Source organism: Hyla sarda, chromosome 6, assembly GCF_029499605.1.
Source record: "Hyla sarda isolate aHylSar1 chromosome 6, aHylSar1.hap1, whole genome shotgun sequence".
Lineage (NCBI taxonomy): Eukaryota > Metazoa > Chordata > Amphibia > Anura > Hylidae > Hyla > Hyla sarda.
Window position 1 is genome coordinate 43,136,029 of NC_079194.1, and position 144,179 is coordinate 43,280,207.

A 144,179-nucleotide genomic window follows, 5' to 3' on the forward strand; every position below is an offset into this window, starting at 1 on the left:
TGTCACCTACGTACACCCTTCTATCACCCCATACACCCCTCTTTCACCCCTACGTCCCCCTGTCAGCCATGTACACTACTCTACGATCCTCTGTCACCCATGTACACTCCTCTACACCCCTCTGTCACCCATGTACACTCCTCTACACCCCTTTGTCACCCATGTACACCCCTCTACACCCATCTGTTACCCATTTACACTCCTCTAAGCTCCTCTGTCACCCATGTACACTCCTCTACACCCTTCTATCACCAATGTACACCCCTACACCCTTCTGTTATCCATGTATACTACTCTGCGCTCCTCTGTCAACCACGTACACTCCTCTACACCCCCAACACCTCTCTGTCACCAATGTACACAACTCTGTCACCCCCTACGCCCCCTTTCACCCATTTACACCCATCTATCACTCATATACACTCCTCTGAACCACTATGCCACCCATGTACACACCTCTACACCCCCAACACCCCTCTGTCACCTATGTACACCCCTCTATCACCCCGTACACCCCTCTTTCACCCCCTACGTCCCCTTGTCACCCATGTACACTACTCTACGATCCTCTGTCACCCATGTACACTCCTCTACACCCCTCTGACACCACTCCTCTGTTACCATGTACACTCCTCTACACTCCTCTATCACCCATGTACACTCCTCTACACACCCAACACCTCTCTGTCACCCATGTTCCCCCCTCTGTTACTCCCTACGCCCACTGTCACCCATGTACACCCATCTATCACCCATGTACACTCCTCGACACTCCTGTTACCCATGTTCACCTTTCACCTACCTTTTTACTCGTCATCTTTGGAATGTTCCTAATCTCTGTACCTGAGATATGGTTGCGTTATATATAAAGCTGTCCATAGACGATATACTTATTAAAAACACATATATCTTCATGTATACGGGAAAGACTATGACATGGCTGCAGGTCTAGATTTTACATCTAGCCTGATTGTTATCAGTAATTAATATAAATATTAATTACCTGTTTCGTGGTTCCTTTCTTGCAGCTAACGGGGGTATATGACACATTCACCTTTTCACCGGGCATTAGTCCTCTGTAAAAAAGACACAGGTATGATAACATGTTCCTGATACATGCTACAGACGCTAATATATATAACACTCTAGGGCCAGAACTACTTATCTCAGGAATTATAGAAAAAGGAGTGGAAAAAGGAACTTAAAATATAATGTATATTTTTGTAATATATTTTATCTAAATGTTTTATATAATATACAACAGTTAATCAAGTAATGGTAATGTAGGCCTCTGTACACTCCTCTTCACTCCTCTGTTACCCATGCACACTCCTCTACACCCCTCTGTCACCCATGTACACTCCTCTACACCCCTCTGTCACCCATGTACACTCCTCTACACCGCTCTGTCACCCATGTACACCCCTCTACACCCATCTGTTACCCATGTACACTCCTCTAAGCTCCTCCGTCACCCATGTACACTCCTCTACACCCTTCTATCACCAATGTACACCCCTACACCCTTCTGTTATCCATGTATACTACTCTGCGCTCCTCTGCCACCCACGTACACTCCTCTACACCCCCAACACCTCTCTGTCACCAATTTACACCACTCTGTCACCCCCTACACCCCCTTTCACCCATTTACACCAATCTATCACTCATATACACTCCTCTAAACCACTCTGCCACCCATGTACACATCTCTACACCCCAACACCCCTCTGTCACCTACGTACACCCTTCTATCACCCCGTACACCCCTCTTTCACCCCTACGTCCCCCTGTCACCCATGTACACTACTCTACGATCCTCTGTCACCCATATACACTCCTCTACACCCCTCTGTCACCCATGTACACTCCTCTACACCCCTTTGTCACCCATGTACACCCCTCTACACCCATCTGTTACCCATTTACACTCCTCTAAGCTCCTCCGTCACCCATGTACACTCCTCTACACCCTTCTATCACCAATGTACACCCCTACACCCTTCTGTTATCCATGTATACTACTCTGCGCTCCTCTGTCACCCACGTACACTTCTCTACACCCCCAACACCTCTCTGTCACCAATTTACACCACTCTGTCACCCCCTACGCCCCCTTTCACCCATTTACACCAATCTATCACTCATATACACTCCTCTAAAGCACTCTGCCACCCATGTACACATCTCTACACCCCAACACCCCTCTGTCACCTACGTACACCCTTCTATCACCCCATACACCCCTCTTTCACCCCTACGTCCCCCTGTCAGCCATGTACACTACTCTACGATCCTCTGTCACCCATGTACACTCCTCTACACCCCTCTGTCACCCATGTACACTCCTCTACACCCCTTTGTCACCCATGTACACCCCTCTACACCCATCTGTTACCCATTTACACTCCTCTAAGCTCCTCCGTCACCCATGTACACTCCTCTACACCCTTCTATCACCAATGTACACCCCTACACCCTTCTGTTATCCATGTATACTACTCTGCGCTCCTCTGTCACCCACGTACACTGCTCTACACCCCCAACACCTCTCTGTCACCCATGTACACCCCTCTACACCCATCTGTTACCCATTTACACTCCTCTAAGTTCCTCCGTCACCCATGTACACTCCTCTACACCCTTCTATCACCAATGTACACCCCTACACCCTTCTGTTATCCATGTATACTACTCTGCGCTCCTATGTCACCCACGTACACTCCTCTACACCCCCAACACCTCTCTGTCACCAATGTACACCACTCTGTCACCCCCTACGCCCCCTTTCACCCATTTACACCCATCTATCACTCATATATACTCCTCTAAACCACTCTGACACCCATGTACACATCTCTACACCCCCAACACCCCTCTGTCACCTGTGTACACCCTTCTATCACCCCGTACACCCCTCTTTCACCCCTTATGTCCCCCTGTCACCCATGTACACTACTCTATGATCCTCTGTCACCCATGTACACTCCTCTACACCCCTTTGTCACCCATGTACACTCCTCTACACCCCTCTGTCACCCATGTACACTCCTCTACACCGCTCTGTCACCCATGTACACCCCTCTACACCCATCTGTTACCCATTTACACTCCTCTAAGCTCCTCCGTCACCCATGTACACTCCTCTACACCCCTCTATCACCAATGTACACCCCTACACCCTTCTGTTTTCCATGTATACTACTCTGCGCTCCTCTGTCACCCACGTACACTCCTCTACATCCCAACACCCCTCTGTCACCTGTGTACACCCTTCTATCACCCCGTACACCCCTCTTTCACCCCCTATGTCCCCCTGTCACCCATGTACACAACTCTATGATCCTCTGTCACCCATGTACACTCCTCTACACCCCTCTGTCACCCATGTACACTCCTCTACACCCCTCTGTCACCCATGTTCACTCCTCTACACCGCTCTGTCACCCATGTACACCCCTCTACACCCATCTGTTACCCATGTACACTCCTCTAAGCTCCTCCGTCACCCATGTACACTCCTCTACACCCTTCTATCACCAATGTACACCCCTACACCCTTCTGTTATCCATGTATACTACTCTGCGCTCCTCTGCCACCCACGTACACTCCTCTACACCCCCAACACCTCTCTGTCACCAATTTACACCACTCTGTCACCCCCTACACCCCCTTTCACCCATTTACACCAATCTATCACTCATATACACTCCTCTAAACCACTCTGCCACCCATGTACACATCTCTACACCCCAACACCCCTCTGTCACCTACGTACACCCTTCTATCACCCCGTACACCCCTCTTTCACCCCTACGTCCCCCTGTCACCCATGTACACTACTCTACGATCCTCTGTCACCCATATACACTCCTCTACACCCCTCTGTCACCCATGTACACTCCTCTACACCCCTCCGTCACCCATGTACACTCCTCTACACCCTTCTATCACCAATGTACACCCCTACACCCTTCTGTTATCCATGTATACTACTCTGCGCTCCTCTGTCACCCACGTACACTGCTCTACACCCCCAACACCTCTCTGTCACCCATGTACACCCCTCTACACCCATCTGTTACCCATTTACACTCCTCTAAGTTCCTCCGTCACCCATGTACACTCCTCTACACCCTTCTATCACCAATGTACACCCCTACACCCTTCTGTTATCCATGTATACTACTCTGCGCTCCTATGTCACCCACGTACACTCCTCTACACCCCCAACACCTCTCTGTCACCAATGTACACCACTCTGTCACCCCCTACGCCCCCTTTCACCCATTTACACCCATCTATCACTCATATATACTCCTCTAAACCACTCTGACACCCATGTACACATCTCTACACCCCCAACACCCCTCTGTCACCTGTGTACACCCTTCTATCACCCCGTACACCCCTCTTTCACCCCTTATGTCCCCCTGTCACCCATGTACACTACTCTATGATCCTCTGTCACCCATGTACACTCCTCTACACCCCTTTGTCACCCATGTACACTCCTCTACACCCCTCTGTCACCCATGTACACTCCTCTACACCGCTCTGTCACCCATGTACACCCCTCTACACCCATCTGTTACCCATTTACACTCCTCTAAGCTCCTCCGTCACCCATGTACACTCCTCTACACCCCTCTATCACCAATGTACACCCCTACACCCTTCTGTTTTCCATGTATACTACTCTGCGCTCCTCTGTCACCCACGTACACTCCTCTACATCCCAACACCCCTCTGTCACCTGTGTACACCCTTCTATCACCCCGTACACCCCTCTTTCACCCCCTATGTCCCCCTGTCACCCATGTACACAACTCTATGATCCTCTGTCACCCATGTACACTCCTCTACACCCCTCTGTCACCCATGTACACTCCTCTACACCCCTCTGTCACCCATGTTCACTCCTCTACACCGCTCTGTCACCCATGTACACCCCTCTACACCCATCTGTTACCCATGTACACTCCTCTAAGCTCCTCCGTCACCCATGTACACTCCTCTACACCCTTCTATCACCAATGTACACCCCTACACCCTTCTGTTATCCATGTATACTACTCTGCGCTCCTCTGCCACCCACGTACACTCCTCTACACCCCCAACACCTCTCTGTCACCAATTTACACCACTCTGTCACCCCCTACACCCCCTTTCACCCATTTACACCAATCTATCACTCATATACACTCCTCTAAACCACTCTGCCACCCATGTACACATCTCTACACCCCAACACCCCTCTGTCACCTACGTACACCCTTCTATCACCCCGTACACCCCTCTTTCACCCCTACGTCCCCCTGTCACCCATGTACACTACTCTACGATCCTCTGTCACCCATATACACTCCTCTACACCCCTCTGTCACCCATGTACACTCCTCTACACCCCTCCGTCACCCATGTACACTCCTCTACACCCATCTGTTACCCATTTACACTCCTTTAAGCTCCTCCGTCACCCATGTACACTCCTCTACACCCTTCTATCACCAATGTACACCCCTACACCCTTCTTTTATCCATGTATACTACTCTGCGCTCCTCTGTCACCCACGAACACTCCTCTACACCCCCAACACCTCTCTGTCACCAATATACACCACTCTGTCACCCCCTACGCCCCCTTTAACCCATGTACACCCATCTATCACTCATATACAATTCTCTAAACCACTCTGCCACCCATGTACACATCTCTACAACCCCAACACCCCCCTGTCAACTGTGTACACCCTTCTATCACCCCGTACACCCATCTTTCACCACCTACGTCCCCCTGTCACCCATGTACACTACTCTATGATCCTCTGTCACCCATGTAAACTCCTCTACACCCCTCTGTCACCCATGTACACTCCTCTACACCCCTCTGTCACCCATGTACACTCCTCTTCACCGCTCTGTCACCCATGTACACCCCTCTACACCCATCTGTTACCCATTTACACTCCTCTAAGCTCCTCCGTCACCCATGTACACTCCTCTACACCCCTCTATCACCAATGTACACCCCTACACCCTTCTGTTATCCATGTATACTACTCTGCGCTCCTCTGTCACCCACGTACACTCCTCTACACCCCCAACACCTCTCTGTCACCAATGTACGCCACTCTGTCACCCCCTACGCCCCCTTTCACCCTTTTAAACCCATCTATCACTCATATACACTCCTCTAAACCACTCTGCCACCCATGTACACACCTCTACACCCCCAACACCCCTCTGTCACCTATGTACACCCCTCTATCACCCCGTACACCCCTCTTTCACCCCCTACGTCCCCTTGTCACCCATGTACACTACTCTACGATCCTCTGTCACCCATGTACACTCCTCTACACCCCTCTGACACCACTCCTCTGTTACCATGTACACTCCTCTACGCTCCTCTATCACCCATGTACACTCCTCTACACACCCAACACCTCTCTGTCACCCATGTCCCCCCCTCTGTTACTCCCTACGCCCACTGTCACCCATGTACACCCATCTATCACCAATGTACACTCCTCGACACTCCTGTTACCCATGTTCACCTTTCTGCTACCTTTTTACTCGTCAACTTTGGAATGTTCCTAATCTCTGTACCTGAGATATGGTTGTGTTATATATAAAGCTGTCCATAGACGATATACTTATTAAAAACACATATTTTCATGTATACGGGAAAGACTATGACATGTCTGCAGGTCTAGATTTTACATCTAGCCTGATTGTTATCAGTAATTAATATAAATATTAATTACCTGTTTCGTGGTTCCTTTCTTGCAGCTGACGGGGGTATATGACACGTTCACCTTTTCACCGGGCATTAGTCCTCTGTAAAAAAGACACAGGTATGATAACATGTTCCTGATACATGCTACAGACGCTAATACATATAACACTCTAGGGCCAGAACTACTTATCTCAGGAATTATAGAAAAAGGAGTGGAAAAAGGAACTTAAAATATAATGTATATTTTTGTAATATATTTTATCTTTATGTTTTATATAATATACAACAGTTAATCAAGTAATGGTAATGTAGGCCTCTGTACACTCCTCTTCACTCCTCTGTTACCCATGTACACTCCTCTACACCCCTCTGTCACCCATGTACACTCCTCTACACCCCTCTGTCACCCATGTACACTCCTCTACACCCCTCTGTCACCCATGTACACTCCTCTACACCGCTCTGTCACCCATGTACACCCCTTTACACCCATCTGTTACCCATTTACACTTCTCTAAGCTCCTCCGTCACCCATGTACACTCCTCTACACCCCTATATCACCTGTGTACACCCCTACACCCTTCTGTTATCCATGTATACTACTCTGCGCTCCTCTGTCACCCACGTACACTCCTCTACACCCCCAACACCTCTCTGTCACCAATGTACACCACTCTGTCACCCCCTACGCCGCCTTTCACCCATTTAAACCCATCTATCACTCATATACACTCCTCTGAACCACTCTGCCACCCATGTACACACCTCTACACCCCCAACACCCCTCTGTCACCTATGTACACCCCTCTATCACCCGGTACACCCCTCTTTCACCCCCTACGTCCCCTTGTCACCCATGTACACTACTCTACGATCCTCTGTCACCCATGTACACTCCTCTACACCCCTCTGTCACCCATGTACACTCCTCTACACCGCTCTGTCACCCATGTACACCCCTCTACACCCATCTGATACCCATTTACACTCCTCTAAGCTCCTCAGTCACCCATGTACACTCCTCTACACCCCTCTATCACCAATGTACACCCCTACGTCCTTCTGTTATCCATGTATACTACTCTGCGCTCCTCTGTCACCCACGTACACTCCTCTACACCCCCAACATCTCTCTGTCACCAATGTACACCACTCTGTCACCCCCTACGCCCCCTTTCACCCATTTACAGCCATCTATCACTCTTATACACTCCTCTAAACCACTCTGCCACCCATGTACACATCTCTACACCCCACCACCCCTCTGTCACCTACGTACACCCTTCTATCACCCCGTACACCCCTCTTTCACCCCTACGTCCCCCTGTCACCTATGTACACTACTCTACGATCCTCTGTCACCCATGTACACTCCTCTACACCCCTCTGTCACCCATGTACACTCCTCTACACCCCTTTGTCACCCATGTACACCCCTCTACACCCATCTGTTACCCATTTACACTCCTCTAAGCTCCTCCGTCACCCATGTACACTCCTCTACACCCTTCTATCACCAATGTACACCCCTACACCCTTCTGTTATCCATGTATACTACTCTGCGCTCCTCTGTCACCCACGTACACTCCTCTACACCCCCAACACCTCTCAGTCACCAATGTACACCACTCTGTCACCCCCTACGCCCCCTTTCACCCATTTACACCCATCTATCACTCATATACACTCCTCTGAACCACTCTGCCACCCATGTACACACCTCTACACCCCCAACACCCCTCTGTCACCTATGTACACCCCTCTATCACCCCGTACACCCCTCTTTCACCCCCTACGTCCCCTTGTCACCCATGTACACTACTCTACACCCCTCTGACACCACTCCTCTGTTACCATGTACACTCCTCTACGCTCCTCTATCACCCATGTACACTCCTCTACACACCCAACACCTCTCTGTCACCCATGTTCCCCCCTCTGTTACTCCCTACGCCCACTGTCACCCATGTACACCCATCTATCACCCATGTACACTCCTCGACACTCCTGTTACCTATGTTCACCTTTCTGCTACCTTTTTACTCGTCAACTTTGGAATGTTCCTAATCTCTGTACCTGAGATATGGTTGTGTTATATATAAAGCTGTCCATAGACGATATACTTATTAAAAACACATATATCTTCATGTATACGGGAAAGACTATGACATGTCTGCAGGTCTAGATTTTACATCTAGCCTGATTGTTATCAGTAATTAATATAAATATTAATTACCTGTTTCGTGGTTCCTTTCTTGCAGCTAACGGGGGTATATGACACGTTCACCTTTTCACCGGGCATTAGTCCTCTGTAAAAAAGACACAGGTATGATAACATGTTCCTGATACATGCTACAGACGCTAATACATATAACACTCTAGGGCCAGAACTACTTATCTCAGGAATTATAGAAAAAGGAGTGGAAAAAGGAACTTAAAATATAATGTATATTTTTGTAATATATTTTATCTAAATGTTTTATATAATATACAACAGTTAATCAAGTAATGGTAATGTAGGCCTCTGTACACTCCTCTTCACTCCTCTGTTACCCATGTACACTCCTCTACACCCCTCTGTCACCCATGTACACTCCTCTACACCCCTCTGTCACCCATGTACACTCCTCTACACCCCTCTGTCACCCATGTACACTCCTCTACTCCGATCTGTCACCCATGTACACCCCTCTACACCCATCTTTTACCCATGTACACTCCTCTAAGCTCCTCCGTCACCCATGTACACTCCTCTACACCCTTCTATCACTAATGTACACCCCTACACCCTTCTGTTATCCATGTATACTACTCCGCGCTCCTCTGCCACCCACGTACACTTCTCTACACCCCCAACACCTCTCTGTCACCAATTTACACCACTCTGTCACCCCCTACGCCCCCTTTCACCCATTTACACCAATCTATCACTCATATACACTCCTCTTAAGCACTCTGCCACCCATGTACACATCTCTACACCCAAACACCCCTCTGTCACCTACGTACACCCTTCTATCACCCCATACACCCCTCTTTCACCCCTACGTCCCCCTGTCAGCCATGTACACTACTCTACGATCCTCTGTCACCCATGTACACTCCTCTACACCCCTCTGTCACCCATGTACACTCTTCTACACCCCTTTGTCACCCATGTACACCCCTCTACACCCATCTGTTACCCATTTACACTCCTCTAAGCTCCTCCGTCACCCATGTACACTCCTCTACACCCTTCTATCACCAATGTACACCCCTACACCCTTCTGTTATCCATGTATACTACTCTGCGCTCCTCTGTCACCCACGTACACTCCTCTACACCCCCAACACCTCTCTGTCACCAATGTACACCACTCTGTCACCCCCTACGCCCCCTTTCACCCATTTACACCCATCTATCACTCATATACACTCCTCTGAACCACTCTGCCACCCATGTACACACCTCTACACCCCCAACACCCCTCTGTCACCTATGTACACCCCTCTATCACCCCGTACACCCCTCTTTCACCCCCTACGTCCCCTTGTCACCCATGTACACTACTCTACGATCCTCTGTCACCCATGTACACTCCTCTACACCCCTCTGACACCACTCCTCTGTTACCATGTACACTCCTCTACGCTCCTCTATCACCCATGTACACTCCTCTACACACCCAACACCTCTCTGTCACCCATGTTCCCCCCTCTGTTACTCCCTACGCCCACTGTCACCCATGTACACCCATCTATCACCCATGTACACTCCTCGACACTCATGTTACCCATGTTCACCTTTCTGCTACCTTTTTACTCGTCAACTTTGGAATGTTCCTAATCTCTGTACCTGAGATATGGTTGTGTTATATATAAAGCTGTCCATAGACGATATACTTATTAAAAACACATATATCTTCATGTATACGGGAAAGACTATGACATGTCTGGAGGTCTAGATTTTACATCTAGCCTGATTGTTATCAGTAATTAATATAAATATTAATTACCTGTTTCGTGGTTCCTTTCTTGCAGCTAACGGGGGTATATGACACGTTCACCTTTTCACCGGGCATTAGTCCTCTGTAAAAAAGACACAGGTATGATAACATGTTCCTGATACATGCTACAGACGCTAATATATATAACACTCTAGGGCCAGAACTACTTATCTCAGGATTTATAGAAAAAGGAACTTAAAATATAATGTATATTTTTGTAATATATTTTATCTAAATGTTTTATATAATATACAACAGTTAATCAAGTAATGGTAATGTAGGCCTCTGTACACTCCTCTTCACTCCTCTGTTACCCATGTACACTCCTCTACACCCCTCTGTCACCCATGTACACTCCTCTACACCCCTCTGTCACCCATGTACACTCCTCTACACCCCTCTGTCACCCATGTACACTCCTCTACACCGCTCTGTCACCCATGTACACCCCTCTACACCCATCTGTTACCCATGTACACTCCTCTAAGCTCCTCCGTCACCCATGTACACTCCTCTACACCCTTCTATCACCAATGTACACCCCTACACCCTTCTGTTATCCATGTATACTACTCTGCGCTCCTCTGCCACCCACGTACACTCCTCTACACCCCCAACACCTCTCTGTCACCAATTTACACCACTCTGTCACCCCCTACACCCCCTTTCACCCATTTACACCAATCTATCACTCATATACACTCCTCTAAACCACTCTGCCACCCATGTACACATCTCTACACCCCAACACCCCTCTGTCACCTACGTACACCCTTCTATCACCCCGTACACCCCTCTTTCACCCCTACGTCCCCCTGTCACCCATGTACACTACTCTACGATCCTCTGTCACCCATGTACACTCCTCTACACCCCTCTGTCACCCATGTACACTCCTCTACACTCCTTTGTCACCCATGTACACCCCTCTACACCCATCTGTTACCCATTTACACTCCTCTAAGCTCCTCCGTCACCCATGTACACTCCTCTACACCCTTCTATCACCAATGTACACCCCTACACCCTTCTGTTATCCATGTATACTACTCTGCGCTCCTCTGTCACCCACGTACACTCCTCTACACCCCCAACACCTCTCTGTCACCAATGTACACCACTCTGTCACCCCCTACGCCCCCTTTCACCCATTTACACCCATCTATCACTCATATACACTCCTCTGAACCACTCTGCCACCCATGTACACACCTCTACACCCCCAACACCCCTCTGTCACCTATGTACACCCCTCTATCACCCCGTACACCCCTCTTTCACCCCCTACGTCCCCTTGTCACCCATGTACACTACTCTACGATCCTGTCACCCATGTACACTCCTCTACACCCGTCTGACACCACTCCTCTGTTACCATGTACACTCCTCTACGCTCCTCTATCACCCATGTACACTCCTCTACACACCCAACACCTCTCTGTCACCCATGTTCCCCCCTCTGTTACTCCCTACGCCCACTGTCACCCATGTACACCCATCTATCACCCATGTACACTCCTCGACACTCCTGTTACCCATGTTCACCTTTCTGCTACCTTTTTACTCGTCAACTTTGGAATGTTCCTAATCTCTGTACCTGAGATATGGTTGTGTTATATATAAAGCTGTCCATAGACGATATACTTATTAAAAACACATATATCTTCATGTATACGGGAAAGACTATGACATGTCTGCAGGTCTAGATTTTACATCTAGCCTGATTGTTATCAGTAATTAATATAAATATTAATTACCTGTTTCGTGGTTCCTTTCTTGCAGCTAACGGGGGTATATGACACGTTGACCTTTTCACCGGGCATTAGTCCTCTGTAAAAAAGACACAGGTATGATAACATGTTCCTGATACATGCTACAGACGCTAATATATATAACACTCTAGGGCCAGAACTACTTATCTCAGGAATTATAGAAAAAGGAGTGGAAAAAGGAACTTAAAATATAATGTATATTTTTGTAATATATTTTAACTAAATGTTTTATATAATATACAACAGTTAATCAAGTAATGGTAATGTAGGCCTCTGTACACTCCTCTTCACTCCTCTGTTACCCATGTACACTCCTCTACACCCCTCTGTCACCCATGTACACTCCTCTACACCGCTCTGTCACCCATGTACACCCCTCTACACCCATCTGTTACCCATGTACACTCCTCTAAGCTAAACCGTCACCCATGTACACTCCTCTACACCCTTCTATCACCAATGTACACCCCTACACCCTTCTGTTATCCATGTATACTACTCTGCGCTCCTCTGCCACCCACGTACACTCCTCTACACCCCCAACACCTCTCTGTCACCAATTTACACCACTCTGTCACCCCCTACGCCCCCTTTCACCAATCTATCACTCATATACACTCCTCTAAACCACTCTGCCACCCATGTACACATCTCTACACCCCAACACCCCTCTGTCACCTACGTACACCCTTCTATCACCCCGTACACCCCTCTTTCACCCCTACGTCCCCCTGTCACCCATGTACACTACTCTACGATCCTCTGTCACCCATGTACACTCCTCTACACCCCTCTTTCACCCATGTACACTCCTCTACACCCCTTTGTCACCCATGTACACCCCTCTACACCCATCTGTTACCCATTTACACTCCTCTAAGCTCCTCCGTCACCCATGTACACTCCTCTACACCCTTCTATCACCAATGTACACCCCTACACCCTTCTGTTATCCATGTATACTACTCTGCGCTCCTCTGTCACCCACGTACACTCCTCTACACCCCCAACACCTCTCTGTCACCAATGTACACCACTCTGTCACCCCCTACGCCCCCTTTCACCCATTTACACCCATCTATCACTCATATACACTCCTCTGAACCACTATGCCACCCATGTACACACCTCTACACCCCCAACACCCCTCTGTCACCTATGTACACCCCTCTATCACCCCGTACACCCCTCTTTCACCCCCTACGCCCCCTTGTCACCCATGTACACTACTCTACGATCCTCTGTCACCCATGTACACTCCTCTACACCCCTCTGACACCACTCCTCTGTTACCATGTACACTCCTCTACGCTCCTCTATCACCCATGTACACTCCTCTACACACCCAACACCTCTCTGTCACCCATGTTCCCCCCTCTGTTACTCCCTACGCCCACTGTCACCCATGTACACCCATCTATCACCCATCTACACTCCTCGACACTCCTGTTACCCATGTTCACCTTTCTGCTACCTTTTTACTCGTCAACTTTGGAATGTTCCTAATCTCTGTACCTGAGATATGGTTGTGTTATATATAAAGCTGTCCATAGACGATATACTTATTAAAAACACATATATCTTCATGTATACGGGAAAGACTATGACATGTCTGGAGGTCTAGATTTTACATCTAGCCTGATTGTTATCAGTAATTAATATAAATATTAATTACCTGTTTCGTGGTTCCTTTCTTGCAGCTAACGGGGGTATATGACACGTTCACCTTTTCACCGGGCATTAGTCCTCTGTAAAAAAGACACAGGTATGATAACATGTTCCTGATACATGCTACAGACGCTAATATATATAACACTCTAGGGCTAGAACTACTTATCTCAGGAATTATAGAAAAAGGAGTGGAAAAAGGAACTTAAAATATAATGTATATTTTTGTAATATATTTTATCTAACTGTTTTATATAATATACAACAGTTAATCAAGTAATGGTAATGTAGGCCTCTGTACACTCCTCTGTTACCCATGTACACTCCTCTACACCCCTCTGTCACCCATGTACACTCCTCTACACCTCTCTGTCACCCATGTACACTCCTCTACACCCCTCTGTCACCCATGTACACTCCTCTACACCCCTCTGTCACCCATGTACACTCCTCTACACCCCTCTGTCACCCATGTACACTCCTCTACACCGCTCTGTCACCCATGTACACCCCTCTACACCCATTTGTTACCCATGTACACTCCTCTAAGCTCAACCGTCACCCATGTACACTCCTCTACACCCTTCTATCACCAATGTACACCCCTACACCCTTCTGTTATCCATGAATACTACTCTGCGCTCCTCTGCCACCCACGTACACTCCTCTACACCCCCAACACCTCTCTGTCACCAATTTACACCACTCTGTCACCCCCTACGCCCCCTTTCACCCATTTACATCAATCTATCACTCATATACACTCCTCTAAACCACTCTGCCACCCATGTACACATCTCTACACCCCAACACCCCTCTGTCACCTACGTACACCCTTCTATCACCCCGTACACCCCTCTTTCACCCCTACGTCCCCCTGTCACCCATGTACACTACTCTACGATCCTCTGTCACCCATGTACACTCCTCTACACCCCTCTGTCACCCATGTACACTCCTCTACACCCCTTTGTCACCCATGTACACCCCTCTACACCCATCTGTTACCCATTTACACTCCTCTAAGCTCCTCCGTCACCCATGTACACTCCTCTACACCCTTCTATCACCAATGTACACCCCTACACCCTTCTGTTATCCATGTATACTACTCTGCGCTCCTCTGTCACCCACGTACACTCCTCTACACCCCCAACACCTCTCTGTCACCAGTGTACACCACTCTGTCACCCCCTACGCCCCCTTTCACCCGTTTACACCCATCTATCACTCATATACACTCCTCTGAACCACTCTGCCACCCATGTACACACCTCTACACCCCAACACCCCTCTGTCACCTATGTACACCCCTCTATCACCCCGTACACCCCTCTTTCACCCCCTACGTCCCCTTGTCACCCATGTACACTACTCTACGATCCTCTGTCACCCATGTACACTCCTCTACACCCCTCTGACACCACTCCTCTGTTACCATGTACACTCCTCTACGCTCCTCTATCACCCATGTACACTCCTCTACACACCCAACACCTCTCTGTCACCCATGTTCCCCCCTCTGTTACTCCCTACGCCCACTGTCACCCATGTACACCCATCTATCACCCATGTACACTCCTCGACACTCCTGTTACCCATGTTCACCTTTCTGCTACCTTTTTACTCGTCAACTTTGGAATGTTCCTAATCTCTGTACCTGAGATATGGTTGTGTTATATATAAAGCTGTCCATAGACAATATACTTATTAAAAACACATATATCTTCATGTATACGGGAAAGACTATGACATGTCTGCAGGTCTAGATTTTACATCTAGCCTGATTGTTATCAGTAATTAATATAAATATTAATTACCTGTTTCGTGGTTCCTTTCTTGCAGCTAACGGGGGTATATGACACGTTCACCTTTTCACCGGGCATTAGTCCTCTGTAAAAAAGACACAGGTATGATAACATGTTCCTGATACATGCTACAGACGCTAATATATATAACACTCTAGGGCCAGAACTACTTATCTCAGGAATTATAGAAAAAGGAGTGGAAAAAGGAACTTAAAATATAATGTATATTTTTGTAATATATTTTATCTAAATGTTTTATATAATATACAACAGTTAATCAAGTAATGGTAATGTAGGCCTCTGTACACTCCTCTTCACTCCTCTGTTACCCATGTACACTCCTCTACACCCCTCTGTCACCCATGTACACTCCTCTACACCCCTCTGTCACCCATGTACACTCCTCTACACCCCTCTGTCACCCATGTACACTCCTCTACACCGCTCTGTCACCCATGTACACCCCTCTACACCCATCTGTTACCCATGTACACTCCTCTAAGCTCAACCGTCACCCATGTACACTCCTCTACACCCTTCTATCACCAATGTACACCCCTACACCCTTCTGTTATCCATGTATACTACTCTGCGCTCCTCTGCCACCCACGTACACTCCTCTACACCCCTAACACCTCTCTGTCACCAATTTACACCACTCTGTCACCCCCTACGCCCCCTTTCACCCATTTACACCAATCTATCACTCATATACACTCCTCTAAACCACTCTGCCACCCATGTACACATCTCTACACCCCAACAACCCTCTGTCACCTACGTACACCCTTCTATCACCCCGTACACCCCTCTTTCACCCCTACGTCCCCCTGTCACCCATGTACACTACTCTACGATCCTCTGTCACCCATGTACACTCCTCTACACCCCTCTGTCACCCATGTACACTCCTCTACACCCCTTTGTCACCCATGTACACCCCTCTACACCCATCTGTTACCCATTTACACTCCTCTAAGCTCCTCCGTCACCCATGTACACTCCTCTACACCCTTATATCACCAATGTACACCCCTACACCCTTCTGTTATCCATGTATACTACTCTGCGCTCCTCTGTCACCCACGTACACTCCTCTACACCCCCAACACCTCTCTGTCACCAATGTACACCACTCTGTCACCCCCTATTCCCCCTTTCACCCATTTACACCCATCTATCACTCATATACACCCCTCTGAACCACTCTGCCACCCATGTACACACCTCAACACCCCCAACACCCCTCTGTCACCTATGTACACCCCTCTATCACCCCGTACACCCCTCTTTCACCCCCTACGTCCCCTTGTCACCCATGTACACTACTCTACGATCCTCTGTCACCCATGTACACTCCTCTACACCCCTCTGACACCACTCCTCTGTTACCATGTACACTCCTCTACGCTCCTCTATCACCCATGTACACTCCTCTACACACCCAACACTTCTCTGTCACCCATGTTCCCCCCTCTGTTACTCCCTACGCCCACTGTCACCCATGTACACCCATCTATCACCCATGTACACTCCTCGACACTCCTGTTACCCATGTTCACCTTTCTGCTACCTTTTTACTCGTCAACTTTGGAATGTTCCTAATCTCTGTACCTGAGATATGGTTGTGTTATATATAAAGCTGTCCATAGACGATATACTTATTAAAAACACATATATCTTCATGTATACGGGAAAGACTATGACATGTCTGCAGGTCTAGATTTTACATCTAGCCTGATTGTTATCAGTAATTAATATAAATATTAATTACCTGTTTCGTGGTTCCTTTCTTGCAGCTGACGGGGTATATGACACGTTCACCTTTTCACGGGCATCAGTCCTCTGTAAAAAAAGACACAGGTTTAATAACATGTTCCTGATACATGCTACAGACGCTAATATATATAACACTCTAGGGCCGGAACTACTTATCTCAGGAATTATGGAAAAAGGAGTGGAAAAAGGAACTTAAAATATAATACATATTTTCGTAAAATATTTTATATAATATACAACAGTTAATCAAGTAATGGTAATGTAGGCCTCTGTACACTCCTCTACACTCCTCTGTTACCCATGTACACTCCTCTACACCCCTCTGTCACCCATGTACACTCCTCTACACCCCTCTGTCACCCATGTACACCCCTCTACACCCATCTGTTACCCATTTACACTCCTCCGTCACCCATGTACACTCCTCTACACCCCTCTATCACCAATGTACACCCCTACACCCTTCTGTTATCCATGTATACTACTCTGCGCTCCTCTGTCACCCACGTACACTCCTCTACACCCCCAACACCTCTCTGTCACCCATGTACACATCTCTACACCCCCAACACCCCTCTGTCACCTATGTACACCCTTCTTAAACCCTGTACACCCCTCTTTCACCCCCTACGTCACCCTGTCACCCATGTACACTACTCTACGATCCTCCGTCACCAATGTACACTCCTCTACACCCCTCTGACACCCATGTACACTCCTCTACACTCCTCTGTTACCATGTACACTCCTATACGCTCCTCTATCACATCTCTACACCCCCAACACCCCACTGTCACCTATGTACACCCTTCTATCACCCCGTACAGCCCTCTTTCACCCCCTACGTCCCCCTATCACCCATGTACACTACTCTACGATCCTCTGTCACCCATGTACACTCCTCTACACTCCTCTGTTACCATGTACACTCCTCTACGCTCCTCTATCACCCATGTACACTCCTCTACACACCCAACACCTCTGTCACCCATGTACACCCCTGTGTCACCCCCTATGCCCCCTGTCTCCCATGTACACCCATCTATCACCCATGAACACTCCTCTAAACCACTCTGCCACCCATGTACACTCCTCGACACTCCTGTTACCCATGTTCCCCTTTCTGCTACCTTTTTACTCGTCAACTTTGGAATGTTCCTAATCTCTGTACCTGAGATATGGTTGTGTTGTATATAAAGCTGTCCATAGACAATAAACTTATTAAAAACACATATATCTTCATGTATACGGGAAAGACTATGACATGTCTGCAGGTCTAGATTTGACATCTAGCCTGATTGTTATCAGTAATTAATATAAATATTAATTACCTGTTTCGTGGTTCCTTTCTTGCAGCTGACGGGGGAATATGTCACGTTCACCTTTACATAGGGCATCAGTCCTCTGTAAAAAAGACACAGGTATGATAACATGTTCCTGATACATGCTACAGACGCTAATATATATAACACTCTAGGGCCAGAACTACTTATCTCAGGAATTATAGAAAAAGGAGTGAAAAAAGGAACTTAAAATATAATGTATATTTTTGTAAAATATTTTATCTAAATTTTTTTATATAATATATAACAGTTAATCAAGTAATGGTAATGTAGGCCTCTGTACACTCCTCTACACTCCTCTGTTACCCATGTACACTCCTCTACACCCCTCTGTCACCCATGTACACTCCTCTACACCCCTCTGTCACCCATGTACACTCCTCTACACCCCTCTGTCACCCATGTACACTCCTCTACAACGCTCTCTCACCCATGTACACCCCTCTACACCCATCTGTTACCCATTTACACTCCTCTAAGCTCCCCCGTCACCCATGTACACTCCTCTATACCCTTCTATCGCCAATGTACACCCCTACACCCTTCTGTTATCCATGTATACTACTCTGCGCTCCTCTGTCACCCACTTACACTCCTCTACACCCCCAACACCTCTCTGTCACCAATGTACACCACTCTGTCACCCCCTCTGCCCCCTTTCACCCATCTATCACTCATATACACTCCTCTAAACCACTCTGCCACCCATGTACACATCTCTACACCTCCAACACCCCTCTGTCACCTACGTACACCCTTCTATCACCCCGTACACCGCTCTTTCACCCCCTACGTCCCCCTGTCACCCATGTACACTACTCTACGATCCTCTGTCACCCATGTACACTCCTCTACACCCCTATGTCACCCATGTACACTCCTCTACACCCCTCTGTCACCCATGTACACCCCTCTACACCAATCTGTTACCCATTTACACTCCTCTAAGCTTCTCCGTCACCCATGTACACTCCTCTACACCCTTCTATCACCTATGTACACCCCTACACCCTTCTGTTATCCATGTATACTACTCTGCGCTCCTCTGTCACCCACGTACACTCCTCTACACCCCCAGCACCTCTCTGTCACCAATGTACACCACTCTGTCATCCCCTACGCCCCCTTTCACCCATTTACAACCATCTATCACCCATGTACACTCCTCTAAACCACTCTGCCACCCATGTACACTCCTCGACACTGCTGTTACCAATGTTCCCCTTTCTGCTACCTTTTTACTCGTCAACTTTGGAATGTTCCTAATCACTGTACCTGAGATATGGTTGTGTTATATATAAAGCTGTCCATAGACGATATACTTATTAAAAACACATATATCTTCATATATACGGGAAAGACTATGACATGTCTGCAGGTCTAGATTTTACATCTAGCCTGATTGTTATCAGTAATTAATATAAATATTAATTACCTGTTTCGTGGTTCCTTTCTTGCAGCTGACGGGGGTATATGTCGGGCATCAGTCATCTGTAAAAAAAGACACAGGTATGATAACATGTTCCTGATACATGCTACAGACGCTAATATATATAACACTCTATGGCTAGAACTACTTAACTCAGGAATTATGGAAAAAGGAGTGGAAAAAGGAACTTAAAATATAATGTATATTTTTGTAAAATATTTTATCTAAATGTTTTATATAATATACAACAGTTAATCAAGTAATGGTAATGTAGGCCTCTGTACAGTCCTCTACACTCCTCTGTTACCCATGTACACTCCTCTACACCCCACTGTCACCCATGTACACTCCTCTACACCCCTCTGCCACCCATATACACTCCTCTACACCCCTCTGTCACCCATGTACACTCCTCTACACCCCTCTGTCACCCATGTACATCCCTCTACACCCATCTCTTACCCATTTACACTCCTCTACACTCCTCCACACTCCTCCGTCACCCATGTACACTCCTCTACACCCCTCTATCACCAATGTACACCCCTACACCCTTCTGTTATCCATGTATACTACTCTGCACTCCTCTGTCACCCACATACACTCCTCTACACCCCCAACACCTCTCTGTCACCAATGTACACCACTCTGTTACCCCCTACGCCCCCTTTCACCCATTTACACCCATCTATCACTCATATACACTCCTCTAAACCACTCTGCCACCCAAGTACACTCCTCTACACCCCTCTGTCACCCATGTACACTCCTCTACACCCCTCTGTCACCCATGTACACTCCTCTACACCCCTTTGTCACCCATGTACACTCCTCTACACCACTCTGTCACCCATGTCCACCCCTCTACACCCATCTGTTACCCATTTACACTCCTCTAAGCTCCTCCGTCACCCATGTACACTCTTCTACACCCCTCTATCACCAATGTACACCCCTACACCCTTCTGTTATCCATGTATACTACTCTGCGCTCCTCTGTCACCCACGTACACTCCTCTACACCCCCAACACCTCAGTCACCCATGTACACCCCTCTGTCACCCCCTACGCCCCCTGTCACCCATGTACACCCATCTATCACCCATGTACACTCCTCTAAACCACTCTGCCACCCATGTACACTCCTCAACACTGCTGTTACCAATGTTCCCCTTTCTGCTACCTTTTTACTCGTTAACTTTGGAATGTTCCTAATCTCTGTACCTGAGATATGGTTGTGTTATATATAAAGCTGTCCATAGACGATATACTTATTAAAAACACATATATCTTCATGTATACGAGAAAGACTATGACATGTCTGCAGGTCTAGATTTTACATCTAGCCTGATTGTTATCAGTAATTAATATAAATATTAATTACCTGTTTCGTGGTTCCTTTCTTGCAGCTGACGGGGGTATATGTCACGTTCACCTTTTCACCGGGCATCAGTCATCTGTAAAAAAAGACACAGGTATGATAACATGTTCCTGATACATGCTACAGATGCTAATATATATATAACACTCTAGGGCCAGAACTACTTAACTCAGTAATTATGGAAAAAGGAGTGGAAAAAGGAACTTAAAATATAATGTATATTTTTGTAAAATATTTTATCTAAATGTTTTATATAATATACAACAGTTAATCAAGTAATGGTAATGTAGGCCTCTGTACACTCCTCTGTTACCCATGTACACTCCTCTACACCCCTCTGTCACCCATGTACACTCCTCTACACCCCTCAGTCACCCATGTACACTCCTCTACACCCCTCTGTCACCCATGTACACTCCTCTACACCCCTCTGTCACCCATGTACACCCCTCTACACCCATCTGTTACCCATTTACACTCCTCCGTCACCCATGTACACTCCTCTACACCCCTCTATCACCAATGTACACCCCTACACCCTTCTGTTATCCATGTATACTACTCTGCACTCCTCTGTCACCCACATACACTCCTCTACACCCCCAACACCTCTCTGTCACCAATGTACACCACTCTGTTACCCCCTACGCCCCCTTTCACCCATTTACACCCATCTATCACTCATATACACTCCTCTAAACCACTCTGCCACCCAAGTACACATCTCTACACCCCCAACACACCTCTGTCACCTATGTACACCCTTCTATCACCCCGTACACCCCTCTTTCACCCCCTACGTCCCCCTATCACCCATGTACACTACTCTACGATCCTCTGTCACCCATGTACACTCCTCTACACCCCTCTGACACCACTCCTCTGTTACCATGTACACTCCTCTACGCTCCTCTATAACCCATGTACACTCCTCTACACACCCAACACCTCTCTGTCACCCATGTACACCCCTGTCACTCCCTTCGCCCACTGTCACCCATGTACCCCCATCTATCACCCATGTACACTCCTCGACACTCCTGTTACCCATATTCACCTTTCTGCTACCTTTTTACTCGTCAACTTTAGAATGTTCCTAATCTCTGTACCTGAGATATGGTTGTGTTATATATAAAGCTGTCCATAGACGATATACTTATTAAAAACACCTATATCTTCATGTATACGGGAAAGACTATGGCATGTCTGCAGGTCTAGATTTTACATCTAGCCTGATTGTTATCAGTAATTAATATAAATAATAATTACCTGTTTCGTGGTTCCTTTCTTGCAAATGACGGGGGAATATGTCACGTTCACCTTTTCACAGGGCATCAGTCCTCTGTAAAAAAGACACAGGTATGATAACATGTTCCTGATACATGCTACAGACGCTAATATATATAACACTCTAGGGCCAGAACTACTTATCTCAGGAATTATAGAAAAAGGAGTGAAAAAAGGAACTTAAAATATAATGTATATTTTTGTAAAATATTTTATCTAAATGTTTTATATAATATACAACAGTTAATCAAGTAATGGTAATGTAGGCCTCTGTACACTCCTCTTCACTCCTCTGTTACCCATGTACACTCCTCTACACCCCTCTGTCACCCATGTACACTCCTCTACACCCCTCTGTCACCCATGTACACTCCTCTACACCGCTCTGTCACCCATGTACACCCCTCTACACCCATCTGTTACCCATTTACACTCCTCTAAGCTCCCCCGTCACCCATGTACACTCCTCTACACCCTTCTATCACCAATGTACACCCCTACACCCTTTTGTTATCCATGTAAACTACTCTGCGCTCCTCTGTCACCTACGTACACTCCTCTACACCCCCAACACCTCTCTGTCACCAATGTACACCACTCTGTCACCCCCTATGCCCCCTTTCACCCATCTATCACTCATATACACTCCTCTAAACAACTCTGCCACCCATGTACACATCTCTACACCCCCAACACCCCTCTGTCACCTACGTACACCCTTCTATCACCCCGTACACTCCTCTTTCACCCCCTACGTCCCCCTGTCACCCATGTACACTACTCTACGATCCTCTGTCACCCATGTACACTCCTCTACACCCCTCTGTCACCCATGTACACTCCTCTACACCCCTCTGTCACCCATGTACACCCCTGTCACTCCCTTCGCCCACTGTCACCCATGTACCCCCATCTATCACCCATGTACACTCCTCGACACTCCTGTTACCCATATTCACCTTTCTGCTACCTTTTTACTCGTCAACTTTAGAATGTTCCTAATCTCTGTACCTGAGATATGGTTGTGTTATCTATAAAGCTGTCCATAGACGATATACTTATTAAAAACACCTATATCTTCATGTATACGGGAAAGACTATGGCATATCTGCAGGTCTAGATTTTACATCTAGCCTGATTGTTATCAGTAATTAATATAAATAATAATTACCTGTTTCGTGGTTCCTTTCTTGCAAATGACGGGGGAATATGTCACGTTCACCTTTTCACAGGGCATCAGTCCTCTGTAAAAAAGACACAGGTATGATAACATGTTCCTGATACATGCTACAGACGCTAATATATATAACACTCTAGGGCCAGAACTACTTATCTCAGGAATTATAGAAAAAGGAGTGAAAAAAGGAACTTAAAATATAATGTATATTTTTGTAAAATATTTTATCTAAATGTTTTATATAATATACAACAGTTAATCAAGTAATGGTAATGTAGGCCTCTGTACACTCCTCTTCACTCCTCTGTTACCCATGTACACTCCTCTACACCCCTCTGTCACCCATGTACACTCCTCTACACCCCTCTGTCACCCATGTACACTCCTCTACACCGCTCTGTCACCCATGTACACCCCTCTACACCCATCTGTTACCCATTTACACTCCTCTAAGCTCCCCCGTCACCCATGTACACTCCTCTACACCCTTCTATCACCAATGTACACCCCTACACCCTTCTGTTATCCATGTATACTACTCTGCGCTCCTCTGTCACCTACGTACACTCCTCTACACCCCCAACACCTCTCTGTCACCAATGTACACCACTCTGTCACCCCCTATGCCCCCTTTCACCCATCTATCACTCATATACACTCCTCTAAACAACTCTGCCACCCATGTACACATCTCTACACCCCCAACACCCCTCTGTCACCTACGTACACCCTTCTATCACCCCGTACACTCCTCTTTCACCCCCTACGTCCCCCTGTCACCCATGTACACTACTCTACGATCCTCTGTCACCCATGTACACTCCTCTACACCCCTCTGTCACCCATGTACACTCCTCTACACCCCTCTGTCACCCATGTACACCCCTCTACACCCATCTGTTACCCATTTACACTCCTCTAAGCTTCTCCGTCACCCATGTACACTCCTCTACACCCTTCTATCACCTATGTACACCCCTACACCCTTCTGTTATCCATGTATACTACTCTGCGCTCCTCTGTCACCCACGTACACTCCTCTACACCCCCAACACCTCTCTGTCACCAATGTACACCACTCTGTTACCCCCTACGCCCCCTTTCACCCATTTACACCCATCTATCACTCATATACACTCCTCTAAACCACTCTGCCACCCAAGTACACATCTCTACACCCCCAACACACCTCTGTCACCTATGTACACCCTTCTATCACCCCGTACACCCCTCTTTCACCCCCTACGTCCCCCTATCACCCATGTACACTACTCTACGATCCTCTGTCACCCATGTACACTCCTCTACACCCCTCTGACACCACTCCTCTGTTACCATGTACACTCCTCTACGCTCCTCTATAACCCATGTACACTCCTCTACACACCCAACACCTCTCTGTCACCCATGTACACCCCTGTCACTCCCTTCGCCCACTGTCACCCATGTACCCCCATCTATCACCCATGTACACTCCTCGACACTCCTGTTACCCATATTCACCTTTCTGCTACCTTTTTACTCGTCAACTTTAGAATGTTCCTAATCTCTGTACCTGAGATATGGTTGTGTTATATATAAAGCTGTCCATAGACGATATACTTATTAAAAACACCTATATCTTCACGTATACGGGAAAGACTATGGCATATCTGCAGGTCTAGATTTTACATCTAGCCTGATTGTTATCAGTAATTAATATAAATAATAATTACCTGTTTCGTGGTTCCTTTCTTGCAAATGACGGGGGAATATGTCACGTTCACCTTTTCACAGGGCATCAGTCCTCTGTAAAAAAGACACAGGTATGATAACATGTTCCTGATACATGCTACAGACGCTAATATATATAACACTCTAGGGCCAGAACTACTTATCTCAGGAATTATAGAAAAAGGAGTGAAAAAAGGAACTTAAAATATAATGTATATTTTTGTAAAATATTTTATCTAAATGTTTTATATAATATACAACAGTTAATCAAGTAATGGTAATGTAGGCCTCTGTACACTCCTCTTCACTCCTCTGTTACCCATGTACACTCCTCTACACCCCTCTGTCACCCATGTACACTCCTCTACACCCCTCTGTCACCCATGTACACTCCTCTACACCGCTCTGTCACCCATGTACACCCCTCTACACCCATCTGTTACCCATTTACACTCCTCTAAGCTCCCCCGTCACCCATGTACACTCCCCTACACCCTTCTATCACCAATGTACACCCCTACACCCTTCTGTTATCCATGTATACTACTCTGCGCTCCTCTGTCACCTACGTACACTCCTCTACACCCCCAACACCTCTCTGTCACCAATGTACACCACTCTGTCACCCCCTATGCCCCCTTTCACCCATCTATCACTCATATACACTCCTCTAAACAACTCTGCCACCCATGTACACATCTCTACACCCCCAACACCCCTCTGTCACCTACGTACACCCTTCTATCACCCCGTACACTCCTCTTTCACCCCCTACGTCCCCCTGTCACCCATGTACACTACTCTACGATCCTCTGTCACCCATGTACACTCCTCTACACCCCTCTGTCACCCATGTACACTCCTCTACACCCCTCTGTCACCCATGTACACCCCTCTACACCCATCTGTTACCCATTTACACTCCTCTAAGCTTCTCCGTCACCCATGTACACTCCTCTACACCCTTCTATCACCTATGTACACCCCTACACCCTTCTGTTATCCATGTATACTACTCTGCGCTCCTCTGTCACCCACGTACACTCCTCTACACCCCCAACACCTCTCTGTCACCAATGTACACCACTCTGTCACCCCCTACGCCCAGTTTCACCCATTTACACCCATCTATCACTCATATACACTCCTCTAAACCACTCTGCCACCCATGTACACATCTCTACACCCCCAACGCCCCTCTGTCACCTGTGTACACCCTTCTATCACCCCGTACACCCCTCTTTCACCCCCTATGTCCCCCTGTCACCCATGTACACTACTCTATGATCCTCTGTCACCCATGTACACTCCTCTACACCCCTCTGTCACCCATGTACACTCCTCTACACCCCTCTGACACCCATGTACACTCCTCTACACTCCTCTGTTACCATGTACACTCCTCTATGCTCTCCTAATACCCATGTACACTCCTCTACACACCCAACACCTCTGTCACCCATGTACACCCCTCTGTCACCCCCTACGCCCCCTGTCACCCATGTACACCCATCTATCACCCATGTACACTCCTCTAAACCACTCTGCCACCCATGTACACTCCTCAACACTGCTGTTACCAATGTTCCCCTTTCTGCTACCTTTTTACTCTTCAACTTTGGAATGTTCCTAATCTCTGTACCTGAGATATGGTTGTGTTATATATAAAGCTGTCCATAGACGATATACTTATTAAAAACACATATATCTTCATATATACGGAAAGACTATGACATGTCTGCAGGTCTAGATTTTACATCTAGCCTGATTGTTATCAGTAATTAATATAAATATTAATTACCTGTTTCGTGGTTCCTTTCTTGCAGCTGACGGGGGTATATGTCACGTTCACCTTTTCACCGGGCATCAGTCATCTGTAAAAAAAGACACAGGTATGATAACATGTTCCTGATACATGCTACAGACGCTAATATATATATAACACTCTAGGGCCAGAACTACTTAACTCAGGAATTATGGAAAAAGGAGTGGAAAAAGGAACTTAAAATATAATGTATATTTTTGTAAAATATTTTATCTAAATGTTTTATATAATATACAACAGTTAATCAAGTAATGGTAATGTAGGCCTCTGTACACTCCTATGTTACCCATGTACACTCCTCTACACCCCTCTGTCACCCATGTACACTCCTCTACTTCCCTCTGTCACCCATGTACACTCCTCTACACCCCTCTGTCACCCATGTACACTCCTCTACACCCCTCTGTCACCCATGTACACCCCTCTACACCCATATGTTACCCATTTACACTCCTCCGTCACCCATGTACACTCCTCTACACCCCTCTATCACCAATGTACACCCCTACACCCTTCTGTTATCCATGTATACTACTCTGCACTCCTCTGTCACCCACATACACTCCTCTACACCCACAACACCTCTCTGTCACCAATGTACACCACTCTGTCATCCCCTACGCCCCCTTTCACCCATTTACACCCATCTATCACTCATATACACTCCTCTAAACCACTCTGCCACCCAAGTACACATCTCTACACCCCCAACACACCTCTGTCACCTATGTACACCCTTCTATCACCCCGTACACCCCTCTTTCACCCCCTATGTCCCCCTGTCACCCATGTACACTACTCTATGATCCTCTGTCACCCATGTACACTCCTCTACACCCCTCTGACACCACTCCTCTGTTACCATGTACACTCCTCTACGCTCCTCTATCACCCATGTACACTCCTCTACACACCCAACACCTCTCTGTCATGCATGTACACCCCTCTGTCACTCCCTACGCCTACTGTCACCCATGTACCCCCATCTATCACCCATGTACACTCCTCGACACTCCTGTTACCCACGTTCACCTTTCTGCTACCTTTTTACTCGTCAACTTTAGAATGTTCCTAATCTCTGTACCTGAGATATGGTTGTGTTATATATAAAGCTGTCCATAGACGATATACTTATTAAAAACACATATATCTTCATGTATACGGGAAAGACTATGACATGTCTGCAGGTCTAGATTTGACATCTAGCCTGATTGTTATCAGTAATTAATATAAATATTAATTATCTGTTTCGTGGTTCCTTTCTTGCAGCTGACGGGGGAATATGTCACGTTCACCTTTTCACAGGGCATCAGTCCTCTGTAAAAAAGACACAGGTATGATAACATGTTCCTGATACATGCTACAGACGCTAATATATATAACACTCTAGGGCCAGAACTACTTATCTCAGGAATTATAGAAAAAGGAGTGAAAAAAGGAACTTAAAATATAATGTATGTTTTTGTAAAATATTTTATCTAAATGTTTTATAGAATATACAACAGTTAATCAAGTAATGGTAATGTAGGCCTCTGTACACTCCTCTTCACTCCTCTGTTACCCATGTACACTCCTCTACACCCCTCTGTCACCCATGTACACTCCTCTACACCCCTCTGTCACCCATGTACACTCCTCTACACCCCCCTGTCACCCATGTACACTCCTCTACACCGCTCTGTCACCCATGTACACCCCTCTACACCCATCTGTTACCCATTTACACTCCTCTAAGCTCCCCGTCACCCATGTACACTCCTCTACACCCTTCTATCACCAATGTACACCCCTACACCCTTCTGTTATCCATGTATACTACTCTGCGCTCCACTGCCACCCACATACACTCCTCTACACCCCCAACACCTCTCTGTCACCAATGTACACCACTCTGTCACCCCCTACGCCCACTTTCACCCATTTACACCCATCTATCACTCATATACACTCCTCTAAACCACTCTGCCACCCATGTACACATCTCTACACCCCCAACACCCCTCTGTCACCTACGTACACCCTTCTATCACCCCGTACACCCCTCTTTCAACCCCTACGTCCCTCTGTCACCCATGTACACTACTCTACACCCCTCTGTCACCCATGTACACTCCTCTACACCCCTTTGTCACCCATGTACACCCCTCTACACCCATCTTTTACCCATTTACACTCCTCTAAGCTCCTCCGTCACCCTTGTACACTCCTTTACACCCTTCTATCACCAATGTACACCCCTACACCCTTCTGTTATCCATGTATACTACTCTGCGCTCCTCTGTCACCCACATACACTCCTCTACACCCCAAACACCTCTCTGTCACCAATATACACCACTCTGTCACCCCCTACGCCCCCTTTCACCCATTTACACCCATCTATCACTCATATACACTCCTCTGAACCACTCTGCCACCCATGTACACACCTCTACACCGCCAACACCCCTCTGTCACCTATGTACACCCCTCTATCGTCCCATACACCCCTCTTTCACCCCCTACGTCCCCTTGTCACCCATGTACACTACTCTTTGATCCTATGTCACCCATGTACACTCCTCTACACTCCTCTGACACCACTCCTCTGTTACCATGTACACTCCTCTACGCTCCTCTATCACCCATGTACACTCCTCTACACACCCAACACCTCTCTGTCACCCATGTGCACCCCTCTGTCACTCCCTACGCCCACTGTCGCCCATGTACACCCATCTATCACCCATGTACACTCCTCGACACTCCTGTTACCCATGTTCACCTTTCTGCTACCTTTTTACTCGTCAACTTTGGAATGTTCCTAATCTCTGTACCTGAGATATGGTTGTGTTATATATAAAGCTGTCCATAGACGATATACTTATTAAAAACACATATATCTTCATGTATACGGGAAAGACTATGACATGTCTGCAGGTCTAGATTTTACATCTAGCCTGATTGTTATCAGTAATTAATATAAATATTAATTACCTGTTTCGTGGTTCCTTTCTTGCAGCTGACGGGGGTATGTGACACGTTCACCTTTTCCCCGGGCATCAGTCCTCTGTAAAAAAGACACAGGTATGATAACATGTTCCTGATACATGCTACAGACGCTAATATATATAACACTCTAGGAACAGAACTACTTATCTCAGGAATTATGGAAAAAGGAGTGGAAAAAGGAACTTAAAATATAATGTGTATTTTTGTAAAATATTTTATCTAAATGTTTTATATAATATACAACAGTTAATCAAGTAATGGTAATGTAGGACTCTGTACACTCCTCTTCACTCCTCAGTTACCCATGTACACTCCTCTAAGCTCCTCCGTCACCCTTGTACACTCCTTTACACCCTTCTATCACCAATGTACACCCCTACACCCTTCTGTTATCCATGTATACTACTCTGCGCTCCTCTGTCACCCACATACACTCCTCTACACCCCAAACACCTCTCTGTCACCAATATACACCACTCTGTCACCCCCTACGCCCCCTTTCACCCATTTACACCCATCTATCACTCATATACACTCCTCTGAACCACTCTGCCACCCATGTACACACCTCTACACCGCCAACACCCCTCTGTCACCTATGTACACCCCTCTCTCGTCCCATACACCCCTCTTTCACCCCCTACGTCCCCTTGTCACCCATGTACACTACTCTTTGATCCTATGTCACCCATGTACACTCCTCTGACACCACTCCTCTGTTACCATGTACACTCCTCTACGCTCCTCTATCACCCATGTACACTCCTCTACACACCCAACACCTCTCTGTCACCCATGTGCACCCCTCTGTCACTCCCTACGCCCACTGTCGCCCATGTACACCCATCTATCACCCATGTACACTCCTCGACACTCCTGTTACCCATGTTCACCTTTCTGCTACCTTTTTACTCGTCAACTTTGGAATGTTCCTAATCTCTGTACCTGAGATATGGTTGTGTTATATATAAAGCTGTCCATAGACGATATACTTATTAAAAACACATATATCTTCATGTATACGGGAAAGACTATGACATGTCTGCAGGTCTAGATTTTACATCTAGCCTGATTGTTATCAGTAATTAATATAAATATTAATTACCTGTTTCGTGGTTCCTTTCTTGCAGCTGACGGGGGTATGTGACACGTTCACCTTTTCCCCGGGCATCAGTCCTCTGTAAAAAAGACACAGGTATGATAACATGTTCCTGATACATGCTACAGACGCTAATATATATAACACTCTAGGAACAGAACTACTTATCTCAGGAATTATGGAAAAAGGAGTGGAAAAAGGAACTTAAAATATAATGTGTATTTTTGTAAAATATTTTATCTAAATGTTTTATATAATATACAACAGTTAATCAAGTAATGGTAATGTAGGACTCTGTACACTCCTCTTCACTCCTCTGTTACCCATGTACACTCCTCTAAGCTCCTCCGTCACCCTTGTACACTCCTTTACACCCTTCTATCACCAATGTACACCCCTACACCCTTCTGTTATCCATGTATACTACTCTGCGCTCCTCTGTCACCCACATACACTCCTCTACACCCCAAACACCTCTCTGTCACCAATATACACCACTCTGTCACCCCCTACGCCCCCTTTCACCCATTTACACCCATCTATCACTCATATACACTCCTCTGAACCACTCTGCCACCCATGTACACACCTCTACACCGCCAACACCCCTCTGTCACCTATGTACACCCCTCTATCGTCCCATACACCCCTCTTTCACCCCCTACGTCCCCTTGTCACCCATGTACACTACTCTTTGATCCTATGTCACCCATGTACACTCCTCTACACTCCTCTGACACCACTCCTCTGTTACCATGTACACTCCTCTACGCTCCTCTATCACCCATGTACACTCCTCTACACACCCAACACCTCTCTGTCACCCATGTGCACCCCTCTGTCACTCCCTACGCCCACTGTCGCCCATGTACACCCATCTATCACCCATGTACACTCCTCGACACTCCTGTTACCCATGTTCACCTTTCTGCTACCTTTTTACTCGTCAACTTTGGAATGTTCCTAATCTCTGTACCTGAGATATGGTTGTGTTATATATAAAGCTGTCCATAGACGATATACTTATTAAAAACACATATATCTTCATGTATACGGGAAAGACTATGACATGTCTGCAGGTCTAGATTTTACATCTAGCCTGATTGTTATCAGTAATTAATATAAATATTAATTACCTGTTTCGTGGTTCCTTTCTTGCAGCTGACGGGGGTATGTGACACGTTCACCTTTTCCCCGGGCATCAGTCCTCTGTAAAAAAGACACAGGTATGATAACATGTTCCTGATACATGCTACAGACGCTAATATATATAACACTCTAGGAACAGAACTACTTATCTCAGGAATTATGGAAAAAGGAGTGGAAAAAGGAACTTAAAATATAATGTGTATTTTTGTAAAATATTTTATCTAAATGTTTTATATAATATACAACAGTTAATCAAGTAATGGTAATGTAGGACTCTGTACACTCCTCTTCACTCCTCTGTTACCCATGTACACTCCTCTACACCCCTCTGTCACCCATGTACACTCCTCTACACCCCTCTGTCACCCATGTACACTCCTCTACACCCCTTTGTCACCCATGTACACTCCTCTACACCGCTCTGTCACCCATGTTCACCCCTCTACACCCATCTGTTACCCATTTACACTCCTCTAAGCTCCCCGTCACCCATGTACACTCCTCTACACCCTTCTATCACCAATGTACACCCCTACACCCTTCTGTTATCCATGTATACTACTCTGCGCTCCTCTGCCACCCACGTACACTCCTCTGCACCCCCAACACCTCTCTGTCACCAATGTACACCACTCTGTCACCCCCTACGCCCCCTTTCACAAATATACACCCATCTATCACTAATATACACTCCTCTAAACCACTCTGCCACCCATGTACACATCTCTACACCCCAACACCGCTCTGTCACCTACGTACACCCTTCTATCACCCCGTACACCCCTCTTTCACCCTCTACGTCCCCCTGTCACCCATGTACACTACTCTACGATCCTCTGTCACCCATGTACACTCCTCTACACCCCTCTGTCACCCATGTACACTCCTCTACACCGCTCTGTCACCCATGTACACCCCTCTACACCCATCTGTTACCCATGTACACTCCTCTAAGCTCCTCCGTCACCCATGTACACTCCTCTACACCCTTCTATCACCAATGTACACCCCTACACCCTTCTGTTATCCATGTATACTACTCTGCGCTCCTCTGTCACCCCCAACACCCCTCTGTCACCTGTGTACACCCTTCTATCACCCCATACACCCCTCTTTCACCCCCTAAGTCCCCCTGTCACCCATGTGCACTACTCTATGATCCTCTGTCACCCATGTACACTCCTCTACACCCCTCTGTCACCCATGTACACTCCTCTACACCCCCAACACCTCTCTGTCACCAATGTACACCACTCTGTCACCCCCTACGCCCCCTTTCACCCATTTACACCCATCTATCACTCATATACACTCCTCTGAACCACTCTGCCACCCATGTTCACACCTCTACACCCCCAACACCCCTCTGTCACCTATGTACACCCCTCTATCACCCCGTACTCCCCTCTTTAATCCCCTACGTCCCCCTGTCACCCATGTACACTCCTCTGTTACCCATGTACACTCCTCTACGCTCCTCTGTCACCCATGTACACTCCTCTACACCCCTCTGACACCCATGTACACTCCTCTACACTCCTCTGTTACCATGTACACTCCTCTATGCTCCCCTATTACCCATGTACACTCCTCTACACACCTAACACCTCTGTCACCCATGTACACCCCTCTGTCACCCCCTACGCCCCCTGTCACCCATGTACACCCATCTATCACCCATGTACACTCCTCTAAACCACTCTGCCACTCATGTACACTCCTCGACACTGCTGTTACCAATGTTCCCCTTTCTGCTACCTTTTTACTCGTCAACTTTGGAATGTTCCTAATCTCTGTACCTGAGATATGGTTGTGTTATATATAAAGCTGTCCATTGACGATATACTTCTTAAAAACACATATATCTTCATATATACGGAAAGACTATGACATGTCTGCAGGTCTAGATTTTACATCTAGCCTGATTGTTATCAGTAATTAATATAAATATTAATTACCTGTTTCGTGGTTCCTTTCTTGCAGCTGACGGGGGTATATGTCACGTTCACCTTTTCACCGGGCATCAGTCATCTGTAAAAAAAGACACAGGTATGATAACATGTTCCTGATACATGCTACAGACGCTAATATAAATAACACTCTAGGGCCAGAACTACTTAACTCAGGAATTATGGAAAAAGGAGTGGAAAAAGGAACTTAAAATATAATGTATATTTTTGTAAAATATTTTATCTAAATGTTTTATATAATATACAACAGTTAATCAAGTAGTGGTAATGTTGGCCTCTGTACACTCCTCTGTTATCCATGTACACTCCTCTACACCCCTCTGTCACCCATGTACACTCCTCTACACCCCTCTGTCACCCATGGACACTCCTCTACACCCCTCTGTCACCCATGTACACTCCTCTACAACCCTCTGTCACCCATGTACACCCCTCTACACCCATATGTTACCCATTTACACTCCTCCGTCACCCATGTACACTCCTCTACACCCCTCTATCACCAATGTACACCCCTACACCCTTCTGTTATCCATGTATACTACTCTGCACTCCTCTGTCACCCACATACACTCCTCTACACCCCCAACACCTCTCTGTCACCAATGTACACCACTCTGTCACCCCCTACGCCCCCTTTCACCCACTTACACCCATCTATCACTCATATACACTCCTCTAAACCACTCTGCCACCCAAGTACACATCTTGACACCCCCAACACACCTCTGTCACCTATGTACACCCTTCTATCACCCAGTACACCCCTCTTTCACGCCCTACGTCCCCCTGTCACCCATGTACACTACTCTACGATCCTCTGTCACCCATGTACACTCCTCTACACCCCTTTGTCACCCATGTACACTCCTCTACACCGCTCTGTCACCCATGTACACCCCTCTACACCCATCTGTTACCCATTTACACTCCTCTACGCTCCTCCTTTACCCATGTACACTCCTCTACACCCCTCTATCACCAATGTACACCCCTACACCCTTCTGTTATCCATGTATACTACTCTGCGCTCCTCTGTCACCCACGTACACTCCTCTACACCCCCAACACCTCTCTATCACCAATGTACACCACTCTATCACCCCCTATGCCCCCTTTCACCCATTTACACCCATCTATCACTCATATACACTGCTCTAAACCACTCTGCCACCCATGTACACACCTCTACACCCCCAACACCCCTCTGTCACCTATGTACACCACTCTATCACCCCGTACACCCCTCTTTCAACCCCCTACGTCCCCCTGTCACCCATGTATACTCCTCTGTTACCCATGTACACTCCTCTACGCTCCTCTGTCACCCATGTACACTCCTCTACACCACTCTGTCACCCATGTACACTCCTCTACACTCCTCTGTTACCATGTACACTCCTCTATGCTCCCCTATCACCCATGTACACTCCTCTACACACCCAACACCTCTGTCACCCATGTACACCCCTCTGTCACCCCCTACGCCCCCTGTCACCCATGTACACAAATCTATCACACATGTACACTCCTCTAAACCACTCTGCCACCCATGTACACTCCTCAACACTCCTGTTACCTATGTTCACCTTTCTGCTACCTTTTTGCTCGTCAACTTTGGAATGTTCCTAATCTCTGTACCTGAGATATGGTTGTGTTATATATAAAGATGTCCATAGAAGATATACTTAGTAAAAACACATATATCTTCATGTATACGGGAAAGACTATGACATGTCTGCAGGTCTAAATTTTACATCTAGCCTGATTGTTATCAGTAATTAATATAAATATTAATTACCTGTTTTGTGGTTCCTTTCTCGCAGCTGACGGGGGTATATGTCACGTTCACCTTTTCACTGGTCATCAGTCATCTGTAAAAAAAGACACAGGTATGATAACATGTTCCTGATACATGCTACAGACGCTAATATATATATAACACTCTAGGGCCAGAACTACTTAACTCAGGAATTATGGAAAAAGGAGTGGAAAAAGGAACTTAAAATATAATGTATATTTTTGTAAAATATTTTATCTAAATGTTTTATATAATATACAACAGTTAATCAAGTAATGGTGATGTAGGCCTCTGTACACTCCTCTACACTCCTCTGTTACCCATGTACACTCCTCTACACCCCTCTGTCACCCATGTACACTCCTCCACACCCCTCTGTCACCCATGTACACTCCTCTACACCCCTCTGTTACACATGTTCACTCCTCTACACCGCTCTGTCAACCATGTACACTCCTCTACACCCATCTGTTACCCATTGACACTCCTCTAAGCTCCTCCGTCACCCATGTAGACCCCTCTAAACCCCTCTATCACCATTGTACACCCCTAAACCCTTCTGTTATCCATGTATACTACTCTGCGCTCCTCTGTCACCCACGTACACTAATCTACGCCCCCAACACCTCTCTGTCACCAATGTACACCACTCTGTCACCCCCCTATGCCCCCTTTCACCCATTTACACCCATCTATCACTCATATACACTCCTCTAAACCACTCTGCCACCCATGTACACATCTCTACATCCTCAACACACCTCTGTCACCTACGTACACCCTTCTATCACCCCGTACACCCCTCTTTCAACCCCTACATCCCCCTGTCACCCATGTACACTACTCTACGATCCTCTGTCACCCATGTACACTACTCTACACCCCTCTGTCACCCATGTACACTCCTCTACACCCCTTTGTCACCCATGTACACCCCTCTACACCCATCTTTTACCCATTTACACTCCTCTAAGCTCCTAAGTCACCCATGTACACTCCTCTACACCCTTCTATCACCAATGTACACCCCTACACCCTTCTGTTATCCATGTATACTACTCTGCGCTCCTCTGTCACCCACGTACACTCCTCTACACCCCAAACACCTCTCTGTCACCAATATACACCACTCTGTCACCCCCTACGCCCCCTTTCAACCATTTACACCCATCTATCACTCATATACACTCCTCTGAACCACTCTGCCACCCATGTACACACCTCTACACCGCCAACACCCCTCTGTCACCTATGTACACCCCTCTATCACCCCATACACCCCTCTTTCACCCCCTACGTCCCCTTGTCACCCATGTACACTACTCTTTGATCCTATGTCACCCATGTACACTCCTCTACACTCCTCTGACACCACTCCTCTGTTACCATGTACACTCCTCTACGCTCCTCTATCACCCATGTACACTCCTCTACACACCCAACACCTCTCTGTCACCAATATACACCACTCTGTCACCCCCTACGCCCCCTTTCACCCATTTACACCCATCTATCACTCATATACACTCCTCTGAACCACTCTGCCACCCATGTACACACCTCTACACCGCCAACACCCCTCTGTCACCTATGTACACCCGTCTATCACCCCATACACCCCTCTTTCACCCCCTACGTCCCCTTGTCACCCATGTACACTACTCTTTGATCCTATGTCACCCATGTACACTCCTCTACACCCCTCTGACACCACTCCTCTGTTACCATGTACACTCCTCTACGCTCCTCTATCACCCATGTACACTCCTCTACACACCCAACACCTCTCTGTCACCCATGTACACCCCTCTGTCACTCCCTATGCCTACTGTCACCCATGTACCCCCATCTATCACCCATGTACACTCCTCGACACTCCTGTTACCCATGTTCACCTTTCTGCTACCTTTTTACTCGTCAACTTTAGAATGTTCCTAATCTCTGTACCTGAGATATGGTTGTGTTATATATAAAGCTGTCCATAGACGATATACTTATTAAAAACACATATATCTTCATGTATACGGGAAAGACTATGACATGTCTGCAGGTCTAGATTTGACATCTAGCCTGATTGTTATCAGTAATTAATATAAATATTAATTATCTGTTTCGTGGTTCCTTTCTTGCAGCTGACGGGGGAATATGTCACGTTCACCTTTTCACAGGGCATCAGTCCTCTGTAAAAAAGACACAGGTATGATAACATGTTCCTGATACATGCTACAGACGCTAATATATATATAACACTCTAGGGCCAGAACTACTTATCTCAGGAATTATAGAAAAAGGAGTGAAAAAAGGAACTTAAAATATAATGTATATTTTTGTAAAATATTTTATCTAAATGTTTTATAGAATATACAACAGTTAATCAAGTAATGGTAATGTAGGCCTCTGTACACTCCTCTTCACTCCTCTGTTACCCATGTACACTCCTCTACACCCCTCTGTCACCCATGTACACTCCTCTACACCCCTCTGTCACCCATGTACACTCCTCTACACCCCTCTGTCACCCATGTACACTCCTCTACACCCCTCTGTCACCCATGTACACTCCTCTACACCCCTCTGTCACCCATGTACACTCCTCTACACCGCTCTGTCACCCATGTACACCCCTCTACACCCATCTGTTACCCATTTACACTCCTCTAAGCTCCCCGTCACCCATGTACACTCCTCTACACCCTTCTATCGCCAATGTACACCCCTACACCCTTCTGTTATCCATGTATACTACTCTGCGCTCCTCTGCCACCCACATACACTCCTCTACACCCCCAACACCTCTCTGTCACCAATGTAAACCACTCTGTCACCCCCTACGCCCACTTTCACCCATTTACACCCATCTATCACTCATATACACTCCTCTAAACCACTCTGCCACCCATGTACACATCTCTACACCCCCAACACCCCTCTGTCACCTACGTACACCCTTCTATCACCCCGTACACCACTCTTTCAACCCCTACGTCCCCCTGTCACCCATGTACACTACTCGACGATCCTCTGTCACCCTTGTACACTCCTCTACACCCCTCTGTCACCCATGTACACTCCTCTGCACCCCTTTGTCACCCATGTACACCCCTCTACACCCATCTGTTACCCATTTACACTCCTCTAAGCTCCTCCGTCACCCATGTACACTCCTCTACACCCTTCTATCACCAATGTACACCCCTACACCCTTCTGTTATCCATGTATACTACTCTGCGCTCCTCTGTCACCCACTTACACTCCTCTACACCCCAAACACCTCTCTTTCACCAATATACACCACTCTGTCACCCCCTACGCCCCCTTTCACCCATTAACACCCATCTATCATTCATATACACTCCTCTGAACCACTCTGCCACCCATGAACACACCTCTACACCCCCAACACCCCTCTGTCACCTATGTACACCCCTCTATCACCCCGTACACCCCTCTTTCACCCCCTACGCCCCCTTTCACCCATTTACACCCATCTATCACTCATATACACTCCTCTAAACCACTCTGCCACCCAAGTACACATCTCTACACCCCCAACACACCTCTGTCACCTATGTACACCCTTCTATCACCCCGTACACCCCTCTTTCACCCCCTACGTCCCCCTGTCACCCATGTACACTACTCTACGATCCTCTGTCACCCATGTACACTCCTCTACACCCCTCTGACACCACTCCTCTGTTACCATGTACACTCCTCTACGCTCCTCTATCACCCATGTACACTCCTCTACACACCCAACACCTCTCTGTCACCCATGTACACCCCTCTGTCACTCCCTACGCCCACTGTCACCCATGTACCCCCATCTATCACCCATGTACAAACCTCGACACTCCTGTTACCCATGTTCACCTTTCTGCTACCTTTTTACTCGTCAACTTTAGAATGTTCCTAATCTCTGTACCTGAGATATGGTTGTGTTATATATAAAGCTGTCCATAGACAATATGCTTATTAAAAACACATATATCTTCATGTATACGGGAAAGACTATGACATGTCTGCAGGTCTAGATTTTACATCTAGCCTGATTGTTATCAGTAATTAATATAAATATTAATTACCTGTTTCGTGGTTCCTTTCTTGCAGCTGACGGGGGAATATGTCACATTCACCTTTTCACAGGGCATCAGTCCTCTGTAAAAAAGACACAGGTATGATAACATGTTCCTGATACATGCTACAGATGCTAATATATATAACACTCTAGGGCCAGAACTACTTATTTCAGGAATTATAGAAAAAGGAGTGAAAAAAGGAACTTAAAATATAATGTATATTTTTGTAAAATATTTTATCTAAATCTTTTATATAATATACAACAGTTAATCAAGTAATGGTAATGTAGGCCTCTGTACACTCCTCTTCACTCCTCTGTTACCCATGTACACTCCTCTACACCCCTCTGTCACCCATATACACTCCTCTACACCCCTCTGTCACCCATGTACACTCCTCTACACCCCTCTGTCACTAATGTACACTCCTTTACACCGCTCTGTCACCCATGTACAACCCTCTACACCCATCTGTTACCCATTTACACTCCTCTAAGCTCCCCGTCACCCATGTACACTCCTCTACACCCCTCTATCACCAATGTACACCCCTACACCCTTCTGTTATCCATGTATACTACTCTGCGCTCCTCTGCCACCCACATACACTCCTCTACACCCCCAACACCTCTCTGTCACCAATGTACACCACTCTGTCACCCCCTACGCCCACTTTCACCCATTTACACCCATCTATCACTCATATACACTCCTCTAAACCACTCTGCCACCCATGTACACATCTCTACACCCCCAACACCCCTCTGTCACCTACGTACACCCTTCTATCACCCCGTACACCCCTCTTTCAACCCCTACGTCCCCCTGTCACCCATGTACACTACTTTACGATCCTCTGTCACCCATGTACACTACTCTACACCCCTCTGTCACCCATGTACACTCCTCTACACCCCTTTGTCACTCATGTACACCCCTCTACACCCATCTTTTACCCATTTACACTCCTCTAAGCTCCTCCGTCACCCATGTACACTCCTCTACACCCTTCTATCACCAATGTACACCCCTACACCCTTCTGTTATCCATGTATACTACTCTGCGCTCCTCTGTCACCCACGTACACTCCTCTACACCCCAAACACCTCTCTGTCACCAATATACACCACTCTGTCACCCCCTACGCCCCCTTTCACCCATTTACACCCATCTATCACTCATATACACTCCTCTGAACCACTCTGCCACCCATGTACACACCTCTACACAGCCAACACCCCTCTGTCACCTATGTACACCCCTCTATCACCCCATACACCCCTCTTTCACCCCCTACGTCCCCTTGTCACCCATGTACACTACTCTTTGATCCTATGTCACCCATGTACACTCCTCTACACTCCTCTGACACCACTCCTCTGTTACCATGTACACTCCTCTACGCTCCTCTATCACCCATGTACACTCCTCTACACACCCAACACCTCTCTGTCACCCATGTGCACCCCTCTGTCACTCCCTACACCCACTGTCGCCCATGTACACCCATCTATCACCCATGTACACTCCTCGACACTCCTGTTACCCATGTTCACCTTTCTGCTAACTTTTTACTCGTCAACTTTGGAATGTTCCTAATCTCTGTACCTGAGATATGGTTGTGTTATATATACAGCTGTCCATAGACGATATACTTATTAAAAACACATATATCTTCATGTATACGGGAAAGACTATGACATGTCTGCAGGTCTAGATTTTACATCTAGCCTGATTGTTATCAGTAATTAATATAAATATTAATTATCTGTTTCGTGGTTCCTTTCTTGCAGCTGACGGGGGTATGTGACACGTTCACCTTTTCACCGGGCATCAGTCCTCTGTAAAAAAGACACAGGTATGATAACATGTTCCTGATACATGCTACAGACGCTAATATATATAACACTCTAGGAACAGAACTACTTATCTCAGGAATTATGGAAAAAGGAGTGGAAAAAGGAACTTAAAATATAATGTGTATTTTTGTAAAATATTTTATCTAAATGTTTTATATAATATACAACAGTTAATCAAGTAATGTTAATGTAGGCCTCTGTACACTCCTATACACTCCTCTGTTACCCATGAACACTCCTCTACACCCCTCTGTCACCCATGTACATTCCTCTACACCCCTCTGTCACCCATGTACACTCCTCTACACCCCTCTGTCACCCATGTACACTCCTCTACACCGCTCTGTCACCCATGTACACACCTCTACACCCATCTGTTACCCATGTACACTCCTCTAAGCTCTTCCGTCACCCATGTACACTCCTCTACACCCTTCTATCACCAATGTACACCCCTACACCCTTCTGTTATCCATGTATACTACTCTGCGCTCCTCTGTCACCCACGTACACTCCTCTACACCCCCAACACCTCTCTGTCACCAATATACACCACTCTGTCACCCCCTACGCCCCCTTTCACCCATTTACACCCATCTATCACTCATATACACTCCTCTGAACCACTCTGCCACCCATGTACACACCTCTACACAGCCAACACCCCTCTGTCACCTATGTACACCCCTCTATCACCCCATACACCCCTCTTTCACCCCCTACGTCCCCTTGTCACCCATGTACACTACTCTTTGATCCTATGTCACCCATGTACACTCCTCTACACTCCTCTGACACCACTCCTCTGTTACCATGTACACTCCTCTACGCTCCTCTATCACCCATGTACACTCCTCTACACACCCAACACCTCTCTGTCACCCATGTGCACCCCTCTGTCACTCCCTACGCCCACTGTCGCCCATGTACACCCATCTATCACCCATGTACACTCCTCGACACTCCTGTTACCCATGTTCACCTTTCTGCTAACTTTTTACTCGTCAACTTTGGAATGTTCCTAATCTCTGTACCTGAGATATGGTTGTGTTATATATACAGCTGTCCATAGACGATATACTTATTAAAAACACATATATCTTCATGTATACGGGAAAGACTATGACATGTCTGCAGGTCTAGATTTTACATCTAGCCTGATTGTTATCAGTAATTAATATAAATATTAATTATCTGTTTCGTGGTTCCTTTCTTGCAGCTGACGGGGGTATGTGACACGTTCACCTTTTCACCGGGCATCAGTCCTCTGTAAAAAAGACACAGGTATGATAACATGTTCCTGATACATGCTACAGACGCTAATATATATAACACTCTAGGAACAGAACTACTTATCTCAGGAATTATGGAAAAAGGAGTGGAAAAAGGAACTTAAAATATAATGTGTATTTTTGTAAAATATTTTATCTAAATGTTTTATATAATATACAACAGTTAATCAAGTAATGTTAATGTAGGCCTCTGTACACTCCTATACACTCCTCTGTTACCCATGAACACTCCTCTACACCCCTCTGTCACCCATGTACATTCCTCTACACCCCTCTGTCACCCATGTACACTCCTCTACACCCCTCTGTCACCCATGTACACTCCTCTACACCGCTCTGTCACCCATGTACACACCTCTACACCCATCTGTTACCCATGTACACTCCTCTAAGCTCTTCCGTCACCCATGTACACTCCTCTACACCCTTCTATCACCAATGTACACCCCTACACCCTTCTGTTATCCATGTATACTACTCTGCGCTCCTCTGTCACCCACGTACACTCCTCTACACCCCCAACACCTCTCTGTCACCAATGTACACCACTCTATCACCCCCTACGCCCCCTTTCACCCATTTACACCCATCTATCACTCATATACACTGCTCTAAACCACTCTGCCACCCATGTACACACCTCTACACCCCCAACACCCCTCTGTCACATATGTACACCACTCTATCACCCCGTACACCCCTCTTTCAACCCCCTACGTCCCCCTGTCACCCATGTATACTCCTCTGTTACCCATGTACACTCCTCTACGCTCCTCTGTCACCCATGTACACTCCTCTACACCACTCTGTCACCCATGTACACCCCTCTACACCCATCTGTTACCCATTTACACTCCTCTAAGCTCCTCCGTCACCCATGTACACTCCTCTACACCCCTCTATCACCAATGTACACCCCTACACTCTTCTGTTATCCATGTATACTACTCTGCGCTCCTCTGTCACCCACGTACACTCCTCTACACCCCCAACACCTCTCTGTCACCAATGTACACCACTCTGTCACCCCCTACGCCGCCTTTCATCCATTTACACCCATCTATCACTCATATACACTCCTCTGAACCACTCTGCCACCCATTTACACACCTCTACACCCCCAACACCCCTCTGTCACCTATGTACACCCCTCTATCACCCCGTACACCCCTCTTTCACCCCCTACGTCCCCCTGTCACCCATGTATACTCCTCTGTTACCCATGTACACTCCTCTACGCTCCTCTGTCACCCATGTACACTCCTCTACACCCCTCTGACACCCATGTACACTCCTCTACACTCCTCTGTTACCATGTACACTCCTCTATGCTCCCCTATCACCCATGTACACTCCTCTACACACCCATTACCTCTGTCACCCATGTACACCCCTCTGTCACCCCCTACGCCCCCTGTCACCCATGTACACAAATCTATCACCCATGTACACTCCTCTAAACCACTCTGCCACCCATGTACACTCCTCAACACTCCTGTTACCCATGTTCACCTTTCTGCTACCTTTTTGCTCGTCAACTTTGGAATGTTCCTAATCTCTGTACCTGAGATATGGTTGTGTTATATATAAAGATGTCCATAGACGATATACTTAGTAAAAACACATATATCTTCATGTATACGGGAAAGACTATGACATGTCTGCAGGTCTAAATTTTACATCTAGCCTGATTGTTATCAGTAATTAATATAAATATTAATTACCTGTTTTGTGGTTCCTTTCTCGCAGCTGACGGGGGTATATGTCACGTTCACCTTTTCACTGGTCATCAGTCATCTGTAAAAAAAGACACAGGTATGATAACATGTTCCTGATACATGCTACAGACGCTAATATATATATAACACTCTAGGGCCAGAACTACTTAACTCAGGAATTATGGAAAAAGGAGTGGAAAAAGGAACTTAAAATATAATGTATATTTTTGTAAAATATTTTATCTAAATGTTTTATATAATATACAACAGTTAATCAAGTAATGGTGATGTAGGCCTCTGTACACTCCTCTACACTCCTCTGTTACCCATGTACACTCCTCTACACCCCTCTGTCACCAATGTACACTCCTCTACACCCCTCTGTCACCCATGTACACTCCTCTACACCCCTCTGTTACACATGTTCACTCCTCTTCACCGCTCTGTCAACCATGTACACCCCTCTACACCCATCTGTTACCCATTGACACTCCTCTAAGCTCCTCCGTCACCCATGTACACTCCTCTAAACCCCTCTATCACCATTGTACACCCCTAAAAACTTCTTTTATCAATGTATACTACTCTGCGCTCCTCTGTCACCCACGTACACTAATCTACACCCCCAACACCTCTCTGTCACCAATGTACACCACTCTGTCACCCCCCTATGCCCCCTTTCACCCATTTACACCCATCTATCACTCATATACACTCCTCTAAACCACTCTGCCACCCATGTACACATCTCTACATCCCCAACACACCTCTTTCGCCTATGTACACCCTTCTATCACCCCGTACAACCCTCTTTAACCCCCTACGTCCCCCTGTCACCCATGTACGCTACTCTACGATCCTCTGTCACCCATGTACACTCCTCTACACCCCCAACACCCCTCTGTCACCTATGTACACCCCTCTATCACCCCTTACACCCCTCTTTCACCCCCTACGTCCCCCTGTCACCCATGTATACTCCTCTGTTACCCATTTACACTCCTCTACGCTCCTCTGTCACCCATGTACACTCCTCTACACCCCTCTCACACCCATGTACACTCCTCTACACTCCTGCTACCCATGTTCACCTTTCTGCTACCTTTATACTCGCCAACTTTGGAATGTTCCTAATCTCTGTACCTGAGATATGGTTGTGTTATATATAAAGCTGTCCATAGACGATATACTTATTAAAAACACATATATCTTCATGTATACGAGAAAGACTATGACATGTCTGCAGGTCTAGATTTTACATCTAGCCTGATGTTATCAGTAATTAATATAAATATTAATTACCTGTTTCGTGGTTCCTTTCTTGCAGCTGACGGGGTGTATGACACGTTCACCTTTTCACCGGGCATCAGTCCTCTGTAAAAAAGACACAGGTTTGATAACATGTTCCTGATACATGCTACAGACGCTAATATATATAACACTCTAGGGCCGGAACTACTTATCTCAGGAATTATGGAAAAAGGAGTGGAAAAAGGAACTTAAACTATAATATATATTTTCGTTAAATATTTTATATAATATACAACAGTTAATCAAGTAATGGTAATGTAGTTCTCTGTACACTCCTCTACACTCCTCTGTTACCCATGTACACTCCTCTACACCCCTCTGTCACCCATGTACACTCCTCTACACCCCTCTGTCACCCATGTACACCCCTCTACACCCATCTGTTACCCATTTACACTCCTCTACGCTCCTCCGTCACCCATGTACACTATTCTACACCCCTCTGTCACCAATGTACACCCCTACACCCTTCTGTTATCTATGTATATTACTCTGCGCTACTCTGTCACCCACGTACACTCCTCTACACCCCCAACACCTCTCTGTCACCAATGTACACCACTCTGTCACCCCCTACGCCCCCTTTCACCCATTTACACCCATCTATCACTCATATACACTCCTCTTAACCACTCTGCCACCCATGTACACATCCTTACACCCCCAACACACCTCAGTCACCCATGTACACCCCTCTGTCACCCCATACACCCCCTGTCACCCATGTACACCCATCTATCACCCATTTACACTCCTCTAAACCACTCTGCCACCCATGTTCACTCCTCAACACTCATGTTACCCATGTTCACCTTTCTGCTACCTTTTTACCCGTCCACTTTGGTATGGGTTCCCTGCGAAAATAGTTTTTTCCAAGGGGTGCCCCGAGGCGAAAAAGTTTGGGAAACACTGGTCTAAAGTAAACTTCTATTAAATATTGAAAAAGGGGATTCCTACAAATAAAAAACAGAGAATAAGGATCATGAATGTTCCTAATCTCTGTACCTGAGATATGGTTGTGTTATATATAAAGCTGTCCATAGACGATATACTTATTAAAAACACATATATCTTCATCGATACGGGAAAGACTATGACATGTCTGCAGGTCTAGATTTTACATCTAGCCTGATTGTTATCAGTAATTAATATAAATATTAATTACCTGTTTCGTGGTTCCTTTCTTGCAGCTGACGGGGTATATGACACGTTCACCTTTTCACCGGGCATCAGTCCTCTGTAAAAAAGACACAGGTTTGATAACATGTTCCTGATACATGCTACAGACGCTAATATATATAACACTCTAGGGCCGGAACTACTTATCTCAGGAATTATGGAAAAAGGAGTGGAAAAAGGAACTTAAAATATAATATATATTTTCGTAAAATATTTTATATAATATACAACAGTTAATCAAGTAATGGTAATGTAGTCCTCTGTACACTCCTCTACACTCCTCTGTTACCCATGTACACTCCTCTACACCCATCTGTCACCCATGTACACTCCTCTACACCCCTCTGTCACCCATGTACACCCCTCTACAACCATCTGTTACCCATTTACACTCCTCTACGCTCCTCCGTCACCCATGTACACTCCTCTACACCCCTCTATCACCAATGTACACCCCTACACCCTTCTGTTAGCCATGTATACTACTCTGCACTCCTCTGTCACCCACATACACTCCTCTACACCCCAAACACCTCTCTGTCACCAATGTACACCACTCTGACACCCCCTAGGCCCCCTTTCACCCATTTACACCCATCTATCACTCATATACACTCCTCTAAACCACTCTGCCACCCATGTACACATCTCTACACCCCCAACACCCCTCTGTCACCTATGTACACCCTTCTAAAACCCCGTACACCCCTCTTTCACCCCCTACGTCACCCTGTCACCCATGTACACTACTCTACGATCCTCCGTCACCAATGTACACTCCTCTACACCCCTCTGACACCCATGTACACTCCTCTACACTCCTCTGTTACCATGTACACTACTATACGCTCCTCTATCACATCTCTACACCCCCAACACCCCTCTGTCACCTATGTACACCCTTCTATCACCCCGTACACCCCTCTTTCACCCCCTACGTCCCCCTGTCACCCATGTACACTACTCTACGATCCTCTGTCACCCATGTACACTCCTCTACACTCCTCTGTTACCATGTACACTCCTCTACGCTCCTCTATCACCCATGTACACTCCTCTACACACCCAACACCTCTGTCACCCATGTACACCCCTGTGTCACCCCCTATGCCCCCTGTCTCCCATGTACACCCATCTATCACCCATGTACACTCCTCTAAACCACTCTGCCACCCATGTACACTCCTCGACACTCCTGTTACCCATGTTCCCCTTTGTGCTACCTTTTTACTCGTCAACTTTGGAATGTTCCAAATCTCTGTACCTGAGATATGGTTGTGTTATATATAAAGCTGTCCATAGACGATATACTTATTAAAAACACATATATCTTCATGTATACGGGAAAGACTATGACATGTCTGCAGGTCTAGATTTTACATCTAGCCTGATTGTTATCAGTAATTAATATAAATATTAATTACCTGTTTCGTGGTTCCTTTCTTGCAGCTAACGGGGGTATACGTCACGTTGACCTTTTCACCGGGCATCAGTCATCTGTAAAAAAAGACACAGGTATGATAACATGTTCCTGATACATGCTACAGACACTAATATATATAACACTCTAGGGCCAGAACTACTTAACTCAGGAATTATGGAAAAAGGACTGGAAAAAGGAACTTAAAATATAATGAATATTTTAGTAAAATATTTTATCTAAATGTTTTATATAATATACAACAGTTAATCAAGTAATGGAAATATAGGCCTCTGTACACTCCTCTACACTCCCCTGTTACCCATGTACACTCCTCTATACCCCTCTGTCACCCATGTACGCTCCTCTACACTCCTTTATCACCCATGTACACTCCTCTACACCCCTCTGTCACCCATGTACACTCCTCTACACCCCTCTGTCACCCATGTACACCCCTCTACACCCATCTGTTACACATTTACACTCCTCTAAGCTCCTCCGTCACCCATGTACACTCCTCTACACCCCTCTATCACCAATGTACACCCCTACACCCTTCTGTTATCCATGTATACTACTCTGTGCTCCTCTGTCACCCACATACACTCCTCTACACCCCCAACACCTATCTGTCACCAATGTACACCACTCTGTCACCCCCTACGCCCCCTTTCACCCATTTACACCCATCTATCACTCATATACACTCCTCTGAACCACTCTACCACCCATGTACACACCTCTACACCCCCAACACCCCTCTATCACCCCGTACACCCCTCTTTCACCCCCTACGTCCCCCTGTCACCCATGTACACTCCTCTGTTACCCATGAACACTCCTCTACGCTCCTCTGTCACCCATGTACACTCCTCTACACCCCTCTGACACCCATGTACACTCCTCTACACTCCTCTGTTACCATGTACACTCCTCTATGCTCCCCTATTTTCCATGTACACTCCTCTACACACCCAACACCTCTGTCACCCATGTACACCCCTCTGTCACCCCCTACGTCCCCTGTCACCCATGTACATCCATCTATCACCCATGTACACTTCTCTAAACCACTCTGCCACCCATGTACACTCCTCGACACTCCTGTTACCCATGTTCACCTTTCTGCTACCTTTTTACTCGTCAACTTTGGAATGTTCCTAATCTCTTTACCTGAGATATGGTTGTGTTATATATAAAGCTGTCCATAGACGATATACTTATTAAAAACACATATATCTTCATGTATACGGGAAAGACTATGACATGTCTGCAGGTCTAGATTTAACAATCTAGGGCCAAAACTACTTATCTCAGGAATTATGGAAAAAGGAGTGGAAAAAGGAACTTAAAATATAATGCATATTTTGGTAAAATATTTTAACTAAATGTTTTCTATAATATACAATAGTTAATCAAGTAACGGTAATGTAGGCCTCTGTACACTCCTCTGTTACCCATGTACACTCTTCTACACCCCTCTGTCACCCATTTACACTCATCTACACCCCTCTGTCACCCATGTACACTCCTCTACACCCCTCTGTCACACATGTACACTCCTCTACACCACTCTGTCAACCATGTACACCCCTTTACACCCATCTGTTACCCATTGACACTCCTCTAAGCTCCTCCGTCACCCATGTACACTCCTCTACACCCCTCTATCACCATTGTACACCCCTACACCCTTGTTGTCCATGTATACTACTCTGCGCTCCTCTGTCACCCACGTACACTCCTCTACACCCCCAACACCTCTCTGTCACCAATGTACACCACTCTGTCACCCCCATACGCCCCCTTTCACCCATTAACACCCATCTATCACTCATATACACTCCTCTAAACCACTCTGCCACCCATGTACACATCTCTACACCCCCAACACCCCTCTGTCACCTATGTACACCCTTCTATCACCCCGTACACCCCTCTTTCACCCCCTACGTCCCCCTGTCACCCATGTAGACTACTCTACGATCCTCTGTCACCCATGTACACTCCTCTACACCCTCAACACCCCTCTGTCACCTATGTACACCCCTCAATCACCCCTTACAACCCTTTTTCACCCCCTACGTCCCCCTGTCACCCATGTATACTCCTCTGTTACCCATGTACACTCCTCTACGCTCCTCTGTCACCCATGTACACTCCTCTACACCCCTCTGACGCCCATGTACACTCCTCTACACTCCTCTGTTGCCATGTAAACTCCCCTATGCTCCTCTATCACCCATGTACACTCCTCTACACACCCAACACCTCTGTCACACATGTACACCCCTCTGTCACACCCTACACCCCCTGTCACCCATGTACACCCATCTATCACCCAAGTACACTCCTCTAAACCACTCTGCCACCCATGTACACTCCTCAACACTCCAGTTATCCATGTTCCCCTTTCTGCTACTTTTTTACTAGTCAACTTTGGAATGTTCCTAATCTCTGTACCTGAGATATGGTTGTGTTATATAAGAAGCTGTCCATAGACGATATACTTATTAAAAACACATATATCTTCATGTATACGGGAAAGACTATGACATGTCTGCAGGTCTAGATTTTACATCTAGCCTGATTGTTATCAGTAATTAATATAAATATTAATTACCTGTTTCGTGGTTCCTTTCTTGCAGCTGACGGGGGTATATGTCACGTTCACCTTTTCACCGGGCATCAGTCCTCTGTAAAAAAGACACAGGTATGATAACATGTTCCTGATACATGCTACAGACGCTAATATATATAACACTCTAGGGCCAGAACTACTTAACTCAGGAATTATGGAAAAAGGAGTGGAAAAAGGAACTTAAAATATAATGTATATTTTTGTAAAATATTTTATCTAACTGTTTTATATAATATACAACAGTTAATCAAGCAATGGTACTGTAGGCCTCTGTACACTCCTCTACACTCCTCTGTTACCCATGTACACTCCTCTATACCCCTCTGTCACTCATGTACGCTCCTCTACCCTCCTTTGTCACCCATGTACACTCCTCTACACCCCTCTGTCACCCATGTACACTCCTCTACACCGCTCTGTCACCCATGTACTCTCCTCTACACCCATCTGTTACCCATTTACACTCCTCTAAGCTCCTCCGTCACCCATGTACACTCCTCTACACCCTTCCATCACCAATGTACACCCCTACACCCTTCTGTTATCCATGTATATTACTCTGCGCTCCCCTGTCACCCACGTACACTCCTCTACACCCCCAACACCTCTCTGTCACCAATGTACACCACTCTGTCACCCCCTACGCCCCCTTTCACCCATTTACACCCATCTATCACTCATATACACTCCTCTAAACCACTCTGCCACCCATGTACACATCTCTACATCCCCAACACCCCTCTGTCACCTACGTACACCCTTCTATCACCCCGTACACCCCTCTTTCAGCCCCTACGTCCCCCTGTCACCCATGTACACTACTCTACGATCCTCTGCCACCCATGTACACTCCTCTACACCCCTCTGTCACCCATGTCCAATCCTCTACACCCCTCTGTCACCCATGTACACCCCTCTACACCCATCTGTTACCCATTTACACTCCTCTAAGCTCCTCCGTCACCCATGTTCACTCCTCTACACCCTTCTATCACCAATGTACACCCCTACACCCTTCTGTTATCCATGTATACTACTCTGCTCTCCTCTGTCACCCACGTACACTCCTCTACACCCCCAACACCTCTCTGTCACCATTGTACACCACTCTGTCACCCCCTTTCACCCATTTACACCCATCTATCACTCATATACACTCCTCTAAACCACTCTGCCACCCATGTACACATCTCTACACCCCCAACACCCCTCTGTCACCTATGTACCCCCTTCTATCACCCCGTACACCCCTCTTTCACCCCCTACGTCCCCCTGTTACCCATGTACACTATTCTATGATCCTCTGTCACCCATGTACACTCCTCTACACCCCTCTGTCACCCATGTACACTCATCTACAGCCCTCTGTAACCCATGTACACTCCTCTACACCCCTCTGTCACCCATGTACAACCCTCTACACCCATCTGTTACCCATTTACACTCCTCTAAGCTCCTCCGTCACCCATGTGCACTCCTCTACACCCCTCTATCACCAATGTACACCCCTACACCCTTCTGTTATCCATGTATACTACTCTGCGCTCCTCTGTCACCCACGTACACTCCTCTACACCCCCAACACCTCTCTGTCACCAATGTACACCACTCTGTCACCCCCTACGCCCCCTTTCACCCATTTACATCCATCTATCACTCATATACACTCCTCTGAACCACTCTGCCACCCATGTACACACCTCTACACCCCCAACACCCCTCTGTCACCTATGTACAGCCCTCTATCACCCCGTACACCCCTCTTCCACCCCCTACGTCCCCCTGTCACCCATGTACACTCCTCTGTTACCCATGTACACTCCTCTATGCTCCCCTATTACCCATGTACACTCCTCTACACACCCAACACCTCTGTCACCCATGTACACCCCTCTGTCACCACTTACGCCCCCTGTCACCCATGTACACCCATCTATCACCCATGTACACTCCTCTAAACCACTCTGCTACCCATGTACACTCCTCGACACTGCTGTTACCAATGTTCCCCTTTCTGCTACCTTTTTAATCATCAACTTTGGAATGTTCCTAATATCTGTACCTGAGATATGGTTGTGTTATATAAGAAGCTGTCCATAGACGATATACTTATTAAAAACACATATATCTTCATGTATACGGGAAAGACTATGACATGTCTGCAGGTCTAGATTTTACATCTAGCCTGATTGTTATCAGTAACTAATATAAATATTAATTACCTGTTTCGTGGTTCCTTTCTTGCAGCTGACGGGGGTATATGTCACGTTCACCTTTTCACCGGGCATCAGTCATCTGTAAAAAAAGACACAGGTATGATAACATGTTCCTGATATATGCTACAGACGCTAATATATATAACACTCTAGAGCCAGAACTGCTTAACTCAGGAATTATGGAAAAAGGAGTGGAAAAAGGAACTTAAAATATAATGTATATTTTTGTAAAATATTTTATCTAAATGTTTTATATAATATACAACAGTTAATCAAGTAATGGTAATGTAGGCCTCTGTACACTTCTCTACACTCCTCTGTTACCCATGTACACTCCTCAACACCCCTCTGTCACCCATGTACGCTCCTCTACACCCCTCTGTCACCCATGTACACTCCTCTACACCCCTCTGTCACCCATGTACACTCCTCTACACCCCTCTGTCACCCATGTACACCCCTCTACACCCATCTGTTACCCATTTACACTCCTCTAAGCTCCTCCGTCACCCATGTACACTCCTCTACACCCTTCTATCACCAATGTACACCCCTACACCCTTCTGTTATCCATGTATACTGCTCTGCGCTCCTCTGTCACCCACGTACACTCCTCTACATCCCCAACACCTCTCTGTCACCAATGTACACCACTCTTTCACCCCCTTCGCCCCCTGTCACCCATTTACACCCATCTATCACTCATATACACTCCTCTAAACCACTCTGCCACCCATGTACACATCTCTACACCCCCAACACCCCTCTTTCACCTATGTACACCCTTCTATCACCCCGTACACCCCTCTTTCACCCCCTATGTCCCCTTGTCACCCATGTACACTACTCTATGATCCTCTGTCACCCATGTACACTCCTCTACACCCCTCTGTCACCCATGTACACTCCTCTACACCCCTCTGTCACCCATGTACACTCCTCTACACCGCTCTGTCACCCATGTACACCCCTCTACACCCATCTGTTACCCATTTACACTCCTCTAAGCTCCTCTGTCACCCATGTACACCCCTCTGTCACTCCCTACGCCCACTGTTACCCATGTACACCCATCTATCACCCATGTACACTCCTCGACACTCCTGTTACCCATGTTCACCTTTCTGCTACCTTTTTACTCGTCAACTTTGGAATGCTCCTAATCTCTGTACCTGAGATATGCTTGTGTTATATATAAAGCTGTCCATAGACGATATACTTATTAAAAACACATAAATCTTCATGTATACGGGAAAGACTATGACATGTCTGCAGGTCTAGATTTTACATCTAGCCTGATTGTTATCAGTAAGTAATATAAATATTAATTACCTGTTTCGTGGTTCCTTTCTTGCAGCTGACGGGGGTATATGTCACGTTCATCTTTTCACCGGGCATCAGTCATCTGTAAAAAAGACACAGGTATGATAACATGTTCCTGATACATGCTACAGACGCTAATATATATAACACTCTAGGGCCAGAACTACTTATCTCAGGAATTATGCAAAAAGGAGTGGAAAAAGAAACTTTAAATATAATGTATATTTTTGTAAAATATTTTATCTAAATGTTTTATATAATAAACAACAGTTAATCAAGTAATGGTAATGTAGGGCTCTGTACACTCCTCTTCACTCCTCTGTTACCCATGTACACTCCTCTACACCCCTCTGTCATCCATGTACACTCCTCCACACCCCTCTGTCACCCATGTACACTCCTCTACACCCCTCTGTCACCCATGTACACTCCTCTACACCGCTTTGTCACCCATGTACACCCCTCTACACCCATCTGTTACCCATTTACACTCCTCTAAGCTCCTCCGTCACCCATGTACACTCCTCTACACCCTTCTATCACCAATGTACACCCCTACACCCTTCTGTTATCCATGTATACTACTCTGCGCTCCTCTGTCACCCACCTACACTCCTCTAAACCCCCAACATCTCTCTGTCACCAATGTACACCACTCTGTCACCCCTACGCCCCCTTTCACCCATTTACACCCATCTATCACTCATATACACTCCTCTAAACCACTCTGCCACCCATGTACACATCTCTACACCCCCAACACCCCTCTGTCACCTACGTACACCCTTCTATCACCCCGTACACCCCTCTTTCACCCCCTACGTCCCCCTGTCACCCATGTGCACTACTCTACGATCCTCTGTCACCCATGTACACTCCTCTACACCCCTCTGTCACCCATGTACACCCCTCTACACCCATCTGTTACCCATTTACACTCCTCTAAGCTCCTCCGTCAACCATGTACACTCCTCTACACCCTGCTATCACCAATGTACACCCCTACACCCTTCTGTTATCCATGTATACTACTCTGCGCTCCTCTGTCACCCACGTACACTCCTCTACACCCCGAACACCTCTTTGTCACCAATGTACACCACTCTGTCACCACCTACGCCCCCTTTCACCCATTTACACCCATCTATCACTCATATACACTCTTCTAAACCACTCTGCCACCCATGTACACCCCTCTACACCCATCTGTTACCCATTTACACTCCTCTAAGCTCCTCCGTCACCCATGTACACTCCTCTACACCCTGCTATCACCAATGTACACCCCTACACCCTTCTGTTATTCATGTATACTACTCTGCGCTCCTCTGTCACCCACGTACACTCCTCTACACCCCGAACACCTCTTTGTCACCAATGTACACCACTCTGTCACCCCCTACGCCCCCTTTCACCCATTTACACCCATCTATCACTCATATACACTCCTCTAAACCACTCTGCCACCCATGTACACATCTCTACACCCCCAACACCCCTCTGTCACCTACGTACACCCTTCTATCACCCCGTACACCCCTCTTTCACCCCCTACGTCCCCCTGTCACCCATGTGCACTACTCTACGATCCTCTGTCACCCATGTACACTCCTCTACACCCCTCTGTCACCCATGTACACTCCTCTACACCCCTCTGTCACCCATGTACACCCCTCTACACCCATCTGTTACCCATTTACACTCCTCTAAGCTCCTCCGTCAACCATGTACACTCCTCTACACCCTGCTATCACCAATGTACACCCCTACACCCTTCTGTTATCCATGTATACTACTCTGCGCTCCTCTGTCACCCACGTACACTCCTCTACACCCCGAACACCTCTTTGTCACCAATGTACACCACTCTGTCACCACCTACGCCCCCTTTCACCCATTTACACCCATCTATCACTCATATACACTCTTCTAAACCACTCTGCCACCCATGTACACCCCTCTACACCCATCTGTTACCCATTTACACTCCTCTAAGCTCCTCCGTCACCCATGTACACTCCTCTACACCCTACTATCACCAATGTACACCCCTACACCCTTCTGTTATTCATGTATACTACTCTGCGCTCCTCTGTCACCCACGTACACTCCTCTACACCCCGAACACCTCTTTGTCACCAATGTACACCACTCTGTCACCCCCTACGCCCCCTTTCACCCATTTACACCCATCTATCACTCATATACACTCCTCTAAACCACTATGCCACCCATGTACACATCTCTACACCCCCAACACTCCTCTGTCACCTGTGTACACCCTTTTATCACCCCGTACACCCCTATTTCACCCCCTACGTCCCCCTGTCACAAATGTACACTACTCTATGATCCTCTGTCACCCATGTACACTCCTCTACACCCCTCTGTCACCCATGAACACTCCTCTACACCCCTCTGTCACCCATGTACACTCCTCTACACCCCTCTGTCACCCATGTACACCCCTCTACACCCATCTGTTACCCATTTACACTTTTCCGTCACCCATGTACACTCCTCTACACCCCTCTATCACCAATGTACACCCCTACACCCTTCTGTTATCCATGTATACTACTCTGCACTCCTCTGTCACCCACATACACTCCTCTACACCCCCAACACCTCTCTGTCACCAATGTACACCACTCTGTCACCCCCTAGGCCCCCTTTCACCCATTTACACTCATCTATCACTCATATACACTCCTCTGAACCACTCTGCCACCAATGTACACACCTCTACACCCCCAACACCCCTCTGTCACCTATGTACACCCCTCTATCACCCCGTACACCCCTCTTTTACCCCCTACGTCCCCCTGTCACCCATGTACACTCCTCTGTTACCGATGTACACTCCTCTACGCTCCTCTGTCACCCATGTACACTCCTCTACACCCCTCTGACACCCATGTACACTCCTCTACACTCCTCTGTTACCATGTACACTCCTCTATGCTCCCCTATTACCCATGTACACTCCTCTACACACCCAACACCTCTGTCACCCATGTACACCCCTCTGTCACCCCCTACGCCCCTTGTCACCCATGTACACCCATCTATCACTCATGTACACTCCTCTAAACCACTCTGCCACCCATGTACACTCCTCGACACTGCTGTTACCAATGTTCCCCTTTCTGCTACCTTTTTACTCATCAACTTTGGAATGTTCCTAATCTCTGTACCTGAGATATGGTTGTCTTATATATAAAGCTGTCCATAGACGATATACTTATTAAAAACACATATATCTTCATGTATACGGGAAAGACTATGACATGTCTGCAGGTCTAGATTTTACATCTAGCCTGATTGTGATCAGTAATTAATATAAATATTAATTACCTGTTTCGTGGTTCCTTTCTTGCAGCTGACGGGGGTATTTGTCACGTTCACCTTTTTACCGGGCATCAGTCATCTGTAAAAAAAAGACACAGGTATGATAACATGTTCCTGATACATGCTACAGACGCTAATATATATATAACACTCTAGGGCCAGAACTACTTAACTCAGGAATTATGGAAAAAGGAGTGGAAAAAGGAACTTAAAATATAATGTATATTTTTGTAAAATATTTTATCTAAATGTTTTATATAATATACAACAGTTAATCAAGTAATGGTAATGTAGGCCTCTGTACACTCCTCTGTTACCCATGTACACTCCTCTACACCCCTCTGTCACCCATGTACACTCCTCTACACACCTCTGTCACCCATGTACACTCCTCTACACCCCTCTGTCACCCATGTACACCCCTCTACACCCATCTGTTACCCATTTACACTCCTCTACACTCCTCTGTCACCCATGTACACTCCTCTACTCCCCTCTATCACCAATGTACACTCCTACACCCTTCTGTTATCCATGTATACTACTCTGCGCTCCTCTGTCACCCACGTACACTCCTCTACACCCCCAACACCTCTCTGTCACCAATGTACACCACTCTGTGACCCCCTATGCCCCCTTTCACCCATTTACACCCATCTATCACTCATATACACTCCTCTAAACCACTCTGCCACCCAAGTACACATCTCTACACCCCCAACACACCTCTGTCACCTATGTACACCCTTCTATCACCCCGTACACCCCTCTTTCACCCCCTACGTCCCCCTGTCACCCATGTACACTACTCTATGATCCTCTGTCACCCATGTACACTCCTCTACACCCCTCTGTCACCCATGTACACTCCTCTACACCGCTCTGTCACCCATGTACACCCCTCTACACCCCTCTATCACCAATGTACACCCCTACACCCTTCTGTTATCCATGTATACTACTCTGCGCTCCTCTGTCACCCACGTACACTCCTCTACACCCCCAACACCTCTGTCACCCATGTACACCCCTCTGTCACCCCCTACGCCCCCTGTCACCCATGTACACCCATCTATCACCCATGCACACTCCTCTAAACCACTCTGCCACCCATGTACACTCCTCAACACTGCTGTTACCAATGTTCCCCTTTCTGCTACCTTTTTACTCGTTAACTTTGGAATGTTCCTAATCTCTGTACCTGAGATATGGTTGTGTTATATATAAAGCTGTCCATAGACGATATACTAATTAAAAACACATATATCTTCATGTATACGGGAAAGACTATGACATGTCTGCAGGTCTAGATTTTACATCTAGCCTGATTGTTATCAGTAATTAATATAAATATTAATTACCTGTTTCGTGGTTCCTTTCTTGCAGCTGACGGGGGTATATGTCACGTTCACCTTTTCACCGGGCATCAGTCATCTGTAAAAAAAGACACAGGTATGATAACATGTTCCTGATACATGCTACAGACGCTAATATATATATAACACTCTAGGGCCAGAACTACTTAACTCAGGAATTATGGAAAAAAGAGTGGAAAAAGGAACTTAAAATATAATGTATATTTTTGTAAAATATTTTATCTAAATATTTTATATAATATACAACAGTTAATCAAGTAATGGTAATGTAGGCCTCTGTACACTCCTCTGTTACCCATGTACACTCCTCTACACCCCTCTGTCACCCATGTACACTCCTCTACACCCCTCAGTCACCCATGTACACTCCTCTACACCCCTCTGTCACCCATGTACACTCCTCTACACCCCTCTGTCACCCATGTTCACCCCTCTACACCCATCTGTTACCCATTTACACTCCTCCGTCACCCATGTACACTCCTCTACACCCCTCTATCACCAATGTACACCCCTACACCCTTCTGTTATCCATGTATACTACTCTGCACTCCTCTGTCACCCACATACACTCCTCTACACCCCCAACACCTCTCTGTCACCAATGTACACCACTCTGTTACCCCCTACGCCCCCTTTCACCCATTTACACCCATCTATCACTCATATACACTCCTCTAAACCACTCTGCCACCCAAGTACACATCTCTACACCCCCAACACACCTCTGTCACCTATGTACACCCTTCTATCACCCCGTACACCCCTCTTTCACCCCCTACGTCCCCCTGTCACCCATGTACACTACTCTACGATCCTCTGTCACCCATGTACACTCCTCTACACCCCTCTGACACTACTCCTCTGTTACCATGTACACTCCTCTACGCTCCTCTATCACCCATGTACACTCCTCTACACACCCAACACCTCTCTGTCACCCATGTACACAGCTCTGTCACTCCCTACGCCCACTGTCACCCATGTACCCCCATCTATCACCCATGTACACTCCTCGACACTCCTGTTACCCATATTCACCTTTCTGCTACCTTTTTACTCGTCAACTTTAGAATGTTCCTAATCTCTGTACCTGAGATATGGTTGTGTTATATATAAAGCTGTCCATAGACGATATACTTATTAAAAACACATATATCTTCATGTATACGGGAAAGACTATGACATGTCTGCAGGTCTAGATTTTACATCTAGCCTGATTGTTATCAGTAATTAATATAAATATTAATTACCTGTTTCGTGGTTCCTTTCTTGCAGCTGACGGGGGAATATGTCACGTTCACCTTTTCACAGGGCATCAGTCCTCTGTAAAAAAGACACAGGTATGATAACAAGTTCCTGATACATGCTACAGACGCTAATATATATAACACTCTAGGGCCAGAACTACTTATCTCAGGAATTATAGAAAAAGGAGTGAAAAAAGGAACTTAAAATATAATGTATATTTTTGTAAAATATTTTATCTAAATGTTTTATATAATATACAACAGTTAATCAAGTAATGGTAATGTAGGACTCTGTACACTCCTCTTCACTCCTCTGTTACCCATGTACACTCCTCTACACCCCTCTGTCACCCATGTACACTCCCCTACACCCCTCTGTCACCCATGTACACTCCTCTACACAACTCTGTCACCTATGTACACCCCTCTACACCCATCTGTTACCCATTTACACTCCTCTAAGCTCCCCCGTCACCCATGTACACTCCTCTACACCCTTCTATCACCAATGTACACCCCCTACACCCTTCTGTTATCCATGTATACTACTATGCGCTCCTCTGTCACCCACGTACACTCCTCTACACTCCCAACACCTCTCTGTCACCAATGTACACCACTCTGTCACCCCCTATGCCCCCTTTCACCCATCTATCACTCATATACACTCCTCTAAACCACTCTGCCACCCATGTACACATCTCTACACCCCCAACACCCCTCTGTCACCTACGTACACCCTTCTATCACCCCGTACACCGCTATTTCACCCCCTATGTCCCCCTGTCACCCATGTACACTACTCTACGATCCTGTCACCCATGTACACTCCTCTACACCCCTCTGTCACCCATGTACACCCCTCTACACCCATCTGTTACCCATTTACACTCCTCTAAGCTTCTCCGTCACCCATGTACACTCCTCTACACCCTTCTATCACCTATGTACACCCCTACACCCTTCTGTTATCCATCTATCCTACTCTGCGCTCCTCTGTCACCCACGTACACTCCTCTACACCCCCAACACCTCTCTGTCACCAATGTACACCACTCTGTGACCCCCTACGCCCAGTTTCACCCATTTACACCCATCTATCACTCATATACACTCCTCTAAACCACTCTGCCACCCATGTACACATCTCTACACCCCCAACGCCCCTCTGTCACCTGTGTACACCCTTCTATCACCCCGTACACCCCTCTTTCACCCCCTATGTCCCCCTGTCACCCATGTACACTACTCTATGATCCTCTGTCACCCATGTACACTCCTCTACACCCCTCTGTCACCCATGTACACTCCTCTACACTCCTTTGTTACCATGTACACTCCTCTATGCTCTCCTATTACCCATGTACACTCCTCTACACACCCAACACCTCTGTCACCCATGTACACCCCTCTGTCACCCCCTACGCCCCCTGTCACCCATGTACACCCATCTATCACCCATGTACACTCCTCTAAACCACTCTGCAACCCATGTACACTCCTCAACACTGCTGTTACCAATGTTCCCCTTTCTGCTACCTTTTTAGTCGTCAACTTTGGAATGTTCCTAATCTCTGTACCTGAGATATGGTTGTCTTATATATAAAGCTGTCCATAGACGATATACTTATTAAAAACACATATATCTTCATGTATACGGGAAAGACTATTACATGTCTGCAGGTCTAGATTTTACATCTAGCCTGATTGTTATCAGTAATTAATATAAATATTAATTACCTGTTTTGTGGTTCCTTTCTTGCAGCTGACGGGGGTATATGTCACGTTCACCTTTTCACCGGGCATCAGTCATCTGTAAAAAAAGACACAGGTATGATAACATGTTCCTGATACATGCTACAGACGCTAATATATATAACACTCTAGGGCCAGAACTACTTAACTCAGGAATTATGGAAAAAGGAGTGGAAAAAGGAACTTAAAATATAATGTATATTTTTGTAAAATATTTTATCTAAATGTTTTATATAATATACAACAGTTAATCAAGTAATGGTAATGTTGGCCTCTGTACACTCCTCTGTTACCCATGTACACTCCTCTACACCCTTCTGTCACCCATGTACACTCCTCTACACCCCTCTGTCACCCATGTACACTCCTCTACACCCCTCTGTCACCCATGTACACTCCTCTACACCCCTCTGTCACCCATGTACACCCCTCTACACCCATCTGTTACCCATTTACACTCCTCCGTCACCCATGTACACTCCTCTACACCCCTCTATCACCAATGTACACCCCTACACCCTTCTGTTATCCATGTATACTACTCTGTACTCCTCTGTCACCCACAAACACTCCTCTACACCCCCAACACCTCTCTGTCACCAATGTACACCACTCTGTCACCCCCTACGCCCCCTTTCACCCATTTACACCCATCTATCACTCATATACACTCCTATAAACCACTCTGCCACCCAAGTACACATCTCTACACCCCCAACACACCTCTGTCACCTATGTACACCCTTCTATCACCCCGTACACCCCTCTTTCACCCCCTACGTCCCCCTGTCACCCATGTACACTACTCTATGATCCTCTGTCACCCATGTACACTCCTCTACACCCCTCTGTCACCAATGTACACTCCTCTACACCGCTCCGTCACCCATGTACAACCCTCTACACCCCTCTATCACCAATGTACACCCCTACACCCTTCTTTTATCCATGTATACTACTCTGCGCTCCTCTGTCACCCACGTAAACTCCTCTACACCCCCAACACCTCTGTCACCCATGTACACCCCTCTGTCACCCCCTACGCCCCCTGTCACCCATGTACACCCATCTATCACCCATGCACACTCCTCTAAACCACTCTGCCACCCATGTACACTCCTCAACACTGCTGTTACCAATGTTCCCCTTTCTGCTACCTTTTTACTCGTTAACTTTGGAATGTTCCTAATCTCTGTACCTGAGATATGGTTGTGTTATATATAAAGCTGTCCATAGACGATATACTTATTAAAAACACATATATCTTCATGTATACGGGAAAGACTATGACATGTCTGCAGGTCTAGATTTTACATCTAGCCTGATTGTTATCAGTAATTAATATAAATATTAATTACCTGTTTCGTGGTTCCTTTCTTGCAGCTGACGGGGGTATATGTCACGTTCACCTTTTCACCGGGCATCAGTCATCTGTAAAAAAAGACACAGGTATGATAACATGTTCCTGATACATGCTACAGACGCTAATATATATATAACACTCTAGGGCCAGAACTACTTAACTCAGGAATTATGGAAAAAAGAGTGGAAAAAGGAACTTAAAATATAATGTATATTTTTGTAAAATATTTTATCTAAATGTTTTATATAATATACAACAGTTAATCAAGTAATGGTAATGTAGGCCTCTGTACACTCCTCTGTTACCCATGTACACTACTCTACACCCCTCTGTCACCCATGTACACTCCTCTACACCCCTCAGTCACCCATGTACACTCCTCTACACCCCTCTGTCACCCATGTACACTCCTCTACACCCCTCTGTCACCCATGTTCACCCCTCTACACCCATCTGTTACCCATTTACACTCCTCCGTCACCCATGTACACTCCTCTACACCCCTCTATCACCAATGTACACCCCTACACCCTTCTGTTATCCATGTATACTACTCTGCACTCCTCTGTCACCCACATACACTCCTCTACACCCCCAACACCTCTCTGTCACCAATGTACACCACTCTGTTACCCCCTACGCCCCCTTTCACCCATTTACACCCATCTATCACTCATATACACTCCTCTAAACCACTCTGCCACCCAAGTACACATCTCTACACCCCCAACACACCTCTGTCACCTATGTACACCCTTCTATCACCCCGTACACCCCTCTTTCACCCCCTACGTCCCCCTGTCACCCATGTACACTACTCTACGATCCTCTGTCACCCATGTACACTCCTCTACACCCCTCTGACACCACTCCTCTGTTACCATGTACACTCCTCTACGCTCCTCTATCACCCATGTACACTCCTCTACACACCCAACACCTCTCTGTCACCCATGTACACAGCTCTGTCACTCCCTACGCCCACTGTCACCCATGTACCCCCATCTATCACCCATGTACACTCCTCGACACTCCTGTTACCCATATTCACCTTTCTGCTACCTTTTTACTCGTCAACTTTAGAATGTTCCTAATCTCTGTACCTGAGATATGGTTGTGTTATATATAAAGCTGTCCATAGACGATATACTTATTAAAAACACATATATCTTCATGTATACGGGAAAGACTATGACATGTCTGCAGGTCTAGATTTTACATCTATCCTGATTGTTATCAGTAATTAATATAAATATTAATTACCTGTTTCGTGGTTCCTTTCTTGCAGCTGACGGGGGAATATGTCACGTTCACCTTTTCACAGGGCATCAGTCCTCTGTAAAAAAGACACAGGTATGATAACATGTTCCTGATACATGCTACAGACGCTAATATATATAACACTCTAGGGCCAGAACTACTTATCTCAGGAATTATAGAAAAAGGAGTGAAAAAAGGAACTTAAAATATAATGTATATTTTTGTAATATATTTTATCTAAATGTTTTATATAATATACAACAGTTAATCAAGTAATGGTAATGTAGGCCTCTGTACACTCCTCTTCACTCCTCTGTTACCCATGTACACTCCTCTACACCCCTCTGTCACCCATGTACACTCCTCTACACCCCTCTGTCACCCATGTACACTCCTCTACACCCCTCTGTCACCCATGTACACCCCTCTACACCCATCTGTTACCCATTTACACTCCTCTAAGCTTCTCCGTCACCCATGTAAACTCCTCTACACCCTTCTATCACCTATGTACACCCCTACACCCTTCTGTTATCCATCTATACTACTCTGCGCTCCTCTGTCACCCACGTACACTCCTCTACACCCCCAACACCTCTCTGTCACCAATGTACACCACTCTGTCACCCCCTACGCCCAGTTTCACCCATTTACACCCATCTATCACTCATATACACTCCTCTGAACCACTCTGCCACCCATGTACACACCTCTACACCCCCAACACCCCTCTGTCACCTATGTACACCCCTCTATCACCCCGTACACCCCTCTTTCACCCCCCTACGTCCCCTTGTCACCCATGTACACTACTCTACGATCCTCTGTCACCCATGTACACTCCTCTACACCCCTCTGACACCACTCCTCTGTTACCATGTACACTCCTCTACTCTCCTCTATCACCCATGTACACTCCTCTACACACCCAACACCTCTCTGTCACCCATGTTCCCCCCTCTGTTACTCCCTACGCCCACTGTCACCCATGTACACCCATCTATCACCCATGTACACTCCTCGACACTCCTGTTACCCATGTTCACCTTTCTGCTACCTTTTTACTCCTCAACTTTGGAATGTTCCTAATCTCTGTACCTGAGATATGGTTGTGTTATATATAAAGCTGTCCATAGACGATATACTTATTAAAAACACATATATCTTCATGTATACGGGAAAGACTATGACATGTCTGCAGGTCTAGATTTTACATCTAGCCTGATTGTTATCAGTGATTAATATAAATATTAATTACCTGTTTCGTGGTTCCTTTCTTGCAGCTAACGGGGGTATATGACACGTTCACCTTTTCACCGGGCATTAGTCCTCTGTAAAAAAGACACAGGTATGATAACATGTTCCTGATACATGCTACAGACGCTAATATATATAACACTCTAGGGCCAGAACTACTTATCTCAGGAATTATAGAAAAAGGAGTGGAAAAAGGAACTTAAAATATAATGTATATTTTTGTAATATATTTTATCTAAATGTTTTATATAATATACAACAGTTAATCAAGTAATGGTAATGTAGGCCTCTGTACACTCCTCTACACTCCTCTGTTACCCATGTACACTTCTCTACACCCCTCTGTCACCCATGTACACTCCTCTTCACCCCTCTGTCACCCATGTACACTCCTCTACACCCCTCTGTCACCCATGTACACTCCTCTACACCGCTCTGTCACCCATGTTCACCCCTCTACACCCATCTGTTATCCATTTACACTCCTCTACGCTCCCCTGTCACCCATGCACACTCCTCTACACCCCTCTATCACCAATGTACACCCCTACACCCTTCTGGTATCCATGTATACTACTCTGCACTCCTCTGTCACCCACGTACACTCTTCTACACCCCAACACCTCTCTGTCACCAATGTACACCACTCTGTTACCCCCTACGCCCCCTTTCACCCATTTACACCCATCTATCACTCATATACACTCCTCTAAACCACTCTGCCACCCATGTACACATCTCTACACCCCCAACACCCCTCTGTCACCTACGTACACCATTCTATCAACCCGTACACCCCTCTTTCACCCCCTATGTCCCCCTGTCACCCATGTACACTACTCTACGATCCTCTGTCACCCATGTACACTCCTCTACACCCCTCTGACACCCATGTACAATCCTCTACACCCCTCTGTCACTCATGTACACTCCTCTTCACCCATCTGTTACCCATTTACACTCCTCTAAGCTCCTCCGTCACCCATGTACACTCCTCTACACCCTTCTATCACCAATGTACACCCCTACACCCTTCTGTTATCCATGTATACTACTCTGCGCTCCTCTGTCACCCACGTACACTCCTCTACACCCCCAACACCTCTCTGTCACCAATGTACACCACTCTGTCACCCCCTTCGCCCCCTTTCACCCATTTACACCCATCTATCACTCATATACACTCCTCTAAACCACTCTGCCACCCATGTACACATCTCTACACCCAAAACACCCCTCTGTCACCTATGTACACCCTTCTATAACCCCGTACACCCCTCTCTCACCCCCTATGTCCCCTGTCACCCATGTACACTACTCTATGATCCTCTGTCACCCATGTACACTCCTCTACACCCCTCTGTCACCCATGTACACTCCTCTACACCCCTCTGTCACCCATGTACACTCCTCTACACCCCTCTGTCACCCATGTACACCCCTCTACACCCATCTGTTACCCATTTACACTCCTCTAAGCTCCTCCGTCACCCATGTACACTCCTCTACACCCCTCTATCACCAATGTACACCCCTACACCCTTCTGTTATCCATGTATACTACTCTGCGCTCCTCTGTCACCCACGTACACTCCTCTACACCCCCAACACCTCTATGTCACCAATGTACACCACTCTGTCACCCCCTACGCCCCCTTTCACCCATTTACACCCATCTATCACTCATATACACTACCCTGAACCACTCTGCCACCCATGTACACATCTCTACACCCCCAACACCCCTCTGTCACCTACGTAAACCCTTCTATCACCCCGTACACCCCTCTTTCACCCCCTACGTCCCCCTGTCACCCATGTACACTACTCTACGATCCTTTCACCCATGTACACTCCTCTACACCCCTCTGTCACCCATGTACACTCCTCTACACCCCTCTGTCACTCATGTACACTCCTCTTCACCCATCTGTTACCCATTTACACTCCTCTAAGCTCCTCCGTCACCCATGTACACTCCTCTACACCCTTCTATCACCAATGTACACCCCTACACCCTTCTGTTATCCATGTATACTACTCTGCGCTCCTCTGTCACCCACGTACACTCCTCTACACCCCCAACACCACTCTGTCACCAATGTACACCACTCTGTCACCCCCTTCGCCCCCTTTCACCCATTTACACCCATCTATCACTCATATACACTCCTCTAAACCACTCTGCCACCCATGTACACATCTCTACACCCCCAACACCCCTCTGTCACCTATGTACACCCTTCTATAACCCCGTACACCCCTCTTTCAACCCCTACGTCCCCCTGTCACCCATGTACACTACTCTATGATCCTCTGTCACCCATGTACACTCCTCTACACCCCTCTGTCATCCATGTACACTCCTCTACACCCCTCTGTCACCCATGTACACTCCTTTACACCACTCTGTTACCCATGTACACCCCTCTACACCCATCTGTTACCCATTTACACTCCTCTAAGCTCCTCCGTCACCCATGTACACTCCTCTACACCCCTCTATCACCAATGTACACCCCTACACCCTTCTGTTATCCATGTATACTACTCTGCGCTACTCTTTCACCCACGTACACTAATCTACACCCCCAACACCTCTCTGTCACCAATGTACACCACTCTGTCACCTCCTACGCCCCCTTTCACCCATTTACACCCATCTATCACTCATATACACTACCCTGAACCACTCTGCCACCCATGTACACAGCTCTACACCCCCAACACCCATCTGTCACCTATGTACACCCCTCTATCACCCTGTACACCCCTCTTTCACCCTTTACATCCCCCTGTCACCCATGTACACTCCTCTGTTACCCATGTACACTCCTCTACGCTCCTCTGTCACCCATGTACACTCCTCTACACCCCTCTGACACCCATGTACACTCCTCTACACTCCTCTGTTACCATGTACACTCCTCTATGCTCCCCTATTACCCATGTACACTCCTCTACACACCCAACACCTCTGTCACCCATGTACACCCCTCTGTCACCCCCTACGCCCCCTTTCACCCATTTACACCCATCTATCACTCATATACACTCCTCTAAACCACTCTGCCACCCATGTACACATCTCTACACCCCCAACACCCCTCTGTCACCTGTTTACACCCTTCTATCACCCTGTACACCCCTCTTTCACCCCCTACGTCCCCTGTCACCCATGTACACTACTCTATGATCCTCTGTCACCCATTTACACTCCTCTTCACCCCTCTGTCACCCATGTACACTCCTCTACACCCCTCTGTCACCCATGTACACTCCTCAAGACCGCTCTGTCACCCATGTACACCCCTCTACACCCATCTGTTACCCATTTACACTCCTCTAAGCTCCTCCGTCACCCATGTACACTCCTCTACACCCCTCTATCACCAATGTACACCCCTACACCCTTCTGTTATCCATGTATACTACTCTGCGCTCCTCTGTCACCCACGTACACTCCTCTCGTACACTTCTCTACACCCCCAACACCTCTCTGTCACCAATGTACACCACTCTGTCACCCCCTACGCCCCCTTTCACCCATTTAAACCCATTTATCACTCATATACACTCCTCTGAACCACTCTGCCACCCATGTACACACCTCTACACCCCAAACACCCCTCTGTCACCTATGTACACCCCTCTATCTCCCGGTACACCCCTCTTTCACCCCCTACGTCCCCTTGTCACCTATGTACACTACTCTACGATCCTCTGTCACCCATGTACACTCCTCTACACCCCTCTGACACCACTCCTGTTACCATGTACGCTCCTCTATCACCCATGTACACTCCTCTACACACCCAACACCTCTCTGTCACCCATGTTCCCCCCTCTGTTACTCCCTACGCCCACTGTCACCCATGTACACCCATCTATCACCCATGTACACTCCTCGACACTCCTGTTACCCATGTTCACCTTTCTGCTACCTTTTTACTCGTCAACTTTGGAATATTCCTAATCTCTGTACCTGAGATATGGTTGTGTTATATATAAAGCTGTCCATAGACGATATACTTATTAAAAACACATATATCTTCATGTATACGGGAAAGACTATGACATGTCTGCAGGTCTAGATTTTACATCTAGTCTGATTGTTATCAGTAATTAATATAAATATTAATTACCTGTTTCGTGGTTCCTTTCTTGCAGCTGACGGGGGTATATGACACGTTCACCTTTTCACCGGGCATTAGTCCTCTGTAAAAAAGACACAGGTATGATAACATGTTCCTGATACATGCTACAGACGCTAATATATATAACACTCTAGGGCCAGAACTACTTATCTCAGGAATTATAGAAAAAGGAGTGGAAAAAGGAACTTAAAATATAATGTATATTTTTGTAATTTATTTTATCTAAATGTTTTATATAATATACAACAGTTAATCAAGTAATGGTAATGTAGGCCTCTGTACACTCCTCTTCACTCCTCTGTTACCCATGTACACTCCTCTACACCCCTCTGTCACCGATGTACACTACTCTACACCCCTCTGTCACCCATGTACACTCCTCTACACCCCTCTGTCACCCATGTACACTCATCTACACCGCTCTGTCACCCATGTACACCCCTCTACACCCATCTGTTACCCATTTACACTCCTCTAAGCTCCTCCGTCACCCATGTACACTCCTCTACACCCTTCTATCACCAATGTACACCCCTACACCCTTCTGTTATCCATTTATACTACTCTGCGCTCCTCTGCCACCCACGTACACTCCTCTACACCCCCAACACCTCTCTGTCACCAATGTACACCACTCTGTCACCCCCTACGCCCCCTTTCACCCATTTACACCCATCTAACACTCATATACACTCATCTAAACCACTCTGCCACCCATGTACACATCTCTACACCCCCAACACCCCTCTGTCACCTACGTACACCCTTCTATCACCCCGTACACCCCTATTTCACCCCTACGACCCCCTGTCACCCATGTACACTACTCTACGATCCTCTGTCACCCATGTACACTACTCTACACCCCTCTGTCACCCATGTACACTCCTCTACACCCCTTTGTCACCCATGTACACCCCTCTACACCCATGTGTTACCCATTTACACTCCTCTAAGCTCCTCCGTCACCCATGTACACTCCTCTACACCCTTCTATCACCAATGTACACACCTACACCCTTCTGTTATCCATGTATACTACTCTGCGCTCCTCTGTCACCCACGTAGACTCCTCTACACCCCGTACACCCCTCTTTCACCCCCTACGTCCCCCTGTCACCCATGTACACTACTCTATGATCCTCTGTCACCCATGTACACTCCTCTACACCCCTTTGTCACCCATGTACACTCCTCTACACCCCTCTGTCACCCATGTACACTCCTCTACACCCCTCTGTCACTCATGTACACTCCTCTTCACCCATCTGTTACCCATTTACACTCCTCTAAGCTCCTCCGTCACCCATGTACACTCCTCTACACCCTTCTATCACCAATGTACACCCCTACACCCTTCTGTTATCCATGTATACTACTCTGCGCTCCTCTGTCACCCATGTACACTCCTCTACACCCCCAACACCTCTCTGTCACCAATGTACACCACTCTGTCACCGCCTACGCCCCCTTTCACCCATTTACACCCATCTCACTCATATACACTCCTCTAAACCACTCTGCCACCCATGTACACATCTCTACACCCCCAACACCCCTCTGTCACCTATGTACACCCTTCTATCACCCCGTACACTCCTCTTTCACCCCCTACGTCCCCCTGTCACCCATGTACACTACTCTACGATCCTCTGTCACCCATGTACACTCCTCTACACCCCTCTGTCACCCATGTACACTCCTCTACAGCCCTTTGTCACCCATGTACACTCCTCTACACCGCTCTGTCACCCATGTACACCCCTCTACACCCATCTGTTACCCATTTACACTCCTCTAAGCTCCTCCGTCACCCATGTACACTTCTCTACACCCCTCTATCACCAATGTACATCCCTACACCCTTCTGTTATCCATGGATACTACTCTGCGCTCCTCTGTCACCCACGTACACTCCTCTACACCCCCAACACCTCTCTGTCACCAATGTACACCACTCTGTCACCCCCTAAGCCCCCTTTCACCCATTTACACCCATCTATCACTCATATACACTCCTCTGAACCACTCTGCCACCCATGTACACACCTCTAAACCCCCAACACCCCTCTGTCACCTATGTACACCCCTCTATCACCCCGTACTCCCCTCTTTCACCCCCTAGGTCCCCCTGTCACCCATGTACACTCCTCTGTTACCCATGTACACTCCTCTACGCTCCTCTGTCACCCATGTACACTCCTCTACACCCCTCTGACACCCATGTACACTCCTCTACACTCCTCTGTTACCATGTACACTCCTCTATGCTCCCCTATTACCCATGTACACTCCTCTACACATCCAACACCTCTATCACCCATGTACACCCCTCTGTCACCCCCTACGCCCCCTGTCACCCATGTACACCCATCTATCACCCATGTACACTCCTCTAAGCCACTCTGCCACTCATGTACACTCCTCGACACTGCTGTTACCAATGTTCCACTTTCTGCTACCTTTTTACTCGTCAACTTTGGAATGTTCCTAATCTCTGCACCTGAGATATGGTTGTGTTATATATAAAGCTGTCCATAGACGATATACTTATTAAAAACACATATATCTTCATATATACGGGAAAGACTATGACATGTCTGCAGGTCTAGATTTTACATCTAGCCTGATTGTTATCAGTAATTAATATAAATATTAATTACCTGTTTCGTGGTTCCTTTCTTGCAGCTGACGGGGGTATATGTCGGGCATCAGTCATCTGAAAAAAAGACACAGGTATGATAACATGTTCCTGATACATGCTACAGACGCTAATATATATAACACTCTAGGGCCAGAACTACTTAACTCAGGAATTATGGAAAAAGGAGTGGAAAAAGGAACTTAAAATATAATGTATATTTTTGTAAAATATTTTATCTAAATGTTTTATATAATATACAACAGTTAATCAAGTAATGGTAATGTAGGCCTCTGTACACTCCTCTACACTCCTCTGTTACCCATGTACACTCCTCTACACCCCTCTGTCACCCATGTACACTCCTCTACACCCCTCTGTCACCCATGTACACTCCTCTACACCGCTCTGTCACCCATGTACACCCCTCTACACCCATCTGTTACCCATTTACACTCCTCTAAGCTCCTCCGTCACCCATGTACACTCCTCTACACCCCTCTATCACCAATGTACACCCCTACACCCTTCTGTTATCCATGGATACTACTCTGCGCTCCTCTGTCACCCACGTACACTCCTCTACACCCCCAACACCTCTCTGTCACCAATGTACACCACTCTGTCACCCCCTAAGCCCCCTTTCACCCATTTACACCCATCTATCACTCATATACACTCCTCTGAACCACTCTGCCACCCATGTACACACCTCTTAACCCCCAACACCCCTCTGTCACCTATGTACACCCCTCTATCACCCCGTACTCCCCTCTTTCACCCCCTAGGTCCCCCTGTCACCCATGTACACTCCTCTGTTACCCATGTACACTCCTCTACGCTCCTCTGTCACCCATGTACACTCCTCTACACCCCTCTGACACCCATGTACACTCCTCTACACTCCTCTGTTACCATGTACACTCCTCTATGCTCCCCTATTACCCATGTACACTCCTCTACACATCCAACACCTCTGTCTCCCATGTACACCCCTCTGTCACCCCCTACGCCCCCTGTCACCCATGTACACCCATCTATCACCCATGTACACTCCTCTAAGCCACTCTGCCACTCATGTACACTCCTCGACACTGCTGTTACCAATGTTCCACTTTCTGCTACCTTTTTACTCGTCAACTTTGGAATGTTCCTAATCTCTGTACCTGAGATATGGTTGTGTTATATATAAAGCTGTCCATAGACGATATACTTATTAAAAACACATATATCTTCATATATACGGGAAAGACTATGACATGTCTGCAGGTCTAGATTTTACATCTAGCCTGATTGTTATCAGTAATTAATATAAATATTAATTACCTGTTTCGTGGTTCCTTTCTTGCAGCTGACGGGGGTATATGTCGGGCATCAGTCATCTGAAAAAAAGACACAGGTATGATAACATGTTCCTGATACATGCTACAGACGCTAATATATATAACACTCTAGGGCCAGAACTACTTAACTCAGGAATTATGGAAAAAGGAGTGGAAAAAGGAACTTAAAATATAATGTATATTTTTGTAAAATATTTTATCTAAATGTTTTATATAATATACAACAGTTAATCAAGTAATGGTAATGTAGGCCTCTGTACACTCCTCTACACTCCTCTGTTACCCATGTACACTCCTCTACACCCCTCTGTCACCCATGTACACTCCTCTACACCCCTCTGTCACCCATGTACACTCCTCTACACCCCTCTGTCACCCATGTACACTCCTCTACACCCCTCTGTCACCCATCTACACTCCTCTACACCCCTCTGTCACCCATGTACACCCCTCTACACCCATCTATTACCCATTTACACTCCTCTACACTCCTGCGTCACCCATGTACACTCCTCTACACCCCTCTATCACCAATGTACACCCCTACACCCTTCTGTTATCCATGTAAACTACTCTGTGCTCCTCTGTCACCCACGTACACTCCTCTACACCCCCAACACCTTTCTGTCACCAATGTACACCACTCTGTCACCCCTTACGCCCCCTTTCACCCATTTACACCCATCTATCACTCATATACACTCCTCTGAACCACTCTGCCACGCATGTACACACCTCTACACCCCCAACACCCCTCTGTCACCTATGTACACCCCTCTATCACCCCGTACACCCCTCTTTCACCCCCTACGTCCCCTTTTCACCCATGTACACTACTCTACGATCCTCTGTCACCCATGTACACTCCTCTACACCCCTCTGTCACCCATGTACACTCCTCTACACCCCTGTCACCCATGTACACTCCTCTACACCGCTCTGTCACCCATGTACACCCCTCTACACCCATCTGTTACCCATTTACACTCCTCTGAGCTCCTCCGTCACCCATGTACACTCCTCTACACCCCTCTATCACCAATGTACACCCCTACACCCTTCTGTTATCCATGTATACTACTCTGCGCTCCTGTCACCCACGTACACTCCTCTACACCCCCAACACCTCTCTGTCACCAATGTACACCACTCTGTCACCCCCTACGCCCCCTTTCACCCATTTAAACCCATCTATCACTCATATACACTCCTCTGAACCACTTTGCCACCCATGTACACACCTCTACACCCCCAACACCCCTCTGTCACCTATGTACACCCCTCTATCACCCGGTACACCCCTCTTTCACTCCCTACGTCCCCCTGTCACCCATGTACACTACTCTACGATCCTCTGTCACCCATTTACACTCCTCTACACTCCTGCGTCACCCATGTACACTCCTCTACACCCCTCTATCACCAATGTACACCCCTACACCCTTCTGTTATCCATGTAAACTACTCTGTGCTCCTCTGTCACCCACGTACACTCCTCTACACCCCCAACACCTTTCTGTCACCAATGTACACCACTCTGTCACCCCTTACGCCCCCTTTCACCCATTTACACCCATCTATCACTCATATACACTCCTCTGAATCACTCTGCCACGCATGTACACACCTCTACACCCCCAACACCCCTCTGTCACCTATGTACACCCCTCTATCACCCCGTACACCCCTCTTTCACCCCCTATGTCCCCTTTTCACCCATGTACACTACTCTACGATCCTCTGTCACCCATGTACACTCCTCTACACCCCTCTGACACCACTCCTCTGTTACCATGTACACTCCTCTACGCTCCTCTATCACCCATGTACACTCCTCTACACCCCCAACACCCCTCTGTCACCTATATACACCCTTCTATCACCCCGTACACCCCTCTTTCACCCCCTACGTCCCCCTGTCACCCATGTACACTACTCTACGATCCTCTGTCACCCATGTACACTCCTCTACACCCCTCTGTCACCCATGTACACTCCTCTACACCCCTGTCACCCATGTACACTCCTCTACACCGCTCTGTCACCCATGTACACCCCTCTACACCCATCTGTTACCCATTTACACTCCTCTAAGCTCCTCCGTCACCCATGTACACTCCTCTACACCCCTCTATCACCAATGTACACCCCTACACCCTTCTGTTATCCATGTATACTACTCTGCGCTCCTGTCACCCACGTACACTCCTCTACACCCCCAACACCTCTCTGTCACCAATGTACACCACTCTGTCACCCCCTACGCCCCCTTTCACCCATTTAAACCCATCTATCACTCATATACACTCCTCTGAACCACTTTGCCACCCATGTACACACCTCTACACCCCCAACACCCCTCTGTCACCTATGTACACCCCTCTATCACCCGGTACACCCCTCTTTCACCCCCTACGTCCCCCTGTCACCCATGTACACTACTCTACGATCCTCTGTCACCCATGTACACTCCTCTACACCCCTCTGACACCACTCCTCTGTTACCATGTACACTCCTCTACGCTACTCTATCACCCATGTACACTCCTCTACACACCCAACACCTCTCTGTCACCCATGTTCCTCCCTCTGTTACTCCCTACGCCCACTGTCACCCATGTACACCCATCTATCACCCATGTACACTCCTCGACACTCCTGTTACCCATGTTCACCTTTCTGCTACCTTTTTACTCGTCAACTTTGGAATGTTCCTAATCTCTGTACCTGAGATATGGTTGTGTTATATATAAAGCTGTCCATAGACGATATACTTATTAAAAACACATATATCTTCATGTATACGGGAAAGACTATGACATGTCTGCAGGTCTAGATTTTACATCTAGCCTGATTGTTATCAGTAATTAATATAAATATTAATTACCTGTTTCGTGGTTCCTTTCTTGCAGCTGACAGGGGTATATGACACATTCACCTTTTCACCGGGCATTAGTCCTCTGTAAAAAAGACACAGGTATGATAACATGTTCCTGATACATGCTACAGACGCTAATATATATAACACTCTAAGGCCAGAACTACTTATCTCAGGAATTATAGAAAAAGGAGTGGAAAAAGGAACTTAAAATATAATGTATATTTTTGTAATATATTTTATCTAAATGTTTTATATAATATACAACAGTTAATCAAGTAATGGAAATGTAGGCCTCTGTACACTCCTCTTCACTCCTCTGTTACCCATGTACACTCCTCTACACCCCTCTGTCACCCATGTACACTTCTCTAAACCCCTCTGTCACCCATGTACACTCCTCTACACCCCTCTGTCACCAATCTACACTCCTCTACACCCCTCTGTCACCCATGTACACCCCTCTACACCCATCTCTTACCCATTTACACTCCTCTACACTCCTCCGTCACCCATATACACTCCTCTACACCCCTCTATCACCAATGTACACCCCTACACCCTTCTGTTATCCATGTATACTACTCTGCGCTCCACTGCCACCCACGTACACTCCTCTACACCCCCAACACCTCTCTGTCACCAATGTACACCACTCTGTAACCCCCTACGCCCCCTTTCACCCATTTTACCCATCTATCACTCATATACACTACTCTGAACCACTCTGCCACTCATGTACACATCTCTACACCCCCAACACCCCTCTGTCACCTATGTACACCCTTCTATCACCTCGTACACCCCTATTTCACCCCTACGTCCCCCTGTCACCCATGTACACTACTCTACGATCCTCTGTCACCCATGTACACTCCTCTACACCCCTCTGTCACCCATGTACACTCCTCTACACCCCTTTGTAACCCATGTACACCCCTGAACACCCATCTGTTACCCATTTACACTCCTCTAAGCTCCTCCGTCACCCATGTACACTCCTCTACACCCTTCTATCACCAATGTACACCCCTACACCCTTCTGTTATCCATGTATACTACTCTGCGTTCCTCTGTCACCCACGTACACTCCTCTACACCCCCAACACCTCTTTGTCAACAATGTACACCACTCTGTCGCCCCCTACGCCCCCTTTCACCCATTTACACCCATCTAACACTCATATACACTTCTCTAAACCACTCTGCCACCCAAGTACACATCTCTACACCCCCAACACCCCTCTGTCACCTGTGTACACCCTTCTATCACCCCGTACACCCCTCTTTCCCCCCCTACGTCCCCCTGTCACCCATGTACACTACTCTATGATCCTCTGTCACCCATGTACACTCCTCTACACCCCTTTGTCACCCATGTAGACTCCTCTACACCCCTCTGTCACCCATGTACACTCCTCTACACCGCTCTGCCACCCTTGTACACCCCTCTACACCCATCTGTTACCCATTTACACTCCTCTTAGCTCCTCCGTCACCCATGTACACTCCTCTACACCCCTCTATCACCAATGTACACCCCTACACCCTTCTGTTATCCATGTATACTACTCTGCGCTCCTCTGTCACCCACGTACACTCCTCTACACCCCCAACACCTCTCTGTCACCAATGTACACCACTCTGTCACCGCCTACGCCCCCTTTCACCCATTTAAACCCATCTCACTCATATACACTCCTCTAAACCACTCTGCCACCCATGTACACATCTCTACACCCCCAACACCCCTCTGTCACCTATGTACACCCTTCTATCACCCCGTACACTCCTCTTTCACCCCCTACGTCCCCCTGTCACCCATGTACACTACTCTACGATCCTCTGTCACCCATGTACACTCCTCTACACCCCTCTGTCACCCATGTACACTCCTCTACACCCCTCTGTCACCCATGTACACTCCTCTACACCGCTCTGTCACCCATGTACACCCCTCTACACCCATCTGTTACCCATTTACACTCCTCTAAGCTCCTCCGTCACCCATGTACACTCCTCTACACCCCTCTATCACCAATGTACATCCCTACACCCTTCTGTTATCCATGGATACTACTCTGCGCTCCTCTGTCACCCACGTACACTCCTCTACACCCCCAACACCTCTCTGTCACCAATGTACACCACTCTGTCACCCCCTAAGCCCCCTTTCACCCATTTACACCCATCTATCACTCATATACACTCCTCTGAACCACTCTGCCACCCATGTACACACCTCTAAACCCCCAACACCCCTCTGTCACCTATGTACACCCCTCTATCACCCCGTACTCCCCTCTTTCACCCCCTAGGTCCCCCTGTCACCCATGTACACTCCTCTGTTACCCATGTACACTCCTCTACGCTCCTCTGTCACCCATGTACACTCCTCTACACCCCTCTGACACCCATGTACACTCCTCTACACTCCTCTGTTACCATGTACACTCCTCTATGCTCCCCTATTACCCATGTACACTCCTCTACACATCCAACACCTCTGTCACCCATGTACACCCCTCGGTCACCCCCTACGCCCCCTGTCACCCATGTACACCCATCTATCACCCATGTACACTCCTCTAAGCCACTCTGCCACTCATGTACACTCCTCGACACTGCTGTTACCAATGTTCCACTTTCTGCTACCTTTTTACTCGTCAACTTTGGAATGTTCCTAATCTCTGTACCTGAGATATGGTTGTGTTATATATAAAGCTGTCCATAGACGATATACTTATTAAAAACACATATATCTTCATATATACGGGAAAGACTATGACATGTCTGCAGGTCTAGATTTTACATCTAGCCTGATTGTTATCAGTAATTAATATAAATATTAATTACCTGTTTCGTGGTTCCTTTCTTGCAGCTGACGGGGGTATATGTCGGGCATCAGTCATCTGAAAAAAAGACACAGGTATGATAACATGTTCCTGATACATGCTACAGACGCTAATATATATAACACTCTAGGGCCAGAACTACTTAACTCAGGAATTATGGAAAAAGGAGTGGAAAAAGGAACTTAAAATATAATGTATATTTTTGTAAAATATTTTATCTAAATGTTTTATATAATATACAACAGTTAATCAAGTAATGGTAATGTAGGCCTCTGTACACTCCTCTACACTCCTCTGTTACCCATGTACACTCCTCTACACCCCTCTGTCACCCATGTACACTCCTCTACACCCCTCTGTCACCCATGTACACTCCTCTACACCGCTCTGTCACCCATGTACACCCCTCTACACCCATCTGTTACCCATTTACACTCCTCTAAGCTCCTCCGTCACCCATGTACACTCCTCTACACCCCTCTATCACCAATGTACACCCCTACACCCTTCTGTTATCCATGGATACTACTCTGCGCTCCTCTGTCACCCACGTACACTCCTCTACACCCCCAACACCTCTCTGTCACCAATGTACACCACTCTGTCACCCCCTAAGCCCCCTTTCACCCATTTACACCCATCTATCACTCATATACACTCCTCTGAACCACTCTGCCACCCATGTACACACCTCTAAACCCCCAACACCCCTCTGTCACCTATGTACACCCCTCAATCACCCCGTACTCCCCTCTTTCACCCCCTAGGTCCCCCTGTCACCCATGTACACTCCTCTGTTACCCATGTACACTCCTCTACGCTCCTCTGTCACCCATGTACACTCCTCTACACCCCTCTGACACCCATGTACACTCCTCTGTTACCATGTACACTCCTCTATGCTCCCCTATTACCCATGTACACTCCTCTACACATCCAACACCTCTGTCTCCCATGTACACCCCTCTGTCACCCCCTACGCCCCCTGTCACCCATGTACACCCATCTATCACCCATGTACACTCCTCTAAGCCACTCTGCCACTCATGTACACTCCTCGACACTGCTGTTACCAATGTTCCACTTTCTGCTACCTTTTTACTCGTCAACTTTGGAATGTTCCTAATCTCTGTACCTGAGATATGGTTGTGTTATATATAAAGCTGTCCATAGACGATATACTTATTAAAAACACATATATCTTCATATATACGGGAAAGACTATGACATGTCTGCAGGTCTAGATTTTACATCTAGCCTGATTGTTATCAGTAATTAATATAAATATTAATTACCTGTTTCGTGGTTCCTTTCTTGCAGCTGACGGGGGTATATGTCGGGCATCAGTCATCTGAAAAAAAGACACAGGTATGATAACATGTTCCTGATACATGCTACAGACGCTAATATATATAACACTCTAGGGCCAGAACTACTTAACTCAGGAATTATGGAAAAAGGAGTGGAAAAAGGAACTTAAAATATAATGTATATTTTTGTAAAATATTTTATCTAAATGTTTTATATAATATACAACAGTTAATCAAGTAATGGTAATGTAGGCCTCTGTACACTCCTCTACACTCCTCTGTTACCCATGTACACTCCTCTACACCCCTCTGTCACCCATGTACACTCCTCTACACCCCTCTGTCACCCATGTACACTCCTCTACACCCCTCTGTCACCCATGTACACTCCTCTACACCCCTCTGTCACCCATCTACACTCCTCTACACCCCTCTGTCACCCATGTACACCCCTCTACACCCATCTATTACCCATTTACACTCCTCTACACTCCTGCGTCACCCATGTACACTCCTCTACACCCCTCTATCACCAATGTACACCCCTACACCCTTCTGTTATCCATGTAAACTACTCTGTGCTCCTCTGTCACCCACGTACACTCCTCTACACCCCCAACACCTTTCTGTCACCAATGTACACCACTCTGTCACCCCTTACGCCCCCTTTCACCCATTTACACCCATCTATCACTCATATACACTCCTCTGAACCACTCTGCCACCCATGTACACACCTCTACACCCCCAACACCCCTCTGTCACCTATGTACACCCCTCTATCACCCCGTACACCCCTCTTTCACCCCCTATGTCCCCTTTTCACCCATGTACACTACTCTACGATCCTCTGTCACCCATGTACACTCCTCTACACCCCTCTGTCACCCATGTACACTCCTCTACACCCCTGTCACCCATGTACACTCCTCTACACCGCTCTGTCACCCATGTACACCCCTCTACACCCATCTGTTACCCATTTACACTCCTCTAAGCTCCTCCGTCACCCATGTACACTCCTCTACACCCCTCTATCACCAATGTACACCCCTACACCCTTCTGTTATCCATGTATACTACTCTGCGCTCTTGTCACCCACGTACACTCCTCTACACCCCCAACACCTCTCTGTCACCAATGTACACCACTCTGTCACCCCCTACGCCCCCTTTCACCCATTTAAACCCATCTATCACTCATATACACTCCTCTGAACCACTCTGCCACCCATGTACACACCTCTACACCCCCAACACCCCTCTGTCACCTATGTACACCCCTCTATCACCCGGTACACCCCTCTTTCACCCCCTACGTCCCCCTGTCACCCATGTACACTACTCTACGATCCTCTGTCACCCATGTACACTCCTCTACACCCCTCTGACACCACTCCTCTGTTACCATGTACACTCCTCTACGCTCCTCTATCACCCATGTACACTCCTCTACACACCCAACACCTCTCTGTCACCCATGTTCCTCCCTCTGTTACTCCCTACGCCCACTGTCACCCATGTACACCCATCTATCACCCATGTACACTCCTCGACACTCCTGTTACCCATGTTCACCTTTCTGCTACCTTTTTACTCGTCAACTTTGGAATGTTCCTAATCTCTGTACCTGAGATATGGTTGTGTTATATATAAAGCTGTCCATAGACGATATACTTATTAAAAACACATAAATCTTCATGTATACGGGAAAGACTATGACATGTCTGCAGGTCTAGATTTTATATCTAGCCTGATTGTTATCAGTAATTAATATAAATATTAATTACCTGTTTCGTGGTTCCTTTCTTGCAGCTGACAGGGGTATATGACACATTCACCTTTTCACCGGGCATTAGTCCTCTGTAAAAAAGACACAGGTATGATAACATGTTCCTGATACATGCTACAGACGCTAATATATATAACACTCTAAGGCCAGAACTACTTATCTCAGGAATTATAGAAAAAGGAGTGGAAAAAGGAACTTAAAATATAATGTATATTTTTGTAATATATTTTATCTAAATGTTTTATATAATATACAACAGTTAATCAAGTAATGGTAATGTAGGCCTCTGTACACTCCTCTTCACTCCTCTGTTACCCATGTACACTCCTCTACACCCCTCTGTCACCCATGTACACTCCTCAACACCCCTCTGTCACCCATGTACACTCCTCTACACCCCTCTGTCACCCATGTACACTCCTCTACACCCCTCTGTCACCCATGTACACTCCTCTACACCCCTCTATCACCCATCTACACTCCTCTACACCCCTCTGTCACCCATGTACACCGCTCTACACCCATCTCTTATGCATTTACACTCCTCTACACTCCTCCATCACCCATGTACACTCCTCTTCACCCCTCTATCACCAATGTAAACCCCTACACCCTTCTGTTATCCATGTAAACTACTCTGCGCTCCTCTGTCACCCACGTACACTCCTCTACACCCCCAACACCTCTCTGTCACCAATGTACACCACTCTGTCACCCCCTACGCCCCCTTTCACCCATTTAAACCCATCTATCACTCATATACACTCCTCTAAACCACTCTGCCACCCATGTACACATCTCTACACCCCCAATACCCCTCTGTCACCTATGTACACCCTTCTATCACCCCGTGCACCCCTCTTTCACCCCCTACGTCCCCCTGTCACCCATGTACACTACTCTACGATCCTCTGTCACCCATGTACACTCCTCTACACCCCTATGTCACTCATGTACACTCCTCTACACCCCTCTGTCACCCATGTACACTCCTCTACACCGTTCTGTCACCCATGTACACCCCTCTACACCCATCTGTTACCCATTTACACTCCTCTAAGCTCCTCCGTCACCCATGTACACTCCTCTACACCCCTCTATCACCAATGTACACCCCTACACCCTTCTTTTATCCATGTATACTACTCTGCGCTCCTCTGTCACCCATGTACACTCCTCTACACACCCAACATCTCTCTGTCACCCATGTTCCCACCTCTGTTACTCCCCACGCCCACTGTCACCCATGTACACCCATCTATCACCCATGTACACTCCTCGACACTCCTGTTACCCATGTTCACCTTTCTGCTACCTTTTTACTCGTCAACTTTGGAATGTTCCTAATCTCTGTACCTGAGATATGGTTGTGTTATATATAAAGCTGTCCATAGACGATATACTTATTAAAAACACATATATTTTCATTTATACGGGAAAGACTATGACATGTCTGCAGGTCTAGATTTTACATCTAGCCTGATTGTTATCAGTAATTAATATAAATATTAATTACCTGTTTCGTGGTTCCTTTCTTGCAGCTGACAGGGGTATATGACACGTTCACCTTTTCACCGGGCATTAGTCCTCTGTAAAAAAGACACAGGTATGATAACATGTTCCTGATACATGCTACAGACGCTAATATATATAACACTCTAGGGCCAGAACTACTTATCTCAGGAATTATAGAAAAAGGAGTGGAAAAAGGAACTTAAAATATAATGTATATTTTTGTAATATATTTTATCTAAATGTTTTATATAATATACAACAGTTAATCAAGTAATGGTAATGTAGGCCTCTGTACACTCCTCTTCACTCCTCTGTCACCCATGTACACTCCTCTACACCCCTCTGTCACCCATGTACACTCCTCTACACCCCTCTACACCCCTCTGTCACCCATGTACACTCCTCTACACCGCTCTGTCACCCATGTACACCCCTCTACACCCATCTGTTACCCATGTACACTCCTCTAAGCTCCTCCGTCACCCATGTACACTCCTCTACACCCTTCTATCACCAATGTACACCCCTACACCCTTCTGTTATCCATGTATACTACTCTGCGCTCCTCTGCCACCCACATACACTCCTCTACACCCCCAACACCTCTCTGTCACCAATGTACACCACTCTGTCACCCCCTACGCCCCCTTTCACCCATTTACACACATCTATCACTCATATACACTCCTCTAAACCACTCTCCCACCCATGTACACATCTCTACACCCCAACACCCCTCTGTCACCTACGTACACCCTTCTTTCACCCCGTACACATCTCTTTCCCCCCTACGTCCCCCTGTCACCCATGTACACTACTCTACGATCCTCTGTCACCCATGTACACTCCTCTACACCCCTCTGTCACCCATGCACACTCCTCTACACCCCTTTGTCACCCATGTACACCCCTCTACACCCATCTGTTACCCATTTACACTCCTCTAAGCTCCTCCGTCACCCATGTACACTCCTCTACACTCCTCTACACCCTTCTATCACCAATGTACACCCCTACACCCTTCTGTTAACCATGTATACTACTCTGCGCTCCTCTGTCACCCACGTACACTCCTCTACACCCCCAACACCTCTTTGTCACCAATGTATACCACTCTGTCACCCCCTACGCCCCCTTTCACCCATTTACACCCATCTATCACTCATATACACTTCTCTAAACCACTCTGCCACCCATGTACACATCTCTACAATCCCAACACCCCTCTGTCACCTGTGTACACCCTTCTATCACCCCGTACACCCCTCTTTCACCCCCTACGTCCCCCTGTCACCCATGTACACTACTCTATGATCCTCTGTCACCCATGTACACTCCTCTACACCCCTCTGTCACCCATGTACACTCCTCTACACCCCTCTGTCACCCATGTACACTCCTCTACACCCCTTTGTCACCAATGTACACCCCTCTACACCCATCTGTTACCCATTTACACTCCTCTAAGCTCCTCCGTCACCCATATACACTCCTCTACACCCCTCTATCACCAATGTACACCCCTACACCCTTCTGTTATCCATGTATACTACTCTGCGCTCCTCTGTCACCCACGTACACTCCTCTACACCCCCAACACCTCTCTGTCACCAATGTACACCACTCTGTCACCGCCTACGCCCCCTTTGAACCATTTACACCCATCTATCACTCATATACACTCCTCTAAACCACTCTGCCACCCATGTACACATCTCTACACCCCCAACACCCCTCTGTCACCTATGTACACCCTTCTATCACCCCGTACACCCCTCTTTCACCCCCTACGTCCCCCTGTCACCCATGTACACTACTCTACGATCCTCTGTCACCCATGTACACTCCCCTACACCCCTCTGTCACCCATGTACACTCCTCTACACCCCTCTGTCACCCATGTACACTCCTCTACAACGCTCTGTCACCCATGTACACCCCTCTACACCCATCTGTTATCCATTTACACTCCTCTAAGCTCCTTTGTCACCCATGTACACTCCTCTACACCCCTCTATCACCAATGTACACCCCTACACCCTTCTGTTATCCATGAATACTACTCTGCGCTCCTCTGTCACCCACGTACACTCCTCTACACCCCCAAAACCTCTCTGTCACCAATGTACACCACTCTGTCACCCCCAAGGCCCCCTTTCACCAATTTTCACACATCTATCACTCATATACACTCCTCTGAACCACTCTGCCACCCATGTACACACCTCTACACCCCCAACACCCCTCTGTCACCTATGTACACCCCTCTATCACCCCGTACTCCCCTCTTTCACCCCCTACGTCCCCCTGTCACCCATGTACACTCCTCTGTTATCCATGTACACTCCTCTATGCTCCTCTGTCACCCATGTACACTCCTCTACACCCCTCTGACACCCATGTACACTCCTCTACACTCCTCTGTTACCATGTACACTCCTCTATGCTCCCCTATTACCCATGTACACTACTCTACACACCCAACACCTCTGTCACCCATGTACACCCCGCTGTCACCCCCTACGCCCCCTGTCACCCATGTACACCCATCTATCACCCATGTACACTCCTCTAAACCACTCTGCCACCCATGTACACATCTCTACACCCCCAACACCCCTCTGTCACCTATGTACACGCTTCTATCACCCCGTACACCCCTCTTTCACCCCCTACGTCCCCATCACCCATGTACACTACTCTACGATCCTCTGTCACCCATGTACACTCCTCTACACCCCTCTGTCAACCATGTACACTCCTCTACACCGCTCTGTCACCCATGTACACCCCTCTACACCCATCTGTTATCCATTTACACTCCTCTAAGCTCCTTTGTCACCCATGTACACTCCTCTACACCCCTCTATCACCAATGTACACCCCTACACCCTTCTGTTATCCATGTATACTACTCTGCGCTCCTCTGTCACCCACGTACACTCCTCTACACCCCCAACACCTCTCTGTCACCAATGTACACCACTCTGTCACCCCCTACGCCCCCTTTCACCCATTTACACCCATCTGTCACTCATATACACTCCTCTGAACCACTCTGCCACCCATGTACACACCTCTACACCCCCAACACTCCTCTGTCACCTATGTACACCCCTCTATCACCCCGTACTCCCCTCTTTCACCCCCTACGTCCCCCTGTCACCCATGTACACTCCTCTGTTACCCATGTACACTCCTCTACGCTCCTCTGTCACCCAAGTACACTCCTCTACACCCCTCTGACACCCATGTACACTCCTCTACACTCCTCTGTTACCATGTACACTCCTCTATGCTCCCCTATTACCCATGTACACTACTCTACACACCCAACACCTCTGTCACCCATGTACACCCCTCTGTCACCCCCTACGCCCCCTGTCACCCATGTACACCCATCTATCACCCATGTACACTCCTCTAAACCACTCTGCCACCCATGTACACTCCTCGACACTGCTGTTACCAATGTTCCACTTTCTGCTACCTTTTTACTCATCAACTTTGGAATGTTCCTAATCTCTGTACCTGAGATATGGTTGTGTTATGAATAAAGCTGTCCATAGACGACATACTTATTAAAAACACATATTTCTTCATATATACGGGAAAGACTATGACATGTCTGCAGGTCTAGATTTTACATCTAGCCTGATTGTTATCAGTAATTAATATAAATATTAATTACCTGTTTCGTGGTTCCTTTCTTGCAGCTGACGGGGGAATATGTCACGTTCACCTTTTCACAGGGCATCAGTCCTCTGTAAAAAAGACACAGGTATGATAACATGTTCCTGATACATGCTACAGACGCTATTATATATAACACTCTAGGGCCAGAACTACTTAACTCAGGAATTATGGAAAAAGGAGTGGAAAAAGGAACTTAAAATATAATGTATATTTTTGTAAAATATTTTATCTAAATGTTTTATATAATATACAACAGTTAATCAAGTAATGGTAATGTAGGCCTCTGTACACTCCTCTGTTACCCATGTACACTCCTCTACACCCCTCTGTCACCCATGTACACTCCTCTACACCCCTCTGTCACCCATGTACACTCCTCTACACCCCTCTGTCACTCATGTACACTCCTCTACACCCCTCTGTCACCCATGTACACCCCTCTACACCCATCTGTTACCCATTTACACTCCTCTACACTCCTCCGTCACCCATGTACACTCCTCTACACCCCTCTATCACCAATGTACACCCCTACACCCTTCTGTTATCCATGTATACTACTCTGCGCTCCTCTGTCACCCACGTACACTCCTCTACACCCCCAACACCTCTCTGTCACCAATGTACACCACTCTGTCAACCCCTACGCCCCCTTTCACCCATTTACACCCATCTATCACTCATATACACTCTTCTAAACCACTCTGCCACCCAAGTACACATCTCTACACCCCCAACACACCTCTGTCACCTATGTACACCCTTCTATCACCCCGTACACCCCTCTTTCACCCCCTACGTCCCCCTGTCACCCATGCACACTACTCTACGATCCTCTGTCACCCATGTACACTACTCTACACCCCTCTGGGACCAATCCTCTGTTATCATGTACACTCCTCTACGCTCCTCAATCACCCATGTACACCCCTCTGTCACTCCCTTCGCCCACTGTCACCCATGTACACCCATCTATCACCCATGTACACTCCTCGACACTCCTGTTACCCATGTTCACCTTTCTGCTACCTTTTTACTCGTCAACTTTGGAATGTTCCTAATCTCTGTACCTGAGATATGGTTGTGTTATATATAAAGCTGTGCATAGACGATATACTTATTAAAAACACATATATCTTCATGTATACGGGAAAGACTATGACATGTCTGCAGGTCTAGATTTTACATCTAGCCTGATTGTTATCAGTAATTAATATAAATATTAATCACCTGTTTCGTGGTTCCTTTCTTGCAGCTGACGGGGGTAAATGACACATTCACCTTTTCACCGGGCATCAGTTCTCTGTAAAAAAGACACAGGTATGATAACATGTTCCTGATACATGCTACAGACGCTAATATATATAACACTCTAGGGCCAGAACTACTTATCTCAGGAATTATGGAAAAAGGAGTGGAAAAAGGAACTTAAAATATAATGTATATTTTTGTAAAATATTTTATCTAAATGTTTTATATAATATACAACAGTTAATCAAGTAATGGTAATGTAGGCCTCTGTACACTCCTCTACACTCCTCTGTTACCCATGTACACTCCTCTACACCCCTCTGTCACCCATGTACACTCCTCTACACCCCTCTGTCACCCATGTACACTCCTCTACACCGCTCTGTCACCCATGTACACCCCTCTACACCCATCTGTTACCCATTTACACTCCTCTAAGCTCCTCCGTCACCCATGTACACTCCTCTACACCCCTCTATCACCAATGTACACCCCTACACCCTTCTGTTATCCATGGATACTACTCTGCGCTCCTCTGTCACCCACGTACACTCCTTTACACCCCCAACACCTCTCTGTCACCAATGTACACCACTCTGTCACCCCCTACGCCCCCTTTCACCCATTTACACCCATCTATCACTCATATACACTCCTCTGAACCACTCTGCCACCCATGTACACACCTCTACACCCCCAACACTCCTCTGTCACCTATGTACACCCCTCTATCACCCCGTACTCCCCTCTTTCACCCCCTACGTCCCCCTGTCACGCATGTACACTCCTCTGTTACCCATGTACACTCCTCTACGCTCCTCTGTCACCCAAGTACACTCCTCTACACCTCTCTGACACCCATGTACACTCCTCTACACTCCTCTGTTACCATGTACACTCCTCTATGCTCCCCTATTACCCATGTACACTACTCTACACACCCAACACCTCTGTCACCGATGTACACCCCTCTGTCACCCCCTACGCCCCCTGTCACCCATGTACACCCATCTATCACCCATGTACACTCCTCTAAACCACTCTGCCACCCATGTACACTCCTCGACACTGCTGTTACCAATGTTCCACTTTCTGCTACCTTTTTACTCGTCAACTTTGGAATGTTCCTAATCTCTGTACCTGAGATATGGTTGTGTTATGAATAAAGCTGTCCATAGACGATATACTTATTAAAAACACATATTTCTTCATATATACGGGAAAGACTATGACATGTCTGCAGGTCTAGATTTTACATCTAGCCTGATTGTTATCAGTAATTAATATAAATATTAATTACCTGTTTCGTGGTTCCTTTCTTGCAGCTGACGGGGGTATATGTCGGGCATCAGTCATCTGTAAAAAAAAGACACAGGTATGATAACATGTTCCTGATACATGCTACAGACGCTAATATATATAACACTCTAGGGCCAGAACTACTTAACTCAGGAATTATGGAAAAAGGAGTGAAAAAAGGAACTTAAAATATAATGTATATTTTTGTAAAATATTTTATCTAAATGTTTTATATAATATACAACAGTTAATCAAGTAATGGTAATGTAGGCCTCTGTACACTCCTCTGTTACCCATGTACACTCCTCTACACCCCTCTGTCACCCATGTACACTCCTCTACACCCCTCTGTCACCCATGTACACTCCTCTACACCCCTCTGTCACTCATGTACACTCCTCTACACCCCTCTGTCACCCATGTACACCCCTCTACACCCATCTGTTACCCATTTACACTCCTCTACACTCCTCCGTCACCCATGTACACTCCTCTACACCCCTCTATCACCAATGTACACCCCTACACCCTTCTGTTATCCATGTATACTACTCTGCGCTCCTCTGTCACCCACGTACACTCCTCTACACCCCCAACACCTCTCTGTCACCAATGTACACCACTCTGTCAACCCCTTCGCCCCCTTTCACCCATTTACACCCATCTATCACTCATATACACTCCTCTAAACCACTCTGCCACCCAAGTACACATCTCTACACCCCCAACACACCTCTGTCACCTATGTACACCCTTCTATCACCCCGTACACCCCTCTTTCACCCCCTACGTCCCCCTGTCACCCATGTACACTACTCTACGATCCTCTGTCACCCATGTACACTACTCTACACCCCTCTGGGACCAATCCTCTGTTACCATGTACACTCCTCTATGCTCCTCAATCACCCATGTACACCCCTCTGTCACTCCCTACGCCCACTGTCACCCATGTACACCCATCTATCACCCATGTACACTCCTCGACACTCCTGTTACCCATGTTCACCTTTCTGCTACCTTTTTACTCGTCAACTTTGGAATGTTCCTAATCTCTGTACCTGAGATATGGTTGTGTTATATATAAAGCTGTGCATAGACGATATACTTATTAAAAACACATATATCTTCATATATACGGGAAAGACTATGACATGTCTGCAGGTCTAGATTTTACATCTAGCCTGATTGTTATCAGTAATTAATATAAATATTAATCACCTGTTTCGTGGTTCCTTTCTTGCAGCTGACGGGGGTATATGACACATTCACCTTTTCACCGGGCATCAGTTCTCTGTAAAAAAGACACAGGTATGATAACATGTTCCTGATACATGCTACAGACGCTAATATATATAACACTCTAGGGCCAGAACTACTTATCTCAGGAATTATGGAAAAAGGAGTGGAAAAAGGAACTTAAAATATAATGTATATTTTTGTAAAATATTTTATCTAAATGTTTTATATAATATACAACAGTTAATCAAGTAATGGTAATGTAGGCCTCTGTACACTCCTCTACACTCCTCTGTTACCCATGTACATTCCTCTACACCCCTCTGTCACCCATGTACACTCCTCTACACCCCTCTGTCACCCATGTACACTCCTCTACACCGCTCTGTCACCCATGTACACCCCTCTACACCCATCTGTTACCCATTTACACTCCTCTAAGCTCCTCCGTCACCCATGTACACTCCTCTACACCCCTCTATCACCAATGTACACCCCTACACCCTTCTGTTATCCATGGATACTACTCTGCGCTCCTCTGTCACCCACGTACACTCCTCTACACCCCCAACACCTCTCTGTCACCAATGTACACCACTCTGTCACCCCCTAAGCCCCCTTTCACCCATTTACACCCATCTATCACTCATATACACTCCTCTGAACCACTCTGCCACCAATGTACACACCTCTAAACCCCCAACACCCCTCTGTCACCTATGTACACCCCTCTATCACCCCGTACTCCCCTCTTTCACCCCCTAGGTCCCCCTGTCACCCATGTACACTCCTCTGTTACCCATGTACACTCCTCTACGCTCCTCTGTCACCCATGTACACTCCTCTACACCCCTCTGACACCCATGTACACTCCTCTACACTCCTCTGTTACCATGTACACTCCTCTATGCTCCCCTATTACCCATGTACACTCCTCTACACATCCAACACCTCTGTCTCCCATGTACACCCCTCTGTCACCCCCTACGCCCCCTGTCACCCATGTACACCCATCTATCACCCATGTACACTCCTCTAAGCCACTCTGCCACTCATGTACACTCCTCGACACTGCTGTTACCAATGTTCCACTTTCTGCTACCTTTTTACTCGTCAACTTTGGAATGTTCCTAATCTCTGTACCTGAGATATGGTTGTGTTATATATAAAGCTGTCCATAGACGATATACTTATTAAAAACACATATATCTTCATATATACGGGAAAGACTATGACATGTCTGCAGGTCTAGATTTTACATCTAGCCTGATTGTTATCAGTAATTAATATAAATATTAATTACCTGTTTCGTGGTTCCTTTCTTGCAGCTGACGGGGGTATATGTCGGGCATCAGTCATCTGAAAAAAAGACACAGGTATGATAACATGTTCCTGATACATGCTACAGACGCTAATATATATAACACTCTAGGGCCAGAACTACTTAACTCAGGAATTATGGAAAAAGGAGTGGAAAAAGGAACTTAAAATATAATGTATATTTTTGTAAAATATTTTATCTAAATGTTTTATATAATATACAACAGTTAATCAAGTAATGGTAATGTAGGCCTCTGTACACTCCTCTACACTCCTCTGTTACCCATGTACACTCCTCTACACCCCTCTGTCACCCATGTACACTCCTCTACACCCCTCTGTCACCCATGTACACTCCTCTACACCCCTCTGTCACCCATCTACACTCCTCTACACCCCTCTGTCACCCATGTACACCCCTCTACACCCATCTCTTACCCATTTACACTCCTCTACACTCCTGCGTCATCCATGTACACTCCTCTACACCCCTCTATCACCAATGTACACCCCTACACCCTTCTGTTATCCATGTAAACTACTCTGTGCTCCTCTGTCACCCACGTACACTCCTCTACACCCCCAACACCTTTCTGTCACCAATGTACACCACTCTGTCACCCCTTACGCCCCCTTTCACCCATTTACACCCATCTATCACTCATATACACTCCTCTGAACCACTCTGCCACCCATGTACACACCTCTACACCCCCAACACCCCTCTGTCACCTATGTACACCCCTCTATCACCCCGTACACCCCTCTTTCACCCCCTATGTCCCCTTTTCACCCATGTCACTACTCTACGATCCTCTGTCACCCATGTACACTCCTCTACACCCCTCTGACACCACTCCTCTGTTACCATGTACACTCCTCTACGCTCCTCTATCACCCATGTACACTCCTCTACACCCCCAACACCCCTCTGTCACCTATATACACCCTTCTATCACCCCGTACACCCCTCTTTCACCCCCTACGTCCCCCTGTCACCCATGTTCACTACTCTACGATCCTCTGTCACCCATGTACACTCCTCTACACCCCTCTGTCACCCATGTACACTCCTCTACACCCCTGTCACCCATGTACACTCCTCTACACCGCTCTGTCACCCATGTACACCCCTCTACACCCATCTGTTACCCATTTACACTCCTCTAAGCTCCTCCGTCACCCATTTTCACTCCTCTACACCCCTCTATCACCAATGTACACCCCTACACCCTTCCGTTATCCATGTATACTACTCTGCGCTCCTGTCACCCACGTACACTCCTCTACACCCCCAACACCTCTCTGTCACCAATGTACACCACTCTGTCACCCCCTACGCCCCCTTTCACCCATTTAAACCCATCTATCACTCATATACACTCCTCTGAACCACTCTGCCACCCATGTACACACCTCTACACCCCCAACACCCCTCTGTCACCTATGTACACCCCTCTATCACCCGGTACACCCCTCTTTCACCCCCTACGTCCCCCTGTCACCCATGTACACTACTCTACGATCCTCTGTCACCCATGTACACTCCTCTACACCCCTCTGACACCACTCCTCTGTTACCATGTACACTCCTCTACGCTCCTCTATCACCCATGTACACTCCTCTACACACCCAACACCTCTCTATCACCCATGTTCCTCCCTCTGTTACTCCCTACGCCCACTGTCACCCATGTACACCCATCTATCACCCATGTACACTCCTCGACACTCCTGTTACCCATGTTCACCTTTCTGCTACCTTTTTACTCGTCAACTTTGGAATGTTCCTAATCTCTGTACCTGAGATATGGTTGTGTTATATATAAAGCTGTCCATAGACGATATACTTATTAAAAACACATATATCTTCATGTATACGGGAAAGACTATGACATGTCTGCAGGTCTAGATTTTACATCTAGCCTGATTGTTATCAGTAATTAATATAAATATTAATTACCTGTTTTGTGGTTCCTTTCTTGCAGCTGACAGGGGTATATGACACATTCACCTTTTCACCGGGCATTAGTCCTCTGTAAAAAAGACACAGGTATGATAACATGTTCCTGATACATGCTACAGACGCTAATATATATAACACTCTAGGGCCAGAACTACTTATCTCAGGAATTATAGAAAAAGGAGTGGAAAAAGGAACTTAAAATATAATGTATATTTTTGTAATATATTTTATCTAAATGTTTTATATAATATACAACAGTTAATCAAGTAATGGTAATGTAGGCCTCTGTACACTCCTCTTCACTCCTCTGTTACCCATGTACACTCCTCTACACCCCTCTGTCACCCATGTACACTCCTCAACACCCCTCTGTCACCCATGTACACTCCTCTACACCCCTCTGTCACCCATGTACACTCCTCTACACCCCTCTGTCACCCATGTACACTCCTCTACACCCCTCTATCACCCATCTACACTCCTCTACACCCCTCTGTCACCCATGTACACCCCTCTACACCCATCTCTTATGCATTTACACTCCTCTACACTCCTCCATCACCCATGTACACTCCTCTTCACCCCTCTATCACCAATGTAAACCCCTACACCCTTCTGTTATCCATGTAAACTACTCTGCGCTCCTCTGTCACCCACGTACACTCCTCTACACCCCCAACACCTCTCTGTCACCAAGGTACACCACTCTGTCACCCCTACGCCCCCTTTCACCCATTTAAACCCATCTATCACTCATATACACTCCTCTAAACCACTCTGCCACCCATGTACACATCTCTACACCCCCAATACCCCTCTGTCACCTATGTACACCCTTCTATCACCCCGTGCACCCCTCTTTCACCCCCTACGTCCCCCTGTCACCCATGTACACTACTCTACGATCCTCTGTCACCCATGTACACTCCTCTACACCCCTATGTCACTCATGTACACTCCTCTACACCCCTCTGTCACCCATGTACACTCCTCTACACCGTTCTGTCACCCATGTACACCCCTCTACACCCATCTGTTACCCATTTACACTCCTCTAAGCTCCTCCGTCAACCATGTACACTCCTCTACACCCCTCTATCACCAATGTACACCCCTACACCCTTCTGTTATCCATGTATACTACTCTGCGCTCCTCTGTCACCCATGTACACTCCTCTACACACCCAACATCTCTCTGTCACCCATGTTCCCCCCTCTGTTACTCCCCACGCCCACTGTCACCCATGTACACCCATCTATCACCCATGTACACTCCTCGACACTCCTGTTACCCATGTTCACCTTTCTGCTACCTTTTTACTCGTCAACTTTGGAATGTTCCTAATCTCTGTACCTGAGATATGGTTGTGTTATATATAAAGCTGTCCATAGATGATATACTTATTAAAAACACATATATTTTCATTTATACGGGAAAGACTATGACATGTCTGCAGGTCTAGATTTTACATCTAGCCTGATTGTTATCAGTAATTAATATAAATATTAATTACCTGTTTTGTGGTTCCTTTCTTGCAGCTGACAAGGGTATATGACACGTTCACCTTTTCACCGGGCATTAGTCCTCTGTAAAAAAGACACAGGTATGATAACATGTTCCTGATACATGCTACAGACGCTAATATATATAACACTCTAGGGCCAGAACTACTTATCTCAGGAATTATAGAAAAAGGAGTGGAAAAAGGAACTTAAAATATAATGTATATTTTTGTAATATATTTTATCTAAATGTTTTATATAATATACAACAGTTAATCAAGTAATGGTAATGTAGGCCTCTGTACACTCCTCTTCACTCCTCTGTCACCCATGTACACTCCTCTACACCCCTCTGTCACCCATGTACACTCCTCTACACCCCTCTACACCCCTCTGTCACCCATGTACACTCCTCTACACCGCTCTGTCACCCATGTACACCCCTCTACACCCATCTGTTACCCATGTACACTCCTCTAAGCTCCTCCGTCACCCATGTACACTCCTCTACACCCTTCTATCACCAATGTACACCCCTACACCCTTCTGTTATCCATGTATACTACTCTGCGCTCCTCTGCCACCCACATACACTCCTCTACACCCCCAACACCTCTCTGTCACCAATGTACACCACTCTGTCACCCCCTACGCCCCCTTTCACCCATTTACACCCATCTATCACTCATATACACTCCTCTAAACCACTCTCCCACCCATGTACACATCTCTTCACCCCAACACCCCTCTGTCACCTACGTACACCCTTCTTTCACCCCGTACACATCTCTTTCCTCCCTACGTCCCCCTGTCACCCATGTACACTACTCTACGATCCTCTGTCACCCATGTACACTCCTCTACACCCCTCTGTCACCCATGCACACTCCTCTACACCCCTTTGTCACCCATGTACACCCCTCTACACCCATCTGTTACCCATTTACACTCCTCTAAGCTCCTACGTCACCCATGTACACTCCTCTACACTCCTCTACACCCTTCTATCACCAATGTACACCCCTACACCCTTCTGTTAACCATGTATACTACTCTGCGCTCCTCTGTCACCCACGTACACTCCTCTACACCCCCAACACCTCTTTGTCACCAATGTATACCACTCTGTCACCCCTTACGCCCCCTTTCACCCATTTACACCCATCTATCACTCATATACACTTCTCTAAACCACTCTGCCACCCATGTACACATCTCTACAATCCCAACACCCCTCTGTCACCTGTGTACACCCTTCTATCACCCCGTACACCCCTCTTTCACCCCCTACGTCCCCCTGTCACCCATGTACACTACTCTATGATCCTCTGTCACCCATGTACACTCCTCTACACCCCTCTGTCACCCATGTACACTCCTCTACACCCCTCTGTCACCCATGTACACTCCTCTACACCCCTTTGTCACCCATGTACACCCCTCTACACCCATCTGTTACCCATTTACACTCCTCTAAGCTCCTCCGTCACCCATATACACTCCTCTACACCCCTCTATCACCAATGTACACCCCTACACCCTTCTGTTATCCATGTATACTACTCTGCGCTCCTCTGTCACCCACGTACACTCCTCTACACCCCCAACACCTCTCTGTCACCAATGTACACCACTCTGTCACCGCCTACGCCCCCTTTGAACCATTTACACCCATCTATCACTCATATACACTCCTCTAAACCACTCTGCCACCCATGTACACATCTCTACACCCCCAACACCCCTCTGTCACCTATGTACACCCTTCTATCACCCCGTACACCCCTCTTTCACCCCCTACGTCCCCCTGTCACCCATGTACACTACTCTACGATCCTCTGTCACCCATGTACACTCCTCTACACCCCTCTGTCACCCATGTACACTCCTCTACACCCCTCTGTCACCCATGTACACTCCTCTACAACGCTCTGTCACCCATGTACACCCCTCTACACCCATCTGTTATCCATTTACACTCATCTAAGCTCCTTTGTCACCCATGTACACTCCTCTACACCCCTCTATCACCAATGTACACCCCTACACCCTTCTGTTATCCATGAATACTACTCTGCGCTCCTCTGTCACCCACGTACACTCCTCTACACCCCCAAAACCTCTCTGTCACCAATGTACACCACTCTGTCACCCCCAAGGCCCCCTTTCACCAATTTTCACACATCTATCACTCATATACACTCCTCTGAACCACTCTGCCACCCATGTACACACCTCTACACCCCCAACACCTCTCTGTCACCTATGTACACCCCTCTATCACCCCGTACTCCCCTCTTTCACCCCCTACGTCCCCCTGTCACCCATGTACACTCCTCTGTTATCCATGTACACTCCTCTACGCTCCTCTGTCACCCATGTACACTCCTCTACACCCCTCTGACACCCATGTACACTCCTCTACACTCCTCTGTTACCATGTACACTCCTCTATGCTCCCCTATTACCCATGTACACTACTCTACACACCCAACACCTCTGTCACCCATGTACACCCCGCTGTCACCCCCTACGCCCCCTGTCACCCATGTACACCCATCTATCACCCATGTACACTCCTCTAAACCACTCTGCCACCCATGTACACATCTCTACACCCCCAACACCCCTCTGTCACCTATGTACACGCTTCTATCACCCCGTACACCCCTCTTTCACCCCCTACGTCCCCGTCACCCATGTACACTACTCTACGATCCTCTGTCACCCATGTACACTCCTCTACACCCCTCTGTCACCCATGTACACTCCTCTACACCCCTCTGTCACCCATGTACACTTCTCTACACCGCTCTGTCACCCATGTACAGCCCTCTACACCCATCTGTTATCCATTTACACTCCTCTAAGCTCCTTTGTCACCCATGTACACTCCTCTACACCCCTCTATCACCAATGTACACCCCTACACCCTTCTGTTATCCATGGATACTATTCTGCGCTCCTCTGTCACCCACGTACACTCCTCTACACCCCCAACACCTCTCTGTCACCAATGTACACCACTCTGTCACCCCCTACGCCCCCTTTCACCCATTTACACCCATCTATCACTCATATACACTCCTCTGAACCACTCTGCCACCCATGTACACACCTCTACACCCCCAACACTCCTCTGTCACCTATGTACACCCCTCTATCACCCCGTACTCCCCTCTTTCATACCCCTACGTCCCCCTGTCACCCATGTACACTCCTCTGTTACCCATGTACACTCCTCTACGCTCCTCTGTCACCCAAGTACACTCCTCTACACCCCTCTGACACCCATGTACACTCCTCTACACTCCTCTGTTACCATGTACACTCCTCTATGCTCCCCTATTACCCATGTACACTACTCTACACACCCAACACCTCTGTCACCCATGTACACCCCTCTGTCACCCCCTACGCCCCCTGTCACCCATGTACACCCATCTATCACCCATGTACACTCCTCTAAACCACTCTGCCACCCATGTACACTCCTCGACACTGCTGTTACCAATGTTCCACTTTCTGCTACCTTTTTACTCGTCAACTTTGGAATGTTCCTAATCTCTGTACCTGAGATATGGTTGTGTTATATATAAAGCTGTCCATAGACGATATACTTATTAAAAACACACATATCTTCATGTATACGGGAAAGATTATGACATGTCTGCAGGTCTAGATTTTACATCTAGCCTGATTGTTATCAGTAATTAATATAAATATTAATTACCTGTTTCGTGGTTCCTTTCTTGCAGCTGACGGGGGTATATGTCACGTTCACCTTTTCACCGGGACCATCAGTCCTCTGTAAAAAAGACACAGGTATGATAACATGTTCCTGATACATGCTACAGACGCTAATATATATAACACTCTAGGGCCAGAACTACTTAACTCAGGAATTATGGAAAAAGGAGTGGAAAAAGGAACTTAAAATATAATGTATATTTTTGTAAAATATTTTATCTAAATGTTTTATATAATATACAACAGTTAATCAAGTAATGGTAATGTAGGCCTCTGTACACTCCTCTGTTACCCATGTACACTCCTCTACACCCCTCTGTCACCCATGTACACTCCTCTACACCCCTCTGTCACCCATGTACACTCCTCTACACCCCTCTGTCACTCATGTACACTCCTCTACACCCCTCTGTCACCCATGTACACCCCTCTACACCCATCTGTTACCCATTTACACTCCTCTACACTCCTCCGTCACCCATGTACACTCCTCTACACCCCTCTATCACCAATGTACACCCCTACACCCTTCTGTTATCCATGTATACTACTCTGCGCTCCTCTGTCACCCACGTACACTCCTCTACACCCCCAACACCTCTCTGTCACCAATGTACACCACTCTGTCAACCCCTACGCCCCATCTCACCCATTTACACCCATCTATCACTCATATACACTCCTCTAAACCACTCTGCCACCCAAGTACACATCTCTACACCCCCAACACACCTCTGTCACCTATGTACACCCTTCTATCACCCCGTACACCCCTCTTTCACCCCCTACGTCCCCCTGTCACCCATGTACACTACTCTACGATCCTCTGTCACCCATGTACACTACTCTACACCCCTCTGGGACCAATCCTCTGTTACCATGTACACTCCTCTACGCTCCTCAATCACCCATGTACACCCCTCTGTCACTCCCTTCGCCCACTGTCACCCATGTACACCCATCTATCACCCATGTACACTCCTCGACACTCCTGTTACCCATGTTCACCTTTCTGCTACCTTTTTACTCGTCAACTTTGGAATGTTCCTAATCTCTGTACCTGAGATATGGTTGTGTTATATATAAAGCTGTGCATAGACGATATACTTATTAAAAACACATATATCTTCATGTATACGGGAAAGACTATGACATGTCTGCAGGTCTAGATTTTACATCTAGCCTGATTGTTATCAGTAATTAATATAAATATTAATCACCTGTTTCGTGGTTCCTTTCTTGCAGCTGACGGGGGTATATGACACATTCACCTTTTCACCGGGCATCAGTTCTCTGTAAAAAAGACACAGGTATGATAACATGTTCCTGATACATGCTACAGACGCTAATATATATAACACTCTAGGGCCAGAACTACTTATCTCAGGAATTATGGAAAAAGGAGTGGAAAAAGGAACTTAAAATATAATGTATATTTTTGTAAAATATTTTATCTAAATGTTTTATATAATATACAACAGTTAATCAAGTAATGTTAATGTATGCCTCTGTACACTCCTCTACACTCCTCTGTTACCCATGTACACTCCTCTACAACCCTCTGTCACCCATGTACACTCCTCTACACCCCTCTGTCACCCATGTACACTCCTCTACACCCCTCTGTCACCCATGTACACTCCTCTACACCGCTCTGTCACCCATGTACACCCCTCTACACCCATCTGTTACCCATGTACACTCCTCTAAGCTCCTCCGTCACCCATGTACACTCCTCTACACCCTTCTATCACCAATGTACACCCCTACACCCTTCTGTTATCCATGTATACTACTTTGCGCTCCTCTGTCACCCATGTACACTCCTCTACACCCCCAACACCTCTCTGTCACCAATGTACACCACTCTGTCACCCCCTACGCCCCCTTTCACCCATTTACACCCATCTATCACTCATATACACTCCTCTGAACCACTCTGCCACCCATGTACATACCTCTACACCCCCAACACCCCTCTGTCACCTACGTACACCCTTCTATCACCCCGTACACCCCTCTTTCACCCCCTACGTCCCCCTGTCACCCATGTACACTGCTCTACGATCCTCTGTCACCCATGTACACTTCTCTACACCCCTCTGTCACCCATGTACACTCCTCTACACCCCTCTGTCTCCGATGTACACCCCTCTACACCCATCTGTTACCCATTTACACTCCTCTAAGCTCCTCCGTCACCCATGTACACTCCTCTACACCCTTCTGTCACCAATGTACACCCCTACACCCTTCTGTTATACATGTATACTACTCTGCGCTCCTATGTCACCCACGTACACTCCTCTACACCCCCAACACCTCTTTGTCACCAATGTACACCACTCTGTCACCCCCTACGCCCCCTTTCACCCATTTACACCCATCTATCACTCATATACACTCCTCTAAACCACTCTGCCACCCATGTACACATCTCTACACCCCCAACACCCCTCTGTCACCTGTGTACACCCTTCTATCACCCCGTACACCCCTCTTTCACCCCCTATGTCCCCCTGTCACCCATGTACACTACTCTCTGATCCTCTGTCACCCATGTACACTCCTCTACACCCCTCTGTCACCCATGTACACTCCCCTACACCCCTCTGTCACCCATGTTCACTCCTCTACACCGCTCTGTCACCCATGTACACCCCTCTACACCCATCTGTTACCCATTTACACTCCTCTACACTCCTCCGTCACCCATGTACACTCCTCTACACCCCTCTGTCACCAATGTACACCCCTACACCCTTCTGTTATCCATGTATACTACTCTGTGCTCCTCTGTCACCCACGTACACTCCTCTACACCCCCAACACCTCTCTGTCACCAATGTACACCACTCTGTCACCCCCTACGCCCCCTTTCACCCATTTACACCCATCTATCACTCATATACACTCCTCTGAACCACTCTGCCAGCCATGTACACACCTCTACACCCCCAACACCCCTCTGTCACCTATGTACACCCCTCTATCAACCCGTGCACCCCTCTTTCACCCCCTACGTCCCCCTTTCATCTATGTACACTCCTCTGTTACCCATGTACACTCCTCTACGCTCCTCTTTCACCCATGTACACTCCTCTACACTTCTCTGTTACCATGTACACTCCTCTATGCTCCCCTATTACCCATGTACACTCCTCTACACACCCAACACCTCTGGCACCCATGTACACCCCTCTGTCACCCCCTACGCCCCCTGTCACCCATGTACACCCATCTATCACCCATGTACACTCCTCTAAACCACTCTGCCACCCATGTACACTCCTCGACACTGCTGTTACCAATGTTCCCCTTTCTGCTACCTTTTTACTCGTCAACTTTGGAATGTTCCTAATCTCTGTACCTGAGATATGGTTGTGTTATATATAAAGCTGTCCAGAGACGATATACTTATTAAAAACACATATATCTTCATATATACGGGAAAGACTATGACATGTCTGCAGGTCTAGATTTTACATCTAGCCTGATTGTTATCAGTAATTAATATAAATATTAATTACCTGTTTCGTGGTTCCTTTCTTGCAGCTGACGGGGGTATATGTCGGGCATCAGTCATCTGTAAAAAAAGACACAGGTATGATAACATGTTCCTGATACATGCTACAGACGCTAATATATATAACACTCTAGGGCCAGAACTACTTAACTCAGGAATTATGGAAAAAGGAGTGGAAAAAGGAACTTAAAATATAATGTATATTTTTGTAAAATATTTTATCTAAATGTTTTATATAATATACAACAGTTAATCAAGTAATGGTAATGAGGGCCTCTCTACACTCCTCTACACTCCTCTGTTACCCATGTACACTCCTCTACACCCCTCTGTCACCCATGTACACTCCTCTACACCCCTCTGTCACCAATGTACACTCCTCTACACCCCTCTTTCACCCATGTACACTCCCCTACACCCATCTCTTACCCATTTACACTCCTCTACACTCCTCTGTCACCCATGTACACTCCTCTACACCGCTCTGTCACCCATGTACACCCCTCTACACCCATCTGTTACCCATTTACACTCCTCTAAGCTCCTCCGTCAACCATGTACACTCCTCTACACCCTTCTATCATCAATGTACACCCCTACACCCTTCTGTTATCCATGTATACTACTCTGCGCTCCTCTGTCACCCACATACACTCCTCTACACCCCCAACACCTCTCTGTCACCAATGTACACCACTCTGTCACCCCCTACGCCCCCTTTCACCCATTTACACCCATCTATCACTCATATACACTCCTCTAAACCACTCTGCCACCCATGTACACATCTCCACACCCCCAACACCCCTCTGTCACCTGTGTACACCCTTCTATCACCCCGTAAACCCCTCTTTCACCCCCTACGTACCCCTGTCACCCATGTACACTACTCTACGATCCTCTGTCACCCATGTACACTCCTCTACACCCCTCTGTCACCCATGTACACTCCTCTACACCCCTTTGTCACCCATGTACACTCCTCTACAGCCCCCTGTCACCCATGTACACTCCTCTGTTACCCATGTACACTCCTCTACGCTTCTCTGTCACCCATGTACACTCCTCTACACCCCTCTGACACCCATGTACATTTCTTAACACTCCTCTGTTACCATGTACACTCCTCTATGTTCCCCTATTACCCATGTACACTCCTCTACACACCCATCACCTCTGTCACCAATGTACACCCCTCTGTCACCCCCTATGCCCCCTGTCACCCATGTACACCCATCTATCACCCATGTACACTCCTCTAAACCACTCTGCCACCCAAGAACTCTCCTCGACACTGCTGTTACCAATGTTCCCCTTTCTGCTACCTTTTTACTCGTCAAATTTGGAATGTTCCTAATCTCTGTACCTGAGATATGGTTGTGTTATATATAAAGCTGTCCATAGACGATATACTTATTAAAAACACATATATCTTCATGTATACGGGAAAGACTATGACATGTCTGCAGGTCTAGATTTTACATCTAGCCTGATTGTTATCAGTAATTAATATAAATATTAATTACCTGTTTCGTGGTTCCTTTCTTGCAGCTGACGGGGGTATATGTCACGTTCACCTTTTTACCGGGCATCAGTCATCTGTAAAAAAAGACACAGGTATGATAACATGTTCCTGATACATGCTACAGACGCTAATATATATAACACTCTAGGGCCAGAACTACTTAACTCAGGAATTATGGAAAAAGGAGTGGAAAAAGGAACTTAAAATATAATGTATATTTTTGTAAAATATTTTATCTAAATGTTTTATATAATATACAACAGTTAATTAAGTAATGGTAATGTAGGCCTCTTTACACTCCTCTGTTACCCATGTACACTCCTCTACACCCCTCTGTCACCCATGTACACTCCTCTACACCCCTCTGTCACCCATGAACACTCCTCTACACCCCTCTGTCACCCATGTACACTCCTCTACACCCCTCTGTCAACCATGTACACCCATCTACACCCATCTGTTACCCATTTACACTCCTCTACACTCCTCTGTCACCCATGTACACTCCTCTACACCCCTCTATCACCAATGTACACCCCTACACCCTTCTGTTATCCATGTATACTACTCTGCGCTCCTCTGTCACCCACGTACACTCCTCTACACCCCCAACACCTCTCTGTCACCAATGTACACCACTCTGTCACCCCCTACGCTCCCTTTCACCCATTTACACCCATCTATCACTCATATACACTCCTCTAAACCACTCTGCCACCCAAGTACACATCTCTACACCCCCAACACACCTCTGTCACCTATGTACACCCTTCTATCACCCCGTTTACCCCTCTTTCACCCTCTACGTCCCCTGTCACCCATGTACACTACTCTACGATCCTCTGTCACCCATGTGCATTCCTCTACACCCCTCTGACACCACTCCTCTGTTACCATGTACACTCCTCTACGCTCCTCTATCACCCATGTACACTCCTCTACACACCCAACACCCCTCTGTCACCTATGTACACCCCTCTATCACCCTGTACACCCCTCTTTCACCCTCTACATCCCCCTGTCACCCAGGTACACTCCTCTACACCCCTCTGTCACCCATGTACACACCCATGTACCCATGTACACTCCTCTACACCCCTCTGTCACCCATGTACACTCCTCTACACCCCTCTGTCACCCATGTACACTCCTCTACACCCCTCTGTCACCCATGTACACTCCTCTACACCCCTCTGTCACCTATGTACACCCTTCTATCACCCCGTACACCCCTCTTTCACCCCCTATGTCCCCCTGTCACCCATGTACACTACTCTACGATCCTCTGTCACCCATGTACACTCCTCTACACCCCTCTGACACCACTCCTTTGTTACCATGTACACTCCTCTACGCTCCTCTATCACCCATGTACACTCCTCTACACACCCAACACCTCTCTGTCACCCATGTACACCCCTCTGTCACTCCCTACGCCCACTGTCACCCATGTACACCCATCTATCACCCATGTACACTCCTCGACACTCCTGTTACCCATGTTCACCTTTCTGCTACCTTTTTACTCGTCAACTTTGGAATATTCCTAATCTCTGTACCTGAGATATGGTTGTGTTATATATAAAGCTGTCCATAGACGATATACTTATTAAAAACACATATATCTTCATGTATACGGGAAAGATTATGACATGTCTGCAGGTCTAGATTTTACATCTAGCCTGATTGTTATCAGTAATTAATATAAATATTAATTACCTGTTTCGTGGTTCCTTTCTTGCAGCTGACGGGGGTATATGTCACGTTCACCTTTTCACCGGGCATCAGTCCTCTGTAAAAAAGACACAGGTATGATAACATGTTCCTGATACATGCTACAGACGCTAATATATATAACACTCTAGGGCCAGAACTACTTATCTCAGGAATAATGGAAAAAGGAGTGGAAAAAGGAACTTAAAATATAATGTATATTTTTGTAAAATATTTTATCTAAATGTTTTATATAATATACAACAGTTAATCAAGTAATGGTAAAGTAGGCCTCTGTACACTACTCTACACTCCTCTGTTACCCATGTACACTCCTCTACACCCCTCTGTCACCCATGTACACTCCTCTACACCCCTCTGTCACCCATGTACACTCCTCTACACCGCTCTGTCACCCATGTACACCCCTCTACACCCATCTGTTACCCATTTACACTCCTCTAAGCTCCTCCGTCACCCATGTACACTCCTCTACACCCCTCTACCACCAATGTACACCCCTACACCTTTCTGTTATCCATGTATACTACTCTGCGCTCCTCTGTCACCCACGTACACTCCTCTACACCCCCAACATCTCTCTGTCACCAATAAACACCACTCTGTCACCCCCTACGCCCCCTTTCACCCATTTACACCCATCTATCACTCATATACACTCCTCTAAACCACTCTGCCACCCATGTACACATCTCTACACCCCCAACACCCCTCTGTCACCTACGTACACCCTTGTATCACCCCGTACACCCCTCTTTCACCCCCTACGTCCCCCTGTCACCCATGTACACTACTCTACGATCCTCTGTCACCCATGTACACTCCTCTACACCCCTCTGTCACCCATGTACACTCCTCTACACCCCTCTGTCACCCATGTGCACCCTTCTACACCTATCTGTTAACCATTTACATTCATCTAAGCTCCTCCGTCACCCATGTACACTCCTCTACACCCTGCTATCACCAAAGTACACCCCTACACCCTTCTGTTATCCATGTATACTACTCTGCGCTCCTCTGTCACCCACGTACACTCCTCTACACCCCCAACACCTCTCTATCACCAATGTACACCACTCTGTCACCCCCTACGCCCCCTTTCACCCATTTACACCCATTTATCACTCATATACACTCCTCTGAACTACTCTGCCACCTATGTACACACCTCTACACCCCCATCATCCCTCTGTCACCTATGTACACCCCTCTATCACCCCGTACACCCCTCTTTCACCCCCTACGTCCCCCTGTCACCCATGTACACTCCTCTGTTACCCATGTACACTCCTCTACGCTCCTCTGTCACCCATGTACACTCCTCTACACCCCTCTGACACCCATGTACACTCCTCTACACTCATCTGTTACCATGTACACTCCCCTATGCTCCCCTGTTACCCATATACACTCCTCTACACACCCAACACCTCTGTCACCCATGTACTCCCCTCTGTCACCCCCTAGGCCCCCTGTCACCCATGTACATCCATCTATCACCCATGTACACTCCTCTAAACCACTCTGCCACCCATGTACACTCCTCGACACTCCTGTTACCCATGTTCACCTTTCTGCTACCTTTTTACTCGTCAACTTTGGAATGTTCCTAATCTCTTTACCTGAGATATGGTTGTGTTATATATAAAGCTGTCCATAGACGATATACTTATAAAAAACACATATATCTTCATGTATACGGGAAAGACTATGACATGTCTGCAGGTCTAGATTTAACAATCTAGGGCCAAAACTACTTATCTCAGGAATTATGGAAAAAGGAGTGGAAAAAGGAACTTAAAATATAATGTATATTTTTGTAAAATATTTTATCTAAATGTTTTATATAATATACAACAGTTAATCAAGTAATGGTAATGTAGGCCTCTGTACACTCCTTTGTTACCCATGTACACTCTTCTACACCCCTCTCTCACCCATGTACACTCCTCTACACCCCTCTGTCACCCATGTACACTCCTCTACACCCCTCTGTCACCCATGTACACTCTTCTACACCGCTCTGTCACCCATGTACACCCCTCTACATCCATCTGTTACCCATTTACACTCCTCTACGCTTCTCCGTCACCCATGTACACTCCTCTACACCCCTCTATCACCAATGTACACCCGTACACCCTTCTGTTATCCATGTATACTACTCTGCGCTCCTCTGTCACCCACGTACACTCCTCTACACCCCCAACACCTCTCTGTCACCAATGTACACCACTCTATAACCCCCTACGCCCCCTTTTACCCATTTATACCCATCTATCACTCATATACACTCCTCTAAACCACTCTGCCACCCATGTACACACCTCTACACCCCCAGCACCCCTCTGTCACCTATGTACACCACTCTATCACCCCCTACACCCCTCTTTCACCCCCTACGTCCCCCTGTCACCCATGTATACTCCTCTGTTACCCATGTACACTCCTCTACGCTCCTCTGTCACCCAAGTACACTCCTCTACACCCCTCTGTCACCCATGTACACTCCTCTACACCGCTCTGTCACCCATATACACCCCTCTACACCCATCTGTTACCCATTTACACTCCTCTAAGCTCCTCCGTCACCCATGTACACTCCTCTACACCCCTCTATCACCAATGTACACCCCTACACCCTTCTGTTATCCATGTATACTACTCTGCGCTCCTCTGTCACCCACGTACACTCCTCTACATCCCCAACACCTCTCTGTCACCAATGTACACCACTCTGTCACACCCTACGCCCCCTTTCACCCATTTACACCCATCTATCACTCGTATACACTCCTCTAAACCACTTTGCCACCCATGTACACACCTCTACACCCCCAACACCCCTCTGTCACCTATATACACCATTCTATCACCCCGTACACCCCTCTATCACCCCCTACGTCCCCCTGTCACCCATGTATACTCTTCTGTTACCCATGTACACTCCTCTTCACCCCTCTGTCACCCATGTACACTCCTCTACACCGCTCTGTCACCCATGGACACCCCTCTACACCCATCTGTTACCCATTGACACTCCTCTAAGCCCCTCAGTCACCCATGTACACTCCTCTACACCCCTCTATCACCATTGTGCCAACCCTACACCCTTCTGTTATCCATGTATACTACTCTGCCCTCCTCTGTAACCCACGTACACTAATCTACAACCCCAACACCTCTCTGTCACCAATGTACACCACTCTGTCACCCCCCTACGCCCCCTTTCACCCATTCACACCCATCTATCACTCATATACACTCCTCTAAACCACTCTGCCACCCATGTACACATCTCTACATCCCCAACACCCCTCTGTCACCTATGTACACCCTTCTATCACCCCGTACACCCCTCTTTCACCCCCTACGTCCCCCTGTCACCCATGTACACTACTCTACGATCCTCTGTCACCCATGTACACTCCTCTACACCCCCAACACCTTTCTGTCACCTATGTACACCCCTCTATCACCCCTTACACCCCTCTTTCACCCCCTACGTCCCCCTGTCACCCATGTATACTCCTCTGTTACCCATTTACACTCCTCTACGCTCCTCTGTCACCCATGTACACTCCTCTACACCCCTCTCACACCCATGTACACTCATCGACACTCCTCTGTTACCATGTACACTCCTCTATGCTCCCCTATCACCCATGTACACTCCTCTACACACCCAACACCTCTGTCACCCATGTACACCCCTCTGTCACTCTCTACGCCCACAGTCACCCATGTACACCCATCTATCACCCATGTACACTCCTCTAAACCACTCTGCCACCCATGTACACTCCTCGACACTCCTGCTACCCATGTTCACCTTTCTGCTACCTTTTTACTCGCCAACTTTGGAATGTTCCTAATCTCTGTACCTGAGATATGGTTGTGTTATATATAAAGCTGTCCATAGACGATATACTTATTAAAAACACATATATCTTCATGTATACGAGAAAGACTATGACATGTCTGCAGGTCTAGATTTTACATCTAGCCTGATTGTTATCAGTAATTAATATAAATATTAATTACCTGTTTCGTGGTTCATTTCTTGCAACTGACGGGGGTATATGTCACGTTCACCTTTTCACCGGGCATCAGTCCTCTGTAAAAAAGACACAGGTATGATAACATCTTCCTGATACATGCTACAGACGCTAATATATATAACACTCTAGGGCCAGAACTACTTATCTCAGGAATTATGGAAAAAGGAGTGGAAAAAGGAACTTAAAATATAATGTATTTTTTTGTAAAATATTTTATCTAAATGTTTTATATAATATACAACAGTTAATCAAGTAATAGTAATGTAGGCCTCTGTACACACCTCTACACTCCTCTGTTACCCATGTACACTTCTCTACACCCCTCTGTCACCCATGTACACTCCTCTACACCCCTCTGTCACCCATGTACACTCCTCTACACCCCTCTGTCACCCATGTACACTCCTCTACACCGCTCTGTCACCCATGTACACCCCTCTACACCCATCTGTTATCCATTTACACTCCTCTACGCTCCCCTGTCACCCATGCACACTCCTCTACACCCCTCTATCACCAATGTACACCCCTACACCTTTCTGTTATCCATGTATACTACTCTGCGCTCCTCTGTCACCCACGTACACTCCTCTACACCCCCAACACCTCTCTGTCACCAATGTACACCACTCTGTCACCCCCTACGCCCCCTTTCACCCATTAACACCCATCTATCACTCATATACACACCTCTAAACCACTCTGCCACCCATGTACACATCTCTACACCCCCAACACCCCTCTGTCACCTATGTACACCCTTCTATCACCCCGTACACCCCTCTTTCACCCCCTACGTCCCCCTGTCACCCATGTACACTACTCTACGATCCTCTGTCACCCATGTACACTCCTCTACACCCCTCTAACACCCATGTACAATCCTCTACACTCCTCTGTTACCATGTACACTCCTCTACGCTCCTCTATCACCCATGTACACTCCTCTACACGCCCAACACCTCTCTGTCACCCATGTACACCCCTCTGTCACCCACTACGCCCACTGTCACCCATGTACATCCATCTATCACCCATGTAAACTTCTCTAACCTGCCACCCATGTACACTCCTCAACACTCCTGTTACCCATGTTCACCTTTCTGCTACCTTTTTACTCGTCAACTTTGGTATGGGTTCCCTGCGAAAATTGTTTTTTCCAAGGGGTGCCCCGAGGCGTAACAGAAGCTCAGCTCACATCTACTTCAGAGAGAGCCGAGCTGCAGTTATCCAGAACCACCACTATATATTGAAGAGTGCAAGGCTCTCGTCCCCATTCACTGTATAGTGCAGCCCACTGAACAGTAATTGAGGGGCTATTCTGTAAATAGACCAGCAATCACAAAAGTCATGAAAACCCCCTTTAATTTCAGTACTGTCTAATAGTAAGAGGCAATACAAGAATGTAAGGTAGAGAACAGCTAGAACGTCTACTCAACATATTCGTACATATTCCAGTTATGGTATAAAGAAATTTCAGTGTATGCATTTCTTTTTATGATTCAGAGTTAAAGGGAACCAAGCTGCAGATTCTACCCTATATAATGCCTGGCAACACATTATATATGGTAAAATCTATATCCTCACCATCCCTGGAAGACATTTTTACACCCAGGGATGGTGAGGATATGAAGTTAATAAGTCGTCGAGTAGTACAGAACATGTAGTACCTCCCTGTACTGTAGGGAGGCGCTACCAGACAGCCAGTCAATGCATGCACTTCAGTAATACAGGTGTATTAGAAGTAAAATGCCCATTCTGATTGGTCAATACTTCCAGCCATTGACATGTTTTGCAGATCTGGACTGTCTGTAGCATTGTATGCTAAGTCTGATTTCAAGTTACAATTGCCCAGAAAAGACAGTTGGGGAAGATTTATCAAAATGTGTGCAAAGGAAAAGTTGCCCAGTTGCCCATAACAACCAATCAGATTGCTTCTTTGATTTTGCAGAGGCCTTGTTAAAAATGAAAGAAGTGATCTGATATGGGCAACTAGACAACTTTTCCTCTGGACAGGTTTTGATAAATCTCCCCCATTGTATGTTGAAACTATTGCATGTTGAGGCCATTGTAAGTTGAGGGATCACTGTATAACATGTTGCCAAGCGTTAGATATGGTAAAATTTGCTGCTTGGTTCCCTTTAATGGTCAAACATAAGATCCAGCATTATAATGGTTAAATATACGTAATGTAAACATAAATTCTTGTCTTATGTTATAACAGGAGGTGTGTGTGACTCTGTGTGTCATGTTGAAAATTTCTTTCCTATCACCCCTGTTACTATGTCACATACACTGAAGATATTTAGACATTTAAAGGGGTACTTCACTGCTCAGCACTTGGAACAAACTGTTCTGAATGCTGGAGCCTGCGCCGGGAGCTCGTGATGTCATAGCCCTGCCCCCTCATCATGTCACGCCCCGCCCCCTCAATGCAAGTCTATATCTCTCTTAGTGAGCAATATAAGATTACTAATCCTCCATGTACCTGCATTGTTTTTGATAACTGTTGCCCTTGGTTACGACCAACTATGGCGGGGTAATACATGCCCAGTTCACCTGCAGTCTCCTGAAGGTAATGGCAGTTTGTCTCCACTGTGCATATAAGCAAGGGGGATTGTGGGAAAGTGTGTGCTCTGTCGCCTGGCAACAGCAGGGTTAGAGCTCAGAGAGGAAACTAGGTGATCAGATCCATGGGGGTGAAGAACTCTACAGAGATATAAGTTTTTTCCTTAAAAACAACAAATTTGTTCCCCTTTACATATATGTATGGGACACACATCTGATTTTACCAAATTTTCTCTGTGGGACAATCTTGTTAAATATAATTCTATGTATGCATTTCTTTTTATGATTCTGTATTAATAGTCATACATGAAATCCAGCATTATAATAGTGAAATGTACATTATTTCTGCCTAAATTCTTGTTTTAGGTTATAACAGAAGGTCATGTTAAAGGTCAGAGATCTCTTATATTACTTCCCTGCCACCCCCATTAGTAGGTCACATACACTGAACATATAGGTGTGTTTTAGACATTTAGGTGCTTTTCCCTTTCTATGTATGGAAAACTATACATAAAGGGGGAGATTTATCAAAACCAGTGCAGAGGAAAAGTTGACCAGTTGTCCGTAGCAACCAATAAGATTGCTTCTTTCAGATGCCTTATTAAGAATTAAAGAAGTGATCTGATTGGTTGCTATAGGCAGCTGGTCAATCTTTCCTCTCCACAGGTTTTGATGAATCTCCCCCAACATATTTAATAGATCTTGTCATTATTTGCAAGCCATCGAACTCTACATGTATTCTGACCAATATTTAGGATTTATGTACCTCTCCTGTGTCATCTTGTCCTCTTCCTCTTCTCCTGCTCTTCGTGTGCGCTCCCTCTCATGGTTAGGACCTGAACTGTACTAGTGGCTGGTAGAGATAGCTCCAAACACTTGATGACGTCACATGTGTGATGTCATAAGGGAAGGTTAACAAAGAAGGCTGGTCAGGCCACTGTATGAATTTATAGTGGGATTTTTGGCTATGTTTTTAAATAAATTCATGGTCCTTGTTTCTACTTACAAAAAGGTATTTCAACTAATATAAATCAATTTTTTTTTCCTTTTCATTCTAGCCGCCTGGCTTCTGTTTGTAACAGATATTACAGCTATGCCAGATTATTTTTTAATAACCATGAGCAAACTCTCTTGTACTCCTGAGTTAGTTGGGTCTGTTAGGGTTTATTTCAGGGTTCTGACATCTTTAATGGTAACAATAGCGCTACAAACTAAGGAAGGCAAGAACCATCCATGATTGTCATAGACACGGTGCAGAAACATTTCTCCATCACCTGCTGTCAATTGGATAAATCCCTGAATCATCTCTACTGAAAATGTCATGTTGAAAGTTCAGAGATCTCCTCCCTGTCACCCCCATTAGTAGGTCACATACATGGAACATATAGGTGTGTTTTAGACATTTAGGTGCTTTTCCCTTTCTATGTATGGAAAACTATACATATAGGGGGAGATTTATCAAAATCTGTGCAGAGAAAAATGCCCTTAGCAACCAAATAGATATCTCCTTTAATTTTTGAAAAGGCCTCTGAAAACTAAAAGAAGCGATCTGATTGGTTGCTATGGGAAACTGCTCCACCCTTCATCTACTCAGGTTTTGATAAATTTCCCCATAGACTTACTATACCCCTACAGTACTTACATCCCCACCCCCCACCAACCCCGAGTCTATGGGGGGATTTATCACAACCCGTGCAGAGGAAATGTTGACCAATTGCCCATAGCAACCAATCAGATTGATTCTTTCATTTTTTAGAGGCCTTTTCAAAAATTAAAGAAGCGATCTGATTGGTTTCTATGGGCAACTCAGCAACTTTTCCTCTGGACAGCTTTTGATAAATTTCCCTCATTTTATTTAATGGGTCTTGTCATTATTAGCAAATCTAGAACTCTAGATGTATTCTGACCAATATTTAGGATTTATGTACCTCTCCTGTGTCATCTTGTCCTCTTCCTCTTCTCCTGCTCTTCGTGTGCGCTCCCTCTGATGGTTAGGACCTGAACTGTACTAGTGGCTGGAAGAGATAGCTCCAAACACTTGGTGATGTCACATGTGTGATGTCATAAGGGAAGGTTAACAAAGAAAGCCTGTAAGGCCACTGTATGAATTTATATTGTTAGTTTTAATGGTATCTGTTAGGCTTCTATGGTGATAGCTAACATTTTACAAGACAAAATATTAAAGAATATTCGGGGACATTTATCATCCTTGCTTTGGTAAGCAAGTTCTGTAGGCATTTTTTTCTTGCTTTTGGCTTTGCTTATGTATGAAACATTTATTATACTATCATGGTGGGTTGATAAATTTGGCTTACATAAGCAAAAACCAATAAATCACTTTGGAATACCATTTTTTTTTAGCATACATAAGCAAAAACCAATAAATGACTTAAGAACACAAATTTGTAGCTTTGATAAAAATGTGTGATAAATATAAGTTTTTTTTTTTTTTTTTTTTTTTTACATTTTTTACCGCTTTTTTTCCCCTAAATGTACTAACTCGTTTTTTTTCTTCTCATTTCAGAACTGTGTTTCTTGTGGATTACTTTAGATTCAGGGGAGTACAGTGATCAGCATTTTTTGGAGCCCGGGCGACTGAAGTGTGGCTAGCCCGGGCTCCTTTTAACATCTAGCAGTGCCGCAGTATCCGCAGCTCCAAGGTATGTCAAATGGAGCCCGGGCTGGCATCACTCTGCAGCCGCCCGGGCTCCTCTGATTCTATCCCCGCTACCCTAAGATAATGATGGGGATGGGGACATTGCTGTACATACCCCCACCCCCCCCCTTTTCTTCCACCCGCCCGCACCGCACATTGTCCGCCCGCTACAATACTACAACTCCCAGCATGCCCTCACTGTATGGACATGCTGGGAGATGTAGTCTTGCAACAGGTAGCAGACAGATGGGATATGTGCGGCGCAGGCGGGTGGGAGAAAAGGGGGATGTCATTATGTTAGGGTAGCGGGGTTAGAATCAGACGGAGCCCAGATGGCTTCAGAGTGATGCCAGCCCGGGCTCCTTTGTACAGTGGCAATATATTTCCCGCTGGAGCCGTGATCTCAGCTGCCAACGGGAAATATAAAATTTGCTCTCAAAAGCTGTTTTGTATGCCAGCTCTGGGCTTACATTTACACAGTTTTTGAGGGCTTGCGACTTTTTGTGCGACTTTTGCACTTGATAAATCTCTGACCACTGAAAAGTAAAAAATAAAATTTACTTTTGTACGTTTTTATGTAACTTTTTGCTTACAGCCAAAAGTCGCACAAAAAGTTGCTTAAGTGCTAATGCGACTTTTTGTGCAACTTTTGTAAGCAAAAAAAGAGCACTAAATCCCTTGATAAATGTCCCCCATTGTGCTATAAATAAAAAAAATCCTTATTATATGACTCTATTGGTGGAAAAATAAGAAGTTATCTTAGAAGGCGGGGAGGAAGAGAAAAAAAGAAAAGAAATGAAAAGCGATGACATGGGAAGAGTTTTATAGGGTCTGTCACATTTCTGACACATAGGGCTATATTTTCAACCAGAAACCTGGGGGGGGGGGGTCAGCATTAAATAAATTATATATACTTATGATGTAGCTGTTCCCAACATGCTGTGTCTTAGAGAAATATATCGGACGTTAGTTAAATCCAAAAAAGTCAGAACAGCCGCTCTATTATTATGTTGTGGATTTGTGATTTCCCCACTTTTTGTGTATAGGGTGAGATCCAAGGTTAATCAGTAACAAAATCCGCAAGTAATGCATGCAGTTTTTGCTGTATTTTTGTGACAGATCTTCATTATAAAATTCAGACACATGTGGAATTACCGTAAGGGCTTATTCACACAACACAATTTACTTTCAAACTCACAGCGTATTTCCCATTGCGAGTTTGAAAGTGGGCAGGCTCTCCACTGCAAATTTGCGGTTGCGGAATCTACCGCAGAACCTCTTGAGGTCAATAGGGTCTGACATTGATTTTCAAAAGCAGAACTGCTGCCAAAAATTTGCCATGGAGAGCCTGCCCCCTTTCAAACTCGCAGAAGGGAAAATGCTGAGAGTTTGAAAGTAAATCCGCTCATGTAAACGTCCGAGTTCCTAGAGCAGCGGCAAGTGCAATCTGTAAATATGGCCCTGCCAACATGGGGTCCAAAATATTACTAGACAAAATAGCACTGTTTGCAGCTTTGTGCATAGACAAGAACAGCTCACTTGCAAATGCCACGCTCTCAGCATGCACGGATCAAGCCCAGGCAGTCAAGTGTCATTAACCCCTTAAGGACAATGGATGTATATTTATGTCCATTGCCCGCTCCAGTTATATTAAGCATGCTCAGGAGCTATCAGCAACCAGGAACCACGGCTAAGGCTGGGTTCACACTACGTTTTTGCCATACTGTTTTCAATCCGTTTTTCTAAAGAAAACCGTATGGCAAAAAAACGGATGGAACAGTATGGAAAAAAGTAAACCGTATGCGTTTTTAAACAGTATACTGTTTTTAAAAGTGCATACAGTTCCGTCAGTTTTTATTGAAAAAAAAACCCCATACGTTTTTGAAATTTTTGTCCATTTTTAATGGGAGGGGTCTTGGGTGGGGACTTTAGGATTCAAATGCGCATGTGCAAAGTAAAAACGTATAAATTTTTCCTGTATGGAACCGTATACATGTGCGTTTCCCATTGACGTCCAAGTTAAAAAAAAATGTATGCGGTTGCAGTACGGTTTTTAAACCGGAGTCAAAACCGTGGTTGACCACGATTTTGTCTCCGGTTTAAAAACTGTACTGCGACCACCCCTCCTATCCCTGCTATTGGTGGTCAAGACGCGACCACCAATAGCAGATCAGGGGCCGAGGGTTTTACTCTTGTTTTCCCCGTCCTGCCCACCCACAATAGGCGGGCCAGAACGGGGAAAACTAAGAGGACCGGGCGCCGACGTCCACTTACCCCTCCGGAGGCTGCGGGCGAAGGGGATCGTCGGGCGGCGACGGAGATTGGCGCGGGTGGCGTGCGGCAGAAGAAGACGGCTCCCTGGATGCTACGGAAGCCGGTAAGTTGCCTAGCAACATCTGGAGGGCTACAGTCTGAGACTGTAGCCCTCCAGATGTTGCAAAACTACAACTCCCAGCATGCCCAGACAGCTGTTTGCAGTTTGGGCATGCTGGAATATGTAGTTTTGCAATAGCTGGAGGGTTGCAGTTTGAGACCAATATATAGTGGTCTCTAAACTGTATCCCTCCAGATCTTGCAAAACTACATCTCCTAGCATGCTCAAACAGCTCTTTGCTGTCAGGGCATGCTGGGATTTGTAGTTTTGCAACATCTGGAGGGTCAAAGTTTGGAAATCACTGTGCAGTGGTCTATAAACTGTAGCCCTCCAGATGTTGCAAAACTGCAAATCCCAGCATGCTCAAACAGCAAACAGCTGTCTCACAATGCTGGGAGTTGTAATTCCGTAACCTCCAGCTGTTGCATAACTACATCTCCCAGCATGCCCTTCGGCGATTAGTACATGCTGGGAGTTGTAGTTTTGCAACAGCTGGAGGCACACTGCTTGGAAAATTCTGAGTTAAGTAACAGAACCTAACTGAAGGTTTTCCAACCAGTGTGCCTCCAGCTGTTGCAAAAGTACAACTCCCAGCATGCACGGTATGTAAGTACATGCCGGGAGTTGTAGTTTTGCAACAGCTGGAGGCACACTAGTTGGAAAATACTGTTAGGTAACAGAACCTAACTGAAGGTTTTCCAACCAGTGTGCCTCCAGCTGTTGCAAAAGTACAACTCCCAGCATGCACTGTCAGTGCATGCTGGGAGTTGCGGTTTTGAAACAGCTGGAGGTTTGTCCCCCCCCATGTGAACGTACAGGGTACATTCACACGGACAGGTTTACAGTCAGTTTCCTGCTTCAAGTTTGGTCTGCGGCAAATTTTTCGCCGCAGCTCAAACTCCTAGCGGGAAACTCACCGTAACCCGCCAGTGCGAATGTACCCTAAAAACACTACACTACACTAACACATAATAAAGAGTAAACACTACATATACACCCCCTTACACTGTCCCCCCCAATAAAAATGAAAAACGTATTGTACGGCAGTGTTTCCAAAACAGAGCCTCCAGCTGTTGCAAAACAACAACTCCCAGCATTTCTAGACAGCCACTGACTGTCCAGGCATGCTAGGAGTTAAGCAACAGCTGGAGGCACCCTGTTTGGGAATCACTGGCGTAGAATACCCCTATGTCCGCACCTATGCAATTCCTAATTTAGTCCTCAAATGCACATGGCGCTCTCTCACTTCAGAGCCCTGTCGTATTTCAAGGAAACAGTTTAGGGCCACATATGGGGTATTTCCGTACTCGGGAGAAATTGCACTACAAATTTTGGGGGGCTTTTTCTCCTTTTACCCCTTATGAAAAGGAAAAGTTGGGGGTTACACCAGCCTGTTAGTGTAAAAAAAAAAAAAAAAAAAGTTTACACTAACATGCTGGTGTTGCCCCATACTTTTTATTTTCACAAGCAGTAAAAGGAAACAAAGCCCCCCAAAATTAGTAACACAATTTCTCCTGAGTACGGAAATACCCCATATGTGGGCGTAAAACGCTCTGCGGATGCACAACAAGGCTCAGGAGTGAGAGCGCACCATGTACATTAGAGGCCTAAATTGGTGATTTGCACAGGGGTGGCTGATTTTACAGTGGTTCTGACATAAACGCAAAAACATAAATACCCACATGTGACCCCATTTTGGAAACTACACCCCCCCACGGAACGTAACAAGGGGTATAGTGAGCCTGAACACCCCACAGGTGTTTGATGAATTTTCATAAAATTTGGATGGGAAAATAAAAAATAAAAAAATGTTTTCACTAAAATGCTGGTGTTACCCTAAATTTTTCATTTTCACAAGGGAAAATAGGAAAAAAGCCCCCCAAAATTTGTAACCCCATTTCCTCTGAGTAAGAACATACCCCATATGTGGATGTAAAGTGCTCGGCAGGCGCACTACAATGCTCAGAAGAGAAGGATTTTGAAGAGAAAATGTGTCCGGAATTGAAGGCCACATGAGTTTATAATGCCAGAACACTGGACCCCCCCCCCCCCCCCACATGTGACCCCATTTTGGAAACTACACACCTCGTGTAATGTAATAAGGGGTACAGTGAGCATTTACGCCCCACATGTCTCTGACAGATTTTTGGAACAGTGGTCCGTGAAAATGAAAAATTTTATTTTTCATTTGCACAGTCCACTGTTCCAAAGATCTGTCAAACGCCAGTGGGGTGTAAATACTCACTGCACCCCTTAATAAATTCTGTGAGGGGTGTAGTTTCCAAAATGGGGTCACATGTGGGGTGGTCCACTGTTCTGGCACCACAGGGGGCTTTGTAAACGCACATGGCTCCTGACTACCATTCCAAACAAATTATCTTTCCAAAAGCTAAATGGCGCTCCTCCTCTTCTGAGCATTGTATTTCACCCACAGAGCATTTTAAGTACTAACATGGGGTATTTCCATACTCAGAGGAGATGGGGTTACAAATTTTGGGGGGCATTCTCTCCCATAACCCTTTGTAAAAATTGTAAATTTGGGGAAGAAACTGCACTTTAGTGGAAATATTTTTGTCAAACACCTGCGTTTAGTTAAGGCTCACTGGACCCCTTGTTACGTGCCTTGAGTGGTGTAGTTTCCAAAATGGTATTCCATGTGGGGTTTTCTGCTGTTCTGGCACCATAGGGGCTTCCTAAATGTGACATGCCCCCCAAAAACTATTTCAGCTAAATTCACTCCAAAATCCCATTGTCGCTCCTTCCCTTCTGAGCCCTCTACTGCGCCCGCTGAACACTTGACATACACATATGAGGTATTTCCATACATTTGGAGGCTTTTTCTCCTATAACCACTTGTAAAAATTCAAAAACTGGGTCTACAAGAACATGCGAGTGTAAAAAATGAAGATTTTGAATTTTCTCCTTCACTTTGCTGCTATTCCTGTGAAACACCTAAAGGGTTAACAAACTTACTGAATGTCATTATGGATACTTTGAGGGTGCAGTTTTTATAATTGGGTCATTTGGGGGTATTTCTAATAGGAAGGCCCTTCAAATCCACTTCAAACCTGAACTGGTCCCTGAAAAATTCCGATTTTGAAAATTTTGTAAAAAATTGGAAAATTGCTGCTGAACTTTGAAGCCCTCTGATGTCTTCCAAAAGTAAAAACATGTCAACTTTATGATGCAAATATAAAGTAGACATATTGTATTTGTGAATCAATATATAATTTATATGGAATGTCTATTTTCCTTACAAGCAGAGAGCTTCAAAGTTAGAAAAATGCTAAATTTTCAAATTTTTCATCAAATTTGGGAATTTTTCACCAAGAAATGATGCAAGTATCGACAAAAATTTACCACTACCATAAAGTAGAATATGTCACGAAAAAACAATCTCAGAATCAAATTTATAAGTAAAAGAATCCCAGAGTTATTAATGCTTAAAGTGACAGTGGTCAGATTTGCAAAAAATGCTCCCGTCCTTAGGGTTATAATGGGCTCCGTCCCCAAGGGGTTAAGCATTAATAACTCTGCGATGCTTTTACTTTTCATTCTGATTACGAGTTAGTTTTTTCGTGACATATTCTACTTTATGTAAGTGGTAAATTTTTGTCGATACTTGAATCATTTCTTGGTGAAAAATTTCAAAATTTGATGAAAAATGTTTTAAACTTTTACATTTCTTAAACTTTGAAACCCAAATAAATTATATATTGATTCACATATACAATATGTATAATTTATGTTTGCATCATAAAGTTGACATGTTTTTACTTTTGGAAGACATCAGTGGGCTTCAAATTTCAGCAGCTATTTTCCAATTTTTCAAAAAATTTGGAGGCGGAGCCGCGCGTCACAGACACGCCGGCACACGGCCCCGCCTCCAAAACTCACTACACACATAGGGCTGCCGCCGGAAAGCCCTATGTGTATAGTGAGCAAGGGATACGCAGCATATTTCCCGCTGCTGCCATACATTTTGAAGGGCCTTTATATTAGAAATCCCCCATAAATTACCCCATTATAAAAACTGCACCCCTCATATATGCAAAATGACATTCAGAAAGTGTGTGTTCACCCTTTAGGTGTTTCACAGGAATAGCAGCAAAATGAAGGAGAAAAATCAAAATCTTCATTTTTTACATTTGCATGTTCTTGTAGACCCAGTTTTTTTTTATTTTTACAAGGGGTAAAAGGAGAGAAATCACCCTAAAATTTGTAACCAAATTTCACTAGAGTATGGAAATATCTAAGTTCTAAGTGTTAAAGGGGTACTCCGCCCCTATCCAAAGGATAGGGGATAAGATGTCAGATTGCCGTGGTCCCACTGCTGGGGACCCCTGGGATCTCCGCTGCGGCGCCCCGGTATCATTACTGCGAAGAGCACACTCGCTCTGTGCGTAATGACCGGCGATACAGGGGCTGAAGCATTGTGATGTCACGGCTCCGCCCCCTCGGGATGTCACGGACCACCCCCTTAACCCCTTAAGGACCAAGGGCATACAGGTACGCCTTTGCTCCCTGGTACTTAAGGACCAAGGGCGTACCTGTACGCCTGTGGGAATTTCGGTCCCCGCCGCGCGCCGGGCGGGGACCGGACCGGGGTGGCTGCTGATATCTATCAGCAGGCACCCCGCGCAAATGCCCAGGGGGGTCATCAGAATTCACACTTGCGATTTGCGGCTATTCCGGGTCATACGGGTCTATAGTCGGTGACCTGGAAAATAAAGGGGATTGCGGATGTCCTAGACACCCACGATCCCCTTGAAGCAATAGGAGTGAGGTGGCAGGGGTGCCACCCCTCCTATCTCTGCTATTGGTGGTCTAGACGCGACCACCAATAGCAGATCGGGGGCGGGGGGCTTTACTTCCGGTTTCCCCGTTCTGCCCACCCACAATAGGCGGGGCAGGACGGGGAAACCGACAGGGACCGGCGCCGAAGATCCACTTACTCATCGGCAACGGCAGCGGGTGACGATCAGCGCCGGCAGCAGGCAGCGATCGGCGGAAGAGGACGGCGACGCAGCTCCCTGGATCCGACGGAAGCCGGTGAGTTACTTAGCAAAATCACTATAGTGGTCTCTAAACTGTAACCATCCAGATGTTGCACAACTACAACTCCCGGCATGCCCAGAGAGCTGTTTAGGCATGCTGGGAGTTGCAGTTTTGCAACAGCTGGAGGCCTACAGTTTGAGACCACTGCACAGTGATCTCTATACTGTGCACCTCCAGATCTTGCAAAACTACAACTGATAGAATGCCCACACAGCAGTTTGCTGTCTGGGCATGCTGGGAGTTGTAGTTTTGCAACATCTGGAGGTCCACAGTTTGGAGACCACTGTGCAGTCGTCTCTAAACTATAGCTCTCCAGATGTTGCAAAACTGCAACTCCCAGCATGCCTAAACAGCAAACAGCTATCTCTGCATGCTGGGAGTTGTAGTTGCGATTCTTGCAGCTGTTGCATAACTACATCTCCCAGCATGCCCTTCGGCAATCAGTACATGCTGGGAGTTGTAGTTTTGCAACAACTGGAGGCACACTGGTTGGAAAATACTGAGTTAGGTAACAGAACCTAACTGAAGATTTCCCAACCAGTGTGCTTCCAGCTGTTGCAAAAGTACAACTCCCAGCATGCACGGTCTGTCAGTACATGCTGGGAGTTGTAGTTTTGAAACAGCAGGAGGTTTGCCCCCCCATGTGAACGTACAGGGTACATTCACACTGGCGGGTTTACAGTAAGTTTACTACTTCAAGTATGAGCTGCGGCAAATTTTTCGCCGCAGCGCAAACTCCTAGCGGTAAATTCACTGTAAACCTCCGCCAGTGTGAACGTACCCTAAAAACACTACACTAACACATAATAAAGGGTAAAACACTACATATACCCCCCCCCCCCCCTTACACTGTCCCCCCAATAAAAATAAAAAATGTATTGTACGGCAGTGTTTCCAAAACAGAGCCTCCAGCTGTTGCAAAACAACAACTCACAGCATTTCCGGACAGCCACTGACTGGGAGTTTAGCAACAGCTGGAGGCACCCTGTTTGGGAATCACTGGCGTAGAATACCCCTATGTCCACCCCTGTGCAATCCTCAATTTAGTCCTCAAATGCGCATGGCGCTCTCTCACTTCAGAGGCCTGTCGTAATTCAAGGAAACAGTTTAGTGCCACATATGGGGTATCTCCGTATTTGGGAGAAATTGCACTACTAATTTTGGGAGCTTTTTTTCCTTTTACCCCTTATGAAAAAGAAAAGTTGGGGTCTACACCAGCCTGTTAGTGTAAAAAAAATTTTTTTTTACACTAACATGCTGGTGTTGTCCTTTACTTTTTATTTTCACGAGAGGTAAAAGGAAAAGAAAAATTTGTAACGCAATTTCTCCTGAGTACGGAAATACCCCATATGTGGGCGTAAAATGTTCTGCGGATGCACAACAAGGCTCAGGAGTGAGAGCGCACCATGTACATTTGAGGCCTAAATTGGTGATTTGCACAGGGGTGGCTGATTTTACAGTGGTTCTGACATAAACCCAAAAAAATAAATCCCACATGTGACTCCATTTTTGAAACGACACCCCTCACGGAACGTAACAAGGGGTATAGTGAGCCTTAACACCCCACAGGTGTTTGACGAATTTTCATTAAAGTTGGATGGAAAAATGAAAAAAAAAAAAAATTTCACTAAAATGCTGGTGTCACCCTAAATTTTTCATTTTCACAAGGGAAAATAGGAAAAAAAGCCCCCCAAAATTTGTAACCCCATTTCTTCTGAGTAAGAAAATACCCCATATGTGGATGTACAGTGCTCTATGAGTGCACTACAATGCTCAGAAGAGAAGGAGCGCCATTGGGATTTTGAAGAGAAAATTTGTCCGGAATTGAAGGCCACTTGTGTTTACAAAGCCCCCATGGTACCAGAACAATGGACCCCCCCACATGTGACCCCATTTTGGAAACGACACCCCTCATGTAATGTAATAAGGGGTACAGTGAGCATTTATGTCCCACAGGTGTCTGACAGATTTTTGGAACAGTGATCCGTGAAAATGAAAAATATAATTTTCCATTTGCACAGCCCACTGTTCCAAAGATCTGTCAAATGCCAGTGGGGTGTAAATGCTCACTGCACCACTTATTGAATTCTGTGAGGGGTTTAGTTTCCAAAATAGGGTCACATGTGGGGGGGTCCACTGTTCTGGCACCACGGGGGGCTTTGTAAATGCACATGGCCCCTGACTACCATTCCAAACGAATTCTCTTTCCAAAAGCTCAAAGGTGCTCCTCCTCTTCTGAGCATTGTAGTTCGCCGTAGTGCACTTTAGGTCAACTTATGGGGTACCTCCATACTCAGAAGAGATGAGGTTACAAATTTTGGGGGTATTTTCTGCTATTAACCCTTGCAAAAATGTGAAATTTGGGGGGAAACACACATTTTAGTGAAAAAAACATTTTTTTTTTTACATATGCAAAAGTCGTGAAACACCTGTGGGGTATTAAGGCTCACTTAAATCCTTGTTACGTTCCTCAAGGGGTCTAGTTTCCAAAATGGTATGCCATGTGTTTTTTTTTGCTGTTCTGGCACCATAGGGGCTTCCAAAATGCGACATACCCCCCAAAAACCATTTCTGAAAAACGTACTTTCCAAAATCCCCTTGTCGCTCCTTCGCTTCTGAGCCCTCTACCGAACAATTTACATAGAGATATGAGGTATGTCCTTACTCAAGAGAAATTGGGCTACAAATATAAGTATACATTTTCTCCTTTTACCCCTTGTAAAAATTCAAAAATTGGGTTTACAAGAACAAGCGAGTGTAAAAAATGAAGATTGTGAATTTTTTCCTTCACTTTGCTGCTATTCCTGTGAAACACCTAAAGGGTTAAAACACTTACTAAATGTCATTTTGAATACTTTGGGGGGGTGCAGTTTTTATAATGGGGTCATTTGTGGGGTATTTCTAATATGAAAACCCTTCAAATAAACTTCAAACCTGAACTGGTCCCTCAAAAATAGTGAGTTTGAAAATTTTTGAAAAATTGGAAAATTGCAGCTGAACTTTGAAGCCCTCTGATGTCTTCCAAAAGTAAAAACACGTCAATTTTATGATTCAAACATAAAGTAGACATATTGGAAATGTGAATAATTTTTTTTTTTTTTGGAATATCCATTTTCCTTACAAGCAGAGAGCTTCAAAGCTAGAAAAACGCAAAATTTTCTAATTTTTCATCAAATTTGGGGATTTTTCACCATGAAAGGATGCAAGTTACCACAAAAGTTTACCACTATGTTAAAGTAGAATATGTAACGAAAAAACTATCTCGGAATCAGAAAAACAACTAAAAGCATTCCAGAGTTATTAATGTTTAAAGTGACAGTGGTCAGATGTGCAAAAAACGCTCTGGTCCTAAGGTGTAAAATGGCCTGGTCCTTAAGGGGTTTAATGCAAGTCTGTGTGAGGGGGTGTGATGGCCGCCACGCCCCCTCCCATAGACTTTGTATTGAGGGGGCGGGCAGTGACATCATGAAGGGCGGAGCCGTGACGTAACGATGCTCCGGCCCCTGTATTGCCCGTCATTACGCACAGAGCGAGTTTGCGCTGTGTAGTAATGATAGCGGGGTGCCGCAGCAGAGATCCCGGGGGTCCCCAGCAGCGGAACCCCGGCGATCTGACATCTTATCCGCTATCTTTTGGATAGGGGATAAGATGCTAGGGGCGGAATACCCCTTTAAGTGCTCTGTAGGAGCACTAGAGGGCTCAGAAGAGAAGGAGCAACAATAGGATTTTGGAGAGTAAGTTTCTCTGAAATGGTTTTTGGGGGGCATGTCACATTTAGGAAGCCCCTGTGGTGCCAGAACAGCAAAAAAAGGAACCCCTCAAGGAATGTAACAAGGGGTACAGTGAGCCTTTACACCCCACAGGTGTTTTATTACTTTTTGTTAGAGTTGGATGTGTAAAGAATTTTTTTTTTCACTTAAATGCTGTTCCCCCCCCCCCCCCCCCCAAATGTTACATTTTTACAAGGGGTAATAGGAGAAAATGCCCCCAAAATTTGTAACGGAATTTCTCCCGAGTACGGAAACACCCCATATGTGGCACTAAACTGTTGCTTTGAAATACGACAGGGCTCCAAAGCGAGAGAGTGCCATGCGCATTTGAGGCCTAATTTGGGGATTTGCATCCGCCACCAAAATACGCTATGGCAGTGTTTCCCAAACAGGGTGCCTCCAGCTGTTGCAAAACTCAAAGCATGCCTTCACAGTCGGTGGCTGTCCCGCAATACTGGGAGTTGTGCAGAGGCTCCGTCTTGGAAACAGTGACGTATGAGAGGTTTTTTATTTTTTTTTTATTGGGGGGGTGTTACTGTGTAGGGATATGTGTATATGTAGTGTCTTACTTTTTATTTTGTGAAGGTATAGTGTAGTGTTTTTAGGGTACATTCACATGGGCGGGGGTTTACAGCGTTTACAGGTATACAGAAAATTTGCCACAGCACAAGCTTGATGCGGTAACTCACTGTAAGAACCCGCCCGTGCGAATGTACCCTATATATTCACATGGGAGGGGGGGGGGGGAGGGAACCTCCAGCTGTTGCAAAAGTACAACTCTCAGCATGCCCTTTGGTTTTCCGTGCATGCTGGGAGTTGCAGTAAAGCAACAGCTGGAAGCACACTGGTTGCAAAACATAAATTGTTACTTAACTGTGTTTTGCCACCAGTGTGCCTACAGATATTCCAAAACTTAAACTCCCAGCATGTATGGTCTGTCAGTGCATGCTGGGAGTTGTAGTTTGGAACAGCTGTAGGCACACTGGTTGCAAAACACTGAGTTAGGTAACAAACTTTGTGTTTCACAACCAGTTTGCCTTCAGCTGTTGCAAAACTACAACTCTCAGCATGTATTGACATCTAAAGGGCATGCTGGGAGCTGTAGTTATGCAACAGCTGGAGGCACACTACTACATCGCCAAACATGTCCTTTGGTTGTTTGTGCATGCTGGTTGTTGCAGTTATTCATAGAAAAATAGTGCCAGCACGATATACTTATTAAAAACACATATATCTTCATGTATACGGGAAAGACTATGACAAGTCTGCAGGTCTAGATTTTACATCTAGCCTGATTGTTATCAGTAATTAATATAAATATTAATTACCTGTTTCGTGGTTCCTTTCTTGCAGCTGACGGGGGTATATATCACGTTCACCTTTCCACCGGGCATCAGTCATCTGTAAAAAAGACACAGGTAAGATAACATGCTACTGATACATGCTACAGATGCTAATATATATAACACTCTAGGGCCAGAACTACTTATCTCAGGAATTATGGAAAAAGGGGTGGAAAAAGGAACTTAAAATATAATGTATATTTTTGTAAAATATTTTATCTAAATGTTTTATACAATATACAACAGTTAATCAAAAAATGGTAATGTAGGCCTCTGTACACTCCTCTACACTCCTCTGTTACCCATGTACACTCCTCTACACCCCTCTGTCACCCATGTACACTCCTCTACACCCCTCTGGCACGCATGTACACTCCTCTACACCCCTCTGTCACCCATGTTCACCCCTCTACACCCATCTGTTACCCATTTACACTCCTCTAAGCTCCTCCGTCACCCATGTACACTCCTCTACAAACTTCTATCACCAATGTACACCCCTACACCTTTCTGTTATCCATGTATACTACTCTGCGCTCCTCTGTCACCCACGTACACTCCTCTACACCCCCAACACCTCTCTGTCACCAATGTACACCACTCTGTCACCCCCTACGCCCCCTTTCACCCATTTACACCCATCTATCACTCATATACACTCCTCTAAACCACTCTGCCACCCATGTACACACCTCTACACCCCCAACACCCCTCTGTCACTTATGTACACCCCTCTATCACCCCGTACACCCCTCTTTCACCCCCTACATCCTCCTGGCACCCATGTACACTCCTCTGTTACCCATGTACACTCCTCTACGCTCCTCTGTCACCAATGTACACTCCTTTGCACCCTTCTGATGCCCATGTACACTCCTCTACACTCCTCTGTTACCATGTACACTCCTCTATGCTCCCCTATTACCCATGTACACTCCTCTACACACCCAACACCTCTGTCACCCATGTACACCCCTCTGTCACATCCTATGCCCCCTGTCACCCATGTACACCCATCTATCACCCATGTACACTCCTCTAAACCACTCTGCCACCCATGTACACTCCTCGACACTCCTGTTACCCATGTTTCCCTTTCTGCTACCTTTTTACTCGTCAACTTTGGAATGTTCCTAATCTCTGTACCTGAGATATGGTTGTGTTATATATAAAGCTGTCCATAGACGATATACTTATTAAAAACACCTATATATTCATGTATACGGGAAAGACTATGACATGTCTGCAGGTCTAGATTTTACATCTAGCCTGATTGTTATCAGTAATTAATATAAATATTAATTACCTGTTTCGTGGTTCCTTTCTTGGAGCTGACGGGGGTATATGTCACGTTCATCTTTTCACCGGGCTTCAGTCATCTGTAAAAAAGACACAGGTATGATAACATGTTCCTGATACATGCTACAGACGCTAATATATATAACACTCTAGGGCCAGAACTGCTTATCTCAGGAATTATGGAAAAAGGAGTGGAAAAAGGAACATAAAATATAATGTATATTTTTGTAAAATATTTTATCTAAATGTTTTATATAATATACAACAGTTAATCAATTAATGGTAATGTAGGCCTCTGTACACTCCTCTACACTCCTCTGTTACCCATGTACACTCCTCTACACCCCTCTGTCACTCATGTACACTCTTCTACGTCCCTCTGTCACCCATGTACACTCCTCTACACCGCTCTGTCACCCATGTACACTACTCTACACCCATCTGTTACCCATTTACACTCCTCTAAGCTCCTCCGTCACCCATGTACACTCCTCTACACCCTTCTATCACCAATGTACACCCCTACACCATTCTGTTATCCATGTATATTACTCTGCACTCCTCTGTCACCCACGTACACTCCTCTACACCCCCAACACCTCTCTGTCACCAATGTACACCACTCTGTCACCCCCTACGCCCCCTTTCACCCATTTACGCCAATCTATCACTCATATACACTCCTCTAAACCACTCTGCCACCAATGTACACATCTCTACACCCCCAACACCCCTCTGTCACCTATGTACACCCTTCTATCACCCCATACACCCCTCTTACACCCCCTACGTCCCCCTATCACCCATGTACACTACTCTACGATCCTCTTTCACCCATGTACACTCCTCTACACCCCTCTGTCACCCATGTACACTCCTCTACACCCCTCTGTCACCCATGTACACTCCTCTACACCGCTCTGTCACGCATGTACACCCCTCTACACCCATCTGTTACCCATTTACACTCCTCTAAGCTCCTCCGTCACCCATGTACACTCCTCTACACCCCTCTGACACCACTCCTCTGTTACCATGTACACTCCTCTACGCTCCTCTATCACCCATGTACACTCCTCTACACACCCAACACCTCTCTGTCACCCATGTACACTCCTCTGTTACTCCCTACGCCCACTGTCACCCATGTACACCCATCTATCACCCATGTACACTCCTCGACACTCCTGTTACCCATGTTAACCTTTCTGCTACCTTTTTACTCGTCAAATTTGGAATGTTCCTAATCTCTGTACCTGAGATATGGTTGTGTTATATATAAAGCTGTCCATAGACGATATACTTATTAAATATATACTTATTAAAAACACATATATCTTCATGTATACGGGAAAGACTATGACATGTCTGCAGGTCTAGATTTTACATCTAGCCTGATTGTTATCAGTAATTAATATAAATATTAATTACCTGTTTCGTGGTTCCTTTCTTGCAGCTGACGGGGGTATATGACACGCTCACCTTTTCACCGGGCATTAGTCCTCTGTAAAAAAGACACAGGTATGATAACATGTTCCTGATACATGCTACAGACGCTAATTTATATAACACTCTAGGGCCAGAACTACTTATCTCAGGAATTATAGTAAAAGGAGGGGAAAAAGGAACTTAAAATATAATGTATATTTTTGTAATATATTTTATCTAAATGTTTTATATAATATACAACAGTTAATCAAGTAATGGTAATGTAGGCCTCTGTACACTCCTCTTCACTACTCTGTTACCCATGTACACTCCTCTACACCCCTCTGTCACCCATGTACACTACTCTACACCCCTCTGTCACCCATGTACACTCCTCTACACCCCTCTGTCACCCATGTACACTCCTCTACACCGCTCTGTCACCCATGTACACCACTCTACACCCATCTGTTACCCATGTACACTCCTCAAAGCTCCTCCGTCACCCATGTACACTCCTCTACACCCATCTATCACCAATGTACACCCCTACACCCTTCTGTTATCCATGTATACTACTCTGCGCTCCTCTGCCACCCACGTACACTCCTCTACACCCCCAACACCTCTCTGTCACCAATGTACACCACTCTGTCACCCCCTACGCCCCCTTTCACCCATTTACACCCATCTAACACTCATATACACTCCTCTAAACCACTCTGCCACCCATGTACACATCTCTACACCCCCAACACCCCTCTGTCACCTACGTACACCCTTCTATCACCCCGTACACCCCTATTTCACCCCTACGTCCCCTTGTCACCCATGTACACTACTCTACGATCCTCTGTCACCCATGTACACTCCTCTACACCCCTCTGACACCACTCCTCTGTTACCATGTACACTCCTCTACGCTCCTCTATCACCCATGTACACTCCTCTACACACCCTACACCTCTCTGTCACCCATGTACACCCCTCTGTTACTCCCTACGCCCACTGTCACCCATGTACACCCATCTATCACCCATGTACACTCCTCGACACTCCTGTTACCCATATTCACCTTTCTGCTACCTTTTTACTCGTCAAATTTGGAATGTTCCTAATCTCTGTACCTGAGATATGGTTGTGTTATATATAAAGCTGTCTATAGACGATATACTTATTAAAGTTATACTTATTAAAAACACATATATCTTCATGTATACGGGAAAGACTATGACATGTCTGCAGGTCTAGATTTTACATCTAGCCTGATTGTTATCAGTAATTAATATAAATATTAATTACCTGTCTCGTGGTTCCTTTCTTGCAGCTAACGGGGGTATATGTCACGTTCACCTTTTCACCGGGCATTAGTCCTCTGTAAAAAAGACACAGGTATAATAACATGTTCCTGATACAAGCTACAGACGCTAATATATATAACACTCTAGGGCCAGAACTACTTATCTCAGGAATTATAGTAAAAGGAGGGGAAAAAGGAACTTAAAATATAATGTATATTTTTGTAATATATTTTATCTAAATGTTTTATATAATATACAACAGTTAATCAAGTAATGGTAATGTAGGCCTCTGTAAACTCCTCTTCACTACTCTGTTACCCATGTACACTCCTCTACACCCCTCTGTCACCCATGTACACTACTCTACACCCCTCTGTCACCCATGTACACTCCTCTACACCCCTCTGTCACCCATGTACACTCCTCTACACCGCTCTGTCACCCATGTACACCTCTCTACACCCATCTGTTACCCATGTACACTCCTCAAAGCTCCTCCGTCACCCATGTACACTCCTCTACACCCTTCTATCACCAATGTACACCCCTACACCCTTCTGTTATCCATGTATACTACTCTGCGCTCCTCTGCCACCCACGTACACTCCTCTACACCCCCAACACCTCTCTGTCACCAATGTACACCACTCTGTCACCCCCTACGCCCCCTTTCACCCATTTACACCCATCTAACACTCATATACACTCCTCTAAACCACTCTGCCACCCATGTACACATCTCTACACCCCCAACACCCCTCTGTCACCTACGTACACCCTTCTATCACCCCGTACACCCCTATTTCACCCCTACGTCCCCCTGTCACCCATGTACACTTCTCCACACCCCTCTGTCACCCATGTACACTTCTCTACACCCCTCTGTCACCCATGTACACTCCTCTACACCGCTCTGTCACCCATGTACACCCCTCTACACCCATCTGTTACCCATTTACACTCCTCTAAGCTCCTCCGTCACCCATGTACACTCCTCTACACCCCTCTATCACCAATGTACACCCCTACACCCTTCTGTTATCCATGTATACTACTCTGCGCTCCTCTGTCACCCACATACACTCCTCTACACCCCCAACACCTCTCTGTCACCAATGTACACCACTCTGTCACCCCCTACGCCCCCTTTCACCCATTTACACCCATCTATCACTCATATACACTCCTCTGAACCACTCTGCCACCCACGTACACACCTCTACACCCCCAACACCCCTCTGTCACCTATGTACACCCCTCTATCACCCCGTACACCCCTCTTTCACCCGCTACGTCCCCTTGTCACCCATGTACACTACTCTACGATCCTCTGTCACCCATGTACACTCCTCTACACCCCTCTGACACCACTCCTCTGTTACCATGTACACTCCTCTACGCTCCTCTATCACCCATGTACACTCCTCTACACACCCAACACCTCTCTGTCACCCATGTACACCCCTCTGTTACTCCCTACGCCCACTGTCACCCATGTACACCCATCTATCACCCATGTACACTCCTCGACACTCCTGTTACCCATGTTCACCTTTCTGCTACCTTTTTACTCGTCAAATTTGGAATGTTCCTAATCTCTGTACCTGAGATATGGTTGTGTTATATATAAAGCTGTCCATAGACGATATACCTATTAAAGATATACTTATTAAAAACACATATATCTTCATGTATACGGGAAAGACTATGACATGTCTGCAGGTCTAGATTTTACATCTAGCCTGATTGTTATCAGTAATTAATATAAATATTAATTACCTGTTTCGTGGTTCCTTTCTTGCAGCTGACAGGGGTATATGACACGTTCACCTTTTCACCGGGCATTAGTCCTCTGTAAAAAAGACACAGGTATGATAACATGTTCCTGATACATGCTACAGACGCTAATATATATAACACTCTAGGGCCAGAACTACTTATCTCAGGAATTATAGAAAAAGGAGTGGAAAAAGGAACTTAAAATATAATGTATATTTTTGTAATATATTTTATCTAAATGTTTTATATAATATACAACAGTTAATAAAGTAATGGTAATGTAGGCCTCTGTACACTCCTCTTCACTACTCTGTTACCCATGAACACTCCTCTACACCCCTCTGTCACCCATCTACACTAATCTACACCCCTCTGTCACCCATGTACACTCCTCTACACCCCTCTGTCACCCATGTACACTCCTCTACACCGCTCTGTCACTCATGTACACCCCTCTACACCCATCTGTTACCCATGTACACTCCTCAAAGCTCCTCCGTCACCCATGTACACTCCTCTACACCCTTCTATCACCAATGTACACCCCTACACCCTTCTGTTATCCATGTATACTACTCTGCGCTCCTCTGCCACCCACGTACACTCCTCTACACCCCCAACACCTCTCTGTCACCAATGTACACCACTCTGTCACCCCCTACGCCCCCTTTCACCCATTTACACCCATCTAACACTCATATACACTCCTCTAAACCACTCTGCCATCCATGTACACATCTCTACACCCCCAACACCCCTCTGTCACCTACGTACACCCTTCTATCACCCCGTACACCCCTATTTCACCCCTACGTCCCCCTGTCACCCATGTACACTACTCTACGATCCTCTGTCACCCATGTACACTCCTCTACACCCCTCTGTCACCCATGTACACTCCTCTACACCCCTTTGTCACCCATGTACACCCCTCTACACCCATCTGTTACCCATTTACACTCCTCTAAGCTCCTCCGTCACCCATGTACACTCCTCTACACCCTTCTATCACCAATGTACACCCCTACACCCTTCTGTTATCCATGTATACTACTCTGCGCTCCTCTGTCACCCACGTACACTCCTCTACACCCCCAACACTTCTCTGTCACCAATGTACACCACTCTGTCACCCCCTACGCCCCCTTTCACCCATTTACACCCATCTATCACTCATATACACTTCTCTAAACCACTCTGCCACCCATGTACACATCTCTACACCCCCAACATCCCTCTGTCACCTGTGTACACCCTTCTATCACCCCCGTACACCCCTCTTTCACCCCCTACGTCCCCCTGTCACCCATGTACACTACTCTATGACCCTTTGTCACCCATGTACACTCCTCTAAACCCCTCTGTCACCCATGTACACTCCTCTACACCCCTCTGTCACCCATGTACACTCCTCTACACCGCTCTGTCACCCATGTACACCCCTCTACACCCATCTGTTACCCATTTAAACTCCTCTAAGCTCCTCCGTCACCCATGTACACTCCTCTACACCCCTCTATCACCAATGTACACCCCTACACCCTTCTGTTATCCATGTATACTACTCTGTGCTCCTCTGTCACCCACGTACACTCCTCTACACCCCCAACACCTCTCTGTCACCAATGTACACCACTCTGTCACCGCCTACGCCCCCTTTCACCCATTTACACCCATCTATCACTCATATACACTTCTCTAAACCACTCTGCCACCCATGTACACATCTCTACACCCCCAACATCCCTCTGTCACCTGTGTACACCCTTCTATCACCCCCGTACACCCCTCTTTCACCCCCTACGTCCCCCTGTCACCCATGTACACTACTCTATGACCCTTTGTCACCCATGTACACTCCTCTAAACCCCTCTGTCACCCATGTACACTCCTCTACACCCCTCTGTCACCCATGTACACTCCTCTACACCGCTCTGTCACCCATGTACACCCCTCTACACCCATCTGTTACCCATTTAAACTCCTCTAAGCTCCTCCGTCACCCATGTACACTCCTCTACACCCCTCTATCACCAATGTACACCCCTACACCCTTCTGTTATCCATGTATACTACTCTGTGCTCCTCTGTCACCCACGTACACTCCTCTACACCCCCAACACCTCTCTGTCACCAATGTACACCACTCTGTCACCGCCTACGCCCCCTTTCACCCATTTACACCCATCTATCACTCATATACACTACTCTAAACCACTCTGCCACCCATGTACACATCTCTACACCCCCAACACCCCTCTGTCACCTATGTACACCCTTCTATCACCCCGTACACCCCTCTTTCACCCCCTACGTCCCCCTGTCACCTATGTACACTACTCTACGATCCTCTGTCACCCATGTACACTCCTCTACACCCCTCTGTCACCCATGTACACTCCTCTACACCCCTCTGTCACCCATGTACACTCCTCTACACCGCTCTGTCACCCATGTACACCCCTCTACACCCATCTGTTACCCATTTACACTCCTCTAAGCTCCTCCGTCACCCATGTACACTCCTCTACACCCCTCTATCACCAATGTACACCCCTACACCCTTCTGTTATCCATGGATACTACTCTGCGCTCCTCTGTCACCCACGTACACTCCTCTACACCCCCAACACCTCTCTGTCACCAATGTACACCACTTTGTCACCCCCTACGCCCCCTTTCACCCATTTACACCCATCTATTACTCATATACACTCCTCTGAACCACTCTGCCACCCATCTACACACCTCTACACCCCCAACACCCCTCTGTCACCTACGTACACCCCTCTATCACCCCATACTCCCCTCTTTCACCCCCTACGTCCCCCTGTCACCCATGTACACTCCTCTGTTACCCATGTACACTCCTCTACGCTCCTCTGTCACCCATGTACACTACTCTACACCCCTCTGACACCCATGTACACTCCTCTACACTCCTCTGTTACCATGTACACTCCTCTATGCTCCCCTATTACCCATGTACACTCCTCTACACACCCAACACCTCTGTCACCCATGTACACCCTTCTGTCACCCCCTACGCCCCCTGTCACCCATGTACACCCATCTATCACCCATGTACACTCCTCTAAACCACTCTGCCACCCATGTACACTCCTCGACACTGCTGTTACCAATGTTACACTTTCTGCTACCTTTTTACTCGTCAACTTTGGAATGTTCCTAATCTCTGTACCGGAGATATGGTTGTGTTATATAGAAAGCTGTCCATAGACGATATACTTATTAAAAACACATATATCTTCATATATACGGGAAAGACTATGACATGTCTGCAGGTCTAGATTTTACATCTAGCCTGATTGTTATCAGTAATTAATATAAATATTAATTACCTGTTTCGTGGTTCCTTTCTTGCAGCTGACGGGGGTATATGTTGGGCATCAGTCATCTGTAAAAAAAGACACAGGTATGATAACATGTTCCTGATACATGCTACAGACGCTAATATATATAACACTCTTGGGCCAGAACTACTTAACTCAGGAATTATGGAAAAAGGAGTGGAAAAGGGAACTTAAAATAAAATGTATATTTTTGTAAAATATTTTATCTAAATGTTTTATATAATATACAACAGTTAATCAAGTAATGGTAATGTAGGCCTCTGTACACTCCTCTACACTCCTCTGTTACCCATGTACACTCCTCTACACCCCTCTGTCACCCATGTACACTCCTCTACACCCCTCTGTCACCCATGTACACTCCTCTACACCCCTCTGTCACCCATGTACACTCCTCTACACCAGTCTGTCACCCATCTACACTCCTCTACACCCCTCTGTCACCCATGTACACCCCTCTACACCCATCTCTTACCCATTTACACTCCTCTACACTCCTCCGTCACCCATGTACACTCCTCTACACCCCTCTGTCACCCATGTACACTCCTCTACACCGCTCTGTCACCCATGTACACCCCTATTCACCCATCTGTTACCCATTTACACTCCTCTAAGCTCCTCCGTGACCCATGTACACTCCTCTACACCCCTCTATCACCAATGTACACCCCTACACCCTTCTGTTATCCATGTATACTACTCTGAGCTCCTCTGTCACCCACGTACACTCCTCTACACCCCCAACACCTCTCTGTCACCAATGTACACCACTCTGTCACCCCCTACGTCCCCTTTCACCCATTTAAACCCATCTATCACTCATATACACTCCTCTGAACCACTCTGCCACCCATGTACACACCTCTACACCCCCAACACCCCTCTGTCACCTATGTACACCCCTCTATCACCCCGTACACCCCTCTTTCACCCCCTACGTCCCCTTGTCACCCATGTACACTACTCTACGATCCTCTGTCACCCATGTACACTCCTCTACACACCCAACACCTCTCTGTCACCCATGTTCCCCCCTCTGTTACTCCCTACGCCCACTGTCACCCATGTACACCCATCTATCACCCATGTACACTCCTCGACACTCCTGTTACCCATAATCACCTTTCTGCTACCTTTTTACTCGTCAACTTTGGAATGTTCCTAATCTCTGTACCTGAGATATGGTTGTGTTATATATAAAGCTGTCCATAGACGATATACTTATTAAAAACACATATATCTTCATATATACGGGAAAGACTATGACATGTCTGCAGGTCTAGATTTTACATCTAGTCTGATTGTTATCAGTAATTAATATAAATATTAATTACCTGTTTCGTGGTTCCTTTCTTGCAGCTGACGGGGGTATATGTCGGGCATCAGTCATCTGTAAAAAAAGACACAGGTATGATAACATGTTCCTGATACATGCTACAGACGCTAATATATATAACACTCTAGGGCCAGAACTACTTAACTCAGGAATTATGGAAAAAGGAATGGAAAAAGGAACTTAAAATAAAATGTATATTTTTATAAAATATTTTATCTAAATGTTTTATATAATATACAACAGTTAATCAAGTAATGGTAATGTAGGCCTCTGTACACTCCTCTACACTCCTCTGTTACCCATGTACACTCCTCTACACCCCTCTGTCACCCATGTACACTCCTCTACACCTCTCTGTCACCCATGTACACTCCTCTACACCCCTCTGTCACCCATGTACACTCCTCTACACCAGTCTGTCACCCATCTACACTCCTCTACACCCCTCTGTCACCCATGTACACCCCTCTACACCCATCGCTTACCCATTTACACTCCTCTACACTCCTCCGTCACCCATGTACACTCCTCTACACCCCTCTGTCACCCATGTACACTCCTCTACACCGCTCTGTCACCCTTATACACCCCTCTTCACCCATCTGTTACCCATTTACACTCCTCTAATCTCCTCCGTCACCCATGTACACTCCTCTACACCCCTCTATCACCAATGTACACCCCTACACCCTTCTGTTATCCAAGTATACTAATCTGCGCTCCTCTGTCACCCACGTACACTCCTCTACACTCCCAACACCTCTCTGTCACCAATGTACACCACTCTGTCACCCCCTACGTCCCCTTTCACCCATTTAAACCCATCTATCACTCATATACACTCCTCTGAACCACTCTGCCACCCATGTACACACCTCTACACCCCCAACACCCCTCTGTCACCTATGTACACCCCTCTATCACCCGGTACACCCCTCTTTCACCCCCTACGTCCCCTTGTCACCCATGTACACTACTCTACGATCCTCTGTCACCCATGTACACTCCTCTACACCCCTCTGACACCACTCCTCTGTTACCATGTACACTCCTCTACGCTCCTCTATCACCCATGTACACTCCTCTACACACCCAACACCTCTCTGTCACCCATGTTCCCCCCTCTGTTACTCCACATGCCCACTGTCACCCATGTACACCCATCTATCACCCATGTACACTCCTCGACACTCCTGTTACCCATGTTCACCTTTCTGCTACCTTTTTACTCGTCAACTTTGGAATGTTCCTAATCTCTGTACCTGAGATATGGTTGTGTTATATATAAAGCTGTCCATAGACGATATACTTATTAAAAACACATATATCTTCATGTATACGGGAAAGACTATGACATGTCTGCAGGTCTAGATTTTACATCTAGTCTGATTGTTATCAGTAATTAATATAAATATTAATTACCTGTTTCGTGGTTCCTTTCTTGCAGCTGACGGGGGTATATGACACGTTCACCTTTTCACCGGGCATTAGGCCTCTGTAAAAAAGACACAGGTATGATAACATGTTCCTGATACATGCTACAGATGCTAATATATAGAACACTCTAGGGCCAGAACTACTAATCTCAGGAATTATAGAATAAGGAGTGGAAAAAGGAACTTAAAATATAATGTATATTTTTGTAATATATTTTATCTAAATGTTTTATATAATATACAACAATTAATCAAGTAATGGTAATGTAGGCCTCTGTACACTCCTCTTCACTCCTCTGTTACCCATGTACACTCCTCTACACCCCTCTGTCACCCATGTACACTTCTCTACACCCCTCTGTCACCCATGTACACTCCTCTACACCCCTCTGTCACCCATGTACACTCCTCTACACCCCTCTGTCACCCATCTACACTAATGTACACCCCTCTGTCACCCATGTACACTCCTCTACACCCCTCTGTCACCCATGTACACTCCTCTACACCGCTCTGTCACCCATGTACACCCCTCTTCACCCATCTGTTACCCATTTACACTCCTCTAATCTCCTCCGTCACCCATGTACACTCCTCTACACCCCTCTATCACCAATGTACACCCCTACACCCTTCTGTTATCCATGTATACTACCCTGCGCTCCTCTGCCACCCACCTACACTCCTCTACACCCCCAACACCTCTCTGTCACCAATGTACACCACTCTGTCACCCCCTACGCCCCCTTTCACCCATTTAAACCCATCTATCACTCATATACACTCCTCTGAACCACTGTGCCACCCATGTACACATCTCTACACCCCCAACACCCCTCTGTCACCTATGTACACCCTTCTATCACCCCGTACACCCCTATTTCACCCCTACGTCCCCCTGTCACCCATGTACACTACTCTACACCCCTCTGTCACCCATGTACACTCCTCTACACCCCTCTGTCACCCATGTACACTCCTCTACACCCCTTTGTCACCCATGTACACCCCTGAACACCCATCTGTTACCCATTTACACTCCTCTAAGCTCCTCCGTCACCCATGTACACTCCTCTACACCCTTCTATCACCAATGTACACCCCTACACCCTTCTGTTATCCATGTATACTACTCTGCGCTCCTCTGTCACCCACGTACATTCCTCTACACCCCCAACACCTCTTTGTCACCAATGTACACCACTCTGTCACCCCCTACGCCCCTTTTCACCCATTTACACCCATCAATCACTCATATACACTTCTCTAAACCACTCTGCCACCCATGTACACATATCTACACCCCCAACACCCCTCTGTCACCTGTGTACACCCTTCTATCACCCCGTACACGCCTCTTTCACCCCCTACGTCCCCCTGTAACCCATGTACACTACTCTATGATCCTCTGTCACCCATGTACACTCCTCTACACCCCTTTGTCACCCATGTAGACTCCTCTACACCCCTCTGTCACCCATGTACACTCCTCTACACCGCTCTGCCACC

General features: G+C 46.4%; 1 protein-coding gene and 2 long non-coding RNA genes across 3 annotated transcripts in view; all 3 read left to right on the forward strand.

Moving 5' to 3' along the window:
* Positions 1-20,635: 20,635 nt before the first annotated feature.
* Positions 20,636-108,855, forward strand: LOC130275504 (DNA-directed RNA polymerase II subunit RPB1-like). Its single transcript, XM_056523555.1, has 2 exons — positions 20,636-21,263; positions 108,177-108,855. Exons 1-2 carry the CDS (start codon positions 20,843-20,845, stop codon positions 108,695-108,697), a joined length of 942 nt encoding a protein of 313 aa, XP_056379530.1. The 5' UTR covers positions 20,636-20,842; the 3' UTR covers positions 108,698-108,855.
* Positions 45,917-49,855, forward strand: LOC130275507 (uncharacterized). The gene is made up of 3 exons (XR_008844804.1): positions 45,917-45,973; positions 47,204-47,267; positions 49,816-49,855. It is a non-coding gene; the product is annotated as an uncharacterized LOC130275507 (long non-coding RNA).
* Positions 108,856-142,678: 33,823 nt separating the features above from the next.
* The window catches only part of LOC130275508 (uncharacterized), a 4,119-nt gene continuing 2,618 nt past the window's right edge, over positions 142,679-144,179 (forward strand). Inside the window, exon 1 of the long non-coding RNA XR_008844805.1 lies at positions 142,679-142,746. This is a non-coding gene — a long non-coding RNA (uncharacterized LOC130275508). The remainder of the gene's footprint in view (positions 142,747-144,179) is intronic.

Coding starts and splice junctions, on each gene's coding strand:
- LOC130275504 (XM_056523555.1), top strand. CDS start 20,843: ATGTACACTCCTCTACACCCCACTGTCACCCATGTACACTCCTCTACA. Junction 21,264..108,176: donor TAAACCACTCTGCCACCCAA/GTACACTCCTCT, acceptor CCTGTCACCCAG/GTACACTCCTCTACACCCCT.